The sequence below is a fragment of the Hyperolius riggenbachi genome, chromosome 3 (genome assembly GCF_040937935.1).
Source record: "Hyperolius riggenbachi isolate aHypRig1 chromosome 3, aHypRig1.pri, whole genome shotgun sequence".
NCBI classification, from domain to species: Eukaryota; Metazoa; Chordata; class Amphibia; order Anura; family Hyperoliidae; genus Hyperolius; species Hyperolius riggenbachi.
Window position 1 is genome coordinate 510,109,026 of NC_090648.1, and position 144,179 is coordinate 510,253,204.

The window sequence follows — 144,179 nt, forward strand, 5'->3', positions numbered from 1 at the left end:
TCATTTTTAAAATGCATTCGTCTCTGGTTCCCTTTAAATGTACATTTTTAGTATAAACTTCACTGCGGTTGAAAGCCTTGGGCAAAAACCCTGACTTCTCTCCCCTGGAACTAGCTGCAAACTACAGCAAGCTATTCCCTCCTATACATACCACTGTTCTATACATACCACTGTTCTAGTCCTCTCTCTAATCTTCCATATTATCTCCGGCCCTAAGGCATTAACTGCACTAGTTTCTCTCAGTCGCTCTGCGATCATTGCCTACCTATACATCAAACACATGCCATAAACTGCCTGCTGCCCGGCTACTAACGCCTCCCTGGCCATAGCGTTGCCTACCACCTAATTACCAGCCAGTTCTACCACTGTGGCCTGGGTGGTGGCAATGACAAGAAACGGTCCCTTCTCCAAAGCAGGAATACCTGAAAGCAGGTGTGAGGCGAATAGCAGCTTTTTATAACGCACTCCTGACTGGGCCGGTTACTGTACGAGGGTTAAATAACTCCCAGCTACAGCACATACTTATTATACAGCCAAGAATTCCTGTTTTTATCATATGTAGATTTTCGCTGATTGCATGCAGACCTGCAGGTGTGTCTGCTTGGGGTGCGGCCATGACAGGAGAGCATTGCTACATTTCTTCGTGTGCCTCTATCACAGCGTACAGGTAAAGAGCCCACAACAGCTGGCTGGGACAGCAGGTACGGCTCTGCAGCACGACTGGAGGGGTGAGGAGAAGCGGACAAGGCAGAGTGAACAAGGCTCAGCGGATATTGCAAAGCTTCTCAGGTAATACACACAGATGATTGTGAGAGGTGTTAGATAGAGTGGAATCCCTGTGATTTGTTGTTTAAGGACAACCACTCCAGCAAATAAAGGAAGCAGTTAAAATCTGACAGAACCAACAGGTTTTGAACTCGTCCATCTCCTCATGGGGGATTCGCAGGATCTTTGTTTTCAAAAGCTTTTCCTAAACAGCAGTTTAACTGTCAAGTTAGTAAGATACCAGCCAGCCTCCCTACTCACTTGCACACTACTTTGTCAGTTCGATTTACCAACTGCTGCTCTGGAAATGCTTTTCAAAACAAAGAAAACACTGAGAATTACTTATGAGGAGATGGACTGGCCCAAAACCTGTCAGTTCAGTCAGATTTTAACTGCCTACGGTACTTTTTTTTGCTGCAGTGGTCCTTTAAATATCATTTTAAATATTACAGCCAGATTGATAGCAGGAGGTTCTAGATAAGAGATTTCATTGCAGAGTTTCTTGTCTGTTGTCGCGAGGTCTATCAAACACTGAACTGCGCATGTTAAAGGGGAACTCTATGAAACAGAGCTCTCCGGACTACGCAAAAAAACTGGTATTGTTTAATTATTTTACACTTACAGTTATTTTTGCAGTGTGGAAATCTGTTATTTCAAAGTTGGGTAACTACTGGCACCTTGACAGTTACTAGTCACTTATTGTCACCAGAGCGTTATTATTATTTATGGCGTCTTCTACAGCACATTACAGAGTACATAGTCATGTCACTGACTGTCCTCAGAGGAGCTCACACTCTTATCCTACCATAGTCATACTCTAATGTCCTACCATATTATTATTATGTATTTATATAGCACTGACATCTTCTGCAGCACATTACAGAGTGCATAGTCATGTCACTGACTGTCCTCAGAGGAGCTCACAATCTAATCCTACCATAGTCATAGTCTAATGTCCTACCATATTATTATTATGTATTTATATAGCACTGACATCCTCTGCAGCACATTACAGAGTGCATAGTTATGTCACTGACTGCCCTCAGAGGAGCTCACACTCTAATCCCACCATAGTCATAGTCTAATGTCCTACCATATTATTATTATGTGTTTATATAGCCCTGACATCTTCTGCAGCACATTACAGAGTGCATAGTCATGTCACTGACTGCCCTCAGAGGAGCTCACAGTTTTATCCTGACATAGTCCTAGTCTAATGTCCTACCATATTATAAGTATGTATTTATATAGCACTGACATCTTCTGCAGCACTTTACAGAGTACATAGTCATGTCATTGACTGTCCTCGGAGTAGCTCACAATCTAATCCTACCATAGTCATAGTCTAATGTCCTACCATATTATTATTATGTGTTTATACAGCACTGACATCTCCTGCAGAACATTACAGAGTACATAGTCATGTCACTGACTGTCCTCGGAGTAGCTCACAATCTAATCCTACCACAGTCATAGTCTAATGTCCTACCATATTATTATTATGTATTTATACAGCACTGACATCTTCTGCAGCACATTACAGAGTACATAGTCATGTCACTGACTGTCCTCAGAGGAGCTCACACTCTAATCCCTACTATCGTCATACTCTAATGTCCTACCATATTATGATGTATTTTTTATAGCACTGGCATCTCCTGCAGCACATTACACAGTACATAGTCATGTCACTGATAGTGACATACTCATAGGGCTTGATTCAGTAAACAGTGCTAACCCAGTTAGCACGCCTAAAGACTTTGGGCACGATAACTAGGGTGCTAACTGGGTTAGCACCGTTTACTAAATTCACATCGCGCAAAGTCCCACACTGAAAACTTTGTGTGTGCACAGCGCGGTGTGCGCAAAACGTCGCATCGCGGTGCGACGAAAATGGTGCACCCGATGCGCCTATAAGGTCGCATTGGGTGCGACTTTAACGTCACATGGTGCGACGTTGAGGTCGTACCCAATGCGACCTTATAGGCGCATCGGTTGCGCTGTATTAGTTTTGCGCGCGGGACTTTGGGCGCGATGTGAATTAAATAAATGGTGCTAACCCAGTTAGCACCCTATTTATCACGCCCAAAGTCTTTAGATGTGAATTTATCATGCCTAAACTAACTTTAGGCGTGATATAGGGCTTTTCACAGGCGTGCACGGTGCTAACACTTAGCATGGTTTACTGAATTGAGCTCATAGTCATAGTCAACATACTGTATATACTTTATGCAGGTAAGCTTCTGGTCAGGAATCACAGGAAGGGAGTTGTGGGCCCAGCCTTTAAATGCCTGCTGCTTAGCAACCCACAAGAGTGTCTCTACTGTAGCAATGCCACCAGGAGCCCAACTGTCAAGCAAGAGTCCTCCAGATCACAGGAATTGGGGTAAGAGTAACACACTTCCCCATAATTAAGAGAACTCTATCCTGTCTTCTTCAAAGCACAACTTAAGTTACATATATTAACCTATAAGCAGCTTCTAAATAAGCTTTGATCTCAGCCGGGAGAACTCGTCGTGCTGTAAATTCTTGGAATGCTTTCATATCTCTCTGTTAGCAGAAAATATAGAAACTGAAAGCAGAAGTCCTGCGTTATTGTCTCACACTGCCCCCTAGTGACAAGTGATCATAAATACACATTACAGCAGTAGTAATTAGAAGCAAGGAAATGTAACAAAGAAGAAATAAAAAAGTGTGCTCAAATAAATTGGCCTGGAGCACTTGCAAGTTTCTAAATAAATTGGCTGCTAATGGGGTTAGAGAATTATGGAGGCTGCCATATTTATTTCCTTTTAAACAATGCACATTGCCTGGCAGTCCTGCTGATCCTCTGTCTCCAATACTTTTAGCCATAGCCCCTGAACAAGCATGCAGCAGATCAGGTGTTTCTGATATTTAGTCAAATCAATTTTCAAACATGCGGTAATAGTTTGATCATTTTCCTAAAACCTGCATGACAATTTACCACATGCGATATTTCATTTGGTATTGTAATTATTTGATAGATGATTGCAGGGCAGGGGAAATAGATGTAAAATTTGGCACAGACAGCATTTTTTTTATTATACTGACAAGTAAAGTGCAAGTCCAACCTGCATAAAATTATCATACAATTTCTATCAGCTCAAAGCCATTAGCATCTAATTAACCATTTTTTATTACTACCAAATATTATTGTGTTATTAGGCAGCGGGACAGGCCTTCTTTGCTCCTCTGTGTAGCCTGTTAACATGCAGTTCCCGCCACTCCATGTCATGTGACCGGCATCAGAAGGTGCATAGGCTGTAGGGCGTGGCTACACAGAAGAGCAAGGAGGACCTGTCCTGCTGCCGGGATGAGGTAAATTATGAAGCTCCACTGTGGCTGCTCTGCAAAATCTGGGGGGTGCCAGGGGAAGGCCTGAGCTGCTCTACACCCTCAGGACCGGGTCCCCCACAACAGCAGGGGCCAGGGGGGGTGGGGGCTATTGTCACTCCCCTGGTCAGAGAGAGATCTTTTGGGCACATTGGTCGGCCATCTGCCAGTGTATGGCCACCATTAGTTAGGTTGCCCCCCGGTGGCCGTCAGTCGGCAGTGCGTTAGGCCTCAGCCATCACCTCAGACATCTGGAGAATTCTGACAAGGCTTTGATCAGCTGAGCTGTGCGTTCTCACACACTTCCCCATTGTTCTGCGCACACAATGTAAAGCTAAATGTCGCGCTGTGGGCCGGAGAGAGACATGAAGTCATGGTTTCATGCGAGCCATTATTCCCTGATTATTCCCTGATCTCATATAATTAGAGGCGGCTAAAGTCCTGGAGAAGAGTCTTCTTCACAAGTCCCCAGCCCACAAACACCGGTATACTCTGCTAGCTGTGAATACAGACTCAGGCCCCTGCTCTGTCCTAAGGCCCTGCTGTGTCCTTACCCAATGCCGCGATATCAGAGGCCAATATACATCAGTGTTTAGTTATGAGCAACAAGACAGAGATGAGGTCAAGTGAAGGTAAGTTTAGGTCAGGTTTGTTTTAAAGTGTACCTGTCAGAAAAAAAAATGCAAAAGATCGATAGTCAGTGGAGAGAAGACTCTGAGAAGTCCTCCTCAGGTTCCCTCTATTCCTTCAACCCACCAATCCAGCTCTGGGACCCTCTAAAGATATTCAACAAGAACTTGTGGAACATGTTCCTCTGACAGGGCTCCCGTCCACGTACAACCACGGCCGCACCGTGCAGCTGCGTGGACAGCCCGCGCTGGCGCCATAGCATGGAGCTGTTCATGCTCCGCCTTTTTCTCCCTGCACGAGCGAGCGGTTACTTAGTACTGCGCAGGGGCGTGTCAGGTTTGCTTTTAAAGCAGGGTGTGTAGCAATAGGGGCAGCAAGCCATGCAGCCGAGGGGGGGGGGGGGGGGGGGGACTGCAGGTCCCGGCCATTTTGCAGGCCAGGAGGGGTCGCAGCAAGAGGGGAGAGCACTGGACATTGGCGAGGAGGGAGACAGTCCCCTCCTCCCGCACCTCGGGGTCTCCTCTCAGCACTACCCCTTTAGCGCTTCATGTCAGCTAATGCCTAGGCTGATTAGCTATGCAGAAGTCTTCCCTGGGAGCATGCTGGGAGACCAGGTTTATTTTGTACTGGCTTTGGAACTCTTAGTAACCAAACATTCCACTTGCCAGGACTAAAGATGTCGTCGCCTGTGATAAACTGCAGAATGTACCATCGGCAAACACCGACTAAATCATTTATCCAGGAATCACCACTACAGTTTTTCTATAAACTCAAACAGAAAACGTTCTGTAGAGTCCTGATATATATTCGTAGCAATTTTCAGTGAAAATGGTGTTTCCCTTTAAAGTGGACCTGAACTCTTGCACAGGACAGAAGGAAAACGCAGATAAATGCACCCTGTATGTATTTAGAGAGTTTAGTCTGTCTACTCCCCCATCAACTGTGACTAATCACAAGTTATAATTTCATCTCTCCGCTGTGTCAGTTGGCTGCCTCGGCAGAGCAGCTAATTTGTAAATACAGGATTTTAACCTTATGTCTGCTTCCATGAAAGCAGGAAGTAGACACACTGCAGATTTATTGCAGGATTTGTATCGGCTGTAACAAAGAAAATATTTTTCTTTAAAGATTATTATGCTGTTGCTTATCTTTTAGAGCAGAGAGGAAGTTCTGAGTTCAGGTCCGCTTTATAGTTAGTAGTTTTACTTGGAATACGGGATTAGTTTACAGCATTAGCCTCTAACGGCGATCGGTTTCCTTGGACTAAAAGATTGTCTTACAAGACGCATTCGCCGCCCTGAGCTAATATGAAACCTAAGAGACCTGTAACATGTCGGCCCTTGTAACCCCGCTGTGCCGAACCGCATATCAGCGGAAATATTAACAACACTGAAATACTATCATTTATTCAGGAAGGCGCTTTATTTCAGCTGCATTATGTTTCGTTATTCTACAAATGAAATATTTCACAGCAGTAATATTATAACACGGAATACTGAAGGGCTATAAAAACATGACCTGCAGGAGAGACAAACGTACACACTAACAACCTACTTTCCCCAAAAGGTGGGACACCTGACACTAATCTGTCTACTATGAATGCCTAACACTATCTACTCATGGGTAGTGCTACACTGGAACATGCTGGAACTCCCCCCCCCCCTCCCCCTGGGAGTCACTGCGCCCCTCTGAGTGCCCCCTCCCCCCCTGTTCAATAACATACAGCTAAAGGGATACTGAAGGGGGGTCGGGGGAAAAGGAGTTGAACTTACCCGGGGCTTCTAATGGTCCCCCGCAGACATCCTGTGCCCGCGCAGCCACTCACCGATGCTCCGGCCCCGCCTCCGGTTCACTTCTGGAATTTTAGACATTAAAGTCTGAAAACCACTGCGCCTGCATTGCCGTGTCCTCGCTCCCGCTGATGTCACCAGGAGTGTACTGCGCAGTCACAGACCATACTGGGCCTGTGCAGTATGCTCCTGGTGACATCAGCGGGATCTAGGACACGGCAACGCAGGCGCAGTGGTTTTCAGACTTTAAAGTCTGAAATTCCAGAAGTGAACCAGAGGCGGGGCCGGAGCATCGGTGAGTGGCTGCGCGGGCACAGGATGTCTGCGGGGGACCATTAGAAGCCCTGGGTAAGTTCAACTCATTTTCCCCCGACCCCCCTACAGTATCCCTTTAACTGCTTCAAGGCTACAACAGCATACACTGAACAGGATAGGGTCTGTAATAAGCTCTCCATGTCAGCCTTAGTCTACAGTATGTAGGCGTTAAAGAGAAACTCCGACCAAGAATTGAACTTTATCCCAATCAGTAGCCGATACCCCCTTTTACATGAGAAATCTATTCCTTTTCACAAACAGACCATCAGGTGTATGACTGATACTGTGTTGAAACCTCTCCCACAAAGAAATTCTGAGTACGTACTCTTGGCAGTTTCCTGTCTGTGAACCCTGTTGCATTGTGGGAAATAGCTGTTTACAGCTGTTTCCAACTGCCAAAGCAGCAAGCAGCAGCTACATCACTTGCCAGCAGTAAAAATGTCACCATGTGATAAATGTCAGAATGTAAATCAGGGATTTAAAATATTTTACAATGAGCAAACACTGACTAAATCATTTATACATAATTATTGTAAAAATGAAGCACTTTTTTATTGCATTATTTTCACTGGAGTTCCTCTTTAAGTAAACCAAGGGTCTTATCTTTTTGCCATAAATACTTCACAATCCTTGTGAGATCCCTTGTAATTAATGTAGCTGGATGACACTTATATTTACAAAACAAATCTCTCTACTTCCTTCTGATTGTATGTTCTCTAACATTGTCAGTCACCAGGAATAGAGTCTGAAGAAGGCTTAAAAGCTGAAAGCTTACCTTTAAAAAACAATAAAAAATTAGCCAATAAACTAGAGCTCGTATTCTACAGACAGGAAGTTTAAAATCACGATAATAATTCAGATTCAAAACTTCCTGTCTGTAAAACCCATCTCTAATCTCCAGCAATGCTTAGTTATTAAGATAAGGAATTACACACACAGTTTCTCTGCCTCCTGCCCCTCCCCCCTCCCCTTGCTTGTAGATTCATCAGACACAGGCTGGGGCTGGAATGACTTGTCTGTGATTTGCCCACACAGGAGCAGCTTGCTAGCAAGGAAGGATAAAGCATGCCAGCCAAGTAGCCAAGTACATCTGTGGGTAACTTGTCTTCAATAATAGCATTGGGGCGTAGCGGACAGCACCCTTGCCTTGCAGTCCTGGGTCACCGGTTCAAATTCCAACCAGGTCGCTATCTGCATGGAGTTTGCATGTTCTCCCCATGCCCACGTTGGTTTTCTCCAGGTGCTCCGGGTTCCTCCCACATCCCAAAAGCATACAGAAACGTTAAATGGCTTCCTGCCAAAATTGGCCCTAGACTATGATACATACATGACTATGGTAGGGATTAGATTGTGAGGAGCAGTTAAGGTGGCCACTAACGGTCCAATTGTTTGCAAAAAATCGTTTGAGCGATCAGATAATTCTGATTGGATGTGATCGGATTGGTTGTAAACAATCTTCATCATCCGATTGGATTTTCGTCGAACCAAAATTTGGATTTTCTTGTCGTTTGTGAGAGATAGGAAGCAAAGATTGGTTCGTTGTTGGTGTAGTGAATGATGTATTACGATATTTAATTTCCGATCAGAATTATATGATTGCACTAGCGATTTTATCGCTAGAAATTGGATCGGTAGTGGCCAATTTAGTGACAAGACAATGGGCCTGATTCACAAAGCGGTGCTAACCCAGTTAGAGACTTTAGGCGTGATAACCATTGCACCACGCTGGTGAAAAGCCAGTTTAGGCGTGATAAGTTTAGGTGTGATAAGTTTAGGCATGATAAGTTTAGATAAGTTTAATCACGTGCAAAGTCCCGCACGCAAAGCAGCGCCATTAAACTCTATGCGAAGAGCACCAGACTTTGCTAGCGCAAAACTTTTGATCAGCTGTGCACTGCGGTGCTAACCCAGTTGGCGCTTAAACTTATCATGCCTAAACTTATCATGCCTAAACTTATCACACCTAAATTTATCACACCTAAACTTATCATGCCTAAACTTATCACACCTAAATTTATCACACCTAAACTTATCACACCTAAACGTATCACACCTAAACTTATCACACCTAAACTTATCACACCTAAACTTATCACGCCTAAACTTATCACACCTAAACTTATCATGCCTAAACTTATCACACCTAAACTTATCACACCTAAACTTATCATGCCTAAACTTATCACACCTAAACTTATCACACCTAAACGTATCACACCTAAACTTATCACACCTAAACTTATCACACCTAAACTTATCACGCCTAAACTTATCACACCTAGGGCCTGATTCACAAAGCGGTGCTAACAGTTAGCACCGTGGTGAAAAGCCCTTTATCACGCCTAAACTCTGTTTAGGCATGATAAGTTTAGGTGTGATAACTTTAGGTGTGATAAGTTTTTAGGTGTGATAAGTTTAAGTACCAACTGGGCTAGCACCGCAGTGCACAGCTGATCAAAAGTTTTGCGCTAGCAAAGTCTGGTGCACTTTGCATAGAGTTTAATGGCGCTGCTTTGCGTGCGGGACTTTGCGTGCGATCTAAACTTATCTAAACTTAGCATGCCTAAACTTATCATGCCTAAACTTATCATGCCTAAACTGAGTTTAGGCATGATAAAAATGGTTATCATGCCTAAAGTCTTTAACTGGGTTATCACCGCTTTGTGAATCGAGCCCCTAAACTTATCATGCCTAAACTTATCACACCTAAACTTATCATGCCTAAACTTATCATGCCTAAACTTATCACACCTAAACTTATCATGCCTAAACTTATCACACCTAAACTTATCATGCCTAAACTTATCACACCTAAACTTATCATGCCTAAACTTATCACACCTAAACTTATCACGCCTAAACTTATCACGCCTAAACTTATCACGCCTAAACTTATCACACCTAAACTTATCATGCCTAAACTTATCACACCTAAACTTATCATGCCTAAACTTATCATGCCTAAACTTATCATGCCTAAACTTATCATGCCTAAACTTATCATGCCTAAACTTATCACACCTAAATTTATCACACCTAAACTTATCACACCTAAACGTATCACACCTAAACTTATCACACCTAAACTTATCACACCTAAACTTATCACGCCTAAACTTATCACACCTAAACTTATCATGCCTAAACTTATCATGCCTAAACTTATCACACCTAAACTTATCATGCCTAAACTTATCACACCTAAACTTATCATGCCTAAACTTATCACACCTAAACTTATCACGCCTAAACTTATCACGCCTAAACTTATCACGCCTAAACTTATCACACCTAAACTTATCATGCCTAAACTTATCACACCTAAACTTATCATGCCTAAACTTATCATGCCTAAACTTATCATGCCTAAACTTATCATGCCTAAACTTATCATGCCTAAACTTATCACACCTAAACTTATCATGCCTAAACTGAGTTTAGGCGTGATAAAGGGCTTTTCACCAGCGAGCTAACTGTTAGCACCGCTTTGTGAATCAGGCCCAATATGTAGAGCATAGTATTGATACAGCACCGACATCTTCTGCAGCGCTGTACAGAGCGTACAGTGCTGCAGAAGATGTCGGTGCTGTATAAATACTCCATAATAATTATAATAATAATAAATAAATAACACTAACCTCCCCCCTCTCCACACCGAATACCATCCTTCCATTTCTACAAACCGAACACTAACTTCCCTCCCGCCATAGCTCACAACTGTCCCTCTTTCGGAGGGACAGTCCCTCTTTGGGAGCCCTGTCCCTCTGTCCCTCTTTCCTCCTCATTTGTCCCTCTTTCAGGACTTTGTCCCTCTTTCTATGTAAATATATATATTTCTCTACTAAAAATGCGTTTGATTGACTCTAAACTTTATTCCCATCCTCTAAATTGATATATTAGTAATTGTAAAATGTTACTATGAAGGAAAATGAACCAGGATAGAAAGGACCAATGTGGTATGAATTATAAAACAGCATATTTTTCTTATGAAATCTTTATGGTATGCGTGACTAGGTGTGTGGTGGGGGCGTGACCAGGGGTGTGGCATGGGTGTGGCTTAACTGTCCCTTTTTCTCATCTCAAAAAGTTGTGAGGTATGCCTCCCGCTACCTTATAACCTAATACTAACCCTCGATGCTGGACTGTATATAGCTAAACGCTATTACCTTCACACTAACGAACACCAATCCTGCTACTATATGAGGTTGGCTTCAGAGACTGGGAGCAGCATGGAAAGGTAACAGACAACACACAGAGGTATGTGGAACAGCATAAACATACCTCCATCATTACCATAGGTAGCTTTGGTCTATTGCGATCTCACTTACTGAATAGTTACCGTAATTAGACCAAAACCACACAACTAACCCCCCAAAAATGTGTTACAGTTAGGTAGGAATATATATGTGTGAACCCAACACAGAGAATCTGTAAATACAATCCCCCAGAGATATAAGTCAGTGGGTGGCTTAAAAGAAATTTTAATCCAGGACTGAACTTCACCCCAATCAGTAGCTGATACGCCCTTTCCCAGGAGAAATCTATTCCGTTTCTCAAATAGATCATAATGGGGTCTGTATGGCTGATATTGTGGTGAAACCCCTCCTACTGTGTGATGTCAGGACCATGGCCCTGACAGTTTCCTGTCTGTGAACCTCGTTGCAATGTGGGAAATAACGTCGTTTACCAACTTCCAAGCAAGCAGTATCTCCCTCTGTGCATAGAACTCTCAGTAACAAACATTCCGTAGAGATCACCTGCCAGAACGAAAGATGTCCCCATGTGATAAATGTCAGCATGTAAATCAGGGAGAGGAAAGATTTTACACTAAGCAAGCACTGACTAAATAATCTAGAAATGAATATTGTAAACAATAAGCAATTTTGTTTGTTATGTTACCATGGGCGTAGCTATCACCCCTGTGACCCCCGCCATCGCAGGGGGGACAAGAAGCTTTAAGGCCCCTCCTCCTACATCTCCCCAGCTGCAAGTGCATCCAATTAGCAAAAAACCTCCCCATTCACTTACAAAAACGGTGTGCAGGAGATGTGTGTCGTTTTTCCTGCTTCCAGAGGCTGCTTCACAGCAGGACACTCTCTGCTGCCATTCGCCAGCTCCCGATCACATGACCTGCCCCGTGATATTATTTTTGTAGGGGGGCCCTATTAAAAAGGAACTCCAGTGAAAATAATGTAATACAAAAAGTGCTTCATTTTTACAATAATTCTGTATAAATGATTTAGTCAGTGTTTGCTCATTGTAAAAGCTTTCCTCTCTCCGATTTACATTCTGACATTCACCACATGGGGACATTTTTACTGCTGCCAGGTGATGTCGCTGGAAGGAGATGCTACTTGCTTTTTTGGCACTTGGAAACAGTTTGGTTATTTCCCACAATGCAATGAGGTTCACAGACAGGAAACTGCCAGGACCACGATCCTCACATTTTCCTGTGGGAGGGGTTTCATCACAATATCAGCCATACAGCGCCCCCCTGATGATCCGTTTGTGAAAAGGAATAGATTTCTCATGGGAAAGGGGTATCAGCTACTGATTGGGAGGAAGTTCAATTCTTGGTCGGAGTTTCTCTTTAAAGAAAACCTGTAACGAAAAAACCTCCCCTGGGGGGTACTCACCTCGGGAGGGGGAAGCCTCCGGATCCTATTGAGGCTTCCCCCGTCCTCCTCGGTCCCACGGCGGCAGCGGAGATAAAGCTCCCCGAACAGCGGGGATGTAAATATTTACCTTCCCGGCTCCAGCGCAGGCGCAGTATCAGCTCTCCGCTTGGAGATAGGCGGAAAAAGCCGATCGCTTTCGGGCCGCTCTACTGCGCAGGCGCAAGTCTCCTGCAAGTCTCCTGTGCCTGTGCAGTAGAGCAGACCCGACAGAGATCGGCTATTTTCACCTATCTCCGTGCTGAGAGCCGCAACAGCGCCCCCCGCTGGAGCCAGGAAAGGTAAATATATCAAGGGACGCTTTGGGGGAGCCAGCGCTGGACTGCCTTCAGCTACATGGATGGGGGAAGCCTCATCGGGACCCTGAGGCTTCCCCCTCCCGAGGTGAATACCCCCCAGGGGAAGTTTTTTTGTTACAGGTTCTCTTTAAGTCTAGTTATCCCCTGTATGTCATTTTCACTATAGTTCCTCTGAGCACACAACCGACTGTTGTGTGCTCAGAGTCAGAAACCTTTAGAAACCTGAGTGTCTCTCTACAGTATGAGGGTAATACAGTTATTGAAGATAAATGCGCTCTTGCAAGCTATGACAGGGCCACCCCGAGTGTAATGGCTCAGGGCTGAGGCTGGGAGTTGGCAGGGCGCCCCCTGTCACACCTGCGCTGCAGAACACACCACAAAAGGCACAATCCGAAGAGAAAGCCCGAACAGGAGGACATCCAAGAGCAGAAATTCCTTCAGCGCTCTTATCTCCAGGTCTCTGCAGCACGCTGGTGGCACAGAGCTACGGTTATTATTATTATTAGGTTGCTACGGCAATTGTTTCTATAGTGACACAATAGGAAAATCGAACAAAAGAAATGAGGAAATTATGAGGAGAAAACTGTGCTGGATCATTTGATGTATTATCTGGAGAACGTTTGAAAGGCTTTGGCCACACCCACAATGCCCATTGCGTTCTCTGTAACAGTGACAGCAGGAAGGCAACGGATTGTGACAGCGGCCAGCTACGCACGCTATGCTTGCTTTGCGTCTAAAGTGGAGCATCCAGTCGATGAAAACACAAATGGGGTAAAGAGGCGCCAGGGTATCAAAACTAGGTTAAAAAAAACGCATAAAAAAAGCGGTAGCTTACCTCAATGAAGACAAATTCATGTAGATAATGAATTTTAATATGTGCTGGCAACGCATTTCGTGGGTGTATGCCCTCTTCCTCAGGCCAAATAAAGTGCCAAAGGGTGCTCTGGGCTGAGTCTCTTTTTTTTCACTCAGGGTGTTTTTAGATCACCCTTTTTACCTGCAGTGAATAAAAAGTATGCCAGCTGTGCTTTGCTGCGTCGAGTGGGCGGAGGCTTGTGCCTTGCACTCAGCTGCCTGCGCGCACAGCTGCATCCACCAAGTGCATTACAACCGCCTATAAGGTATATACAGTGGGTGTTAAGTATAAGCAATTTTATATAATAAGCTATTTTTTCAAAGGTTTTTAGAGAGAAACTATATTATTTTGTTCACATAAGTAAATGGCACAAAGTAATGCGGAAATCAATGTAGAGTGCTTGGCCTCCTGAAGAAGAGGCCAAGTGTTTCTAGATGCTATGTACAGAGATAACATGGCTTCTCACAGGTCTGGAAATTGAATAGATATTAGTTTCCCATGTCAGCAGAGACAGGTATTTTTGGAAGACTTGTTGGGAGTTGAGCTAGTATCTCTATCTTTTTTTGTTTTGTTTTTCACATGCTCAGGTACGTGACAAATCTGGCGCCAGCATCCATACCTTACAGTCCTAATAATACAGATAATCCTAGTACTAACATCATTATCAAACAAAAAACAGCACCACATATAGCATCATGCCAGAACCTTCCTGTGCCAAAACAAACCCCGATCATAATATAGCAATGCTGAAAATGTGGCACTCAAATACCACGAGCCAAAAGTGCGAGAAAAGACATTGAATGCTAGTGATTCGTCACTTAAAGAGGAACTCCAGTGAAATTAATGTAGTAAAAAAAGTGCTTAATTTTTACAATAATTATGTATAAATGATTTAGTCAGTGTTTGCCCATTGTAAAATCTTTCCTCTCCCTGATTTAGTACAGACTAACCAGCAAGCTCATGGTGAACCAGAACTCATTGGGGTGTGTGAGGGACTACAATGGTCCTAAAAGCCCTCTTACTAAAATACTAAGGATAACAAAAGCTTGCTTTCTTAAAACAGAAAGAATTTGCACACGGTGACATTTTTGCTGCTGGCAGGTAATGTCACTGGAAGGAGATGCTGCTTGCTTTTTTTTTTTTGGCATTTGGAAACAGATGTAAATAGCTGTTATTTCCCACAATGCAACAAGGCTCCCACAGTGTGAGGTCAGAACCATGGTCCTGACATCACACTGTGGGAGGGGTTTTACCACAATATCAGCCATACAGAGCCCCCTGATGATCTGTTTGAGAAAAGGAATAGATTTCTCATGGGAAAGGGGGTATCAGCTACTGATTGGGATGAAGTTCAATCCTTGGTTGCGGTTTCTCTTTAAGGGCTGGGTATTTAGTGGTCCGTCGTACAACTCACGGGTTATAATGAGTGTGAACTGCAATGGAGGCTGGACATACAGTGGTGTGAAAAACTATTTGCCCCCTTCCTGATTTCTTATTCTTTTGCATGTTTGTCACACTTAATTGTTTCTGCTCATCAAAAACCGTTAACTATTAGTCAAAGATAACATCATTGAACACAAAATGCAGTTTTAAATGATGGTTTTTATTATTTAGTGAGAAAAAAAAACTCAAAACCTACATGGCCCTGTGTGAAAAAGAAATTGCCCCCTGAACCTAATAACTGGTTGGGCCACCCTTAGCAGCAATAACTGCAATCAAGCGTTTGCGATAACTTGCAATGAGTCTTTTACAGCGCTCTGGAGGAATTATGGCCCACTCATCTTTGCAGAATTGTTGTAATTCAGCTTTATTTGAGGGTTTTCTAGCATGAACCGCCTTTTTAAGGTCATGCCACAACATCTCAATAGGATTCAGGTCAGGACTTTGACTAGGCCACTCCAAAGTCTTCATTTTGTTTTTCTTCAGCCATTCAGAGGTGGATTTGCTGGTGTGTTTTGGGTCATTGTCCTGCTGCAGCACCCAAGATCGCTTCAGCTTGAGTTGACAAACAGATGGCCGGACATTCTCCTTCAGGATTTTTTGGTAGACAGTAGAATTCATGGTTCCATCTATCACAGCAAGCCTTCCAGGTCCTGAAGCAGCAAAACAACCCCAGACCATCTTACTACCACCACCATATTTTACTGTTGGTATGATGTTCTTTTGCTGAAATGCTGTGTTACTTCTATGCCAGATGTAACGGGACAGGCACCTTCCAAAAAGTTCAACTTTTGTCTCGTCGGTCCACAAGGTATTTTCCCAAAAGTCTTGGCAATCATTGAAATGTTTTTTAGCAAAATTGAGACGAGCCTTTGTTCTTTTTGCTTAAAAGTGGTTTGCGCCTTGGATATCTGCCATGCAGGCCATTTTTGCCCAGTCTCTTTCTTATGGTGGAGTCATGAACACTGACCTTAATTGACGCAAGTGAGGCCTACAGTTCTTTAGATGTTGTCCTGGGGTCTTTTGTGGCCTCTCGGATGAATTTTCTCTACACTAGAGTTGGGCCGAACCTCCGATTTTTTTTCCGCGAAAGGTTCGGTTCGCGAAAAAGTTCGCGAACCGCCATAGACTTCAATGGGGAGGCGAACTTTCAAAGTTTTAAAAAATTCTATCAACTGGAAAAATGATAGAAAACATGTTTCAAAAGCTCTAATACCTGGAGCCACACCTAATTGAGTGAAATACACATCACTGCTGGAGGACCCGCCCACCCTCCCTCCTCCAAGCAAGGTCCTTTATACAATTTGCCTACCTACACTAATTAGTTATGGGACAGCTGCTACACACTCTGCTAGGGAGATTTTAATTTCCCTCCCTCCTCCCTCCTCCCTCCACCCTCCTCCCTCCTCCCTCCTCCCTCCACCCTCCTCCCTCCACCCTCCACCCTCCTCCCTCCACCCTCCTCCCTCCTCCCTCCACCCTCCACCCTCCTCCCTCCTCCCTCCACCCTCCTCCCTCCTCCCTCCTCCCTCCACCCTCCTCCCTCCACCCTCCACCCTCCTCCCTCCACCCTCCTCCCTCCACCCTCCTCCCTCCACCCTCCACCCTCCTCCCTCCCTCCCTCCACCCTCCACCCTCCTCCCTCCACCCTCCACCCTCCTCTCTCCTCCCTCCACCTCCACCCTCCTCCCTCCTCCCTCCACCCTCCACCCTCCTCCCTCCTCCCTCCACCCTCCACCCTCCTCCCTCCACCCTCCACCCTCCTCCCTCCACCCTCCACCCTCCTCCCTCCTCCCTCCTCCCTCCACCCTCCACCCTCCACCCTCCTCCCTCCACCCTCCTCCTCCACCCTCCACCCTCCACCCTCCTCCCTCCACCCTCCACCCTCCACCCTCCAACCCTCCTACCCTTCTACCCTTCTACCTATTCCCTCCTACCGGAGGGAGGAGGGTCTCTTCTGCCAGGGAATTATACTATTTTAAAAACCAGTATACATCATACCATAGCTGGTACATCATACCATAGCTGGGAATACATACATGAGTATACATCATACCATAGCTGGGAATCGAACCCAGATCTCACTGTGTGGTGGGCACGTCACCCTAAGCACTGTACCACTACAGAAGTAAGTGAAGCTAGCCTAAAATTTAACATTTATGCTCAATGCAATAGAACCATTAGGTTGCTTAAAGGAGAACTGTAGTGAGAGGTATATGGAGGCTGCCATATTGATTTCCTTTTAAGCTATACCAGTTGCCTGGCAGCCCTGCTGATCTATTTGGCTGCAGTAGTGTGAATCACACCAGAAACAAGCATGCAGCAAATTTTTCCTTTTAAAATAATACCAGTTGCCTGAATTGCCTGCTGATCCTGTGTCTCTAATACTTTTAGCCACAGCCCCTGAACAAGCATGCAGATCAGGTGCTCTGACTGAAGTCAGACTGGATTAGCTGCATGCTTGTTTCAGGGTGTGATTCAGCCACTATTGCAGTCACAAAGATCAGCTGGACTGCCAGGCAACTGGTATTGTTTACAGGAAACAGCCATATCACTCTCAGTTAAGGTTCCCTTTAAAGGAGAACTGTAGTGAAAGGTATATGGAGGCTACCATATTGATTTCCTTTTAAGCAATACCAGTTACCTGGCTATCCTGCAGATCCTCTGCCTCCAATACTTTTAGCCCTAGACCCTGAACAAGCATGCAGCAGATCTGGTGTTTGACATTTTTGTAAGATCTGACAAGATTAGCTGCATGCTTGTTTCTGGTGTGATTCACACTACTGCAGCCAAATAGATCAGCAGGGCTGCCAGGCAACTGGTATAGCTTAAAAGGAAATCAATATGGCAGCCTCCATATACCTCTCACTACAGTTCTCCTTTAAGCAACCTAATGGTTCTATTGCATTGAGCATAAATGTTAAATTTTAGCCTAGCTTCACTTACTTCTGTAGTGGTACAGTGCTTAGGGTGACGTGTCCACACACAGTGAGATCTGGGTTCGATTCCCAGCTATGGTATGATGTATACTCATGTATGTATTCCCAGCTATGGTATGATGTACCAGCTATGGTATGATGTACCAGCTATGGTATGATGTATACTGGTTTTTAAAATAGTATAATTCCCTGGCAGAAGAGACCCTCCTCCCTCCGGTAGGAGGGAATAGGTAGAAGGGGAGGTGGGAGGTGGGAGGTGGGAGGAGGGAGGTGGGAGGTGGGAGGAGGGAGGTGGGAGGAGGGAGGTGGGAGGAGGGAGGAGGGAGGAGGGAGGTGGGAGGAGGGAGGAGGGAGGAAGGAGGAATTAAAATCTCCCTAGCAGAGTGTGTACCAGCTGTCCCATAATTAATTAGTGTAGGCAGACAACTGAGTCAAATGGTATAAAGGACCATGTGTGTGTTTGACAATAACATGTCTGCTGACAGTGAAATGGAGGCTAAAATTTTTGCTCAATACAGCATTATGGGGCGAATCGAACTTCCGCAAAAGTTCGCCTGATGCAGGCGAACGCGAACCCCCAAAGTTCGCCTGGAACCGTTCGCAGGCGAACCGTTCGGCCCAACTCTACTCTACACTCTTGGGGTAATTTTGGTCGGCCGGCCACTCCTGGAAAGGTTTATCACTGTTCCATGTTTTTGCCATTTGTGGATAATGGCTCTCACTGTGGTTCGCTGGAGTCCCAAAGCTTTAGAAATGGCTTTATAACCTTTACCAGACTGATAGATCTCAATTACAGTACTTTTGTTCTCATTTGTTCCTGAATTTCTTTGGATCTTGGCATGATGTCTAGCTTTTGAGGTGCTTTTGGTCTACTTCTCTGTGTCAGATAGCTCCCATTTAAGTGATTTCTTGATTGAAACAGGTGTGGCAGTAATCAGGCCTGGGGGTGACTACAGAAATTGAACTCAGGTGTGATAAACCACAGTTAAGTTATTTTTAAACAAGGGGGGCAATCACTTTTTCACACAGGGCCATGTAGATTTGGAGTTTTTTTTCTCACTAAATAATAAAAAACATCATTTTAAACTGCATTTTGTGTTCAATTATGTTATCTTTGACTAATAGTTAACGGTTTTTGATGAGCAGAAACATTTAAGTGTGACAAACATGCAAAAGAATAAGAAATCAGGAAGGGGGCAAATAGTTTTTCACACCACTGTAGACTTTAATATAATGCAGTGAGTTAGAATAACATGTTCAGGTACAATGCAGTACTGTGAACAGACACATAGAATTGTATGTCAGCTGACATGCAGAGTTATTCTGCAACACAACTAAGCACTGTGAACAGGGCCTCATTCTCTACGAGATAAGTAATGGTGGATTTTACAGTCGTTAGTCTGCCTAAAGGAAACATATTACATTATTTAAAAAGCAAAAAGTAATAATATATGTGAAGTTATTTAACGATTGCAGCCTGAGGCTGCCACAAGTCGTCCTTCACTTTTATGACCGGAGGGAAGTGCTAAAAAATGAATTATAGTTTATTTTCCTGACTTACAACACATCATTGCTTTCTGTCATGTACCTTTAAATTTCCAAGTTATTCTTTCTATCTTAGGCTCCCTGCACACTGTATGTGATTCCGATTTTTAATTGTTATTGCATGCTGCGTTTTTTCCTCCGTTTTTCTGTTGATTGCATTCAGGGAAAATCGGAATTGCAAATCGGAATGGCAAAACGGATTTGCAGTGAGCCTTACAGTATCTATATGTGTGGTGACTACATAGAAATTAAAGTATACATTTCCCACTGCTCTAATAGATAAGTAGCAATATTATAATTCTTAAAGTGGACCCAAATTAAAAATACAAGATTTCAGAAATAACATGTATTTTCTAAATTATAATAATAAATAGCAACCTTTTTTCAGCTGCATGATGACAAATATAAAATATTTTACATTTATTGGAGGAACCCCTCCCTTCCTTTCATATTGCCGGGACAGAATCTGGCAGACTAGTGGAGTAGATGGTGTCCAGCAAAGGAGGAATTGCTAATGGCTGCCCCCTGTATAACCCTAGTTATGGAAAGAGAAGGGTAAAAAGCATGCACTGAAATGCTCATAGGTTTGAAGGAGTGTTTATTTATCTTTGTATGTGTCAGAGTGGTGCAACAAAATATTTTGAATTAAAAATGTTTGGTTTGTGTCCGCTTTAAAGAGTACCAGAGATGAAGCACCTTCATGTATTTTACCATATACATCAATGGGAACATGACAGTAAACACCTACCCTGCTCTCTGTTTCATCCTTCACTGCTCAGCCTGCTTGTTATCAGCCCTGATAAAATCCCAGACTGGGCATTCAGTCTAGCTTTGCCCCGGAATCATTATAGCTGAGTCAGTCTTCTGTGATGTCTTTTCAAGCCCAAGCCTGCCCCCTTTTGGCTCTGCTTTCTGCTACGAGGATAAATAGCAGGAAAGCAGAGCCAGGTGGGGGCAGACTTGGGCTTGAAAATACCCGGGGCTTCCTCCAACCCCATAAGCACGGATGCGTCCCTCGCTGTCCTCCTGCTGTCTCCCGTTCAGCTGCGGTGAGCCCCGGTAACGGGCTCAGTCGAAGCCAGTCTGGGTCTTCTGCACATGTGCAGACCTATTGCGCATGTGCAGTAGATCTGGATTTACGTCACTGAGCCTATTACCAGGGCTCACCGCAGCTGGAGACCACAGGAGAATGGCGAGGGACGCATCCATGCTCATGGGGCTGGAGGAAACCCTGGGTAAGTAAAACAAAACTGCCTTATGACTCATCATCTCTGAGTCTCTTTAAAGATTTCAAAGTTTAGAGATCGACGGATTTGTTTTGGAAGGAGATTCCAGAGAAGGGGTGAAGCACCTGAGAAATTTTGTATACATGAATGTGAGGAGTTGATTCTAGAGGAGGACAGAAGAAGGTCATGTGCAGGGCTGAGATAATTGGGGTGATATCTAGAAACTAGTGAGGAGATGTACCGGGGAAGGGGGGGGGGGGGGGGAGAGAGATTGTGAGGAGCTTCGTAGGTTAGGGTCCAGAGTCTGAAATGGATCCTCTGGTTAAACCGGAAATACATTGGCTGCCATTCCAATTAAGTTCAATAAATTACACGTATGAATTTTTCCAACACATGTTTCTATTATCTTTCAGGGACCACTGGCTAGGACCCCGCCATCATGGAGAAGCTGGTTGTGCTCCTTCTACTGATCTACCTGTCTTCTCAGGGAATTGACGGCCTGTATGTCGCCCCTCAGTTAGACTCCAACCACATGGCAGATGTTAGGAGACTGCTTCCTGTGGGCCACCGAGTAGACGGATTTCTGTCTGTGGACAGACCGATGCGGTAAGCATGGCACACATTTACTCATATTTGTATATTTATACAAGAATCGAAAAGAAGGAGAGCATGTCTGGTATTCTCAGAGTCACCACTCAACCCAGACGCACACCATGTCTAATGGCATGACTCTATAATGACTATACAATGAGTGATGCAATACAAACAAGTCACGCATTTCACATGGCGATGTTTGTAAACCGTGTTCAATTGGAGAGGCAGTGGCACTTAGGATTTTTCACGGGGATTGTGTACATTAAAGCAGGAGGGTCAGCCATACTATGCCAGGGAAAAAACCCACATATATAAGTAGATAACTACTTGTCCTACTTACATAACAGATGTATTGCACTGCAGACATTTTGATTACAGAGCATTTTATAGAGTATAGAGTATTGTTTCCTTCTGACTAAAGTCAGTCTTGTTGTCATTTCCTCCCTTACAGTTTTTCCCCTAGAAACTGCACTGTCATAGCTAGCTTGCTTTGTAATCATGATGTGAGCACAGCATAGATCAGATTTCAGCAGCTAACTGAACAGCCAATCAGTGAGGAGCAGAAATGTGGTAGGGGAGATGACAAGCTTCCCACTCCTCTGCAATGTACCAAAAAGAGAAAGGCTGACTGAGATAAGATTCATTACAGCAGAAACACTTATGATTATATTGGAATGCTTGTAATGCAGGGTCAGGTTGCTGGCTGCATACTGAACACAGAGCAGTGGGGATAGATAGAATTTGATTTTTTGGCTGACAATCCCACTTTAATTGGATTTTTCATGAGGAACATGTACATTAATAGAAACATCATCGGGGTAAGGTAGGTATGAGTTAGGTCATTTATTTATGTTTTAAAAAAAATGAGCACTAATTTTGCATAATCGTAATTTTGCGTGGTAATTCACAATAGTAACAGTAATTAGTGACAGTAATTTAGCAATTTCGCTTAATTTTTTTGCATAATTTCGTGCAGGCTTTATCGGTTAATAGCAAAGACCTTGTAGTTTTTTGAGAAAATAGATTAAAAAAAATGCAAAGGAAAAATGTTTTTTAAACTCAGGAAAATGACAGGTAAACCCTAACCCCCTTAAGGACCAGAGATCGCTGCTACAGAAACGGCGGAATCCCGACGGAATACAGACGAATCGCTGCACATACCCGCCGTCACCGCCGCGCGTCAGGATCCTGGGCCACCCACTCAGCCGTCTCTATGACGGCAGAGTTCCTGTTAGCCGGCCAGGAGCCACTTTCATTGGCTCCTGAACGTCTTTCAATGTAAGCCAATGGGAGCAGCTTACGTTGAAAGACAGGGCCAGGAGCAAATGAAATCAGCTCCTGACCGACTCACAGAGCTCTGCCGTCATAGAGAGAGGCAGAGCAAGTGAGCAGCGGCGAGAGACGTTGGGAATCAAGATCTGCGGGAGTGACGGAAACAGCGGATGCGCGCAGCGGCAGGTCATTGAAATCTACGCCCTGCCAGCCAGGTGACCACCAAAACAGGACGTAGATTTCAATTAGCTTGGTCCTTAAAGGGAACCAGAGAGGAAGCACCCTTGTGTATTTTACCATATATATCAGTAAGAACATTACAGAAAACACTTACCATGCTCTCTGTTTCATCCTCACTGCTAAAAGTGTCTGTTATCAGCTGTGATAAGAATCCCGGACTGAGCATTCAGTCTGGCTTTGCAGGGAATACTTATAGCTGAGTCATTATAGCAGAGCCACAAGGGGGCAGGCTTGGGCTTGAAAAGACACCAGAGAAGACAGACTCAGCTATAATCTTTCCGTAGCAAAGCTAGACTGAGTGCTTAGTCAGGGATTCTTATCAGAGGTGATAACAGTCAGATTAAACAGAGAACAATGAAACAAAGAGCAGGTTAGGTGTTTACTGTCATGTTCCCTCTGATTTATAAGGTAAAATACAAGAGGGTGCTTCATCTCTGGTTCTCTTTAAGTAGTTAAAAAACAATTATTGCATTTCTGCTAGGAAGTAAAGCTGGTAGATGAGCAACTGTCCACTAGCAATTGCTTTCATTTTAGCTTTAGTAACCCCACTTGACCACTACAAGTGTTGTTAACCTTATGGACCAGAGCAATTTTCACATTTCAGTACTCCTCTAATTTATTTGCCAATAACTTTATCCTACTTATCGCACCAAAATGATCTATATCTTGTTGTTTTTTTCACCACCAATAAGTCTTTCTTTGGGAGCAGTGAGGGAGGGGGCACAGTGACAGAGGGGGAGCAGCGACACAATGGGACTGGGACTTGACTCCTCCCTTCCTCTCCTCGGGTTCCCCACTGTACTCCCCCCTCCATTGAGAAAATGTCCAGCAGCGGTGGCAGGGGGTTAGCAATAACTCACCTTCTGGGCTCCAGGCTATGTTCATGTGCTGCCTGCCTACTCTGTGTACAGAGTCGCTCACAGGAAGTAGTGGTACCGGCGCGCTTGGTGACATTGAACACCAGAGGCCAGGTGTTGCACCAGCAGAGGTGAGACTTTAAATCACTTGGGGGGCGGCCCACCACATGGTGGCAGGACAATTTATTTTCAAGCTTAAATCTATTGGAAATTGCTGTGTAGTGTGTGGGCGGGCAATGGATCCACCTCTGATCAGAATCGATTAAAGGGGCATCTATCTGATGGTCGATATGGCCATACATTGAGTGTAACATTACCTCCCAACTTTTTTCAGTTCAGAAAGAGGGACACTTAAGCCACCCCCCTGCCACACCTCTAGCCACACCCCAGACACACCCCTAATTACGCATACTATAAATATTTCATAAGAAGATGTTGTTTTATAATTCAGACCACACTGGTGCTTTTTATCCTGGTTCATTTTCCTTCCTATTAATATTTGAAAATAATAAATATATCAATGTAAAGGATGGCAATAACATTTAGGGCTCGATTCACAAAGCGGTGCTAACCCAGTTAGAGACTTTAGGCGTGATAACCATTGCACCACGCTGGTGAAAAGCCAGTTTAGGCGTGATAAGTTTAGGCGTGATAAGTTTAGGCATGATAAGTTTAGGCGTGATAAGTTTAGATAAGTTTAGATCGCGCGCAAAGTCCCGCACGCAAAGCAGTGCCATTAAACTCTATGCAAAGTGCACCAGACTTTGCTAGCGCAAAACTTTTGATCAGCTGTGCACTGCGGTGCTAACCCAGTTGGTACTATAGTTATCACGCCTAAACTTATCATGCCTAAACTTATCATGCCTAAACTTATCACACCTAAACTTATCACACCTAAACTTATCACGCCTAAACTTATCACACCTAAACTTATCATGCCTAAACTTATCACACCTAAACTTATCATGCCTAAACTTATCACACCTAAACTTATCATGCCTAAACTTATCACGCCTAAACTGAGTTTAGGCGTAATAATTTAAAGGGCTTTTCACCAGGGTGCTAAGGGCCCTTTCACACCAGAGGGATTTTTCTGCGTTTTAACGCCACGGCCGAAGTTGGCGTTTTGCTAGGTAAAAGAAAGTCCATAGACTTTCATTTTACCTTTCACATCTAACTCGGCGTTTTGGAGCGTTGCGTTTCAACGCTCCCAGAAGCTTTTTCAGGGCTGTTTACAGCCGAAGTTGGCTGTTGGCGTTTCAATGATAGTCAATGGAAAATGCCAACTTCAGCCTTTTCAAAGCCTTTTCAAAGCGTTTTACAGCTATCTTGTTCACTTATTTTTATAGAAGGAAAAAAAAAGGACGTTTTCATATGGGCTGTAAAACTCTTTCAAAACGCTTTGAAAATGCTTTGAAAACGCTATGCATTGGCACCGCTTTGTGAATCAGGCCCTTAGAGTCAATTACACACATTTTTTTTCAGTATATAAAAGACACACATTTACATAGCTCTGTACATCAGTCCTGAAAGAGGGACACATGAGGAGGAAAGAGGGATGGAGGGACATAGCTTACTGTCCCTATTTTTGAGGGACAGTCCCTCTTTGTAAGCCATGTCCCTCTGTCTATAGCTCACAACTGTCCCTCTTTTTGAGGGACTGTCCCTCAAAAATAGGGACAGTTGTGAGCAATAAGGCCACCTTTACAGAAAGATCTTGTCCTTACATCACCTTGCACGGCTAGGGGAAGATCTAATGACTAAGAGGTCTCCTCTCCGTCTGTCCTCGCTAGGCTGGCGCAGACTATAGACAGATCTCTGCATTGCTCAATACGTCTTGGCAGGAGCTCCGGAATTCACAATTCATGGCTGCCGTCATTTGATCTATTTCAGCAAAAGTTCAAAAGGAAGATTAATGATAAGTCATAATAAACACACACAGGAATAGTTAAAGGAACACTTTCATCGATATATAAAAGGGTATTTATCAAAGGACTGTTACTTTTTATATCTGCCTGTTCAAGCAAAGCTAATCGCACACACACAACAAGAGTCAATACTGGAGCAAAGCTATGCGGGTTACTATCTGGCATGCTTCTAGAGCCTTTCCTGCTTCAGGCGAAAACACACACACACAAACGCTATCAGACGGAGACGCAACTATAACCCAATGAAACAGTCTCACCTACTACATTAACAGGGGGTGAAACTCCATATTAGCTGAAAAAAAATGAAAAAAAAAATCATCAGATGAGAAATTATTTATTTAGCTGACCTATTCTGTTGTTTTTAGTGTTCACTTTCAGATTTAAGTGAAATGTGCTATGAAAAAAGAAAATATTTCTGCTGGTTTTTATCTTTTCTGTTTCTCTGTGATGCCCAAAGTGATGTCACTTCTGCCCCTCCTTTTTTAAGTTCAGTGTTTAGTGTTAATTTCCTGCATTTTTTTTTACAGATTACTGTCCCTCTCACAGCAAACATTGCCTAGATAACAGGCTTACATTACTGTGTGAAAGTGGAATTGTCACCATAAAAACCAAATTTTAACAGCAACTGGTCTGAGTGTATTAAGTGATAAAGATGCTAATCCTGCATTCAAAACTTTCAAAACTTTTTCTGCCGTCATGGTTTGGAGTTATCACATTCCTTAGGAGCACTGGCCCTTTAGTAGCCATTGCATTGCCATTCAGTTGCATGCTGGGGGTTCTTTTTATCTATAAAATATTTCTCCTCTTCCCTTAATTTCCCTGGCTAGCTGTCGAGCTAAAACTTGATCCTCTGCTCACTTGTGTTTACAAGCAATGCTGAGGTGACTCAGCGATAGGAGGAGAAAAGCAAAAACAAAAGAAGAATGACATGAGGATTTAGCCTAAACTGTGGGCAAAAGACATGGTTCCCACTTCCCACCAGGAACAGAATTCTCGTCATTTACTATAGAACATTCACTGAAATCATAACGTGGTCAGTATAATACATGTGTTATGTAAGTAGATCAAGTATTTATCTACTTATATATGTGTTTTTTTTCCCTAGCACAGTATGGCTAATCCTCCTGCCTTCACTCTTCAAAAGGAAGGGGGGGGGGGGGGGGGTATTCAACTACATTCTGACCATAGTGTCCTTATCTTATCTGAAATGGGAATTTTCTGTTATTTGCATTTTGAACTAAGCTTATTACTGTAGCAAAAAAAAGAAAAAGAAAAGACTTTCCACAATCTGGTTGGCACTGCACAGTTCGGGGGTGTATTTTGGCACATGCTTTTGGGGTGTCCTGGCATGAATTGTATTTTGGATGGGCTTTGGGACTCTCCTGGTGTGCTCTGTATTTTGGCATGGGCTTTGGCACCACTTAAGGACCAGGCTATTTTGCACTGATCAGGGGCGTATCTGGGAAATATAGCACCTATGGCAAACAATGAACTTGCGCCCCACACCTCTCCAGAGCCAACTTCCCCTCTAAAAATCGCATGCTTTCTTACATACCTGTGGTAAAGTTGCCTGTGTTTTTTGGCTCGGGATATTGCTGAAGTTACTTTCTTGGAAATATCTCTTCTTATTCCCTCTAAGGCAAGTGTGCCCTACATGCATGAATTAAGGATCCACATTCCCCAGATAACAGAATTAATCTGATCTGAGTGACAGACAGACAGGGAGGGGGGGGAGGGGCAGTCATGGCAGGGTAGCACAAGGGCAGGAATGGGGGCCCAGCACAGAAGCAAGCATGGGGCGCACCACAGGGGTAGGCATGGCAGCGCAGCACATGAGCAGGCATGGTGCCCCTGATGCTGTGGCGCCTATGGCACAAGCCATGCCTGCACCCCTCTAGATACGCCTCTGGCACTGATCTGTGGTGCGTGGGCTCTCCAGCCCACAGCACAGATCAGGTTGCAGCCAGGGCAACCAGACTTCCCCTCCCTTTTTTCCCCACGAGGCGGATGTCCTGCTGGGGGGGGGGGTCTGATCGCCGCTGGCTTGCTGCGTGCTACACGCAGGGGGGGCTCCTCAAAGCCCCCCTCTGCAGCGATTCCCAGCCTCCCTGTCCTTCCCTCCCTCCCCTCCTTCCTATGGGCGACACAGGACGGCGATCCATCCTGCGCCGCCTCAGATAGGCTTCAGTCTATCAGATGCCGGTGATCCCCAGCCAATCAGAGGCCGGGCTTCGCCGATCTCCTTTACGGCGCTGCTGCGAAGCAGCACCGTATCATGTAAACACTGGGGATTTCTTCCCCACGTGTGTATATTTAGCCTGCGAGCCGCAATCGGAGGCTTGCAGGCTGTTCACGGAGACACCCTCCGTGAACTGACATGGAAAGGTCGTTTCCATGCAAAACCACTTACGACCTCCCGACGCCTATCGGCGTTAGGCGGTCGTTAAGTGGTTAACTTATCCTCTACCCTTGTATTCAGCACATTTTTTATAGGCCAGTAACGGTGCCCATACATTACTCGGTTTTGCGGGCTGATCGACCTTTCCAATTTGATAATTTTAACAAATTGAAGGAGAATCGGTGACACAACAAGGCCACTCGATCAATTCGTGCAAAAGGATCGATCGGGAATGCTGGCCAAATCTTGGTCCCAAGGGCTCTATTGGGGGTGCAACGGTAATAGTGTCAGATATTGCGATGACTGACAGACCCCCAGCCGGTGCCCCTCCGTGTATATCAAGGACATCGAGGGAGCTGGCAGACTACAGGGGGCTGGCAGACTACAGGGGGCTGGCGGACTACAGGGGGGCTGGCAGACTACAGGGGGCTGGCAGACTACAGGGGGCTGGCAGACTACAGGGAGTTGGCGGACTACAGGGGGCTGGCGGACTACAGGGGGCTGGCAGACTACAGGGGTCTGGCAGACTACAGGGGGCTGGCGGACTACAGGGGGCTGGCGGACTACAGGGGGCTGGCAGACTACAGGGGGCTGGCAGACTACAGGGAGCTGGCAGACTACAGGGAGCTGGCGGACTACAGGGGGCTGGCGGACTACAGGGGGCTGGTGGACTACAGGGGGCTGGCAGACTACAGGGGGCTGGCGGACTACAGGGGGCTGGCAGACTACAGGGGTCTGGCAGACTACAGGGGGCTGGCGGACTACAGGGGGCTGGCGGACTACAGGGGGCTGGCAGACTACAGGGGACTGGCAGACTACAGGGGTCTGGCAGACTACAGGGGGCTGGCGGACTACAGGGGGCTGGCGGACTACAGGGGGCTGGCGGACTACAGGGGGCTGGCAGACTACAGGGGGCTGGCGGACTACAGGGGGCTGGCAGACTACAGGGGACTGGCAGACTACAGGGGGCTGGCAGACTACAGGGGGCTGGCAAACTACAGGGGGCTGGCAGACTACAGGGGGCTGGCGGACTACAGGGGGCTGGCAGACTACAGGGGTCTGGCAGACTACAGGGGGCTGGCAGACTACAGGGGGCTGGCGGACTACAGGGGGCTGGCGGACTACAGGGGTCTGGCGGACTACAGGGGGCTGGCGGACTACAGGGGGCTGGCGGACTACAGGGGGCTGGCGGACTACAGGGGACTGGCGGACTACAGGGGGCTGGCGGACTACAGGGGGCTGGCGGACTACAGAGGGCTGGCGTACTACAGGGAGCTGGCGGACTACAGGGGGCTGGCGGACTACAGGGAGGTGGCGGACTACAGGGGGCTGGCGGACTACAGGGAGGTGGCGGACTACAGGGGGCTGGCTGACTACAGGGGGCTGGCAGACTACAGGGGGCTGGCAGACTACAGAGGGCTGGCAGACTACAGAGGTCTGGCAGACTACAGGGGGCTGGCGGACTACAGGGGGCTGGCGGACTACAGGGGGCTGGCAGACTACAGGGGTCTGGCGGACTACAGGGGTCTGGCGGACTACAGGGGGCTGGCGGACTACAGGGGGCTGGCGGACTACAGGGGGCTGGCAGACTACAGGGGACTGGCAGACTACAGGGGGCTGGCGGACTACACTGGGCTGGCGGACTACAGGGGGCTGGCGTACTACAGGGAGCTGGCGGACTACAGGGGGCTGGCGGACTACAGGGGGCTGGCAGACTACAGGGGGCTGGCGGACTACAGGGGGCTGGCGGACTACAGGGGGCTGGCAGACTACAGGGGTCTGGCAGACTACAGGGGTCTGGCGGACTACAGGGGGCTGGTGGACTACAGGGGGCTGGCGGACTACAGGGGGCTGGCAGACTACAGGGGACTGGCAGACTACAGGGGACTGGCGGACTACAGGGGGCTGGCGGACTACAGGGGGCTGGCGGACTACAGGGGGCTGGCGTACTACAGGGAGCTGGCGGACTACAGGGGGCTGGCGGACTACAGGGAGGTGGCGGACTACAGGGGGCTGGCTGACTACAGGGGGCTGGCAGACTACAGGGGGCTGGCAGACTACAGAGGGCTGGCAGACTACAGAGGGCTGGCAGACTACAGGGGGCTGGCGGACTACAGGGGGCTGGCGGACTACAGGGGGCTGGCGGACTACAGGGGGCTGCGGACTACAGGGGGCTGGCAGACTACAGGGGGCTGGCGGACTACAGGGGGCTGGCGGACTACAGGGAGCTGGCAGACTACAGGGGGCTGGCAGACTACAGGGGGCTGGCGGACTACAGGGGGCTGGCGGACTACAGGGGGCTGGCGGACTACAGGGAGCTGGCAGACTACAGGGGGCTGGCAGACTACAGGGGGCTGGCAGACTACAGGGGGCTGGCAGACCGGACTACAGGGGGCTGGCGGACTACAGGGAGCTGGCAGACTACAGGGAGCTGGCAGACTACAGGGGGCTGGCGGACTACAGGGGGCTGGCAGACTACAGGGGGCTGGCAGACTACAGGGGGCTGGAAGACTACAGGGGGCTGGCAGACTACAGGGGGCTGGCGGGCTACAGGGGGCTGGCGGACTACAGGGGGCTGGCAGACTACAGGGGGCTGGCAGACTACAGGGGGCTGGCGGACTACAGGGAGCTGGCAGACTACAGGGGGCTGGCAGACTACAGGGGGCTGGCGGACTACAGGGGGCTGGCGGACTACAGGGGGCTGGCGGACTACAGGGAGCTGGCAGACTACAAGGGGCTGGCAGACTACAGGGGGCTGGCAGACTACAGGGGGCTGGCGGACTACAGGGGTCTGGCGGACTTCAGTGGGCTGGTGGACTACAGGGGGCTGGCGGACTACAGGGGGCTGGCGGACTACAGGGGGCTGGCGGACTACAGGGGGCTAGCGGACTACAGGGGGCTGGCGGACTACACGGGGCTGGCGGACTACAGGGGGCTGGCAGACTACAGGGGGCTGGCGTACTACAGGCAGCTGGCAGACTACAGGGGGCTGGCAGACTACAGGGGGCTGGCGGACTACAGGGGGCTGGCAGACTACAGGGGGCTGGCGGACTACAGGGGTCTGGCGGACTTCAGTGGGCTGGCGGACTACAGGGGGCTGGCGGACTACAGGGGGCTGGCGGACTACAGGGGGCTGGCGGACTACAGGGGGCTAGCGGACTACAGGGGGCTGGCGGACTACAGGGGGCTAGCGGACTACAGGGGGCTGGCGGACTACAGGGGGCTGGCGGACTACACGGGGCTGGCGGACTACAGGGGGCTGGCAGACTACAGGGGGCTGGCGGACTACAGGGGGCTGGCAGACTACAGGGGGCTGGCGGACTACAGGGGTCTGGCGGACTTCAGTGGGCTGGTGGACTACAGGGGGCTGGCGGACTACAGGGGGCTGGCGGACTACAGGGGGCTGGCGGACTACAGGGGGCTAGCGGACTACAGGGGGCTAGCGGACTACAGGGGGCTGGCGGACTACACGGGGCTGGCGGACTACAGGGGGCTGGCAGACTACAGGGGGCTGGCGTACTACAGGCAGCTGGCAGACTACAGGGGGCTGGCAGACTACAGGGGGCTGGCGGACTACAGGGGGCTGGCGGACTACAGGGAGCTGGCAGACTACAGGGGGCTGGCAGACGACAGGGGGCTGGCGGAAACCCCAGGTAAGTGAAAATACTCTTGTTCCCTTTGTCACAGGATTACGGTACTTACTTCCTTTCCTGTCATAGGCAGCTACAGGTGCCCCTTAGTATAAGGTATCCAGAGTTACCCTCAGTATTAAGTAGCTAGAGGTGCCCCCAAGTATTAGGTATTTAGAGGGACCTCATTATTAGGTAGCCAAAAGTGCCATTAGTATTAAGTAGCTAGAGCTGCCCCTTAGTATTAGGTAGCTAGATGAGCATCCAAGTATTAGGTGGCTAGAGGTGCCTCTGACTGAAGGGAGATCTCGTCAGTGGAATGCAGAGAGCTGGGTGAGTAACCTCATTTATGCTCTGCTCAGGACTCAGCATAGGAAAGGAGGGAGGAAGGCACTCGGGGAGAGGATTTAGCCGCCTCTCCATCATCAGGCGCCTTTAGGCGTGTGCCTACAGTGCCTTACGGTAAATCCGGTACAGGTGTGGACCTTGAAACTGTAAACAAGAGACTAAGGGCTGGTTCAGATGGGCGTCTGCGGAGTGTTTACCGCCAGCATTTGGAGTTAAAGGCTCCCATTCAAGTGAATGGGAGTGTTTGTACCAGGCTTTTAGCAGCGTTTACACAAACGCGGCGTTCGGGTCCTGATTTTTCCTTCAAGGCGACCCTGGACGTTACATGCAGCGTCCTGGGGCAGTTAACCGCCACGGGTGATGTTCCCCTAGGGGAAGAAAAAAGTTGACTGCATCCGAAAGCTACGTGAATGCTGCTGAAAGCACGAATGCGTCGCCGCCGCAACGCCACCAAACACGACGCCACAGAAAGCCGGGCAGGCGCCCGTGTGAACCAGCACCAAGGGTTAAGTTTCAAAAAGAAACGTTAGTGGTCGGTGCTGAAAACAAGGCGTTGTAAGATAGGTTAGGGTTATGCACTGATAAGAATAATAGGGAGAGTGCTAAGAAGGAAGCCTGTGCCAAAAATATACATATTCCTTTACAACGCCTACGACTTAAAATAAGCTGCAGTGTTTAAGTGATGATTGAATGATTAAGATGAATGATTAAGTGAACGTTGATTCTCACTTTTTATCACTGGCGAAGTAGTTAAACAGTTATTATGAAGATAAAGTATGAAACACATATGGGGCCATATGTAATTCACTTTTTCTCTTGAGTTTTCTCCTAGGAAAACATTTTTAATCTTTGTTTTATAATAATGTTTTAGTACTTTGCAATGGAAAAAGTAACAAAAAGTAGGCAAAAAGTGCTATCAAAACTATTTTGAGTATTTGTTTGCATGCTGCCTGGTTGTTTAAAATGCATTTTATTGTCAAGCCTGAAAATTTCACCTGAAAACTCAGGGGAAAAAGTGAATTACATATGGGCTCTTAAACTATTTTTTATTTCATGAGTTACCGTATCTAATTTTTGTTTTATCTTTTTTTCTCGCCCTATGTGTAAATAAATCAATTTCAGCACAAAGCCAGCCAATGGATACAAAGAACTGGTTGAGGAAATCAATAGCAAAGTAAATGTAATCAAAGACAACCTATTATCTTTCTGGGTGCTGAAAAAGGACCATATAGAGAAGAAGATAAAAAGGTTCATGAGAAAAAGTATTACGCACTGCAGACAAAGGGCTTGACTCTGTAAAAACAGACATTTTCACTTCACCTTTTTGAAACCAAATTCATACTCGCGTTGAAGAGTTTAACAAAACAGAATTTTCAGAAATTTTCAGATTTTTTTTTTCTTTAGGCCCCCTTTTTGACTTGCATTGAAAACCTGCATTGCGTTATCCTATTTTACCGCAGGGTAACACAACAGCAATGCCAGGCAATGGTGCCTAGCACACTAACCATGTCACATCAAGTTGCGGCAGAAGTGACCGATACGCCGTTGAGCCAACGCAAAGTCAACAGCGCAATACCGGCTAACTTTTGTGGCAATGCAGCGGCGGTAAAAGTAATGTAGGTCAATGGGCGATGCAGGAATTTTAAAAATGTTGGCAGGGTGCATGAGTGTAACTAAAGGAATACGATGTACTGTATGTACTTCCTGTCCAGCAGGAAGTATGTCTAGCTGGCGAGGGGAGGCGAGGGGCGTGGGTGTGTGTGTGAGTGTGGGGGGTGGCGGCACTATGCATATGACCTTGTTAAGTGTAAAACCTGCCTTAAGCTATGTACACACATACGACAACGATCGTTCGTTGTGAACGACGAACAAACTTTTAATTGACGAAAGGACAACCTAAGTAAAGTTAGCTTTTAAAGGTGTGTAATGATCTGATTGTTAGAACGAACGTTACATCACGTAAAGCAACTATTAGGCTTGCGCATAAAAATGAAAAGTTCAATGGAGAAATAGCGAAATGCGCATGTCAAGCCTAGTACGAACGACCGTTTCCAACGATGTACTACTTTTGCAAACGATCGTCGTTGGAAAAAATCCGCCAAGCTAGATCGTTCGTTTTTAACGATCTAGCTCGTCCGTCGTTAGACTTAATGGTCATTGGCTGCTTTTTTTTAAATGATCGTCGTTTGAAATGATCGGGGAACGATCGTTTCAAACGACTATAGTCACATGTGTTTACGCACCTACAGTGTATTGGGCCTGCTTCAGCTAAAAAGTCAAGAGTTGCTAATCCAATAATGTTTTACAACTTTGTACAATTTTTGGGCCAATGGGTACTATACTATTAATTCTTGTTTGCATCCATATTTATTGCAAATTATATACTGCTTGGTAAGGGGCCAATTACATGCAAGTTCTGCTGATTTTGACTGGCCCAGTTTAGAAACTGCATACAATTAGCATGCAAGATACAATATCGTCAGCCTCTCATCGACCCTATCTCTAGTTATTTTAACATTCATTAATTGTTCATAAGATGTACTTGTAGTGCAATGCAGTAAACCGCTTTACTGAATAACACTGAATTACTGACTTACGGATTGTTGTCACAGAAAACAGGAAGAGACTAAATCCACCACAAACAGCAGTAAAATCATAATTAGCCATAACTCATTGTATCACTTTGTTGTGCGCGAATTTCGCATAATTGTAATTTCAATCAGAATTCACAATTACGATGCAAAGTCATAATGCAAAATTTACTGTAAATTCACAATCAATTGTGTGCATAACCGTTATTATGTTCCGTAATGCAATTACGTGTAATCAGGCAAAAATTCGAAAATTTGATTCTTTGGAAACAAGTCAACATTTGACAGAGATTTAAAAATCCATTTTTTTTCTTTGGATTTTTTTTAAATTGATTGTATCCAAAAACTATAAGGTCTTTTCGAAAATATTTTTGACTTATCCCCACTATTCCACTTACTCCCCTTAAAGAGACTCTGTAACAAAATGTACAGCCTTATTTCTTCTATCCTATAAGTTCCCATGCCTGTTCTAATGTGGTCTGTCTTACTGCAGCCTTTCCTAGTTGCACAGTGGCTGTATTATCTCTGTTATATAATCTAATCTTCTTTCCTCTGACGGCTTTGTCGGACTCACTCACTCAGGCTGGAATGTGCATCTCTGCTTGTGATAGGATAGAAGCTATACACACCCTCTCCAGGCCCCCTGCAGGCTCTGTATGAGTCACAGACTGATCTACTCTCAGCCTATCACAAGCTGGTTAGCAGCCATGCCTTTTGTTTGTAAACACTGCCTAAAACTGGCAATTACAAGCCAGGATCGCAGAAAGGAGTGGCAGAAACAGCACAAAGGGGCCTAGGAGAACATAATGAATAGAATGGTATGCTTTTTATTGTAAGAATTTTAGAGTACAGATTCTCTTTAACTGGTTTGAATTCCGGCTGTTGTATTGGGAAACCTGTATTCGCCCGTCTTGACACTTCAGCACCCAAACATGTGGGCGGGGTCAGAGGGAGTTCACATATTTGTGCGCCATGTCGCTTTTCATGTGACTCCCCTGACCCCGTCCACGTGTTTGGGTGCTGAAGTGTCGAGACGGGCGAATTCGAGTCTCCAAATTTCAACAACCCAAATCTGAGCACTAACACTAGTTAGGGGAACAGGTGGAATAACTGGTTTTCAAATGTCAACAACCCCAATTTGAACCCATACACTACCCCAACCATTCTGGTTTGCATGGACGTTTTTTGCAATTGACACATGAAAATCGTTTACGACCGCCGCATTCAAATTCTTGGTAACATGCAAAATGTATTAACAGATTACCCAAAATCTATTGAATTTCAAAACCCTAATTATGTGTAATTAGTTTAGAAATTTTATGCAAAACTCTAAAAGTGAAATAAGTACATTCCGATCATTGCTACTATCTATATTACCATTGTAGAAATTCATACACGTCTTGTTATGCTACTGGAAAGCAGGGCCGGATTTAGGCCAAGGCCACCTAGGCCATGGCCTAGAGCACCACAGGAGCAAGAGCACCAAAGCAGCAGGCTAAACTGGTGCAGCATTTGCAAGCATGCAAATGCAGCAATGCAGGGAGACCAGGTGAATGCCTGACCGCGGTACTCTGCTGCTAGCCGCCTGTGCAGCAGCCACCTTGCTCTCTGTGCACGTTTGCATTGTGGCCGGCGGCTATGGACTAGGGGCAGCATTGGAGACGTAAGGAAGAGGAAGCTTCTGCACTGGAGACAAGCTGAAAAATGAGTGACACTGATGGCTGCTGCGGTATGAAGGAAAGCTGGCTAACTTTACTGAAAAGGGGGGGGGGGGGGGGGTGAGGGATTAAGGGAGTCATTTGGCTACCTATACTAGAGGGAAAGGGGGGAGAGGTCATCTGGCTACCTATACTGGTGGGAGGGTCCCTAGGCTACCTATACCAGAAGGAAGGGGGGAGAGGTCATCTGGCTACCTATACTGGGGGGGGGGGAATCATCAGGCTACCTATACTAGAGAGGAGAGGGGTCATCTGGCTACCTATACTGAAGGGGAGTGGCTGGTGACAGTGGCCTTGGTCGGTACAGAGTACAAAGCCCTGCTGAAAAGAAAAAAATAAATAGCATCAGAAAGTTATCGGATGTTAATCTGAGGAAAATAAGCAATGCTTTCAATCTTTTGAACTTTTTCCAAAAAGTAATTTTAGCCGGCGTTCCCCTTTAAGTCACAGCTTCCTGAATTGTGGCCTGTGTGACACTGAGGAATGAGGTTTCAGCGATAACAAGTTCACTGCCAGGGCTGTGTCAGGACAAAGTTTACTGTCTTGTTCCTTGTAACTCATAACAAAACAAACAGCAGAGAAGCCAAGTCACTCTCTTAACTCTTCTCTGCCCGAAATCGCAACACAGACGGAAGTACAGCTAAAAGCTGCGCGGAGGAGCTGGGGAATCTAACCCTGTAAAGGACATCCCAGGTGAAAATAAACAGATGAGATAAACAATTGTAGCTATCCTCTTTCTCCTAAACATGATTTTTTTTCAAGATATCCCACAGTTTTATTTTATATTTAAATCTAGTTTGTAAGTTTTTACTGTTTCATTGTCTCTACTCAATGCCACCTTCATTGAAGTATGCTAGAGCTCCAATCTATGAATTATTGACCCTTTTTATCTCTTTCCGGTTCTCAGAAGCCATTTATTGACAGGAAAGTGTTTTATGGCTGTAATTACTTATCAGTGAGGGTTATGCTATAGTCTAACCCAGTCCTGACCCGGACAAAAACTGTCACTTACATACCTGATGTTTAACTCTTTCAGGCAGAGAAAGAAAAAAAGGAACACAGCCTAGTTATTTGTGTGCTAGGCACTGTACATACCCATGTCTATCTCATCATGTCGCATGTCACTTCGGGTATCCTTTAATGACCAGCCCCGATACACTGGGCTTGATTCACAAAAGAGTGCTAACTGTTAGCACGACCGTTTTCACGCGAATTTTCACATTGCGCGTGTTCGCGAATTTTCGCGTGAAACGATAACGGTTTCGCGCGCAAAAGCGAATTTTCGCGCGGGAAAATTCACGTTTGTGCGCGAAAACGTTATCGTTTCGCGCGAAAATTCGCGAACGCGCGCAATGCGAAGATTCGCGCGAAAACGCCCGTGCTAACAGTTAGCACTCTTTTGTGAATCAAGCCCACTGTGTGTTTCTGCCTCAAGGTATAGACAATGGCCATTGTGGTGTATTTAAAGCACACCTGAACTGAGAGGGATAAGGGGGCTGCCATATTTATCTCATTTTAAACAATGCAGATTGCCTGGCAGTCCTGCTCATCCTCTGCCTCCAATACTTTTAGCCATAGCCCCTGAACAAGCATGCAAATCAGGTGCTCTGACTGAAGCGTGAAAGGATTAGCTGCATGCTTGTTTCAGGTGTGTGATTCAGGCACTACTGCAGCCAAAGAGATCAGCAGGACTGCCAAGAAACTGGTATTGTTCAAAAGGAAATAAATATGGCAATGCCGGTTTTACACTGAATTTTGGCGTTGCAGTGCTCCTGTCACATCAGACTGCCGAAAATTACAAACATATGACCCTGCTGCGAGTGTGCTGATGGGGTCACATGCATACCCCGCTCCCCGCTCATTGATGTACTTCCTGCTGGACAGGAAGTACGTCACTAGGATTGACCCTCAGCATGCTGTATGCGTGACGTGGCTGCATGTGACCACTTCGCGTGATCACGTGGACATATATATGTTTTTGGTATTGCCTGGTTCTCACCAGCTTAAACATCCATGCACTTTAATAATTAATTTGATGTTAATGAGCATATTTTTTTCCCTTTTTTTTCCCTGTATATTATGCACTGATTTTTATGATATGCACTTTCTGGGTCTTGGCAATAGTGATCTTTCCTAGCACACTCTCTCTTATCACAATTTGAGTATACCTGGACCCGGGTCCCAATTTGTCTATTCTGGGCTCTATTAGAACCCAGATGACTGACATCTGCAGTACTTAGTGTTACCCATATTATGGAGGCAGTGGCGTAGCTAAGGAGCTGTGGGCCCCGATGCAAGTTATACAATGGGGTCCCCCAAGCACTCTATACATAGCAATTGATACGGCGCATCAAAACCTGCCAATGGCAACTATAGTGTCAGAGGTGCAAAAAGGGGGTCGGGAACAGTTTGCTAATGATTACCACTATTCAAAGTATCTTAAGAAGTGATTATTATGAGCACAGGACCAATAGAGAGCTAATACTGTAGTTGAGGGAAAGCCTTTTGGGGCCCCTCTGGCCCGAGGGCCCCGATGCGGTCGCAACCTCTGCAACCCCTATTGCTACGCCCCTGTATGGAGGTGAAATATTGGGTTTAGGATAGGCACACCTTGCCGTGGGTTATTGGGTGCTCAGCCTTGATGTAGAAGCGACATCAATCCAATACAAACGATTCAAGGTCGGCTGGCACACCAAAGTCAGTTTCCAAGCAAATTTATTGAATGCACAGCATGACAATTGTTTCGGGGCCAAGCATGGTCCCCTTCATCAGATAAGTGCAGACATACAAGTGATGCAAAAAACCAGCACATATATATACCCAACAATGATCAATCACCAGGCATCAGAGGAAGGGACCTCCCCCCTAATTACCATGCATGATTAAGCTCAATGCAAATCCATTGCATATATGTTACACTAAAATACGTATTTCATAACCTCATACCTGACTCTCATGGTAAGTCTCTCCAAATGTGATAATACGTTTCTTTCAAAGTGTCCAAAATCCGCAGCAGCTCCTGTTGTTGATGTTGCAGACTGCAAATGACAGTCTACAACTATGAAACTCGTGCTACTCGCCGCCTGAGGAGTCGGTCAGCCGTTAGGCTGATCAGGCTGTTGCCGATGGAGTCGCCATGGTAACCTGACAAGCAGGCTGCCATAGCCAGTGAGCTCACGGCGGGGCGTGGTCAAGACGTCACCTCGTTCCCTGCTCAAACCGCGCTGTCAGCGAGCGGGGAACGGGCGAATAGTGGGCGTGGCCGTGGCATACGGCGCTGCCCTCAATGGCTCTGTGGCTCTCGATTGGCTAGGGGGCGCGGACATGCGCGCAACCATCCTGCCTCCTCGTCTCAACATGGGTAACCTAGGTTACCCTAAACAACCAGGCTGCGTAGGACTTGGGCATACTCTGAATGCCAGTAACAGCTCTAGGATACATATGGTAACCCAAAGGGGAGGGCAAAGAGATAGGGAAACCGGGAAAGAGATGATGAAAGGGAAGTTTGGCAGAGGGAAGCCAGATACAGAAAGACTGAGATAGACAGGTGGGAAAAGAAAAAGGGGGGGGGGGGGGGGAAAGGGAACAAAAGAACAGAAAGATGCCATAATAATGAGGTTATGAAATACGTATTTTAGTGTAACATATATGCAATGGATTTGCATTGAGCTTAATCATGCATGGTAATTAGGGGGGAGGTCCCTTCCTCTGATGCCTGGTGATTGATCATTGTTGGGTATATATATGTGCTGGTTTTTTGCATCACTTGTATGTCTGCACTTATCTGATGAAGGGGACCATGCTTGGCCCCGAAACAATTGTCATGCTGTGCATTCAATAAATTTGCTTGGAAACTGACTTTGGTGTGCCAGCCGACCTTGAATCGCCTGTATGGAGGTGAGGCACAAGTGATATTTGAAAACTTTTCCACATATATTGTGTTGAGGAATGTCTTGGTTTTCATTGATTTTAGATGGTTGTTAAAGAATATCTGAAATGAAAAAACCTCCCCTGGGGGTACTCACCTCAGGTGGGGGAAGCCTCCGAATCCTATTGAAGCTTCCTCCGTCATCCTCGGTCCCACGGCGGCGGAGAAAATCCTCCCGGAGCGGCGGCGATGTAAATATTTACCTTTTGGCTCCAGCGCAGGCGCAGTATCCGCTCTTCCCACGGAGATAGGCGAAAATAGACGATCTCCACCGGGCCACTCTACTGCGCAGGCGCAAGTCTCCTGCAAGTCTCCTGCATCTGTCCTGCTCCTGCGCAGTCGAGCGGACCCGACGGAGATTGGATATTCTCGCCTATCTCCATGGGAAGAGCTGCAACAGCGCCCCCGCTGGAGCCTGGAAAGGTAAATATTGCACAGGCTGTCGGATTTGTCGCCTGTGCGTTCCGGGGGCTGCAGCGAGACCGCCGTGGGACACTGGAGGACGGGGAAAGCCTTAATAGGGTCCGGAGGCTTCCCCCTACTGAGGTGAGGACCCCCAGGGGAACTTTTTTCAGTAGAGGTTTTCTTTAAAGGACTTCCGAGGCCAAAACTAAGAAAATTACACTGTGCCTTTTTTCTAGCCGAATCCACGGAGGACGCCCTGCGCGTCCTCCGCTCCGTTCTGCCGTCAGTGTCGGCCTATTCGTTCCCCCAGGGCAAGCCCCGACCCCACCGAACGGGTCGCATCGATGCCACCCCTAAGATGGCCGCCGCCTTGATCCGCGGCTGCGCAGTACGCTTTGCCGCGATTGCGACTGCGCAGCCTTTAGCCCGCCTCCCGCCGCACGCTTCAGGAGGATGCCGGGACCCATAAGCGGCGAGAGGCGGGCTAAAGGCTGCGCAGTCGCAATCGCGGCAAAGCGTACTGCGCAGCCGCGGATCAAGGCGGCGGCCATCTTAGGGGTGGCATTGATGCGACCCGTTCGGTGGGGTCGGGGCTTGCCCTGGGGGAACGAATAGGCCGACACTGACGGCAGAACGGAGCGGAGGACGCGCAGGGCGTCCTCCGTGGATTCGGCTAGAAAAAAGGTACAGTGTAATTTTCTTAGTTTTGGCCTCGGAAGTCCTTTAAGCATTGAATAAAATGAATCTTTTTGTATGATGAAATGGTGGTGCAGCGTGATTATACCAGGAACTCTGATCTTATTTTGTGATTTCATAGTGGTTTATCTATCCTGGTGCTTGCGCACCACACACAATCAAGGAGTGCGAATCTTAATAACTGAATTACAACTAGGATTGACCCTCTCGTACGCATGCACGCCGCACTCCCGTCTATGAAATTCCTGCGTCGTCGCTGCATCACGAAAGTCATACGGTAAAGCGCTGCAGACGTTGCATCAGCTCGGTAGCGATTTCGAAGCTTCCAGCGCAACACAACGCAGTAAGTGTTAAGCTAGGTACACACCATACAATTTTCTGGCAGATTTACCTGCCAGATCGATTCTTTCCAACATGTCCGATCTGAATTTAAATCGATTTTTCATTTTTTCCAATCATTTTTTTAAATCGTTTTTTTTTCGATCATTTTTTTTTATCGATTTTCATGGAACGAAAATCAAAAAATCGATTGAAATTCAATTCGGAAATGTTGGAAATAATACATCTGGCAGGTAAATCTGGTAGAAAATTGTATGATGTGTTCCTAGACTTAAAGTTTGTGCCTCAACTACAAGGGAAGATACTTCATGAGATAAACAGATATAGCAAATGAGATAAAAAAGATAAAGGGAGTTCACTTGTAAGCTAAAGAGATAAGAAAAGACAATCATGAGATAAACAAAGAGCAGGAATAAATGAGATAACTAGATAAGGAGAGATAATTTGTGGGACAAAAAGGGCAATGCAATGCAATAGCTGTTGGTAAAGTTGCCATGCACAAACAGGGCACACCAATTTTATCGGTAATAACACCAGCGGAGTTGAGTTCGTTGCGCAATTAGAGAAGCTTGTGTTACCTGGGCAACATGCCAGTTGCTATGATATCTTGTGCAGGGCAGTAATCAGGAGGGGAGAACTGACACTGCAGTGAGGAGCCCAGGGCTTCTGCCCCCCCCCCAAAGTGCTGGCAGGGCCGCACGTGCTGGCTGAGGGCCTGTGGCTCACTAACCAGCACACCGCGTTCCAGCACTGAGAGAAGAATGACATCAGTACTTGAACGTGGGGAGCAGTTGAGCGGACTTTCTATACTGGGGCACCACCTATATCTAGCTACAGGCTACCTATACTGGGCAACCACCTATGCCTGGATACCTATACTAGGTCTGGAACCACCTATACCTAGCTACATATACTACAGCACCACCTATAGCTGGCTACTTATACTTGGGGCACCTATACCTGGCTACCTATACTGGGGGCACCTATACCTGGCTACCTATACTGGGGGCACCTATACCTGGCTAGGGCAGGGGGACGAGTTGAGACAGAAGAGGACAAGAGGTAACACAGGCGGACAAAAGAGGCGCAGGGAGAAAAGACGAGTTGAGACAGGAACATGTAGTCACACAGAGGGACACAAAAGAGGCACAGGAAGAAAAGAGGGGGACAAAAGAGAACCGATAAAAGATAAGAATGGAAAGAAGTCCCTATCTCATTTGTTAACCAGGGACTACCTGTATTTTGCTAGTATTTGGCCCCACCCAGTGGCGTAGCAATAAGTATAGCAACCATAGCGTTGCTACGGGGCCCTACGCCACAGGGGGCCCGCCTGCCCGTACATCAGTTTTGTTTTTTTTTCGTTTAGTTTTTTTTTTTTTTAATGTCGGTCCTGTCCGGGGCCCCCACCCCCCATACTTTTAGAGCTGCAGGCCCCCCCCTCCCTGGCCCTCCTCCTCTGATAAGGTGGCTGTGAGGAGGGGGACTACTTGGGCGCAATGATACTCCTGGCGGCCGGCCAGACAGTTACTCTATAGTTCCGGCTTCCGGGCCGGCCAGCCAGGGAGAAGGAGGAATGACGTCCTATGCGCGTGCGAGGGAGGGAGCGGACTGCTCAGGGTGCTGTGCCTGTTGGACTGGAGGAGGCCAGAGCGGAGGAGAGCGGAGCGACCCGACCCGGCCCCACCCCACCGTGACCGTCCCATGCAAGCTGCCCGCAAGTAAATTAATACATGTGCCTGGCTGGCTGGTGCTGCTGGCTGCTGTGGAGCACGGTCGGAGGTGGGTGGGTGCTGGGGAACGGCCTGGCCGGGGGACTTGCTGTCTGCTGTGTGCGGGGGGATGGGGGAAACAGAGAAATGCTGGCTGCTGGGGGGGGGGGGGGGGAGAGTGTGGGGGGGGGGGGGAGAGAGATGTGCGTGTGGGGGGGGGGGGGAATGGGGGAGAGAAGTGCTGGCTGCTGTGGGGTGGATGGGGGAGAGAGAGGTGCTGTGCGTGTGTGTGTGTGTGGGGGGGGGGGGGGATGGGGGAGAAACGTGCTGGCTGCCGTGGGGGGATGGGGGAGAGAGAGGTGCTGTGTGTGTGTGTGGGGATGGGGGAGAGAAGTGCTGGCTGCTGTGGGGTGGATGGGGGAGAGAGAGGGGTGCTGGCTGCTGTGTGTGTGGGGGGGGGGGATGGGGGAGAGAAGTGCTGGCTGCTGTGGGGGGGATGGGGGAGAGAGAGGTGCTGTGTGTGTGTGTGGGGGGGGGGATGGGGGAGAGAAGTGCTGGCTGCTGTGGGGGGATGGGGGAGGGAGAGGTGCTGGCTGCTGTGTGTGGTGGGGGGGATGGGGGAGACAGAGAGGTGTTGGCTGCTGTGGGAGACAGAGAGGTGCTGGCTGCTATGGGGGGGGGGGGGGGATGGGGGAGACAGAGAGGTGCTGGCTGCTGCCCCCACATAGTGATTGTCTGGTGAATGCTCCCCCCACATAGCGATTATTGTCTGCCGAATGGTCCCCCCCATAGCGATTATTGTCTGGTGAATTGCCCTCCATAGCGATTATTGTCTGGTGAATGCTCCCCTCACATAGCGATTATTGTCTGGTGAATGCTCCCCCCAAATAGCGATTATTGTCTGGCGAATGGTCCCCCCCCCATAGCGATTATTGTCTGGTGAATGGCCCCCCCATAGCGATTATTGTCTGGTGAATGCCCCCCCCCCCCCATAGCGAGAGATTGTCTGGTGAATGCTCCCCCCACATAGCGATTATTGTCTGGTGAATGCCCCCCCATAGTAAGCGATTATTGTCTGGTGAATGCTCCCCCCACATAGCGATTATTGTCTGGTGGATGCTCCCCACATAGCAAATATTGTCTGGTGGATGCTCCCCACATAGCAAATATTTTCTGGTGAATGCTCCCTGCATAACGATTATTTTCTGGTGAAATGCTGCCCACTTTACGATTTCTGGTGAAATGATGCCCGCATAATGCTTATTTTCTGGTGAAATGCTGCTCTCTTTACGATTATTTTATGGTGAAATACTGCCCACTTTACGATTAATTTCTGGTGAAATGCTGCTCTCTTCACAAATATTTTATGGTGAAATGCTGCTATCTTTATGATTAATTTATGGTGAAATGCTGCTCTCTTTACGATTAATTTATGGTGAAATGCTGCTCTCTTTATGATTAATTCAGTACTGTAGAGTCGCAGTCAAGGAGTCGGAGTCGGGGGAATTTTGGGCACCCGGAGTCGGAGTCGTTGATTTCATAAACTTCGGAGTCGGATGATTTCTGTACAAAATCCACAGCCCTGTTAAGTATTAGACTAAGGAGTCTGAGCCATTTTGGGTACTCGGAGTTGGAGTCGTGGTTTCATAAACTGAGGAGTCGGAGTTGGAGTCGGAAGATTTTTGTACCGACTCCACAGCCCTGGATTAATTTATGGTGTAATGCTGCTCTCTTTACAATTAATTTATGGTGAAAGGCTGCCCTCTCTACGATTATTTTATGGTGAAATGCTGCCCACTTTACGATTATTTTCTGGTGAAATGGCGGTGGGGATGGCGGCGCGGGGGGGGGGGGGGGCCCATACAAAAAATTTGCTATGGGGCCCAGTCATTTCTAGCTACGCCCCTGGCCCCACCCACAACATGTCATGGCCACGCCCACTTTTTGCTGCATCTCGCTGTGCATTCCGCTTTCTTCAGTGTTGGAGCCATGCACATTTTTTGCCGCAGCGTACGTTGCGCTCGGACACGGGGTTGGGGTGGCTAGTGGGCGAGCACAGCAACCAGTGGGTGGGCCCAGGGAGGGGGGCCCTGGGCTGATGATGTATGAGGGGCCCCGAAATTTCTGATGGCAGCCCTGTGTGGTACTATAGCTATGCGTGTGTTACCCAGGATAATATGGGTTGGGCTAATTGCGCAGCGTCTGCTACTCCCCTGGCGTTAGTACCAACAGCTAGTGCATCAGGCCCAAGGAGAGAAAATTCTGCGGTTTTGTGATTCAACTCCTATCAGTCTTAACTCACAATTTATCTCTCCCTATTTATCTCATTAATTCTCTCTTCTCTCTATAGGGGCCCATACACCTAACGATTTTCCCGCCGATATACAGCAGATTTGATCACTGTGATCGAATCTGCTGTGAAATCGTTATGCAAAGGCTGACAGAACGATTGATTTCCATCTGAAATCGACCGTTCCCCTCGATTACCGTCGATCCGTCCGTGTGGAAGATTTTGCTCGATGGCCGGCGGGTCGGGAATGCATCGACAGCGGCTTTCGGATGCCTGACGACCGACGCTAGCGGCAATACATTACCTGCTCTGGCCGGCGTGTGTCCCCGCTCTCTCCACTGTCTTCTTCTCCGTGCTGGGCTCCGAGTCCGGCTGGCTTCACTGAACTTCCTGTCCCGGCAGGAAGTTTAAACAGTAGAGCGCCCTCTACTGTTCCCCGGACAGGAAGTTCAGTGAAGCCAGGCGGACTCGGAGAAGAAGACAAGCGGAGACCGGGGGACACGTGCCGGCCGGATCAGGTAATGTATAGATGGCGGGGACAGGTGACAGCGGCAGCTCCACAGATTATGATCGGTTTCAGGCTGAAATCGGTTCACATTCTGTTTGCAGTAAAGGCAGCCATACGATCCCTCTCTGGTCAGATTCGATCAGAGCGGGATCTATCTGTTGGTTGATCTGAATGATGGCAAATCGACCAGTGTATGGCTACCTTATGGGTTCCGATCTAATCCACTTTTTCTCTTCAGGAGATAATTTTTCATCTTCTGTTTAAAACGGACCTGAACTCAGAACTTCATCTCTGCTCTAAAACATAAGCAACAGCATAATAACCTCTAGGGCCCGTTTCCACTAGAGCGAATCTGCATGTGTTTCCTGCATGCAGATTGGCATAGACAATACAAGTGGATGGGACTGTTTCCACTTGTCAGAAATTCTGTGCGTTTTTCTCTGCAGCAAAAATCTGCACAGCAGAGCCATCAGAATTCGCATACCGCATACACGAATCGCATACAATGTATTTAATAGGAAATTTGCATGCGGTTTTGGCGAATTTGCATACGATTTCGCATAGAAACAATGGAAAAGCACACAGGCACTGCCATGGTTACATTCGCATACATAGTTATCCATGCGAAATTATGCAAATTCACATGAAAATTTGCATACAACCGCATGCGAAATTCGCATCCGTATGCAAATTTTTTTCCACTGCGATTCCCACCGCACAAGTAGAAACGGGCCCTTAAAGAAAAACATTCCTGTGTTACAGCTGATGCAAATCCTACAATAAATCTGCAGTGTGTCTAATTCCTGCTTTCATGGAAGCAGACATAGGGCTAACATCCTGTGTTTACAAATTAGCTGCTCTGCCGAGGCAGCAGAGATCCCTGAGCTGACACAGCTGAGAGGTCAAATTACAGTTGTGATTTGTCACAGTTAATGGGGGTTTAGACAGGCTAAACTCTCTAAATACATACAGGGTACATTTCTCTGTTTTCCTTCTGTCCTGTGCAAGAGTTCAGGTCCATCTTAAAGGGAACCTAAACTGAGAAGGATGCGGATTTTTCCATTTAAAATAATACCAGTTGCCTGACTGTCCTGCTGATCCTGTGTCTCTCAGGGCTCGTTTCCACTATCGCGAATCCGCATGCGTCCAACGCATGCGGATTCGCACATGTAATGCAAGTGGATCGGCCTGTTTCCACTGTAGCGTTGTTGAGGTGCGTTTTTTTCAGCGGTGAAAAAACGCACAAAAGAGCCGCAGAATTTGCCTGTGAGTGGAATGCATGCGTATCGCATGCAATGTATTTAATAGGGAAATCGCATGCGGTTTCCCCATGCGTTTTTTGCCACGAATTCGCATGCGAATTCGCATAGGTACCAATGTAAATTCACACAGGCAGTGACATGGTTAAAATCGCATATACCCTCACCTATGCGAATTCGCAGCAAAAAACGCATGGGAAATCGCATCCGCATGCGATTTCATCAGCGGTGGAATCCAGGCGATTCCGCAATGCAATAGTGGAAACGAGCCCTAATACTTTTAGCCACAGCCCCTCAACAAGCATGCAGATCAGGTGCTCTGACTGAAGACAGACTGGATTAGCTGCATGGTTGTTTCAGGTGTGTGATTCAGCCACTACTGCAGCCAAAGAGATCGGCAAGCCTGCCAAGCAACTGGTATTGTTTAAAAGGAAACATCCATATCCCTCTCAGTTTAGGTTCCCTTTAAGCAACTGAAAAAGTACCAAAACATAGGTGAAAATTGCTGTCTGTGGGACCGGGTTAGCGGGCGTTGCTCACCCCGTGTTAGCTCTGGTAAAGCTGCCTGCACATGGCAATCTTACGGCTGTTTGGTGAATCAGGTCCAGGGTGAGATCATTCCGGAGATTCTGTGGATGAACCCCATGTATTTGTATAAGGTTCAGTGTCTGTCATGTTCTGATCAGGATATGCCTTTGTCTCTCACACAGATATTACTTCACAACAAGCAGAGATCAGAACACGGCCACCATAAAGGTGACACCCTGCGAATCGCCAATCCTCTGGACGCTCTCCTTCCTGCCCACTTATGGTAAGATAACCAACATAATTAAATTGGCCTCAATTCACTAAACTTATCTCCTGTCTTTAATAACTCTTCTAGAGTTGTTACCATGGTGATAAGGCATGTAGTATTCAGGAAACATTTTACCTCAGGCAAGCCTAAAGTTAACTCTTCTGTCTTTAAATTAACTCTCCAATCCTTAAAGGGAAGGTCCAAGCAAAAAAAAAATATGAGTTTCACTTACCTGGGGCTTCTACCAGCCCCATGTAGCCATCCTGTGCCCTCGTAGTCACTCACTGCTGCTCCAGTCCCTCGCTGGCAGCTTTCTGACCTCAGAGGTCAGGGCCACATTGCATACATTTTTACGCATTCCAGCTAGTGCAGGAACAAAAATGTACGCGTTGCACCACTAACGCACCACTAACGCGTAAAAATGTATATGTTAATGTTCCTGCACTAGCGGGAATGCGTAAAAATGTACGCAATGCGGCCCTGACCTCCGAGGTCAGAAAGCTGCCAGCGGGGGACTGGAGCAGCAGTGAGTGACTACGAGGGCACAGGATGGCTGCATGGGGCTGGTAGAAGCCCCAGGTAAGTGAAACTCATTTTTTTTTTTTGCTTGGACCTTCCCTTTAAAATAACTCCAGAGTTAAAGACAGGCTGTTAATTAGCTGCATGTGAAAATAACTACAGAGGAGGTAAATTAACTACACAGGAGGTAAATTAACTACAGAGGAGGTAAATTAACTACAGGAGAGGTAACTTAAAGGGAAGGTTCGAGCAAAATAAAAAAATTAGTTTCACTTACCTGGGGCTTCTACCAGCCCCATGCAGCCATCCTGTGCCCTCGTAGTCACTCACTGCTGCTCCAGTCCCCCGCTGGCAGCTTGCCGACCTCGGAGGTCGGCGGGACGCATTGCGTACATTTTTACGCATTCCCACTAGTGCAGGAACATCAACACATACATTTTTACGTGTTACTGGTTTAATGCGTAAATTTTTACGCAATGAACCAGTAACGCGTAAAAATGTATGTGTTAATGTTCCTGCACTAGCGGGAATGCGTAAAAATGTACGCAATGCGTCCCGCCGACCTCCGAGGTCGGCAAGCTGCCAGCGGGGGACTGGAGCAGCAGTGAGTGACTACGAGGGCACAGGATGGCTGCATGGGGCTGGTAGAAGCCCCAGGTAAGTGAAACTCATTTTTTTATTTTGCTTGGACATTCCCTTTAAGGAATGAAGAGGTAAGATAACTCTCTCATGTGTGGAGGTAAGTTTTCTTTTGCCTTATTATCTCTAGCATGATCTTAGTGAATTGAGGCAAGTCTGGTCACACAAAGATACAGCAATGGAAACCTTTATGGCAAGGATAGGACCAGTGGAGTTTCACCACTTCACCCCAAAGCGGTGTTTACCCTAACGGACAGGAGCGATTTTCACCTTTCAGTGCTCTTCCCTTTCATTTGCCAATAGCTTAATCACTACTAATCACAATGAAATGATCTATAGCTTGTTTTTTTCACCACCAATTAGGCTTTTTGGGGTTGATATTTGTTTTCAGTAATTATTTTATTTTCTATACATTTTAAAGGGAAAAACAAGGAAAAAATGAAAAAATACACCATTTCTCCAATTTCATCCCCTATAGTTATAATATAAGCAATGCTACTGTGCATAAAACCCACATGGCCTCAATTCATGGAGCTTTATCAAACACTTTTTCAAACGTTTGATAATTTACCTCATGGGTAAAATCTAATTTTGAACTCACTAAGGCATTGAACGTTTTATCGATAAAACATTTGATAAATATATAACACCTTAGTGAATTAAAAATCAGATTTTACCCATGAGGTAAATTATCAAACGTTTGATAAAGTGTTTGATAAAGCTTAGTGAATTGAGGCCATTTTATCTGCCTATTTGTCCTGGTTATCACACGATTTTAATGATGTCCCTAGTACAAAGTATGGTGACAATATAGTATTTGGAAATAAAGGTGTATTTTTTTGCGGGAATGCATGTGCACATGCCGGAGCGCGCACATGTAGGAGCGCGCATGTGCACACGCCCAGTGGCAGCAGCACTGTTTGACTTATAAAAACGTTTTGGAGCCGTTAAGAGGCTCTAGCAGGACGTTTTTATAAGTCTGGTTGTCATTAAGTGGTTAATGAGGAAAGGATCATTTATCGAATATAAGGAAGGTCACATGTCATTGCTCATAAAAACAATATTTTATTGTAACAAATCTAAAATTAACACATAAACAAACATTATGTATAAAAAAGGGAATAACGCCTACATTGCACACAGCTGAATTAACTTCATAACCATGTGATATTATTCCAATACAAAGAGTCACCAACCCATCATGTTGGATGTATTAAGTATCTGAATGACCAAAAACATATACAATCATCAGTTACTATATAGCTATCCTACCTGCCTTTGGACCAAAATTTTGTCATCTATGTGAAAATCTGTCCCTTATACAGTATAGCTTGGTGTAATTGCCTTCTTAAAACAGAAGGAAATTTGCAATAATTCAGTTATAAATAAACATTTGTGGTTACCCGCAATGCACTACTACTAAATATGCAAATTATCCCTTTTCGCCCTTTGTTAAGCCAAGCAAAATATTGCAAATTTCCTTCTGTTTTAAGAAGGCAATTACACCGAGCTTTGCTTTTTTAGTAGGAGGGCTTTTTGGTTCCCTTTATCCCCCTATACATTCTTAGTGGTTTGGGTCACCCTGAGCTGCTTGGTCACTCTGTTGTACTGGTCCAAGCCCTATCTCATACAGCCTTATCAATCCCTGCCATGTACTGATGAGGACCAAAACTCCGAAAAAGGCTGTCTACATGTGGGTTTGATAAGGCTGTGTAAAACTTAAAGCTATAGGCTTGCTATACACCAGCGGTTCTGAATGCTTTCTTGGCTTAACAAGGGCGAAAAGGGATAATTTGCATATTTAGTAGTAGTGCATTGCGGGTAACCACAAATGTTCATTTATAACTGAATTATTGCAAATTTCCTTCTGTTTTAAGAAGGCAATTACACCAAGCTTTGCTTTTTTAGTAGGAGGGCTTTTTGGTTTCTTTTAGCCCCCTATACATTCCTAGTAGTTTGGGTCACCCTGAGCTGCTTGGTTACTCCCTTATACAGTATGTAAGCATGTGTATGTATTTTAAAATTATACAGTTTTTCACCTTAGAAAGCTTTTAGGCTGCTTTCACAGTGGGACGTTACAGGCGCACGTTACAACGCAGCCCACCGCACAGTAATGAAAAATCAATGGGCTGTTCATAGTGCCCACGTTGCGTTACAGTATAATGCTGCACGTTCAAAGAAAGTGCAGCATGCTGTGCGTTATAGGTGGTTTTAGCCGTGTTAGACTGTTTGCACATGCTCAGTAAGGGGAGAGTCTGCTATTGTTCCTAGCCACATGGCTAATTAATATTCACTGTACTGTAGTGTTGTCCAGATCATGAACGCTTCGGATCTTTGATGGATCTTTTTTGTGAGTCGAATCATCCGGATCATCACAATGAAGGATTCGGTTCACAGTGGATGTCTGGAAGAGATAGGAACTGCAGCTTCTGTGCACAAGCACAATCTTCCTGCTGCATCTCTCCCTTCCCCATTAGCACCCTCAATGTGCCCTCATTCTCCTGCACCTCTCACTCTGCTGCACCCCTGCTTCCTGCTTCCCTAGGAAAATGATTCAAGGATTCGGTTCAAAGATCCGGATCTTTTCAATGATGCGATTCGAATCATCCGAATCATTAAAAAGATCCGGACTTCCCAGCATAGAAGTATAGCGCACCAAGAGCCGCATAACGCGGCTCAATCTGACGTCCAACTTCAACACCACCATGCGTTGCGTTAGGGGCACGTTTTGCGACCTTAACGTCCCCTAAAACGCAACGTCTTGGTGTGAAAGAGGCCTTAACCTCTTGCCTGTCATTTTAATTTAATTTTTTTACATGTGCTTAGGCTGCATGTACTTTTGTGCCTCCCCCAGCCTAATGCAGAGCGGGACAAGGAATGCTTAAACGATACCCGAGGTGACATGTGACATGATGAGATAGACATGTGTATGTACAGTGCCAAGCACACAAATAACTAGGCTATGTTCCTTTTTTTCTTTCTCTGCCTAAAAGAGTTAAATATCAGGTATGTAAGTGGCTGACTCAGTCCTGACTCAGACAGGAAGTGACCACAGTGTGATCATCACTGATAAGAAATTCCAACTATAAAACACTTTCCTAGCCGAAAATGGCTTCTGAGAGCAGGAAAGAGATAAAAAGGGGAATTTATTATCAGTGAGGGTCACACTGTAGTCACTTCCTGTCTGAGTCAGGACTGAGTCAGCCACTTACATACCTGATATTTAACTCTTTCAGGCAGAGAAAAAAAAAGGAACACAGCCTAGTTATTTGTGTGCTTGGCACTGTACATACCCGTGTCTATCTCATGTCACATGTCACCTCGGGTATCCTTTAATATTTGCTAGATCTGGAGGCAGAAGCAGGTCTCTTCTTCCACCACCGAGTGGCGCTGTACCGCTGGCATCCTTCTTTGTGTCCCACACATGTCATATCATGTGATTGGGACCAGGAGGAGGATGTCAACATTACAGCGCCTCTCAGTGGTGGAAGCAGCAGAGAGACGATCCTGCCTCCAGATCAGGTAAATATCAAGCATTCCTTGTACCACCCTGCATTAGGCCGGATGCATCAGCCGTCCCCCAAATTTCCATACAAAAGATAATTCAGGCGGGGCTGCTAAAAGGTTAAAGCAGACCACAGATTGTTGTACAGACTAACCAGCAAGCTCATGGTGAACCAGAACTCATTGGAGTGTGTAAGAAGATTGTTGTGACAGCCACTCTTACTGCTTCTGGACCTGTAAAATCTTCCCCTATCAATGTCCTACAGATATTGAAATACATTCATGAAATAAAAATGAAACATTTCACTCTGCAGCGGTTGTGTCCATTCCATTTCATTTAGAGAACAATCTTTTTCTTTTGATTGGCAATTGATGTCAATGATCATGGCTGAAAAGCTCTCGACGTGTCTGCTGCCAACTGATGTTCCTCAAACAACGGTTTGAGGGCTACTGATCTAAGTAAGATCCAGACAGTAGATGATACCAAGAAGGTCTTGTAACCAGTAAAATTTCCACCTTCCCTCTTATTGTTAAAAAAAATAAAAATAAAAATCTACCTTCCCAGCAGTGTGAATGGTTTGCATGTCAACCACACTTTCATATTTTAACCACTTTTAGGGCTCGTTCCCACTGTTGCGACGCGATTTCGGCCGCATTCCGATGCTTGTAAAAACGCATGCGGATGCGTTTCCGCATGCGTTTTTACCCGCGATTTCGCATGCGATTTCGCATGGCAGGGTGCCATGCGAAATTAACCATGACACTGCCAGGGCTAAATAAAATTGAAAAAGGTGCGAAATCGCACGCGAAATTGCGGGTAAAAACGCATGTAACAAACGCATGCGTTTTTACTATTAAATACATTAGCGGCGATTCGCACGGATTCCCGACGCAGGCGAAATCGTTGGCTCTTTTGTGCGTTTTTTTACCGCTGAAAAAAACGCACCTCAACAACGCTACAGTGGAAACAGGCCCATCCACTTGCATTACATGTGCGGATCTGCATGCGTTGGACGCATGCAGATTCGCGATAGTGGGAACGAGCCCTAATAAATTTAACTAAATAACCAATAACTTTATCACTACTTATCACAATCAAATGATCTATATCTTGTTTTTTTCCGCCACCATTTAGGCTTTCTTTAGTGGTACATTTTGCTAAGAATTTATCATAAATCAATTTTAACAGGAAGATTAAGAAAAAAATTGAAAAAAAATCATTATTTCTCAGTTTTCGGCCATTATAGTTTTAAAATAATACATGCTACCATAATTAATACCCATGTATTTTATTTTCCCATTTGTCCTGGTTATTACACCGTTTAAATTATGTCCCTATCACAATGTATGGCGCCAATATTTTATTTGGAAATAATGGTGCATTTGCGTCCATTTTATTACAAGCCCATAATTTAAAAAATAACAATAATATACTTTACTACATACATATTAAAAAAGTTCAGTCCCTAAGCTAACTGTTTATGTAATTTTTTTATTGTATTTTTATTTATTTATTTATTTATTTTTTACAAAAGAAATTATGTATACCTATCGGGGAGTGTGGGAGGTAAGGGGATGATTTTAAATTTAAAAAAATGTCATTATCTGGAAATTTTTATTTTCATATGAAATTTTACTATTTGGCCACAAGATGCCCTCGGAGCTCACTTCTGCATGCGGAAAGTTCCTCTGCAAAGTGGAAGTAATTAGTGGATGGGGAAGAATGGGATTTGGGAAAGACGGAGCCTTCTCGTTGACGATGTCGGTCTTTCATACAGGGACTTAGATCAATGAATGGCAACTTTAAGCTTTCGGGCAAGTCAGCTCACAGTTTATTCCATCAAAAGGGAGCCTGAGCTTTCAAAAATATGCAATTTATTATCAAAAATGTACTTAGACACAAATTACTATAAAGCCACTTACACTTAAAAACTCGCTTATTCATAGATAAAGACCACAGCGCAGCAATTGGGCATTAAATCATAGGTGCACCTATAAATCATTCATCCGGATTAATATCTTCGGGCCCCTTTGCATTTAGCAGCTTTTGCTGCTTGGCTAAAGGTGGTTTTGCATTGATATACATGCATGTAATGAGGGTGTGTACACAATTGGACTGTGTAGAGGCGTGCTAAATGGCACACGGGTTGGATTTAAGATTATGCTATCCATAGAGTGACGTCAATTCATAGAGCTACTGCTAAATGCAAAGAGGCCCGAAGATATTAATACGAATGAATGATTTATAGGTGCACCTATGATTTAATGCCCAATTGCTGCGTTGTGGTCTTTATCTATGAATAAGCGAGTTTTAAATGTTTTTAAGTGTATGTGGCTTTATAGTAATTTGTGTCTAAGTACCGTATTTGCTGCCGTATAAGACGCACTTTTTCTCCCCAAAAAATGGGGAGAAAAAGTCCCTGCGTCCTTTACGGCAAAGGCAGGGAATCCCCAACTTGCGAACGCCCGCCGATACGAACCGCCGACCCGCCGCCATTGGGGATTCCCTGCCTGTGTCCCTGCTGGTCCTGGCCTGCCCCCCGAGTGTCACAGCTCTCCCAATGTAATAATTTCTTGCCCACCCGCCATGCGTGCGTCTCCCCGGGTCATTCTCTTCCCCCCCCGCGTGTCTCTCCCCGTTGTACATATGTCCCCCAGTGTCGTCAGCAGCAGCAGCGGCGGAGGCTTACCAGATCCATGCCGCTGCGATGACTGCAGACACCCGGCTACTTCATGTGTTTCCTCTACTGCGCGGCTTGTACTGATTGCGTCATCAGTAGCCGCGCAGTAGAGGAAACACATGGAGTAGCCTGGTGTCTGCAGTCATCGCGGCGGCATGGATCTGGTAAGCCTCCGCCGCTGCTGCTGCTGACACTGGGGGACATACAGTATGTACAACGGGGATAGCGAGACACGCGCGTGGGGGGAGGGGGGTGACCCGGGGAGACACACGCATGGCGGGCAGCATGATTTCAATGGGGAGAGCTGTGGCACATGAAGGGGGGCATAAAACAACATAAGAGGACACGGACACTGAAGAGACGGGACACATGGGGAAAAGGAATCATGGGGGAGAAGGAATCATGGGGGAGAAGGAATCATGGGGGAGAAGGAATCATGGGGGAGAAGGAATCATGGGGGAGAAGGACACATGGGGAGAAGGACACATGGGGAGAAGGACACATGGGGGAGATGGGAGATAGGACACATGGGGCAGACAGGACACAGGATATATGAGGAGAAGGAGAGGTCAGGACACATGGGGGAAAAGGGGCACACAGGACCCATAGGGAGACGGACACAGGACACCTGGGGAGAAGGGGCACACAGGACACATTGGCAGACACCATTTGGGGGATAACCTGTACAAGACGCCTCTGGAATATGGACGCACCAGGTTATATATAATTATTTTTTTTCCCTGGTTTTTGCCCTCTAAACCTGGGTGCGTCTTATATTCCAAGCGTCTTATATGGCGCGAAATACGGTACATTTTTGATAATAAATTGCATATTTTGGAAAGCTCAGGCTCCCTTTTGATGTATGGTTGGAATTTCATTACTTAGTCTAGGTGAGAGAGAGCATTAGATATAGATAGGTTGATATCCCACATATATGCATTTATGGTAGCTCACGGTTTATGTACTTCAATATACAGGATTTCCACATTAATAAACAGTTACCAATATTTTATATATTTCAAACAGCAGAGGAAATGAGCCAAGAGGTGAACCAGGCATCATTCTTATAAACCAGGATAAGCCAGGGCTCAAAAGGCTGCCCACACAATACAAAACTATGGGGTCAATTCATAAAGGGCTGTGCGGTAAAATAATCTTGTTGGGAAAATACTGCATTCGGTATTTTAGACTTTTGTGCGCTAATTCATAAACATTTTCAACAGCTGTGATAGAAGTGCGGGGTAGGTAACATGAGTAGAGTAGCTGCCTGAGTTGTCACATACTTGTTCTCCGTGCAGAGACAGCGTTACAATAAAAGAGGCATCCCAACTTCCCTTTAGACGTGCATGTTTTGTTATACTGCCTCTGCTTGCCCTGTATCTGCTCTGAATCTGTCTATTAGTCTTTCTTAACATTCCATTAAATTGCCACAGCTTAGAAGAACTTCAAGAAACTTTACACATGCCAGGCTTTGTGATGTTCACCTCCAGCAAATACACATCTGAAAATCAGGAACCCAAGAGGTTAAACACAGCCTAGGGTATTCAGGGAAAGCCTAGTTTGTTTTGATTGCTCTGCTGCTGCTGCCTGGGGGGAGGTCTCACTGCTTCTGCTTGTGAGTCACACAGTCCCGCACAGACTTTGCTTTCTTATCACCACTTCAAAGCAAGCGGTATTCTTCCGTGCCATTACGGAGTGTTCTAATCTTCGTGAACTGACATTTACTGACATGTGTTGAGGTAATTACCGCACAAGTCGGTAATTTACCTCACTACTCGGTAACTTCAGCTTTTCATGCGGTAACAGCCTTTATGAATTGACATTTTCCTAAGTGCTCGGTAAAGTCAGCTGTTTTCTGCATTACCGAATGTCTAATGCTTTATGAATCAAGGCCACTCAGACCAGTGTAGTCAACTGAAAACAGAACACAATTACTCTAAAACATTGTGTTTTTATGATTCTTTTTACTTTCTTTCAGATTCTCTTCACCCAAGAGGTTCTCATAAGAAACATCGGCATAGAGGTCCTCAGATCTTACATTCATTCAAAGGAAACGAAGAGGAGGCATTCACTTCAGCAGTCAGTTCAGATGCTTTCTACTTTCTTGATATTATTTCACTTGAATCTGACACCAGCTTCCAAGTCTTCATTTGGAACAACCAAGATGAAGGTGCTCCATGGCCACAACTTCCTGCTGACTCTCGGGTGGATGTTTTATCTGTGCATGAGGACAAAGTCAAACTTTCATGGAAGCCCAGCTCAGCAGACAATGAGCTTGAGTATTGTGTCTACGTAAATAAGAAGCATAACTTCAAGACTCTGTGCGCTACTCAGATTGGTAGAAAGCAAGATTCTGAAGGCCACCAAGACATGGAAGATGATAAGTCCCTGAATATAATTAAGGAGAAATCCAAACACAAGGTTAACACTTATCCGAAAACCCATAAAGGCTTGAATATTCCAGGAGTAGTTGAACATGACGCTAATGAACTTTGGCCTCCCAAAAACATGGTTGGGAGTCAAAGTGTGTGTATCGGCCCGTGGACCAATGCTACCATTCATGGTTTAAGGCCCAGAAATCTTTACTACTTTGATGTGTTTGCCGTAAACCTTAAGGACAGTACTAGCGTGGCTTACACTGGCACATTTGCTGAAACCAAACCAAAGCTGAAATCGCAACTAGTTAAACTACCTGATCATGAAATGGTGGACATATTTCTGAAAAGCAAAGGAATAAAAATAATCAGTGTTGAACCACCAATGTATGGATTCAAGTGGCTTTTTGTCCATTCCTGTCTTCATAAAGTCCACATTCAGATCATGCTGAACGGGCAAGTTCAGGTGTCTCAGAGTCTTCAAGGAGCTAAAAATTTTAAACTTACTGGAAACTCCAGGGACAAATTTGTCATTAGCCTAAAATCAAGTAAAGGAGGCTTAGGCTTGGTAAAATTCTTCACTACGGCCTTAAACAGCAATCTACCATTCCCCAATCTATCCTCTGACATTGGTTTGTCCGTTTCTAAAAAATCCTGTACTTCTGCAGTGGTCTCCTGGATAGGCAGTGGATACGAGAACAAGTATTGTATCTATGCCAGACCCCTTGAGCAGAATCTTGACTTGAGGCTCATTCACAAACACCAGAACAGCTGCCTAAGCACCAGCTACCGATCTCGAGCCGAGAAGGTGGTTTGCCGACAGGAAGGAAGTCAAATTCTTGTGGAAGAAAACATCACTGATCTAAAACCTGGAAAGGCCTATCTTATTGACTTGTACTTCATTAGTCTCCACAACAACACAATAAAGTTCCCAAGTCATGTTTTAAAGACTCAGGAGTGGTGTACCTGAACATCGGTCATCAGTCTATGGACATCTGAAGATGTGGTACCTTCTAAGCTTATCTAGGAGGGCAAAACTTCCACTCCTTATCTATAAGTAAAACTACTTACATGCAGACCTATTCCATTAAACGGTCTTATAGGGAGTTGAGAAGTTTATCTCTAAGTTGCTCATATACAGCACAAATATACCAGCTATAAAAATAATGGCTTTGTGGTGGGTTCTGCCTCGATGAATCAACAAGCTGCTGTGATTTTGTTCTTTAAGTTATATATAGTCAAGCTCTGTGTCTGGCACTTTAAAATGTTGTACCGTGATAGGACATGGGATGTTAGTTCTGAGCCTAGTGCTTCTGGTGCCATATTACTGTATCTACGTCTTCAGATGGGGATGCAGAAATGCAATATGGGTATAGATATGAAAGCTTAGTATAAAAAACGGTCCATTTAAATTCAAATTTAGAAAAATGGACCTGTAAAATTAGTTTTAAACTAATTTATACATTTTACTACTATTTTTGGAGCTCATGTGTTTATGTGAATGCAATACTAAGTGTGCATAACATAAAACGACGTAACTTTTCAGGTGATTTTTGTTAAGTGGGCAATTCCTTTAAAGGGGAACTGAAGAGAGAGGTATATGGAGGCTGCCATGCTTATTTCCTTTTAAGCAATACCAGTTGCCTGGCAGCCCTGCTGATCCTCTGCCTCTAATACTATTAGCTACAGCCCCTGAACAAGCATGCAGCAGATCAGGTGTTTCAGACTTTAAAGTCAGATCTGACAAGACTAGCTGCATGCTTGTTTCTGGTGTTATTCAGATACTACTGCAGAGAAATGGACCAGCAGGGCTGCCAGGCAACTGGTATTGATTAAAAGGAAATAAATATGGCAGCCTCCGTATACCTCTTACTTCAGTTCCCCTTTAAGTATAAAGGAAACATGCCAAGAAAATGGTTTAGAGGCCAAACAATAACCAGTGTATCTCATCTTGTAAAAGAAAAAAGTTTGTAAATAAAAATGTAAAAAATAATTGCTTAATGTACTTATAAATTAATATTTTTTTTTAAAAAAGTGTGACGAGCCAGTGGTGAACTAACAATGGGACACTCGGCACCCCTAGTCATCATGGTATTTGGTGCAGTTTACCTGGAACTAGAAGCCAGTTGTATTCTTGAGAAATTACTTTCCTCTGACTTATAATTACAAGGTTCAATTTGAGGTCAACAAGTAACCACACCCTATTCTATATGTGCTTACAATGTATTCATTCCATAAGAAAAAGTCCCACATACAGCTGGCAGTAATTTCAGAGCCATGAAGGGGCCTTTTTCACAAAGCAAGCACACAACCAGTGAGGAGATGGTGTGACATATGGAACTTTGAACTCACCGAGTTTTAATGACATTACCAATGTTCAATGGATTTTGCCAAAAATGTGTTGAAAATTAATTTTAATTTGCAATGTAGGAATTGATCCCTATCCCATCAAATCAGTCTGCTTTGGCATATTGGGCTGTAGTCGACCAGTCTATGCCTAGCCTAAGTAGTGACAGGCCAACAGTTTCTTAGACTTCCTGTATCTTGTCACTACAAAAAGTTTGGTTGTGTCAGAAAGTTTCTTACATGCTTGAAGGTCACCAGAAAGTGGGAGGAGTTTGCAGTCAAAGTAAGAGGCCAGGCTACCATGCCATGTGGGTGGGCGTGGTCCTTTATATCGCTTTGGCAGCTCACAAGAGATAATTCATACTATTTTACTATATAGTGTGGCGGTTGTGAAAAGAATAGTTGAGGACCCGGCATTGCCAGCTCTACAACACCTTGTAGTTCCTAGTACTTCCGAGTCAAGAGGCATAATGTAGCTAAACCGAAAAAGTAACTGTAAAAACTGTAAAATAGTTTCAAGCAAATGGTGCTAATGAGCAGGCGTTAGCTTTACATAATTTTGTACTAGGCAAGAAATCTCCAGCTGCACGTTCCAGGAACTAACACCAGCTAAACAGTCGGGGATATACAAGTGATATCAACCCTGTGTTTCCTGACTGGACTGTGACTGGAGGAGGAGTTCAGAAGTGGAAAACCCATCCAATAATCTTTTTACTGCAAAGCAAAGTGTTTCTTCTTAAAGGGAACCTAAAGCAAACCCCCCTCTCCCCAAAAAACTGTTTAACTTACCTTGGGCTTCTACCAGTCCCCTGCAGCCGCCCTGTGCCCTCACCGTCACTCCATGATCCTTAGTGCATGAAACCCCATATTAACTAAAGAAAATAAGAAATCGTCCAATAAGAAATCATTTATTCAGCTTACCTATCCGGTTGTTTTTAGTGTCAGATTTCATATTTAGTGTCACTCAGATTTATATCATGTGATATAAAAAAAAGAAAGTAATATTTCTGCTGGTTTCCATCTTTACTGTTTCTCTGTGATGCCAAAAGTGACATCACTTCTGCCCTTTTATTTTATTTTTTGTTTTGTTTAACCCACCTCAGTGTTTATTTACTGCTTATTTTACAGTTTACTGTCCCTGCCAAATAAATCATCACATAGACAACAGGCTTACATCACTGTATAAACTCTTCAAAGGGAGGGAGGAGTCAATTACCTTCTGGTCATAGTGTCCTTATGTTATTTGAAATGGGAAGTTTTTGTTATTTTGACATAAGCTTGTTACTGTAGCTTAAAAAAAGACTTCCCACAATCCTGTTGGCACTGCACAGTTTGGCATAGCAAAGGCACACATACCAGGTGAAAAATAATTTAAAAATTAGGGGACATTTAGGGACCCATTTTAGAAAAAAAAGGGTTTACATTTATATTTGGGACACTAACTATTTTAAGGCATTTTTTATTTTATTTTTGGATGCTACGACCCTCTTGAATTGAAAATTCTTCTTTGTACCAGTCTTAAAAAAACAGTATGATTTTAAAAGGTAAGATGTTAATATATTTTAATTACATGCATACTTCTATAAGCTTAGCTGAGTCTTCTGTTTTAGGATCACAGCATGATATTTTGCAATGTTTTTAAAATAGGGGAGGTTTTTTTTTTCCTTTTTTGTTACAATTTAACTTTGTACGCAGTTCTTTATACTGTATTCTATTTATGTAAATGATACTTATGTTTACGTTTGCAATAAAACTATACTGCAGACACTATAATTAATGTACAGCTAATACATACATGGCTCTGACATGATGAAATCTATAAGCGACTCGTATATCATAATCTTTGTGCTGCGCGTTGTCCCTGACTTGTTAATTATTTTATTTTACAGAACACACCCAGAATTTTAGTATCAGGAGTGAGAGCCAAGTCCCTGAATATTTCCTAAATACAGGCTCACCCTAATTATTGAAATTCAAATGAGCAGTGTGGGAACAAAAAAGGCAGAAGAGGCTCACCAATTGCTAAAAGTCAACCGCAGTAGAGTCGTCTATGCAGTCATATGTTGTGGGGATGAGTCTCCCTCTGGTGGTCAAACCCCAAAATGCACACTGCACAACAAACATGGCCTGCTGCTATACTCCTACTCCTAACCTTTGTGACGCTAGCTGTGGAGTCAACATGTTTAACTAAATCTGAAATAAAGAAAAAGTGAAAAATAATATACTTTCGCAACACTGGTTGGTAGCCAACATTTAAGAATAGCTCCCAGAACACTTAGCTGCAGGCCGTTGAACGGTTTCCAAAAATGTTATGTTATCATATCTCTTGATCTAGTTTGTGAAATACCCTCTTTGCACCCAAAGCATTTTAGCCTCTTCCAGATCATATTAAATGAAATAGCTCATAATGTACAGAAAGATGATGGGAACAGAATCAAACATTCTATGGCTGATGAATGCTAATCCAGACAAAATGATCAAATTGCCACAGGGGTCAGGAAATAGTGATATACTGGCCAAAGCATGCTGAAACAGGCTTCACATTTATACAACACCTACAGGAATATGTAAAGTGGAGCTGAACTCTTGCACAGGATGGAAGAAAAACATAGGGAAATGCAGCCTGTATGTATTTAGAGAGTTTAGCCTAATTTCCCCCTCATCTGTGACTAATCACCACTGTAACTTTCTCCCTCAGCTGGGTCACCTCAGGAATCTCATCTGCCAAGGCAGAGCAGCTAATTGGTAAATACAGGATGTTAACAATATGTCTACTTCCATGAAAGCAGGAAGTAGACTCACTGCAGATTTATTGCAGGATTTGTGTCAGCTGTAACAAAGAAATGTTTTTCCGTAAAGGTTATTAGGTTGTTGCCTTTTAGTTCAGGTCTGCTTTAAAGGGAACTTAAACCAAATGAATTCACTTACCTGGGGCCTCTACCAGTCACCTACAGCCGTCCCGTGCCCGCGCCGCTGCTCAACGATCCTCCGTTCCCCACCGCAGCAGCTAAGTTCAATTTCGCTCGACTGGGAGCCGGCAGGCCACTGCGTCTGCGCAGGACGCTATTGCGGACGCCAATGCACACAAGTGTAAGGATGGAAAGGGCTGCGCAGACGCAGTGGCCTGCCGGCGAAAGAGAAAACTCAGCCGCGGCGTGGGAACGGAGGATTGTTAAGGAGCGTGGGCACAGGACGGCTGCAGGGGGCTTGTAGCGTTTTTTACATTTGGTTTAGATACCCTTTAAAATATAACTTAAAGAGACTCCGTAACAAAAATTACATCCTGTTTTTTATCATCCTACAAGTTCCAAAAGCTATTCTAATGTGTTCTGGCTTACTGCAGCACTTTCTACTATCACTGTCTCTGTAATAAATCAACTTATCTCTCTCTTGTCAGACTTGTCAGCCTGTGTCTGGAAGGCTGCCAAGTTCTTCAGTGTTGTGGTTCTGTGATGCATCTCCCCCCTCCTGGCCCCTCTATGCACACTGCCTGTGTATAATGATCTCTTGAGATACAAAAGGAAGGATGTATACAGCCTGCTTGTGTATGAATGTATTTTCTATGTGTGGACATACTGTACATCAACCTACTTCCTGTTTTGGTGGCCATTTTGTTTGTTTATAAACAAACTTTTTAACCACTTCAGCTCCACAGGGTTTTTTGCTTAAAATCCAGAGCAATTTTCACATTTCAGCGCTCCTCCCATTCATTCACCAATAACTTTATTGCTACTCATCAGATGTAAATGATCTATATCTTGTTTTTTTTGCCACAAATTATGCTTTGTGAGGGTGATATTTGCTTTTAGTAATTATGCTATTATCTGTGCATTTTAAAGGGAAAAATGAGAAAAAAAAAGAAAAAATACACTATTTCTCCATTTCCATGCACTATAGTTTTCAAATAAACAATGTTACCATAGGTAAAACCCACACATTGTATTTGCTAATTTGTCCTGGTTATCTCAACATTTAAATAATGTTCCTAGTACAATGTATGGCGATAATATATTAGTTTCTGGTTTGTGTTTTTTGTTTTCTCATTGTACTCAGTAATTAAAAAGCCCTTATCTTCATGAGTAACAGTAATACACTCTCATGGCATACATATTTTAAAAGCTAAGTCCCTAGGGTAACTATGTATTCTCTTTTCAATGCTGTCACTTTTGTTTTTTTTTACTAGTATTTATTTAGGGGTATAGAGTACATGTAAATAACAGTTTTATTGCTTTTCATTCAGTTTCCCGGTAAAAAAAAATCACATGACTTATCCCTCAGTTGTCAAACACCACAAAATCTATTCTCTCACTTGTCACGGTTAAAATGATACCCTATATACATAATCAGATAGCTTATTGGGCATACAGCACACTGTTTACCACAAGTACGCCTATCTACTCCCCTGAGATTCAAGTAAAGTTTTGTGGGGAGTAGATAAGCGTAGCAAGGGAGGTAAAGTGGTTAAAACTGTTTTTAACCACTTTTAATGCGGCGAGGAGCGGTGAAATTGTGACAGAGGGTAATAGGAGATGTCCCCTAACGCACTGGTATGTTTACTTTTCTGCGATTTTAACAATACAGATTCTCTTTAAAGGACAACTATTGCAAAAAATGGTAAGATTAAAAAACAAAACATACATATAAAAAGTACATTTCTCACAAAGAAATATGCACTAAAAATGACTTCTTCTCTTTTCTCATGAGAGCAAACATCTAATTTGGAAACCAAGGACCCAGAGTCTGGAGGAAGAATGGGGAGGCACACAACCCAGGATGCATGAAGTCCAGTGTGAAGTTTCCACAGTCTATGTTGATTTGGGGAAACATGTCTTCTGCTGGTGTTGGTCCACTGTTCTTCAGTAAAGAAAACCTGTAATGGAGAAAAACCCCTCTGGGGGATACTTACCTTGGGAGGGGGAAGTCTCTGGATCATAACGGGGCTTCCCCTGTCCTCCGGTGTCCCGGCAATCCAGCGCGGCGACCCCCCTATTTACCTACTGTGATCCTCTTCATTCGGGTTAAGGCGGAAATAGGCGAACCCGATTGTATCCATTCTACTGCGCAGGCGCGAGTCCTTTGCGCCTGCGCTGTAGAGCGGATCCGATCGAGGTTGGCTATTTCTGCCTTACACGAATGAAGAGGCAATAGTGCGCCTGTGCAGGATCTCAGTTGGTTGGTAAATATAACTCACACAGGTGCACCCTTGTCAGCCTTTGTCGAGGGACTTCATCATAGGCAAACGCAGGGGGGGATTACAGCTGCCCAGAATCCCCCCTCAGGCCGGTGCAGTGTCTGGGGACAGGCACAAGTTGAGACACCAGAACATCTGCAGGTATCCTGCAGCTCATAGCACTGCCCCCTTTCTTTCCTGCTACAGTTGACTTTGGATGGAGCAGCAGTGTGTTTACAGAGCATGGAGCAGCAGTGTGTGTACAGAGCATGGAGCAGCATTGTGTGTACAGAGCATGGAGCAGCAGCATGTGTACAGAGAATGGAGCAGCAGTGTGTGTACAGAGCATGGAGCAGCAGTGTGTGTACAGAGCATGGAGCAGCAGTGTGTGTACAGAGCATGGAGCAGCATTGTGTACAGAGCATGGAGCAGCAGTGTGTGTACAGAGCATGGAGCAGCAGTGTGTGTACAGAGCATGGAGCAGCAGCGTGTGTACAGAGCATGGAGCAGCAGCGTGTGTACAGAGCATGGAGCAGCAGCGTGTGTACAGAGAATGGAGCAGCAGTGTGTGTACAGAGCATGGAGCAGCAGTGTGTGTACAGAGCATGGAGCAGCAGTGTGTGTACAGAGCATGGAGCAGCATTGTGTACAGAGCATGGAGCAGCAGTGTGTGTACAGAGCATGGAGCAGCAGTGTGTGTACAGAGCATGGAGCAGCAGTGTGTGTACAGAGCATGGAGCAGCATTGTGTACAGAGCATGGAGCAGCAGCATGTGTACAGAGCATGGAGCAGCAGCGTGTGTACAGAGCATGGAGCAACAGCGTGTGTAGAGCATGGAGCAGCAGCAGCGTGTGTACAGAGCATGGAGCAGCAGCGTGTGTACACAGCAGGGAGCAGCAGAATGTGTACAGAGCATGGAGCAGCAACGTATGTACAGAGCATGGAGAAGCTCTGGGGAACTTAACAGAGTCAGATATGAGCACAGCCCTGTGCCCTGCTGCGTGAATGCTTCACTTTCCTCTTCATTACCAATGTCAGCTGTCCTCATTATTATCTGTATCCAAACTGCTCCTCATCGATCCCGTTGTCGATCGGACATTTAGGAAGTAATTGTCAGAGCCTGTCAGTTGAATGGGAATTTGCATTATGTGTACCCAGCATGATGTCCTACCATATTATTATACTTTTTTGTGCGTGGCTGATGGAGACCTTTCAGGAATCCCCCCCTTGAAAATCCTGGGTTTACCCCTGGACTTTCGGGGAAGCCAGCGCTGGATTCCACCAAGCTATGGAGGAGGGTGAAGCCTATTTGGGACCCTGAGGCTTTCCCCTCCTGAGGTAAGTATCCGCTAGTAGGGTGTTTTTTTTTCAGTACAGAGTCTCTTTAAGTCCACAGTCAACACAGCGGTCTACCGGGAGATTTTTGGAAAACTTTATGCTTCTTTTCGCAGATGAGCTTCATAAAAATGCATCTTCAATTTCCAGCAGGATTTGGCACCTGCCCACACTGCCAAAAGTACAAAAAAATATCAAAATGACAACAAATAAAGGCTTGAAATATTTTGCTTTGCATGTAATGGGTATATTTCATACATTATTATACATAAATTAACTTTTACACAATAGATCAAATTTTTCGAACGTCACCTGTAAATTGCATTAGATTGTTAACAGGTACACAAGAGGTTTATAGAGGTAAAATAAAGTGTAACTTAACCGCAGTGATAAGTTAATTGTTAACATGCATCACAGCTAAATCACACTTTGTTTTTACAGTGACATTAGTTGTTTTTTTGTTTTTAATTTTTAAACTTTTTTTCTCCCCAACTTTTAATAAAACATTGCGGCTATTTGTTATTGCAGCAATCATTCACTTTTGAATAGGTGCATGAAATGCAGCTTCAGTGTAGGGCGTAGTATGGGCATAACAATAGCTCCTGCAACCCCTGCGATTGCAGGGGGGCCCAGGGATTTTGTGGGCCTTGCTTCTCCCATCTGCATGAAAAGTAGTGCAAGGAGGATTATATTTATGCCAAACTATGTACTAGAAAGATCTAAGGGAGCCAGAACCTATTCCTAATAATAATCAATTTATTGCATATGACCAGTATCAAAAAACACACAACAGTGGACAAGACACACATAAAAACCCCCCATAAAAACAAATACGTTCCATCAGCTATGAATGGCCAGGCTGTGCAAAAAATAGTAGTGAGTCTCTGGAGTGCACTCCATACAAAAAGATTCACAAATATCGTAGATTGCAACCTTAATAATCTTCAGGCCCAGGCTTCAAAAGCATTGATGGTTTGCGACATCCAGAACGGTGGCCACCGTAGGTCAACCCCGTGTGCTTTGTTGCACGCCTCTATGTATTAGTTCTGGATGTCGCAAACCATCAATGCTTTTGAAGCCTGGGCCTGAAGATTATTAAGGTTGCAATCTACGATATTTGTGAATCTTTTTGTATGGAGTGCACTCCAGAGACTCACTACTATTTTTTGCACAGCCTGGCCATTCATAGCTGATGGAACGTATTTGTTTTTATGGGGGGTTTTTATGTGTGTCTTGTCCACTGTTGTGTGTTTTTTGATACTGGTCATATGCAATAAATTGATTATTATTAGGAATAGGTTCTGGCTCCCTTAGATCTTTCTAGTACATAGTTTGGCATAATTTCAAGGTGAGACGGAGAGATGATTATGTAAGTTGATATCCCGTACCAATTTATTCTATTTGTACAGGATTATATTTACCTTCTTCCAGCATCACAAATCTCCATGCATTGCAGAAACGCTTTCTACTGCCCCTTCGCCGCGCTCCCTATCACATGACTTGCATCGGTCATGTGATAGGGAGCCAGTGAATGGCAGCGGTGAGAGTGTGCTGTGATGCACGGAGGAGACCAGCTGCCCTGGAAGCAGCTAATAGTACACATGCTACTCTGTATGGTGGGAACAGGTGGCAGGGAGGTTTGTTTATCGGCTGCCTGCCTGGTCCCTTGCAGAGGCGTAGCTATGGGGGAGCTAGAGGGGGCATATGTCCCCAGGCACAGCACTGTGAGGGCCCTCAGCATGGCTGCTGCACCCCCACATGCATCAGAAGCAGCTCGCTGGCTGCCCAAAGTACCCCTGCTACTCTCCCTCCCTCTGTAGAGCAGGGCAGAAGTATTAACAACAGCAGAAAAAGCAGGTCACATCTGGCTATCTAAATGGGGGAAGGGGGCACATATGGCTATCTATACAACATTTGACTCCACCCATGACCACAACAACACCCATTTTGTCCAGAGGTGGCGCAAAAACGTATACATATGAATTGGCTGCCGGGAGACTTGGGCGCAGGATACAGGCGGTATATGGCTTATCCTGCTGCTGCACAAGTTCCCTGCAGTGTTAAATACTAATCCCACTTCCGGTCCACGTGGATGGTGGAGAATGATGTAATTCGGCTTCCAGCTATTGCTGGTGGCCGAATTACAGTGTTTTAAAGAAAGCCAGAGATGGGATAGTGAAAAAGATTTTATACATACCTGGGGCTTCCTCCAGCCCCATGCGCGTTGGGGCTATGGACCTAGAGGGCCCCATGCTATATTTTTTTTTTTTGCAGGGGGGCCCCATACATGTTAGTTACGCCCCCTGTGGCGTAGATTATAGAATCTATGTCCTTAAGCCTGAAGAAGATTATTTATAATAAAATGATCAGTTATCCTAATGTCATTCTTTGTTCAGCTAAAAAATACACAGCTCTCAGAAAAATAAAACAGCCTAGATCTGAATGAATGAAACATTCTTATTAAATAAATTCGTTCTTTACATAGTTGAATGTGCTGACAACAAAATCACACAAAAATTATCAATGGAAATCAAATGTATTATGAAACCATGGAGGTCTGGATTTGGAGTCACACTCAAGATTAAAGTGGAAAAAAAACCACTACAGGCTGATCCAATTTGCCCAAAAAACAAGACAAAGTGAAGCTCAGTAGTGTGTGTCCTCCACATGCCTGTATGACCTCCCAACAACTCCTGGGCATGCTCCTGATGAGCTGGTGGATTGTCTCCTGAGGGATCTCCTCCTCAGAAGACAATAGACACACGAACTTTAAAATCGATTTTCTCAAAAACTATAAGGTCTTTTTTTAATTTTTTTTCCCTATTGTACCCACTGTCCATCTTCACATACCCTGCAAATTTGGTGTTTCTAGAATGTAAGGGGACTTTGCTTGTTTATAGGTGTTAGGTTATAAATATGGATAATTATATCTTATGATTAATTTAGGCTTATAGTATTCTGTTGTATTTCATTTCTGTTCCACTGAAAATATTTGGACTTTTTCATATAAGCTTAAGCGAATCTGGACTCTGGACTTACTTTTATGGGATCAGTGAATAATGGCGCCCAGCGCCTATGCATAAAAATGGCGCCGCATTAAAAAGATACGCTTATCGCTATTTATCGTTAGTACTGCATAATAATGGCGCACAGGGAAAAAAGAAGAAAAATGGCACACAGTAACGTTATTTATCAATAGTGGCACACACTAACGTTATTTATCAATAGTGGCACACACTAACGTTATTTATCAATAGCGCCCTACATAAGCCAAACTGCAGACGTTATTTAACTGCAAAGCGGTGAATGGATTTAATGTAACACTGTCAAGGTTAGGGTTAGGCACCACTGGGGGGGTCTTAGGGTTAGGCACCACCAGGGGGGTCTTAGGGTTAGGCACCACCAAGGGGGTGGTTAGGGTTAGGCACCACCAAGGGGGTGGTTAGGGTTAGGCACCACCAAGGGGCTGGTTAGGGTTAGGTACAGGGAGGGTTCTGTGTGAGAGTAGGGTTAGGTACAGTTACAGTACAATATACACCACCAGGGGGTGGTTAGGGTTAGGCACCACCAGGGGGGTGGTTAGGGTTAGGCACCACCGGGGGGGTGGTTAGGGTTAGGGATAGGTACAGAGAGGGTTCTGTGTGTTAACGCTAAATAACGATAAGGCTTTAACGCTAAATAACAATAAGGCTTTAACGTTAAATAGCGATAAGCGGCAAACGGATTAGCGGCAACACTGTGCGCCATTATTCACAGGCGCCATTTTCAGATGGATGCTACTTTTATATTCAACGTGGAAATCACTTGCTTTATATCTGCCATTGGGGTTGTACTTTCTTATAGCATTTATCTGACACCTGTTATATTGTAAGTGTTATCCAATTTTACCTTCTTTTTGCTTGTTGTAAAGTAACTACACTTTTAAATTTTGCAATAAAGCTTTAGTGAAAGTAAGGGGACTTTGCTGTTAACTGCTATGTCAAAAACCTGAACGGTTCTTGCCATTTTCATGATTGCTAACTTAGTAAAGGTCCAGCCCTTAAAGCGTTGCTATCATATAAATCCGTCATAGTGGGGTCTGAACCCTCTATAACAGTAACTATAAATTGATGGTATACCTTGAAATGAATCAGAGCACTCAGTACATGATTTTATATAAAAAAAAATTGTATTTGCTTATCATACAGCATAAATAAAAATATGAACAGTTCCAAGTAGTGTTTCCTTCTAACAGTATTCCATCTCATCAGGGCTTTATAGCCAAACGATCATCAATCTTCTAAGTACATTCAAAAAAGAATATAATGGTTGAGTTATGTAGCATAGGATAAAAAGTAGTCTCATCTGTATCAATACCTGTGTATATAATAGCTGTGTATCTAGTAGCTGTGTAAAATTTGTTGTAATATTCTTAAAGAAATGGCTTAAAAATAGCTTCTAAAAAAACTTCTTTCTAACATCTTAACAAAACGTAATGCTGAAAAATTTATAAAGTAAATCACCAGAATATTAAAGGGGAACTGAAGTAAGAAGTATACGGAGGCTGCCATATTTATTTCCTTTTAATCAATACCAGTTGCCTGGCAGCGCTGCTGGTCTATTTGGCTGCAGTAGTATCTGAATAACACCAGAAACAAGCATGCAGCTAGTCTTGTCAGATCTGACATTATTGTCAGAAACACCTGATCTGTTGCATGCTTGTTCAGGGGCTATGGCTAATAGTTTTAGAGGCAGAGGATCAGCAGGGGGGCCTGGCAACTGGCATTGCTTAGATGGAAATAAATATGGCAGCCTCCATATCACTCTCACTTCAGTAGTCCTTTAATCATATTACCCCTTTTCTGTCATCTCTTCAGCATGTAGAACCACTTGTGGGAAGGTAGCTTCTGCCTTGTATGTCTTCTCAGCAGATTGGAAGGCTAGTGCACACTATGAGCTTTCAGCTCCTACTTTTATAGTGATTGGATGCAATATGGCTGCCTAATCTGGAATTTTCCTAAATCCCAGGTTCTGATCGGCTGAAACTTCTGTGCGTCAATGCTTTATCATGTTTTGAATACCTAAGTCATAATATTATTGTTTATAAATTCCTTATTACCTTATCTTGTGAGAATTAACATCATTTGGAGTGTTTACACATTCTGATTAGGTCATTTCTGACGCAGTTAATTCAAAATGGACGTCACCAGCCATCTTGTCTGCTGGTTGACTTATTTGCCCCAGACATATGGACTTTCAAACATTAAACAATGTCATTTGTGATGCATTTCTGATAATGTGTCCTTCTGCTATTTAGTTTGGAATGTGTATGTCCTTTCCCAAACAAGAAATAGGGCATGTTGACCAAGTAAAAAGTCTACAGCAATTTAGATGCTTATTGAGGTACACAGGGCTTCTAATATACTCATTTAAATATAAAGCTTATTATATAATTCTTCTTAAAACAATGAATCATATAAGATATAATTGCATATTAACCCCTTAAGCCTAACTGGACGAGATTTCTCGTCCAGTTAGGCTGCGCGTGCTCCCGCGGGCCCCCCCCGTGCGCGCTCCCGCTACCTGCCGTTAGCTGAGCGAACAGTGAAAGGGATTATAGATCCCTATCACCGATCGCATCCCCCCGGAGAGAAGCCAACAGCGTCTCTCTAGACGCTGCAGCTTTTCTGCGTACCAAAAAGTTCTGTGTCTTCTTTCTTCTTCCTGGGAGCGAGCTCGATCACTCCCAGGACTATTTGACTGTGGCCATCTTATCGCCAAATAGTAAAGCTACACCCACATGCATTTTCCTTTAGACATATACACTTTTTTACATAAAAAATAAACTGTTTACCTCCCACACCAAAAATTACCCACATACAATTTTTAATAAAAAAATAATAAAAATTTACAAGAATAAAAAAAAAACACATACATAGTTACCTAAGGGTCTGAACTTTATAAATATGCATGTCAAAGGAGTATATTATATTTTTTAAAAAAAATTATGGGCTTGTAAATAGTGATGGTTGCAAATTGAAAAATTGCACCTTTACTTCCAAATAAAATATCGGCGCCATACATTGTGATAGGGACATCATTTAAATGGTGTAATAAGCAGGACAAATTGGCAAATAAAGTACATGGGTATTAATTATGGTAGCATGTATGAATTTTAAACTATAATGGCCAAAAGCTGAGAAATAATGATTTTTTTCCATTTCTTTCTTAATATTCCTGGTAAAATGGATTTAGAATAAATTCATTTTCAGCAAAATGTATCACCCACAGAAAGCCTAATTGGTGGCGGAAAAAAAAAGATATAGATCCATTCATTGTGATGAGTAGTGATAAAGTTATTGGCAAATGAATGGGAGGTGAAAGTTGCTCAGATGCAAAAAATAAACAACCCTTCGGGCTTAAGTGGCTAAAACATATAATATTCTATTATGAACAAATATATTTAATAATTTCATATTTTTTTCGGCAGAGGTCACTATTTCATCATTTTTAAATAATTGGGAAAACCCCTTATATTTGTTTTAAATCTTTCATATTTTGACTTTCTCTGGCCGGGAAATGTTATCTTTTCTTGCTTGCTGTAACGGCCTTCAAGCAAAAGAACATATAAACAATCCTCTAGCTTACAAGTCAAAATAACCTTATAAAAGTTTCACTGTCTCTATCACTGGCAGAATCCAGTTTACATGTAATTCAAAGTAATACATTCTTTTATATGTAATTATAGGTTTAACAATAATGATTTATTTCTTTAGAAGGACTGTATTGATTATTAATATTTAGATTCATAATATTTATATGTAATAATTGAGAAAATATATATATATGACTGCTGCAGTAATGTGACTTTAAACTTGTTTCCAGTCTTCACACAGTACGCTTATCTATAACCTTGACATTTAAAAGATGCTTGTAACAAAAATGTTTTAGCTTCTGTAACTAAAATAATATTATGAGATTCACTGTCTGGAATATGCTGAGATGTCTCAGAGCAATATTTAAAAAAAACGTTGTATTACGAGGAGGATAGGAGGCGCCCTTGTAATATGTTCAGTGTTTACTTTCTATAAAGAGACTCCACTTGGTAAAGAGTTCGAAAGTTTTATTAGCACTATAGACAACGCGTTTCGCGGCTTAAACCGCTTCCTCAGGTCAAGTACAGGTGCTTAAATGAAGACAGGAATGCCTGGGCGCCAAGGTTTAAGCCGCGAAACGCGTTGTCTATAGTGCTAATAAAACTTTCGAACTCTTTACCAAGTTGAGTCTCTTTATAAAAAGTGAACACTGAACATATTACAAGGGCGCCTCCTATCCTCCTCGTAATACGACGTTTTACCACCCCACTTGTGGGGTCCTTCACGACTAACCAGAAGTGAAGCCTTTTTTCCGAAGGAGCAGCGACCAACCATTATAAAGACCGAGTGGTGACGGGACTTCCCTACATGCCTGTACAAGTGGTTGTCTTTACAGCAACCCACACTTGTGAGTACAATTTACTCTTACCTCTATTTCATTCACCTGAATATAATACACCATAAGGGCTCCTGGTACCCCTGCGTTTTTTTTCTTTTTCTTTACTGTACTAGTTACAGCCCACAAATATTTTAAAAAAGTACTCTAACTTTACAGTTTACAATGACATTTTGCATAGAACATTAAAACATATACATATGACAGCTTTTCCTTCATAAATAAACCGCTAGAATTCTGACAGCTAAAGTCGGTGGCCAGTGACTTCAATGTAAAAAATGCAAACAGCACCTCCTCCTGGGAGGGGAGATTAGGGGAATAGGGGAGTTTCCTGCATGCTGGTGCCCCCTGATGGTCATATAGCCTTTGTCTATATGCGACTGAACCATCTCGAAAGATTGGCTGAATTGCTCAGCCTCTGCTCAATTAAAAACTGCAGACTAGATGTAATGTATTTGCACTTCTTTTTAGCTGACCGTCAGTCTGAAGACTATATAAGTGGCAAAGTGATGTCTGGGGGTGAACAATCCTTTTGTGTACCAAATAAGAGACAGGTAAACTGGGGAATGATCATTTATCCACAAGAAAAGTAAAAGTGATTTTAACTTTTGGCTTGCCTGATTTAGCATCCTTATTACTTGTTTACCAGATAAAAATAAAGAATTGATTTCTGATTTTATGCCCAACAGTTACACTTTAAAGTAGTGTTGACGGTACTGAAGCCCAAAAGTATCAGCTAGCAGCTTAGCTTGAGACTCTGGGTAGTTACAGCAAAGGATCTCAGACTTAATCAAATTCACAGGCCCGAAACTGCCCCAAACTTATCCATAAGTAAGAACAACAAGGGAAGGGTAGAGTGAGGCTCGGTAATAGAAAGGACCAAATCATTGTCGAAAAGTGACAGTGTAACCTTAACTTCAGAGTTTTCCCAACGCAGGACTGCCAGCAGCTCAATAGCTAGAGCGAAGATCGCCAGAGACAATGGGCGACCCTGCCTCGTGCCCCTAGTGATAGTGAAAGGTGTCGGGTGTGGGGATGGCAACTTTAGAGTAGCCGAAGGAGTGGAATAGAGCACTTGTACGGCCAAAAGAAAATGACCAAAGATTCCAAACCTCTTCAAGGTAGCTAACATATAAGGCAACTGAAGGCTGTCAAAAGCCTCATCAAGATCCAAGGCTAGTAAGGCTAATTTATTGAAGTGAGAACGGGCATGAGCGATAAGATCTATCAATTTGCGAAAATTATCTGGAACCTGGGGCGAGAGGATAAACCCGACTTATGGATCAAGTCAGCCAGAAAGACATAGGCCTTGAGTCACGAAAGGGTGCTAAGTGTTAGGACATCAGTGAAGAGGCACTCAAGACGTGAAAACGGCCGCTTCGCGCACTAATACATGTGCAAAAGTTTGCACGCGCAAAGTTTAGCGCAGGACGCTGTGCGCAAAACATTGCACCGGTGCTCGTGAAGCGTCGCACCATTCGCTTGCTAAGTACGCTTAGTGCGTGAACGGTGCGATGTTTCGTGCACACCGGTGAAACGTTTCGCGTGCACCGCGCTGCGCTAAACTTTGAGCGTGCAAACTCAGAGATCAATCAGATATCAATTTTCTCAAATAGGGAGAAGGAGAGGACTGAAACTCCCTGTTTAGCTGAAACAGTTTGCGTTCCAAATTACACTTGATTTTTGTGCATTTCTGTCATTGCCCAGAAGCTAGTTTAAAAAATTCTCCCCGAACCAAAGCCTTCTGAGCACACCACAGCACATCCGGCCTACTCTCCGGAGACTCATTTAATCTGAAAAATGTGTTAAGGTGAGGAGTACCAGAAGCCAAATTAGAAGCATCATATAGTAGTTCTTCATTGAGTCTCCAGGTTCTATGGAAACAAATAAAAGCGGAGCTCTCAGAGGATGCTTACACAAAATCATGGTCTGACCAGGAAACTGGGACATGACGAGCAAACACCAGATTAGGTATGGATAGCATCAATATGAGAATGAACTCTGTGCTGAGGAGAATAGTATGTATAGCCTCTAACTGGTCCATTAAATTCCCTTCAGGTGTCCAGGTGATAATGCTAACAGTTGAATTTAATAGTTAAGTTTAGCTCTCATACCCTTTGAAAGTTTGTCAGAAGCCACACTGGAAGAGTCTAGAGAGGTATTAAATAGTAAATTAAAATCCCTGCACCAGAATAAAGCTCTATACTAGTTCCTGCGCACAAGCTATGAGTGGATTTAAAGGATCAGTAAGGTGAGCTGTGAGCATATACATTTATAACACATACAGGCTCAGAATGCAAGAAACCTTCCCAAGCGATCTGGAATCACCTCATCAATTTTCATAGGACAGGAATTGGGTAAAAGAATAGCCACTCCTAGAACTTTTTAGAGGGAGAGGAAGCTAAGAAGACCTCGCTATATCGGGCATGGAAAAATGTAGGCTATGACTGTGTCCTAAAGTGGGTCTCCTGTAATGCTATACTATCAGGTTTATGGCGGATGTAGCTCAGGAAGGCTTTCCTCCTCTTAGAGTGGACATTAAACCACCTCACATTATGTGAAATCACCTTAACCATTGACAGTCTGGACAAGTAAGGCAGCTAAAAATAACAAAAAGATCACGAGACCAAAGGGCCATTCGGCATAATATGCATAGGTTGACAAGGACTTAAAGTGGATCCGAGATAAACTTTTACTCATTGCATAATTGTGTTCCCATCATATAGTTTATAGGGCATTCCTCGAGCCAAATACTTTGTTTTGTTTTGTTTTAATGCTCTAATTCCCTATAAACTAAACAAGCCTTGCCCACAGCTCATAGTGCCTTGGCACTGTAGCAAGGGCTTATGGGAGCCCAGTCTGGGCAGAAGGAGGGGGGGGGGGGTGTTACTAGACATTGATTTCAGAGGCAGAGGGGAGGAGGGAGGAGGAGAGGGGAGTGAATTTACACACAGGCAAGCTGATAGCATCTCCAGCCCTCAGCCTGCGACAATGTGACAAGCAGAACATGGCTGCCCTCATTGTATCACAGGAATAGATAATCATAAACTTTTCAAGCTGTTTGCAGCTAGATATGCTGTGTAAACTATCTAAACTTTAGATAAGGCATATAGACAAGTTACTTGTTATAGTTAGTTTTTCATCCCTGATCCGCTTTAAACCAATAAGTGGATGCCCAAAACACACATACTCCCACCACCTGAGATATAAATAAGCCAATTGGAGAAATAGAGGCGATCTCCATCTCCTATAGCAGTCAAGGAGGATAGGTCCCAAGAATAGGACACCATCCTATCTGACTAGTTCTTGGGGGCAACAAAGTTATCTCAGCATACATGGCAGGTTCGCATAATATAACAGTAATAGCACACTGGCTGCTAGATAGAACTAAAATGATAAACCAAAACAAAAGTCAGGCATGATGATAGAGAACACAGAACAAGCAGGTAACATGGGAACCACAGGAGCTCCCTCCAGCAGAGGCTTCATCCCTACGTAGGAGAAGAGGAATACAGGTCAGCTTGCTGGCTTTGGTGCTTCCTAGGTCGAACCTCAGTCCAGGGTTTAGGTTCTCTCTGTGGAAAAGGGGAGTTCGGAAGTGCTGGCAAGTCAAATCTGCAGGTGGTCAAAACTTTCCAAACTTCCTCAGGGCTCCTACAAACATGAGACCTGTTATTATATTGGAACATCAAAGCAAATGGGAAGCCCCTTTTATAGTCCATACACAATCAATCGATTTCGGACTCAACCCTTGCACGAATAATCTTCAGAATTTATTGTAATAATGTATGCGGTTATACAGCAGACAAAAAAAGCACAACGTTTCGGGCTACATGCCCTTTCTCAAGCACTTGAGAAGCAAGCACTTGAGAAAGGGCATGTAGCCCGAAACGTTGTGCTTTTTTTGTCTGCTGTATAACCGCATACATTATTACAATAAATTCTGAAGATTATTCGTGCAAGGGTTGAGTCCGGAATCGATTGACTGTGTATGGCCTGCTTACGTGAACTACAGCAATGGATGAATGACAACTGGCTGAAACTAAATGCAGACAAAACTGAAGTCCTTCTGATAGGAGGGCAGAGCATGATAACAAAACAACTTAACTTGCAGTCTTCACCACTGGGAATAGGAGGCACGGATCTGCGCAGCTCTGATCATGTGCGTAGCCTGGGAGTTCTAATTGATTGGGATTTAAAGTTCAGAACTCAAATCTCTGCTGTGGTGAAATCATCCTGGTTTCACCTGAAGAACATTGCAAAAATCAAGCACCTCATACCCCCAGAAGATCTGCCAACCTTAGTCCACGCCTTCATCACATCCCGACTGGACTACTGCAATGCTCTCTACACTGGCCTTCCAAAAAAGGTCTTGTACCGACTACAGCTGATACAGAATACTGCTGCCAGACTGCTAACCAACCAACCCCGTCACTGCCACATAACGCCAGTCCTGCACTCCCTTCACTGGCTACCTATAGAATGGAGGGTCCTATTCAAGATCGGCCTACTGACATTTAAATCCCTGAATAATTTAGGCCCTGGATACATGAAAGATATGTTGCAGCTGCGTAGCAATCCCCGCATTCTCAGATCAACAGGTTCTAATAATCTAGTCATACCCAGAGTCCACTTGGAAACTTTTGGTCCCAGAGCCTTCTGTCATGCTGCCCCTACGTTTTGGAACTCCTTACCTCAACAGATCAGGACAGCTCCATCCCTGGACGTGTTTAAATCCAGACTGAAAACCCACCTGTTCAGTTTGGCATTTGCAGAAATATAACTTTTGTTGTGTGCATACTTCATCCTACTAATTACTGAATCTGAGAGAGCCTAAGCGCTTTGAGTCCTATGGGAGAAAAGCGCTATAGAAATGTTATTGTATTGTATTGTATTATGATTGGAGGCGTGATGGACCTCCTACGATGATCTGTGACTCCCCGAGATTAACAGAGTGATTCCTGAAGTCTGTGGACATCCCTCATTAAGCCCCTTTTATAGCACACATTGGCCAAATTCAAAGCCTCAGTATGGGGGGGGGGGGCATGTCCCTGCGCCCGGTCAGAGTTATTGGTGACAAGATGATGGTACTCCAGGCAAAGGAGACAGATCCCGAGCAGTGGTAAGGATAGCATCCCTGGATTCCTCATGTAGAAATGTCCTGGGGCAAATCTGTATTTCAGGGCCTAACCAAGGCCCGGTGTATGCGTACAATATGAAATTCCTCCTGAGGCCTTTATGGTAAAAGTGCAGAGAACAGGTTTAAGGCCATCTCCTTTAGAGTGCTCTGTACCCCTATACTCATTTATCCTGGGGGAAGGGTAGGCATCTGGGGGTCCCCTTCTTAAAGGGGACTCCCAGATGCCACCATGAACCCCCACAGGGAACTATCACCCCCACCTCTTCCTGGGGCACCGAAGGTGGGGAAGAGCCCCTTGTCCATGGATTGGAGATGGGGAGTCTTGGCCGCCTCTCTTCTCAGAGCCTCCATACCATGGACCATGTGGGCTGGTATAGCTCAGGGTGCGAAGCCCCACATGACCGGGGCTCCGCATTCTGGCTATCCCAGCCTACATGGGAGAAGGGGCTAAAGAGGATCAGGAGGGGGGACCCCACGTCATTTTTTTAAAAATATTTCCCACACTCTGAACATATATAAAAATAAATACATTTATATACATGTTAATACATTATCTGTCACCATACGCTTGCTGGGATATGCTGTTAGTGGTGGGCGGGCTAGCACTGCTTACGTGTGACGCAGCCTCACTCGCACCACGTGCATCGGGATCCCGGGCTGGTATTCCCCGCGTACAAGCGGGCATACCTCAAGCTGAAGCGGCTCTGTTGATGGCCGGAGCCCCGCACAAGTATTGAGACCATACAGACTGCTAAATACCCGAGGAACCTTTCCAATAGACACTTGGCGATATATGCAGGAACAACATAGCAAGGCTTTCCAAATCCATTTTACTGGAACTGCTTTTGTTGATTTATTTCTATTTATAAAGTGGGGGCCCCCGTACCTACAATATACCCTATGGCACAAGTGTATGAGTGATGAATGCGTGGACTAATGTGGAGTATTACTGCTGGAGGGAGCTCCCGTGGTTCCCATGTTACCTGCTTGTTCTGTGAAGCAGTACACTAATTACTGTACCTGATTGATGTAAACACATGCAAGATAGTTTAAAGCACTTTATGCCTCCAATTTAGCAATGCAACATGATTTCTGCCCTTAAAACCCTGCTGTGCGTCAAATCCGGATTTTTCCCCGGAACTTTTGGCATGTATCCCACTCCGCCATGCCTCCCTCCAGGTGTTAGACCCCTTGAAACATCTGTTCCATCACTTTTCTGGTCAGAATTAGTGTTTGTAGTTTTGAAAGTTCACCTGCCCATTGAAGTCTATTGCGTTTCGCAAAGTTTGCAAGTTCGCAGAGTTTTGCAGAAGTTTACGTTCGAGCTATGTATTCCGCCATTGTCATGTGGTTTTAAAGTGATAGGGAGATATTTAGCACGTTATCTTTTGTATTTTGGGGGGATGGTGTTTTAGACATAATTCATATCTTTAACCTCTTGACGACCAGCTAACGCCGATTGGCGTAAACTGGTCGTCTGCGGGTTACCATGGAAACTTTCCATGTCAGTTCACGGAGGGTGTCCGTGAACAGCCGGAGAGCCGCCGATCGCGGCTCGCCGGCAAAATGTAAACACGCGGGGAAGAAATCCCCGCTGTTTACAACATACGGCGCTGCTGCGCAGCAGCGCCGTAGGGCAGATCGGCGATCCCCGGCCTCTGATTGGCCGGGGATCGCCGGCATCTGATAGGTGGAAGCCTATCCTTCAATGCGCAGGACGGAACTCCGTCCTGCGCATTACGGAGAGAGGGAGGGAGGGAGGTAAGGAGGCAGAGGGCGGAAATGGCTGCGGAGGGGGGCTTTGAGGAGCCCCCCCCCGCAAAACGCAGATGGCCGGCGGTGATCAGACCCTTCCCCGGCAGGACATCCCCCTAGTGGGGAAAAAAGGAGGGAAGTCTGATCGCCCTGGCATAATACTGATCTGTGCTGCGGGCTGGAGAGCCCACGCAGCACAGATCAGGCAAATCACCCCTGGTCGGCAAGTGGTTAATAAAGTACAATATTGTGATACTTATGGTAGCCGTGTGACCTAAATTTCCTGTTTATTAATCATGGGTAATCTGTTACTCATTTTACTGCAGTAACTTTGCCACTGTTTTCTTCTAACTTTAACATCGATTTTCTCAAAAAGTATAAGGTCTTTTTGAAAAAAAAAAAAAAAAAGAAAGATTCCCTCTTGTCCCCAAATTCCTCCTTTACATACCCTGCAAATTTGGTGTTTCTAGCAAGTCTGACGGCTTTGCTAATAACTGCTAGATTTTGTGGCTGTTTAAATATTTCCCACTCTCAGAACAAGAACTTTAAAATAGATTTTCTCAAAAACTATAATGTTTTTTAAAAAAAAAAAATTGTTTCTTCTTGTTCCCATGCTCCTGTTTAACATACCCTGCAAACGTGGTGTTTCTAACACGTGCAGGGGCATTGCTATATTAACCGTTTGCCTGCCAATTAAGTCTATGGAGCCCACCCCCAATGGTCGCTTCGCAAACATTTGCAATAAATTTGCAAAAATGTGATGTTCGCTACATCCCTATGTGTGAACAGTGTTGCGTGCAAATTTCGTATTGAAAATGCTATTTTCAATTTCGAGAAATTTTCATGAAAAATAGGCTTGTGTTTTCGCGTTTTCACATTTTTCACTAAAATGCAAAAAAAAATCGATATTTTTACTGCAAATTTTACAGTGAAAACCCAAATAATCCATATTTCACTGTAAAAATTCTCAAAAAATAAAAAAAAATAACAAAACAAACTTTTCAATGGAATATTTCGCTCAAAAATAAAATGTAACATTATTTTATCGAAAATAAATGCAAAAAGAATATTGGCATTTTCGCTGGTCATCATTGCGTGTGAACACTGAACACACCCATGGAAGCTCATACAAAACGTACTGTGTACAAAACTGACAGGACCGGAAATGTACAGATGAATGTGACCACACCCATAGAAACACATCCAAAACTGACGCCAACTGTCAAAAACTGACAGGACAGAACTAGACACTTATTACATTACGTGTGAACCCAGCCTAACTGAGAGGCTTTTTATTAAAATATCCAGAAGTACAAATACCCTTAGGTCAGGGTCACACTTATTTGAATTGACGTGCATTTTAGAAAACGCATGCAAAAACGCACATAATGATAGTCTATGGGCTGCACAAAAAGGCATTGGTAGGCGTTTTTAGATGTGTTTTTAAAATGCTTAACAAGTCCATTCTTTCGGCATACCGTATTATTTCTGCACTGTATGGCGAAAGCATGCGTTCTGCATGCAAGGCTTTCCTATAATGAAAAAAAAGTGCGCGTTTCACACGCGTTTCAAATGAATTTTTGCTCAAATAAGGTAATTTGAAAATTATTCATTTTTACTTAATAAATATAAATATTGATTAAAAACCGCAGATGTGTGAAAAATGTGTGAAAAATGCAGAAAAATGCACATGTAACACGCAAATCCAGGAAAAAAAACGCAAAAAACTGGTAGTTTTCTGCATGGACAAGTGTGACTCTAGCCTTACATAATTATTTGGGTTGAAAAAACATACATTCATTGAGTTCAACCAGAGAACAAAGTACAACACCAGCCTGCACCCTCACATATCCCTGCTGATCCAGAGGAAGGCACAACACCAGCCTGCACCCTCATATCCCTGCTGATCCAGAGGAAGGCACAACACCAGCCTGCACCCTCATATCCCTGCTGATCCAGAGGAAGGCACAACACCAGCCTGCTCCCTCACATATCCCTGCTGATCCAGAGGAAGGCATAACACCAGCCTGCATCCTCACATATCCCTGCTGATCCAGAGGAAGGCACGACACCAGCCTGCACCCTCATATCCCTGCTGATCCAGAGGAAGGCACAACACCAGCCTGCTCCCTCACATATCCCTGCTGATCCAGAGGAAGGCACAACACCAGCCTGCTCCCTCACATATCCCTGCTGATCCAGAGGAAGGCACGACACCAGCCTGCACCCTCATATCCCTGCTGATCCAGAGGAAGGCACAACACCAGCCTGCTCCCTCACATATCCCTGCTGATCCAGAGAAAGGCACAACACCAGCCTGTTCCCTCACATATCCCTGCTGATCCAGAGGAAGGCACAACACCAGCCTGCTCCCTCACATATCCCTGCTGATCCAGAGAAAGGCACAACACCAGCCTGCACCCTAACATATCCCTGCTGATCCAGAGGAGGGCACAACACGAGCCTGCTCCCTCACATATCCCTGCTGATCCAGAGGAAGGCACGACACCAGCCTGCACCCTCATATCCCTGCTGATCCAGAGGAAGGCACAACACCAGCCTGCTCCCTCACATATCCCTGCTGATCCAGAGGAAGGCACAACACCAGCCTGCTCCCTCACATATCCCTGCTGATCCAGAGGAAGGCACGACACCAGCCTGCACCCTCATATCCCTGCTGATCCAGAGGAAGGCACAACACTAGCCTGCACCCTCACATATCCATACTGATCCAGAGGAAAGTACAACACCAGCCTGCACCCTCACATATCCCAGCTGATCCAGAGGAAGGCACAACACCAGCCTGCACCCTCACATATCCCTGCTGATCCAGAGGAAGACACAACACCAGCCTGCTCCCTCACATATCCCTGCTGATCCAGAGGAAGGCACAACACCAGCCTGCTCCCTCACATATCCCTGCTGATCCAGAGGAAGGCACAACACCAGCCTGCACCCTCACATATCCCTGCTGATCCAGAGGAAGGCACGACACCAGCCTGCACCCTCATATCCCTGCTGATCCAGAGGAAGGCACAACACCAGCCTGCTCCCTCACATATCCCTGCTGATCCAAAGAAAGGCACAACACCAGCCTGTTCCCTCACATATCCCTGCTGATCCAGAGGAAGGCACAACACCAGCCTGCTCCCTCACATATCCCTGCTGATCCAGAGAAAGTCACAACACCAGCCTGCACCCTCACATATCCCTGCTGATCCAGAGGAGGGCACAACACGAGCCTGCTCCCTCACATATCCCTGCTGATCCAGAGGAAGGCACAACACCAGCCTGCTCCCTCACATATCCCTGCTGATCCAGAGGAAGGTACAACACCAGCCTGCTCCCTCACATATCCCTGCTGACCCAGAGGAAGGCACAACACCAGCCTGCTCCCTCACATATCCCTGCTGATCCAGAGGAAGGTACAACACCAGCCTGCTCCCTCACATATCCCTGCTGATCCAGAGGAAGGCACAACACCAGCCTGCTCCCTCACATATCCCTGCTGATCCAGAGGAAGGCACAACACCAGCCTGCTCCCTCACATATCCCTGCTGATCCAGAGGAAGGTACAACACCAGCCTGCTCCCTCACATATCCCTGCTGACCCAGAGGAAGGCACAACACCAGCCTGCTCCCTCACATATCCCTGCTGATCCAGAGGAAGGTACAACACCAGCCTGCTCCCTCACATATCCCTGCTGATCCAGAGGAAGGCACAACACCAGCCTGCTCCCTCACATATCCCTGCTGATCCAGAGGAAGGTACAACACCAGCCTGCTCCCTCACATATCCCTGCTGATCCAGAGAAAGGCACAACACCAGCCTGCACCCTCACATATCCCTGCTGATCCAGAGGAGGGCACAACACGAGCCTGCTCCCTCACATATCCCTGCTGATCCAGAGGAAGGCACAACACCAGCCTGCTCCCTCACATATCCCTGCTGATCCAGAGGAAGGTACAACACCAGCCTGCTCCCTCACATATCCCTGCTGACCCAGAGGAAGGCACAACACCAGCCTGCTCCCTCACATATCCCTGCTGATCCAGAGGAAGGTACAACACCAGCCTGCTCCCTCACATATCCCTGCTGATCCAGAGGAAGGTACAACACCAGCCTGCACCCTCACATATCCCTGCTGATCCAGAGGAAGGTACACCAGCCTGCTCCCTCACATATCCCTGCTGATCCAGAGGAAGGTACAACACCAGCCTGCTCCCTCACATATCCCTGCTGATCCAGAGGAAGGTACAGCACAAGCCTGCTCCCTCACATATCCCTGCTGATCCAGAGGAAGGCACAACACCAGCCTGCACCCTCACATATCCCTGCTGATCCAGAGGAAGGTACACCAGCCTGCTCCCTCACATATCCCTGCTGATCCAGAGGAAGGTACAACACCAGCCTGCTCCCTCACATATCCCTGCTGATCCAGAGGAAGGTACAGCACAAGCTTGCTCCCTCACATATCCCTGCTGATCCAGAGGAAGCCACAACACCAGCCTGCTCCCTCACATATCCCTGCTGATCCAGAGGAAGGTGAAAAAACCCTTACCCTTAGCTGCCATTAACTATTTCTGTGCTCCCAACTGTGGCCACAACTGCCGCTGCCGAACGACTGTTTACACTGGAAAACATCTACACACCTGAACAGTCACATATGTTACAAAACAAAAACATGTCTTACTCAAAATTGCTCCAACAATATCCAGTATGAAATGAATGGACTTTTTTCAGGGTAAGTGTTATTATTTAATAAAAATATCACTCTACAGATACTAATACAGTATATTAATTAGATTTGTATAGGGCAGGTGAGCCTGGATAGAGATGTTTCCTTGACAGCAGATCCTGCAGGTAAGAATTACTAGACATAAGGGATGCCAGGTATCTAAATGAGCATCAATTTGTTATGTTGGCTTGAAAGGCCAACCAGGTCTCAACTAGTGATGGGCGAACACCTGGATGTTCGGGTTCGGGAAAGTTCGCCGAACATGGCCGAGATGTTCGGCATGTTAGGGCCGAACCCCGAACTTCCCGAACATCCTGCTTTTGGGGGCCCTATGAGGTCGCAGGCATAAGGGGGGAGCATGCCCCGATCGCGGGGGGGGGTCGGAAATTCCCCCCACCCCCTCCGCTAGCGCTCCCCCCTCTGCCCGCTTCCCCATACAAAAGTTTAAGCAAAGTACCTGTAATAGTGGATGGCCTGGCAGTGGCACTGTGGAGTGAGGAGGAGGAGTCCGGAGAGTGACGCGTTGAGGGAGGCCGGGCAGCGGGCGGTTCAGCGGTAGTACCCTTGTGGTACTTCCGCCCTTTCTCTGACCTCACGCCCGCTGCCCGGCCTCCCTCAACGCGTCACTCTCCGGACTCCTCCTCCTCACTCCACAGTGCCACTGCCAGGCCATCCACTATTACAGGTACTTTGCTTAAACTTTTTGTATGGGGAAGCGGGCAGAGGGGGGAGCGCTAGCGGAGGGGGTGGGGGGAATTTCCGACCCCCCCCCCGCGATCGGGGCATGCTCCCCCCTTATGCCTGCGACCCCATAGGGGGGCAGTATTCGGCCGAACAGGGCCCTGTTCGGCCGAACAGGGGCCCTGTTCGGCCGAACAGGGGCCCTGTTCGGCCCTGTTCGGCGGCCATTTAGTAGTTCGGGGCAAACCCGAACTTAAAAGGCCGAACACCATCAGGTGTTCGGCCGAACTCGAACATCACCCGAACAGGGTGATGTTCTGCAGAACCCGAACAGTGGCGAACACTGTTCGCCCAACACTAGTCTCAACCAACCAACACAAATAAGCAGAGCCGCAATTGTACTCTTTACCGCCCTAGGCCACTGTCACCAGCCGCCTCCCTTCAGTATAGGTAGCGAGATGATTACTCCCCCTTCCCTCTGGTATATGTAGCCTGATGACCCCCCCCAGTATAGGTAGCCTGATGACTCCTCCCCCCTTCCTCTAGTATATGTAGCCAGATGACTCCTACCCCCTTTCTCTCCAGTACAGGTAGCCAGATGTCTCCCTTAATCCCTCCTTTTCCCACCCCCCTTTCAGTATAGGTAGCTAGCTCACCTTCACACTGCAGCAGCCATCAGTGTCACTCATTTCTCCGCTTGTCTTCAGTGCAGAAGCTTCCTCTTACTTTCCGTCTCCAATGCTGCCAAGTCCATAGCCGCCGATCACAATGCAAACGTGCACAGAGAGCAAGGTGGCTGCTGCACAGGTGGCTAGCAGCAGAGTACTGCAGTCAGACACTCGCCTGATCTCCCTGCATTGCAGCATTTGCAAGCTTGCAAATGCTGCACCAGTTTAGCCTGCTGCTTTGGTGCCCCTGCTCCTGTGGTGCCCTAGGCCCTGCAAAAAGTATAACTAGGTTATATTGTCTAGAAATGCCAACATATTGTTCTTCGATTTCAACCCTATACGCTACTCCTCCTACAGTTTTAGGGGTGGAAGCGCCAAACTTTCTGCACTTTTTTGCCTTATAGTGAAGTATGTTGCCTGTGCTTTAGTAGGCGATCCCACCCTCCGCCCCCCTGCAGCGGACCACCAAAAATCCCTTTTTCGCATTCACTTTGATAGGAAAAATTTTCAAATCGCTGCCACACGTACAGTTTTGAAGCTGCACTCCCCAAACTCCGACCACATATTGTTGGTGTCACCACAAATTAAAAAAATGTATTTTGGGGGGGACCCCAAAGTGGGCGGAGCTACCAACTGCCAATGAAAAATTAGCCATTTTCTATACACTTCTCCTCCCACAGTTTTACTAGTACAATCGTGAAACTTTGCACACTTGTTCGGCCCATAGCCATGCAGGTTGCTTGTGCTTTGTTAAGCGATCCCACTTTCTGGGCCCCTGGGGCGGCTTCCCCCCTGGAAAACACAATTTTCTCCCAAAGACTTTTATTGGAAAATGTGACAGTTTTGCCACTCGTCTATCTCCGAAGTTAAACTCACCAAACTTAGGTCACTTAGTCATGGGGTCAACCTGAAAATTCTGTCACATTTTGGGGACTTTAAAAAGTGGGCGGAGCCAAATACAAGTAATCACATTTTCCCTATTGACTTCAATGAGAAAATTTAAAAAGCTCTCATTCTCACAGTATTAAATCCAAAGACCCCAAACTAAACTTGGTCACTGGGGTTACTGGGGGTCAACATTTAGGGAAAGTGGGTGGAGCCTACAACAGCCAATCACATTTCAGTGATTTGCTATACATGGGAAGATTTAAATTGCAGTGGTTCTTAGACTGTTAATGGCAGGGTCCTCAAACCGAACACGGTAAATCCAGCGCTGGAGACTTAGGCGCAGCAGCGCAGGAGACTTGGGCGCAGCCGGCGCCACCATAGGCCGTAATAGGAACTACGGCTATCGCAGGCACATGGAGTAACTTCAGCGCCGTCAGAAGACGGATCTGAAGTTGCTTTTAAAACAATAATTCGGCTTCCAGCTATTGCTGGAAGCCGAATTATTTCATTCCCCCACTATCCATGTCGGCCTGGAGGGGGAATAGTAATTAACACGGCCGGACTTGTGCGGCAGCAGAATTAGCCATATACTGGCTGTGTCCTGCGCCCAAGTCTCCGGCGCCGTTCTCTCTCGTACGCCCTCAAACTTGGCCCAGTCAGTCATTGGGTGACTTGGGTTCAAATTTTAAAAAGTGGGCAAAGCCACAGCCAATCAGATTTCATTGATTCATTTACATGGCAAAATTTAAAATGCTTTAATTCTCATATTAATGATGTCAAGGAATCAAGAGGTCACAAACGTGGTCATTGGATTAGATTAGAAAAAGGGGACGGGGCCATCAGCGACCAATTAGATTTCACTAATTAATTTTCAATATAGAGAAATAAGAAATTGTAACAAAGTAAGTTACACATCCACACATTACTTTCTGTTTGCGTACTAATAGTACACTCAGAAAAATAACGCGCACTGACATCTTGTGGCCCGATAGTAAAATTACACCTACATACATTTAAAAAAAATAAAATAAAATACACATACATACCATTTAAATACCATTTAAAATAAAATACACATACATACCATTAAAATTCATATGTTTTCTCATAGTTACCCAAAGAAAACATATGAATTAAAAAATAAAATTAAAAAAAATTACATAAATAGTTACCTTCAGGGCTCGTTTCCACTATAGCGAATCCGCATGCGTCCAACGCATACGAATTCGCACATGGTATGCAAGTGAATGGGCCTGTTTCCACTGTTGCGTTGGTGATGTGCGTTTTTTTGAGCGGTGAAAAAACGCACAAAAGAGCCAACGAATTCGCCTAGGGAGTGGAATGCATGCGAATCGCATGCAATGTATTTAATAGGGAAATCGCATGCGTTTTCCCCATGCGTTTTTTGCCGCGAATTCGCATAGGTACCGATGTAAATTCACACAGGCAGTGACATGGTTAAAATCGCATATACCCTCACCTATGCGAATTTGTATGCGAATTCGCGGCAAAAAACGCATGGGGAATTGCATCCACATGCGATTTCATCAGCGGTGGAATCCAGGCGATTCCGCACCGCAACAGTGGAAACGAGCCCTAAGGCTGAACTTTTTTTTATTATGTATGTCAAGTGGGCATATTACTGTTATTTTCTAAAATATGGGCTTTATTTCCAAATAAAATATTGCCGCCAGACATTGTACTAGGGACATACTTTAAACGTTGCAGTAACCGGGACAGTCGGTTACCGATAAAGGCATTTTATTTTATTTTAAATAGGTAAGGAGTCAAAACTGACTCCCTTTACCTTTTTAAATCCCAGGCATCTTGGGTCTCCCTAGTAAAGGAGGCTCCCAGATGCCAAAAGCAGCCCTCGGGATATAGGCGATGGGACTTTTCATTTGCTTAGAGCAGGTGAAAATGTTACATCTATGTTTGACAGTGATCATCACTTCCCAGGGCAAATTGCAATTAAATAGGGGGGAGGAAGTTGCTGAGAGATTATATTGCCTTAGCGAGTTCCTTACCCCCTGGTGCAGGGCCGGATTTACCATAAGGCACTGTAGACACGTGCCTACAGGCGCCTGATTATGGAAAGGCGGTTCACTCCCCTCCCCCAGTTCCTTCCTCCCTCCTTCCCTATGCAGAGTCTTAAGCAGAGTGTAAATGAGGGGTTACTCACAAGGCTCTCTACATTCCCCTCATGGGACCTCCTTTTTAGCCAGGGGCATCTCTAGCTACCTAATACTTGGGGTCCCCTCAAGCTATTTAATATTGAGGGTAATTCTTGTTAACTAATACTAAGGGGCGTCTGTGGCTACCTATGCCGGGCAGGGGAAAGAGGAGGTGAAAGCTAGGCCAGCCAGTACACTTGCAATGTGGTTCGATTGTGTTTGTGGGTTCATGGAGGGCGGAGTCTAGGGTGCCAGAATATCTGTGCCTGTAGTTTCCTGTGAGGTAAATCCGGGCCTGACCTGGTGGGTGTTAAATTTAATTGCATTAGGTGACACTCCTGTCGCTTATTTTAAGAACTCGCTAGCGGTTATCGCTGGCAAGTGTTAGGCTTGGTGGTGTATTCTCCACAGTCAGCATGCAACGCATGAGCTGGCGTGGAGGAGGTACACACACTAGCACAAGGAAACAGGCTATCCCTAGTATAGTGGAGGGGAGGACTGACTCCAATAGGAGATTGTGGCGCACAGAGCCGGTGCAGATCTGACAGCCACAAACAATGCTTTCGTTATAACGTCTCAGCGCAAAGTAGCGCTGAGCGCATAAACCAGAACTGAGGAGATCAGGACTGGTAGACAGAATGAACGCTTGCTAGCTAGCGGCTACTCAGCGACAGCAAGCGTCCAAAACCAGACAGACTGGAATGAGGCAGCCAATGCGATGCGGCGATGGCGTGCCTCACAAAGACAGGACAGGATAGTCAGAAAATAGCAGGATTAAGATAGATGAACGTAACACAGACAAATATACAATAAGTATGTTTTCCTAGCGTATTACAATTACAGCTATCAATGAAACTATTTGTAAGGTCTGACTAACATATGTATATATCGGCAATGAACCGATATATGACATAAGCAGAAACGCTGACTAGGACTGGAGTAATACAGGGAACAGGACTCAGAAGGATTCGCTATCTCTTCGCAGAGATGAACGCAATCCACAAACAGTAACAGAACAGGATTCAGAAGGATTCGTTATCTCTTCGCAGAGATGAACGCAATCCACAAACAGGAACAGAACAGGATTCAGAAGGATTCGTTATCTCTTCGCAGAGATGAACGCAATCCACAAACAGGACCAGGAACAGGATAACTAGCTCAGCACGGGTGTTCACGGTACGCGCAAACTACCAAAACGTGCTGGAAAACTGACTAACTGAACACAGGAAATAAACAGTTCGTGTACGTATATATCAGCAACACTGATATATCAACGTAACACAAATACAAGGAAAATAATAAACGTGCTGGTATGCATATATATTGGCAATGAACCAATATATGATGCAAAGACCAGCAAAGTATCTTTAACAAGAAACACGATCGGGGGCTAAAGCGACAGCAAGACAGGCTTAAGCTGAAGCTATGAAAACCCAAGGAAACCCTGCAGGAAGCAGATCTTTATACTGAGGTCATCCAATGGGAGCAGACATGCAGATTCCCACACAGGTGAATGATAATCAGTCACAAGCTGACAGCAGGGAAAGACAGACAAAGCTATGCAACTTGCATGGAAATAGATCAGAACTGCCTGAGCTGCAGCACTACTACTTCCAGTAATAGCTGCTGCAGCAGCGATCATTACAGTATCCCCGCCTTTAAAAGCGGATTCCAGACGCTTTTCAAAACCGAAATTCCCAACAAAACAGTCTGACTGATAATTCATGATGACCGGGACAGCCCGGCAAGACCGAATTCCAGAATCAGTCCCCACAAGACTGGACCCATCAGAACCAGAACCTACAGAACCACGCCCATCAGTACCACAAGCCCCAGTGTGACACCCATCAGAACCATGATTTCCAGAAGAAAGCCCTCCGAAATTCCCTGAGCGATACCCACCGCCTTCCAGGAACCGTTCAGAAACGCCAAAGCATTTGCAATGCCCACCGGTACTGTCTTTACCAACACAAAACCCACTGTTGAACCAGTCCAAGGTACCAGGACAGGTTTTCTCAGAGACCTCCCAGAACACCTTGAAGCTCCAAAGAGATCCCCATATGTCAGAACGCCCCTTAGGCTCACATGGAGAACTATCAAGAACCCCTATGGAACCTAGGGCAATTCCCGAGTCAGGGCCACAAGGACAAACATCAATATCAGGGCTTTCAGGGACCAGAACCATCTCTGGGCATGCAGGCAGACTGGCAACATCAGAACGTGTTCCCACTAAGGAAGCATCAGAGCACGCTAACACCTTAGACACACTTGGGCATTCTGGCACACAAAGAACATCTGGGCACACCGGCACAAGAGAAACCTCTGGGCATGTCAAGGAACTGTGAGCCTCAGGGTCAGCCAAGACAGGACCAAAACCAGGACTGGCCAAAAAAAAATCATCATGACTAAACTTCGCAACCACTGGACTTTTACACGAGAATGCTGGATCAGACTTAGATGTCGCTGATTCCAGCAAAGTCAGTAACAAATCAGATTCAGGGGCACCAACAAAACAGGACAAATCTTCTGATGTATGCACTGAACCAGATAGGGACTCCACAACTACCTCTGGACTGGACAGAGACTCATTTAATACACTGGATTGGAGCTCATGAGGCGCTGCAGAACAAGTCAGTATTGCAGCAGCCCCCACTGGACTAGGCAAAACTGAGGAATTCCCTGGACAGGAAGGGGACTCTGGAACCTCTGCCACAGCAGCCAGAGAACTAGAATCTTCCAGGATACAGGGCTGGGTTTCAGGAACACTCATCGGACCGGACTGAAATTCTGAGATTTCTATTATTTTGACCAGAGAATCAGAATTATCCATGTTACAGGGCAAGACTTCTGAAACATTCAGAGGACAGGGCTGGAGTTCCTCGGCTGTTACAACACTGGAGAGGGACTCAACAACATTGGTTAAATCAGACTGTGTACAGGGCAAGGTATCTGACACACTTGCTGACGAGGACAATATTTCAATGACTTCTGCTTTGCTGGGCAGAAATTCATCAAGTTTTATTAGAGCAGACTGTAATTCCAAAACAGCTGCTAGACAAGTGAATATTACTGCAACACCAACTGAGGTAAGCAGTGCTTCAGCCTCCTCTGCTAGAGGGTTTAAAGTATCCAAAATACTGGGTGAAGCATAAGACTCTGCGACCACAGCTTCACTGGACAGGATCACTGAACAGTCCATATTGCAGGGCAAAACCATGGAAGCACCTGCTGGACAGCATAATGATTCTGTGACCTGAGTTTCATTGGAGAGATCTACTGCACAATTCATGGTACAGGGCAAATTTATTGGAAAATTTTCTGAACAAGGTAATAATTGTGCGATTTCAGGTTCACATAGCAGATGCTCTGAGCTATTCACGAAACTAGAGCGAGGTGTAGAAACAGGAAGATCAAGACACAATGTTTGCGCATCTGCTGGATCAGACAGGAGTTGAACTTTATTAACACAGGTAATTTCTGCAGAAGTGTTTGCAGAGACAGGCAAGATTTTTCTGGTGTCTGTTTCACTAAACAAAGAGTCATGAGTACTGGCTAGGCTGGACTCGGAAGTCAGCAGGACCTCTGGATTCTCTGCTGAGAAATTTGCGCAGGGCAAGGTTAAGAATGTATCAGTGGCTTCTGTTTTACTGGGAAGTAACACTGAGTTATCCATGGTACAGGGTGGAATTGCAGGAACTTCAATTTCACACAAAAAGAGCTCCGAATCACCTGCTGAATCAGCCAAAGGTGCTGAAGCAGGCGGGTCAGAACGCCAAATTTGCGAATTCGGAGTCACAAAAAAATCATCCAAAATCAGTTCCCACACATCAATCAATGGAGCCACAAAGTCATACTCACACACACCAGTTTTTATTAGGTTATAGGCAGACTTAATGCATGCATTCAATACCAATTCACTTTTTGCACTGTAAAATTGACAAAATGAACTTGAATCATTCTTCCATTCATTGACCAGAGCTTCCATCTCTCCTTTCTCAAATGGAGGATTCCAAGCATACTTAACAGGCAGATCATGGTTTGCAGATATGATTGTAGCAGGGACATATATTGGGTTAATTAGCAGGTGATTGGCAGATTCCTTATTCCTAAGAATCTCCAACACCTGTAGCAAGTGCTGAACTGTAGTGTATGCAAACTTTCCTTGGTTCACAAATAAGTTGATTTGTTCAATACTCTGTAATATCTCCTCATAATCATACTCAGATAATTCTTTTAAACAAAAATCTTTATTTTCCCTAGCCAGGGAGGAAAGTTCATTAGTAGTTTCATAAGTCCATTTAACTCCCCTGAAAGACAATTGCATTTCATTATCTGTTAATGGCAGAATCTCATTATAGGTCTCAGTCGCTAAAGATAACGATTCTGCAGATTGGACACGTTTCTTAGAACGTTTGCGTTTTGCCTTTGACCTTGCGGTTTTTGGTGATTTATTCAAAGCTGCAGGAAAATTATCAGTAACACTTTCTGCTTGCTGCTCATTCTTGCAAGCAATTGAAGGAGCAGCTGATTGGCCTGCTGCTAGGAGTTCATTAAGAGGAAAAGGCAATGGATCTATGCGCAACCAGTTATGGATCACAAACGCTAGAAATTCCAGCGGTCTATCTTTCAAATCGGAATGATTGAGAACATCAAATGCCCACTGGAATAATTCCCCTTTAAACAAAATATAACTTAGTTGGAGTGCCCAGGTTGAAACAGGAGTCGCTTGGAGATCAGGATTGGCCAGGAACCTGGCACATTCAGAGAAAAACTCATTTTCTGTTTCAGAGCTAAGTTCTTCAAATTTCTTAAAGGAACAGGAACCATAATTAACAGTGTCATACTTTCTGGGAATCCCCCCCACAATGGGGATTGGTAATGGGGTTTTCATAATGTTAGGCTTGGTGGTGTATTCTCCACAGTCAGCATGCAACGCATGAGCTGGCGTGGAGGAGGTACACACACTAGCACAAGGAAACAGGCTATCCCTAGTATAGTGGAGGGGAGGACTGACTCCAATAGGAGATTGTGGCGCACAGAGCCGGTGCAGATCTGACAGCCACAAACAATGCTTTCGTTATAACGTCTCAGCGCAAAGTAGCGCTGAGCGCATAAACCAGAACTGAGGAGATCAGGACTGGTAGACAGAATGAACGCTTGCTAGCTAGCGGCTACTCAGCGACAGCAAGCGTCCAAAACCAGACAGACTGGAATGAGGCAGCCAATGCGATGCGGCGATGGCGTGCCTCACAAAGACAGGACAGGATAGTCAGAAAATAGCAGGATTAAGATAGATGAACGTAACACAGACAAATATACAATAAGTATGTTTTCCTAGCGTATTACAATTACAGCTATCAATGAAACTATTTGTAAGGTCTGACTAACATATGTATATATCGGCAATGAACCGATATATGACATAAGCAGGAACGCTGACTAGGACTGGAGTAATACAGGGAACAGGACTCAGAAGGATTCGCTATCTCTTCGCAGAGATGAACGCAATCCACAAACAGTAACAGAACAGGATTCAGAAGGATTCGTTATCTCTTCGCAGAGATGAACGCAATCCACAAACAGGAACAGAACAGGATTCAGAAGGATTCGTTATCTCTTCGCAGAGATGAACGCAATCCACAAACAGGACCAGGAACAGGATAACTAGCTCAGCACGGGTGTTCACGGTACGCGCAAACTACCAAAACGTGCTGGAAAACTGACTAACTGAACACAGGAAATAAACAGTTCGTGTACGTATATATCAGCAACACTGATATATCAACGTAACACAAATACAAGGAAAATAATAAACGTGCTGGTATGCATATATATTGGCAATGAACCAATATATGATGCAAAGACCAGCAAAGTATCTTTAACAAGAAACACGATCGGGGGCTAAAGCGACAGCAAGGCAGGCTTAAGCTGAAGCTATGAAAACCCAAGGAAACCCTGCAGGAAGCAGATCTTTATACTGAGGTCATCCAATGGGAGCAGACATGCAGATTCCCACACAGGTGAATGATAATCAGTCACAAGCTGACAGCAGGGAAAGACAGACAAAGCTATGCAACTTGCATGGAAATAGATCAGAACTGCCTGAGCTGCAGCACTACTACTTCCAGTAATAGCTGCTGCAGCAGCGATCATTACAGCAAGTTTGGTAATTGCATAGGACCCATAGGCCCATATGCAATTCACTTTTTCTCCATAGTTTTCTCCCAGGTGATATTTTTAGACTTGTCAATAAAATGCCTTTTAAGCCACCAGAAAGCAAGAAAAGGCTCAAAATGATTTTGATAGTACCTATTCACCTACTTTTTGGTACTTTCTTTGTTGAAAAGTGCTGGAAAGTTATTTAAAATTGAAGATGAGAAATTATCTCCTAGGAGAAAACTCAAGTGAAAAAGAGAATTGCATATGGCCCATAGTGTCTGAATTACAAATCTAAAACAAGATTTTTGTCACAAAACTCTGATCTGCATGGTTGTTCAGGGTCTACGGCTAAAAGCCTTGGAGGCAGAGGGTCAGCAGGGCAGCCAGGCAATGTGCATTGTTTATAAGGAAATAAATATGGCAGCCTCCATATGCCTCTCACTTCAGCTTCCCTTTAACCACTTGCCGACCGCGCACTCATAACGCGCGTCGGCAAAGTGGCAGCTGCAGGACCAGCGATGCACATCTGCGTTGCCGGCTGCAGGCTAATTAATCAGGAAACAGCCGCTCGCGTGAGCGGCTGTTTCCTGTCAATTCACGGCGGGGGGCTCCGTGAATAGCCTGCGGGCCGCCGATCGCGGCTCGCAGGCTAAATGTAAACACAAGCGGAAATAATCCGCTTTGTTTACATTTGTACAACGCTGCTAACAGTAGCAGCGTTGTACTGGATCAGCGATCCCCGGCCAATCAGCGGCCGGGGTCCGGGGATCGCTGTCACATGACAGGCAGGAGCCTGTTAGAGGCTGCACAGGACAGATCCGTTCCTGTGCAGCCTCCGATCTCCGGGGAAGGGAGGGAGGAGAGGGAGAGGGGGAATCCTGCGGTGGAGGGGGCTTTGAGGTGCCCCCCCGCCAGCCACACACAGGCAGAAGCGATCAGACCCCCCCAGCACATCATCCCCCTAGTGGGGAAAAAAGGGGGGGCGATCTGGTCGCTCTGCCTGGTGTTTGATCTGTGCTGGGGGCTGCCTGCAGAGCCCACCCAGCACAGATCACAGAATACAGCGCTGGTCCTTAAGGGGGGGTAAAGGCTGGGTCATCAAGTGGTTATCTTCGGTCAGTTGTATGATGATTTCTCCTCCACTATGCCCTGTGGATGGATCTCTCGCTATGATAAATGAAATTTAGACGAAATTACTAGAGCGGACTTCTCTTTCTCTCTACAGAAGCAGGCGGGATCTGCTCCACCAGCACCGCGGCCAGCGAGCCTGTCGCCCCATGACCCTGGAGAGCTTCACCCTCCATGAATTCATCGGAGAGGGGAGTTATGGGCAGGTAAGTGATCAGACTATTCCCTAGGGGTATCTGTGTGTGTCAGACAGGGGAGGAGTGAAGGCTCACCTTCACCAGTGGCTGAATGGAGTAATGGTTAAGGGCTCTGCCTTTGACACAGGAGACCAGGGTTCAAATCTCGGCTCTGCCTGTTCAGTAAGCCAGCACCTATTCAGTAGGAGACCTTTGGCAAGTCTCCCTAACACTGCTACTGCCTATAGAGTGCGTCCTAGTGACTGCAGCTCTGGCGCTTTGAGTCCGCCAGGAGAAAAGCGCGATATAAGTGTTCTGTGTTTGTTGTTTGTTTGTTTGTTCATGGAGAAGAGCTGAATGCAGCAAGAGGAGGGAGACTGCAGGGATGGGGGGGGGGGGTGTTTCATCACTGGGAAAGCACATCTTACTAGAAGAAGCTGCGATTTCATCCACAGGTCCCCATCCTGAGATACATGTGCCAAAGCTCAGGCCCTGCTGGGCCGATTTACATAATTTTTTTTTTTTGCTGGATGCAGCTAGCACTTTGCTAGCTGCGCCAGCACACTGATCACCGCCGTCCCGCGATCGATCACCGCTATCCGTTGCGGCGCGCGCCCCCCCCCCCAGACCCCGTGCGCTGCCTGGCCAATCAGTGCCAGGCAGCGCCAAGGGGTGGATCGGGACTCCCAATGGCGTCACGACGTCGCTGACGTCGGTGACGTCATCCCGCCCCGTCACCATGGCGACGGGGGAAGCCCTCCATAAAATCCCGTTCTTTGAACGGGATTTCCTGATCGGAGATCGCCGAAGGCGATCGAAGTGGGCTGGGGGATGCCGCTGAGCAGCGGCTATCATGTAGCGAGCCCTGGGCTCGCTACATGATTTAAAATAAAACAAAACAAAAAAAAACTGCTGTGCTGCCTCCTGGCCTAAGTTTTCATACCGCCAGGAGGGTTAACCGCATGGCAGTATAACTATTTGGAGAATAATAGGTAAATAATTAGACACAAATCAGCTTCTCCGGTAAATAAACCTATAGCCATGGCTGGTTCTAGAATCAGTGATGGCTAACCTTGGCACTCCAGCTACGGTGGAACTACAAGTCCCATGAGGCATTGCAACACTCTGACAGCTCTAAGCACAACTCGGGGAGGCAGAGGCATGATGGGATTTGTAGTTTTGTCACAGCCAGAGTGCCAAGGTTAGCCATCACTGTTCTAGATCAACTGGGGACCCAGGAGCAAACATTAACATGAGGCTCCCCTAATTGCCCACTCAGTATAGCTGTATTGGGTGTCCCCTCTTAGCAGCACTAGGTGGCCCTTGCCCCCCCCCCCCAAAGATAGCAGCATTAGGTAACCTATGCCCCCCTCCTCCCTGACAGCAGCATTTAGAGACCTTCATGCTCCCATATGCCAGTATTACTGGAGCACCCCCCATATAGCAGTATTAGGGCTCCCTTTATCGCTCCCCATTGAGTGCACAGCAATGAATGATCTCACCTCTCCAGCCACCGCACTTCCTCCTTCCTTCAGTGTGCTTCAGCCTCCCTCCCCGCTGACAACTCTTCTCCATTTCCAATCAGCTAATTTACGATCACCCAAAATTTTGCGTACATTTTCACATTTACACTTGTACGTAATTATAGTTTGTAAACTCAATTGATTTAGTATAGTGATTCGTAATTTCGGCTAAAATTGTGTGCAATTTTGCGCCGAATTTAGCGGTTAATAGCAATGCTATTGCTACCAAAATTGCTAAGGAGAATATTGGGTACAAGTCAAAAAAAGAATTTTCCAAAAAGACCTTGTAGTTTTTGAGAGATTCGATTTTAAAAATGCAAAGAAAACGTGTTTTTTAAACTAAAAAATGACAGTTTTTTCTTTGCATACTTAAAAATTATTTTCTCAAAAACTACATTCTCGGAGTTATAAAATATTACTATTACATACGAAATTCATTACGATTTTCCCTGAAATTTCGCATTACGATTACGATGGGTCACTGGGGCAGAGATGCCACGGGAAGCCGTGGAGACAGAAGGACGCCCTGAAGGAGAGGGAAGTGGTAGTGCAGCAGCCAGACAGGTCAGATTACGCTCCGCTGCCATGCCCTCTCAATAATTGGGGATAAGGTTCACCATAACCTTCTGCCATATCCCCCATAGTGACTCTTTATAAGAGGAGAGATATGAAGGCCCATACAGCTTCCGGGGCCCGGGGCAAGTGCCCAGTTTGCCCTATGGAAGCGCTGGCCTTGCCTATTCCAGAGGGTACAAAAGGGTTAAATACCGACATAGATGGGTTAATGTATAAATAGACAAATACTGACTTAAGCCATTGCTGTCCATCTGTAAAGAATTCATCAGCATAAATCTAATATAATGTATTATTTACAGATGTTGCTGGTGTCCCACCCGCCCAGTGGGGAGCCGCTGGCGATGAAGATGGTGAAGAAGAGGGACATACTAGAGTCTCCAGTGAACAATCCACTCGTGGAGCGCCAAGTCCTGGAGATGGTGGGGTCTAGCCCATTCTTCACCCACAACTATGGTACATTCCAGACAGAGGTAAGTGTCTCTCCCCCTCCTGGGGACACCGATGAACAGACAGGTGTACAAACCCCAAACTATCATTCTGTAGCTCTGAAAATCTCAGCAGACTGTATCATGACTTGTATGTTTGTGTCTTCTGAACAGGATGACGTCTTCTATGTCATGGAGTACCTGAACGGTGGGAACCTGAGACAACGGATATACAAACACTCTCCATTTCCTGTCTATATCACCAGGTAAGATCGGCAATGCCGTGATTCTGCGGCGGGGGAGGGGTGTGGTGGTGGGGGGTATTATGATAGATACAACATACCTACGCTTACTGTCAATAACACATTACAATAACTGTAAATTACTGTACAATAACATATTACTGTACAATTACTGTACAATTACTGTACAATTACTGTACAATAACATATTACGCGCTGCGTAATATGTCGGCGCTATATAAATACTAAATATTAATTATTATTAACTCACTGCACACTCACTGAAAATATATCAAATATTTCTTGAAATGATTTATTCCTCAGTATATTCGCCGGTGTACATGTCCACATATATCTACATGTCTACTATATATAGTTACACACTTGCATAGAGCATTACCATTAACAAATATACCTCTATTTTCCCCTCAGATTCGTCCTTGCAGAGCTCCTGTGTGGCCTGGAGGTTATGCACAGCAAGGGGATCGTCCACAGGGACCTCAAGCCTGAGAACGTCCTTCTGGATCAGAACGGCCATGTGAAAATCGCCGATTTCGGCCTGGCGAAAACTGGGATGTTTGGAAACAAAACAGCCAGAAAAGTTGTTGGCACCCCTGCTTATAGGGCTCCTGAGGTAAGGAACAAAACTATCTGATAACTTTTCCTGCATTTCCTGCAGTGTGTACGCAGAAATGCATTTCACAAATATATACGAGGCAGAAAAGAATGTTTCTGAAGGAAAACAGAGAAGAGGCCATTGTCCCAGTATAACGGCACTGCTAACTGCCCCTGTGCCAGTTACTGTGCATCCTGAGCACAACCACTTGTTACAGAGGGTCTCCAGTCTCCACCCATAACTGGTAGGACAGGTGTGACTATGGCTTGGTGGGTTGAATCATCCACTATCTTCTTATAACATCAGGAGACATCAGCAATAGTTTACAGCCTCAATTCCCAGCTCCTCCCACCTTCTGACAGGAAGACCTAATCAACGGAGCCCTGATATGTAAAAAGTCTGATTTACCACTGTATAATCCAGTCATATTGGAAATATCCATGTTATATAGACTAACAACCAAGTATTGTATGTTTGTTCTGATTGCTGCCTTATCATTATCTCTGTATCCAGTCTGAAATGAGCTAACCCTTCCTCTCTCCTTCTTGTTTCCACAGATTTTCTGCGGTCAACGATACAACCGCATGGTTGACTACTTTGCCCTGGGAATTATGGCCTATGAAGTGGCGACGGGCTATTTCCCATTCAGATTGACTGACAACCTAGAAAACATGGGAGACTCTATTTGTAACAAGAAAGCGATCCTACCATGGGGCACCAATGCTAATCTCACCGACGTAATAAATCGTCTCCTGTGCAAAGACAAACGAGAACGTCAGGAACTTGTCTCCAATCTGCGGGATCATCCCTTCTTCAGGGGAATAGACTGGGAAGAAATGTCCGCTGGCAGGGCCACCCCACCGCCTGCCATGCGGATAGCCCCACCGGAGCTGCCAACAAAGAGGTTGGACATGGATCAAGTTATCCCCCCCTTTCTCCGCAGGCGGAGACCACATTGGAGACAGAGGATGTTCCGTAACTTCAGCTATATAAGTGACAGATGGAGAGCCTTGCTGAACCGGAAGTAATGCCAACAGCCCCATCATATATGAGATCGCTGACAAGTGTAAATTGTGTAAATAAATAAATACATGTACAAAGTTTAATCTTGTTTTATTGAGTTCATTCCTGTTCTTCATCCTCCTGCTTCCTCTTCATCGTCAGAGAAGAGCCTCCAGCAGCACATAATAAAGGAGATCTTCACTAGAGAAGGTCAATAAGATGCAAGTACTCCCAGCTGGACCAGTGATGGTCACTGAGATATTCATTCCACATTGTGTGCAGCTTGGGAAACAGCCAATCAAAATCCACAGGAAGTGCATTTGATTGGCTCAATTCCATGGTGCATACAGGTTGCATGAAACTGGCATACAGATCTGAAAATTAGCATGCAAAATGAGATTAGATTGTAAAATGACCAATATTTTACTACTGAAATTACATAGGGCCTAATAGTAGAATATCTGTAATTTTACTGATGATATTCTTCAACTAGTGGCTAGTGCTGCATGCAAATTTTTGCCAAATAGTGATATTTTACTGTTAAAATGCAAAAACGCAGAAAAACAATATTTTTACTGTGCAAAAAAAGTCAAAATTTTACCGTGAAAATTCACAAAAACAGTTGGCATCTTTGTTAGAAAATCGAATTTAACGTTATTTTTGCAAAAATTATTGAAAAGAAAATATTGGCATTTTTGCTCATGACTGCTAGCGGCTATCTCCGACCCCCACATCACTGTGCTGCCGTTTAAACATGTACGCCCCAATCCCATGTCTGATAATAAATAATAATGGAATTTGTGAACAAGCCCATAGGGAAGCATGGATCTATTCTACATGTCCAGCAGGGGAACTGGTGGGAAAGACATGCAGTTTGCAGTGTAGCGCAGAAAAGCAGCAAGCATATCCCTGCTTAACCACTTGAGGACCCACCCTTTACCCCCCCTTAAGGACCAGCGCTGTTGTAGCTGATCTGTGCTGGGTGGGCTCTGCAGCCCCCAGCACAGATCAGCGTGCAGGCAGAGCGACCAGATCACCCCCCTTTTTTCCCCACTAGGGGGATGATGTGCTGGGGGGGTCTGATCGCTCCTGCCTGCCGGGTGTTGCGGGGGGGGGGCACCTCAAAGCCCCCCTCCGCGGCGAAATCCTCCCCCTCCCTCTCCTACCTGGCTCCCCCTTGGAGATCCGGGCTGCACAGGACGCTATCCGTCCTGTGCAGCCAGTGACGGGACGTCCCCTGTCACATGGCAGCGATCCCCGGCCGCTGATTGGCCGGGGATCGCCGATCTGCCTTACGGCGCTGCCGTGAATTGACAGGAAGCAGCCGCTCGCACGTGCAGGCTGCTTCCTGATTAATCAGCCTGCAGCTGGCGACGCAATACTGCGTCGCTGGTCCTGCAGCTGCCACTTTGCCGACGCGCGGTATGAGTGCGCGGTCGGCAAGTGGTTAAAGAGTACCTAAACTATAAGTTACAGTTTGCTTGAAACCTAATAAGTAGCTAAGATATATAAAATCACACATAATAAAGTGTGATTTTCTCACCCCCAGGGTCTGTATTCCACGTATGGGCCAATATGCAATTCACTTTTTCGCCTGAGTTTTAGATATTTTTACAACTCGTCATAAAATGCCTTTTAAGTCAATAGCAAGCAAGAAAATTGTCAAACTAAATTTGATGGTACTTTTTCACCAACGTTTGGTTACTTTTTCAATTGTAAAATGCTGAAAATGTATTTTACAAAGAAGATAAAAATTATCTCCTAGGAGATAACTTAAGTGAAAAAATTAACTGCATATGGGTCATGGTCTTGAAATCCCGACCCCAGTGTGAATTTGGGCCCTGGGCATTTTTTCTTTCTAAACTGTAGGTGCAAAGGATGCTGGGGGATTGATGTCATAACTCCACCCCACATGTTTATGTGATCTACTATAGACAGGCAGACATCGGAAATAAGAATTATAGCAAACAGACAGGATAAGACAGGCTGCAACAGTTCTCATGTGTCTCTTCACTCCTACACACTGTGAAAAGAGATGTAATTTGATCCAGGCAGGCAGAGAGCCGGGGAGGGAAGGGCAAAGGATGGAAACAGGCTGGAAGGGAAGACACCATACTGAGGGTGTACTTTAGAAATAAGGAAGTGCTACTACACATATAGATGTGAGTGTTCTATTCATTACGATGTACCAGATGTTAACTTTATATGTTCATCTAACTGTACACAGTGCATAGACTACATGTATGTATTGCCATTCAAACCTTTTCTTGTTTGGAGGTGTTCTTTAAAGGGAACCTAAACTAAGAGGGATGTGAATGTTTCCTTTTAAACAATACCGGTTGCCTGGCAGTCCTGCTGATTTTTTTATGCATTAGTATTGTCTGAATCAATATAATAGTAATAATAATAATAATAGTAATAATAGTAGTACTTTTTTTAATAAATGGGAGGAGGGTCTGGGCAAATTTTCTATTATTATCATCGACATGCTCATCGAGCATGATCAAAAATTGTTAATTGATGTTAAAACCGGCATCTCTGATCTGGAGACACAATTGGCTAGATTGGATAAAGATACCGTAGTGAAACTTTTATCACTGCTTTTAAAAAAGATATGGAACAAATGGAGCAGTCCATTATTGAAGGGAAGAGAAAGAAATTAGAAAGAGATCGACATGACTATGATACTGGTACTGCATATAGGTGGACACACTGGGGTAACGGATTAGACGGATTAGATGCAGACCTAGGCCCAGACCCTGCCGCACCACAGGGTAGTGGCAAGGGTCCACACCGTAAACCCACCGGTGGACAACGTGGTCCATCATTCACCGACCAATCAGATGTACAAAGTGATTTTTTATCAAGCAACACAGAAGGAGAACTAGATGGGGGGGGGGGGAATATAAGAAATCCAAAATCCCCACTGGGGACGCCTCGGTACCCCATACGCAGGAGACTAAAAGACCATGCCAATCTGGCAGATTAAGCATTATTAATTTATCTGAGTATGTATTATCAGTACATGAAGTTGCTGTCCTGCATAATATTGGGCGCTGATAGATTATGCCTAGATATATCCATTTATGGTTGCTGGTGGTATGATCATTTTAATTGATTTTATTATCCTTGTATAGTGTTTATTGATGATTGGTAATAAATTGTGAATATATTTTTGAATACTGCAAATGTGTGGTGCTGTGTGAAAGGATTCATCATGTCCTTCTTTGTATAACATACAGGCTCAGAGTGCAAGAAACCTTCCTAAGCGATCTAGAATTACCTCATCAATTTTCATAGGACAGGAATTGGGTAAAAGAATAGCCACTCCTAGAACTTTTTAGAGGGGGAGGAAGCTAAGAAGACCTCGCTATTTCGGGCATGGAAAAATGTAGGGAATGACTGTGTCCTAAAGTGGGTCTCCTGTAATGCTATACTATCAGGTTTATGGTGGATGTAGCTCAGAAAGGCTTTTCTCCTCTTAGAGTGGACATTAAACCACCTCACATTATGTGAAATCACCTTAACCATTGACAGTCTAGACAAGTAAGGCAGCTAAGAATAACAAAAAGATCACGAGACCAAAGGGCCATTCGGCATAATATGTATAGGTTGACAAGGACTTAAAGAGACTCTGTAACAACAAAAAGATCCCCTGGGGGGTACTCACCTCGGGTGGGGGAAGCCTCCGGATCCTAATGAGGCTTCCAACGCCGTCCTCTGTCCCACGGGGGTCTCGCCACAGCCCTCCGAACAGCCGGCGACTGTGCCGACTGTCAGTTCAATATTTACCTTTGCTGGCTCCAGCGGGGGCGCTGTGGCGACTCTCGGCACGGAAATAGACGGAAATACCCGATCTCCGTCGGGTCCGCTCTACTGCGCAGGCGCCGGAAACTTGCGCCTGCGCAGTAGAGCAGACCCGACGGCGATCGGGTATTTCCGCCTACTTCGGCGCCGACAGCCATCAGAGCGCCTGCGCAGGAGCCAGGAAGGTAAATATTGCGTCACGGCTGTACGGAGGGCTACAGCGAGACCCCCGAGGGACACAGGACGGCGTGGGAAGCCTCATTAGGATCCTGAGGCTTCCCCCACCCGAGGTGAGTACCCCCAGGGGCCGTTTTGTCGTTACAGTTCCTCTTTAAAGTGGATCCGAGATAAACTTTTACTCATTGCATAATTGTGTTCCCATCATATCGTTTATAGGACATTCCTCGAGCCAAATACTTTTTTTTTTTTTTCTGGCTCAGCTCATACTTACTACCCAACTTACATCAAACTGGCTTCATAGATGCCCTCTTATGTTGGGAAATATTTGCATCATAGTCAGAAAAAGATAAAGTTTATATAAAAAAAAAAGCTCTTTAATACATAATATAATTAGCCTTTACATTATTGGCCTTCTGCAAAACGCCTCCCGCTCTGGTGTGCACCACCCCATTGAGATACATTGACCAAGCGTATCCGCAGCCGCAAGCGGATCTGAAAACGTCCAAAAAGCCGCTCAGTGTGCACCAGCCCTAAGTGTGAACAGTGTTACGTGCAAATTTTCACCAAAGTCAGTTTCATATTGAAAATGCTATAGAGAAATTTTCATGAAAAATAGGCTTGTATTTTCGCGTTTTCACATTTTTCACTAAAATGCAAAAGAAAAAAAAATGATATTTTTACTGCAAATTTTTTACTGTGAAAACCCTTATAATCGATATTTCACTGTTAAAATTCTCAGAAAAAAAAATAAATAAATAACAAAACAAACTTTGCAATGGAATTGCTCAAAAATAAAATTTAACATTATTGTAGCGAAAATAAATGCGAAAAGAATATTGGCATTTTCGCTGGTCATCACTGTGTGTGAACACTGAACACATCCATGGAAGCTCATACAAAACGTACTGTGTACAAAACTGACAGGACCGGAAATGTACAGATGAATGTGACCACACCCACAGAAACCCATCCAAAACTGACGCCAACTGTCAAAAACTGACAGGACAGAACTAGACACTTATTACATTACGTGTGAACCCAGCCTAACTGAGAGGCTTTTTATTGAAATCTCCAGAAGTACAAATACCCTTAGGTCAGGGTCACACTTATTTGAATTGATGTGCAGTTTAGAAAACACATGCAAAAACGCACATAATGATAGTCTAGGGGTTGCACAAAAAGGCATTGGTAGGCGTTTTTACATGTGTTTTTAAAATGCTTATCAAGTTCATTCTTTCTGCATACCGTATTATTTCTGCACTGTATGCCTAACGCATGTGTTCTGCATGCAATGCTTTCCTATAATGAAAAAAAGTGCGCGTTCCACATGCGTTTTTGCCCAAATAAGGTAATTTGAAAATTATATATTTTTACTTAATAAATATAAAAATTGATTAAAAACCGCACATGGAAACGCGTGAAAAATGCATAAAGATGCACATGTAAGCAAATGCACGCAAATGCACGCAAATGCATGAAAAATCGCAAAAACAATGATTTTTTTTCTGCATGGACAAGTGCGACCATCGCTTTAGCTGTCATGTGCTATCTCTGCACTTCCAACTGTGACCACAACTGCCGCTGCTGGGTGACTGTTTACACTGGAAAACATCTACACACCTGAACAGTCACATATGTTACAAACAAAAACATTTGCTACTCATAATTGCTCCAACAATATCCAGTATGAAATGACTTTTTTCAGGGGAAGTATTATTTAATGAATATATCACTCTACAGATACTAATACAGAATATTTATTATATTTGAAAAGGGCAGGTGAGCCTGGACAGCCGGTGATGTCACACACACAGGAAGGCGATGATGTCACAATGCTGCTGTATGCATAGATATGATTGGTCCACACAGAAAGAATGTGATGTCATAATACTGCTGTATGTATAAAATCTCCACTCCAGCCCCCCAGTGTCAGTGTTGTTTTTTCACTGAGTGTGAAAGCGTCTTTTGAGTGTGTGTCTGAAGTTCACTTCAATACATATCTATCAGTTCCTCTCACTAACATCAAGTAGGAACTACCCCCCTGCCAGTCATGGTGGGGGTCCCCATGCCCCCCATGTGGGAGCGTGGATTCATCGAGAGATCAGTGGTTCCTCTGCCTGCCATCCAGGAGTTACGCGAACTACTGATCGCCGTGCCGGAGGTTATTGCTCTACCTTACAAGCCTGCGGCATGGAACTGGACTTTTGAAAAGAAGTCCTTTGAGCACCTGCCAGTCATCGCAGAGGAAGATGAGCTTCGATCAGCCACCCCGGAGCAGGCTGACCCCAGCGCACCGCCCCAAGCCAGTGGACAGCTGTCCAGCCTTCCTGCTGGTCAGCCAGTGGGAAGACTTCAGCGCTTTATGGGCCGTGTCAGGGCAGCTTTTGGCAGACTCTGTTGTTGCCTCACCCGCCGCAACAGAGATGTTTCCTCCACAGCAGATCCTGCAGGTAAGAATTACTAGAAATAAGGGATACCAGATATCTAAATGAGCTTCAGTTCATTAGGTTGGCTTGAAAGGCCAACCAGGTCTCAACCAACCAACACAAATAAGTATAACTAAGTTATGTAGGCTTGAAAAGCCAACATATTGTTCTTCAGTAAATTCAGCTTATTGTTCTGCTACGCCCCCATTTTCTATACACTACTCCTCCCACAGTTTTGGGAGTGCAAATAGTGAACATTCCACACTTCTTCCCCTTACAGCAGACTACATTCCATGAGCTTTAACAAGCGATCCCACCCTCTGTGCCCCTGCGGTGGACCTTCGAAGACCCCTTTTAAGGTGTTGGCTTTGACAGTGAAAATTTTCAAATCGCTGCCACTCGTACAGTTTCGAAGCTACACTCCCCAAACTCGGACCACATATTGTTGGTGTCACCCTGAACAAAAAATATATATATATATTTTGGGAGGGAACCCCATAGTGGGCGGAGCTACCAACCGCCTATGAAAAATTTGCCATATTCTATACGCTACTCCTTCCCCAGTTTTACTTATACAATTGTGAAACTTTACACACTTGTTCGGCCCATAGTCGTGCAGGTTGCTTGTGCTTTGTTAAGCGATCCCACTTTCTGCACCCCTGGGGCGACATCCCCCCACCCCTTTCCCGAAAAACACAATTTTTTCCCATAGACTTTTATTGGAAAATGTTAACGTTTCACCACTCGTACATCTGTGAACTTAAACTCACTACTATTGGGTCACTTAGTCATGGGGTCAACCTGAAATATTCTGTCACACTTTGGGGAATTTAAAAAGTGGGTAGAGCCACAATCAACCAATCAGATGTAACCAATCAGATGTTCAATGAGAACATGTAAAAAGATCTCATAGTATTAAAGCCAAAGACCCCAAACTTGCCACAGTCGGTCACTGGGTGACTGGGGTTGAATTTAGGGAAAGTGTGTGGGGCCTACAACAGTCATTTATATTTCATCTATTTGCTTTATATGGGAACATTTAAATTTCCACGGCTCTTAGACTGTTGATGGCAGGGTCCTCAAACTTGGCCCAGTCAGTCATTGGGTGACTTGGGTTCAAATATCAAAAAGTGGGCAGAGCCACAGCCAATCAGATTTCATTGATTGATTTACATGGTAAAATTTAAAATGCTTCTATTCTTATATTATTGATGTCAAGGACCAACAGTTTACAGATGTGGTCATTCGCTGTTTGCACTTTAAGGTTAGAAAAAGGGGACAGGGCCATCAGCAACCAATCAGATTTCACTAAATGATTTTCAGCAGAGAAATTAGAACTCCTGCCTCTTATACACTTGGAATGCCAGGATTCCCATACTGTAACTACTTATGCAGTTGGCAGCAGTATATCTACACCCCGCAGGACTTCAGTTCCTGCACAGGGGCGTAGATATGCGTCTATTGCCATGAACGGCTGCTGCTCACTACTGCGCTCGCTCCCGCGTGGGTACTTGTCACCGCCTGTTAACACGGAGATCAGTGAGGGGTAACACAGTTCCCATTCATTGATCTACTTGCCAGTATCAATGATCGCCGGCATCAATTAGATGCTTCTGGTCATTGTAACAAAGTAAGTTACACGTCCATCCCTTACTTCCTGTTCGCGTACTAATAGTACGCTCAGGAAAATAATGTGCGATGGCATCTTATGGCCCGATAGTAAAATTACACCGACTTACTTTTTTTTTTTTTTAAATAAAATACACATACATACATACCATTAAAATTAACCCTTTGCCTCCCATGCTCTCCCATAGTTACCCAAATAAAAAAAACCAAAAAAAAAAAAACATAACATAAATAGTTACGTTAGGGCTGAACTTTTTTATTATTATGGATGCCAAGTGGGTACACAAAGCATCTCTGAGGCTCCCGTCGGGGTTCCCCATTGGTCTAAACCACTTCAGCCCTCAGTCGTTTTCACTTTATGCATCCGAGCAATGTTCACCTCCCATTCATTAGCCTATAACTTTATCACTACTTATCACAATGAACTGATCTATATCTTGTTTTTTCCGCCAACAATTAGGCTTTCTTTGGGTGGTACATTTTGCTAAGAGCTACCTTACTGTAAAAGCATTTTAACAGTACGAATAAGAAAAAAACTGGAAAAATTCATTATTTCCAAGTTATCGGCCGTTATAGTTTTAAAATAATACATGCCTCCATAATTAAAACCCACGTATTGTATTTGCCCATTTTTCCCGGTTATTACACCATTTAAATTATGTCCCTATCACAATGTATTTTGGCAATATTTTATTTGGAAATACAAGAGCATTTTCCGTTTTGCATCCATCACTATTTACAAGCTTATAATAAAAAAAAAAAAAATAGAAATATTTCATCTCTACAGAGATATTTATAAAGTTTAGACCCTTAGGTAAATATTTATGTTTTTATTGTAATTTTTTTTTTTATTATTATTAAACATTTTATTTGGGTGTTTTTGGGAGAATGGGATGTAAATAGTAATTTTTTTAATGTAAATATATGTTTTTTTTTTTGTGTGTAGATGTAGTTTTCTTTTTGGCCACAAGATGGCAACCTTAAGTTTGTTTACATGACGTCACTCTAAGCGTAACATCTATGCTTAGAGGGACGTAGGGGGATGTAGGAGGCAGAAAAAGCAAGGCTTCTGAGAGAAGCTGTCGCTTTTTCTGCAGGGGAGGAATCATTGATCGGGCACCATGGCCCGATTCATTGATTCCTGGGCTAACGATCTGCAGCCGGGAGCGCACGTGCACGCACGCGATCGGCCGCGGGAGCGCACATGGCCTCCTGGACGTAGCTCTACATCCAGGAGGTCAAAGTGGTTAAGGAGGTTTTTTATTGGTTTAACCTAAAGACCAATAGGGAGCCCCGATGGGAGGCTCGAAGATGCTTTGCCGGGCTCTGTGGACACTATAGCCAGAGAGCTGGAAGAAGAAGGAGCGGAGGAGCGGCGTGGGATGTGCGGTGAGACGGGACCGATGGAGGTATGTTCTTTTATTTAAATAGGTAAGGAGTCAGACCTTACTCCCTCTATTATATCCCAGGCATCTTGAGTCTCCTTAGTAAAGGAGGCTCCCAGATGCCAAAAGCAGCCCTCGGGATATAGGTGATGGGACTTTTCATTTGCTCAGCAGGTGAAAATTTTACACCTATGTTTGACAGTGATCACCGCTTCCCAGGGGAATCGAAAATTGCAATTGAATGGGGGGAAGGAACTCGCTGGGTGATTATATTGCCTAAGTGAGTTCTTTACCGGTGGGTGTTAAATTCAATTGCATTCGGCAATGCACTCATCGCTTATTTTAAGAACTCCCTCGCGCTTATCACTGGTGAGTTTGGTAATTGCATAGGGCCCATAGTGTCTGAATTACACATCTGAGACAAGATTTTTGGCAAAAAACTCTGATCTGCATGGTTGTTCGGGGTCTATAGCTAAAAGCCTTGGAGGCAGAGGGTCAGCAGGGCAGCCAGGCAATGTGCATTGTTTATAAGGAAATAAATATGGCAGCCTCCATATACCTCTCACTTCAGCTTTTCTTTAAGTTATCTTCGGTCAGTTGTATGATGATTTCTCCTCCACTATGCCCTGTGGATGGATCTCTCGCTATGATAAATGAAATATAGACGGAATTACTAGAGCTGACTTCTCTTTCTCTCTACAGAAGCAGGCGGGATCTGCTCCACCAGCACCACGGCCAGTGAGCCCGTCGCCCCCATGACCCTGGAAAGCTTCACCCTCCATGAATTCATCGGAGAGGGGAGTTATGGGCAGGTAAGTGATCAGACTATTCCCTAGGGGTATCTGTGTGTGTCAGACAGGGGAGGAGTGAAGGCTCTCCTTCATGGAGAATAGCTGAATGCAGCAAGAGGAGGGAGACTGCAGGGATGGGGGGGTTCACCACTGGAAAAGCACATGTTAGTAGAAGAAGCTGCAATTTCATCCACAGGTCCCCATATTCCTGAGATACAGGTGACAAAGCGGGGTACTTCTGACAAGTTTAGGGGGTACTAGGCCAGGCTAATGGTAATTAACCACATAGCAGGATAAATATTTGGAGAATAATATTCTCATTGTATATTACAGGTGAGCAAATCTTACATAAATGATTAGACATGAATCAGCCATGGCTGGTTCTAGATTAACTGTTGCCCAGGTGCAAAAACATGAGGCTTCCCTGACTCCCCCCAGTATAGCTGTATTGGGTGCCCCCTCTTAGATAGCAGCACTAGGTGTCCCTTGTCTCCTCCCCCAAGATAGCAGCATTAAAGGACACCCGAGGTGAAAAGAAAAGAATAAAATAAAGATGCATCTATCCTCCTTCTCCTAAAAATGACTTTTTAAGATATTCCACACTTTTATTTTATATTTAAATCTACTTTTTACTGTTTTATTGTTTTTGCTTAATGACACATTCATTGAAGAATGCCAGAGCTAAACTCTATGAACTATTGACCCTTTATCTCTTCCCTGCTCTCAGAAGCCATTTTCTGCTAGGAAAGTGTTTTATAGTTGGAATTTCTTATCAGAGAGGGTCACACTGTAGTCACTTCCTGTCTGAGTCAGGACTGAGTCAGCCACTTACATACCTGATATTTAACTATTTCAGGCAGAGGAAGAAAAAAAGGAACACAGCCTAGTTATCTGTGTGCTAGGCACTGTACATATACATGTCTATCTCATCATGTCACATGTCACCTCGGGTACTCTTTAAAAGACCTTCATCCCCCCCCCCCCATATGCCAGTATTACTGGAGCACCCCCCATATAGCAGTATTAGGGCTCCCTTTATCGCTCCCCATTGAGTGCACAGCAATGAATGATCTCACCTCTCCAGCCACCGCGCTTCCTCCTTCCTTCAGTGTGCTTCAGCCTCCCTCCCCGCTGACAACTCTTCTCCATTCCCCATAGGCATGCACATACTTACATAACATGCTGATGGGTCACAGGGACAGAGACGCCATGAGGAGCCATGGAGACAGAAGGACACCCTGAACGAGGGGGAAGGAATAGCGCAGAAGCCAGACAGGTCAGATTATGCTCTGCTGCCATGCCCTCTCAATAATTGGGGAGAACGGTCACCATAACCTTCTGCCATATCCCCCATAGTGACTCTCCACAAGGGGAGAGATATGAGGGGCCCTACAGCTTTTGGGGCCCTGGACAATTGCCCAGTTTGCCCAATGTAAGCGCTGGCCCAGCCAATTCCAGAGGGTACAAAAGGGTTAAAAAGCAACATAGATGGGTTTATGTTTCGAGATAAATAGACAAATACTGACTCAAGCCATTGCTGTTCATCTGTAAAGAATTCATCAGTATAGACAGATTACCATTGATTCTGAGCAATAATCTAATATCATGTAATTCTTGCAGGTTTTGCTGGTGTCCCACCCGCCCAGTGAGGAGCCGCTGGCGATGAAGATGGTAAAGAAGAGGGACATACTAGAGTCTCCAGTGAACAATCCACTCGTGGAACGCCAAGTCCTGGAGATGGTGGGGTCTAGCCCATTCTTCACCCACAACTATGGTACATTCCAGACAGAGGTAAGTGTCTCTCCCCCTCCTGGGGACACCGAGGAACAGACAGGTGTACAAACCCCAAACTATCATTCTCTAGCTGTGAAAATCTCAGCAGACTGTATCATGACTTGTATGTTTGTGTCTTCTGAACAGGATGACGTCTTCTATGTCATGGAGTACCTGAACGGTGGGAACCTGAGACAACGGATATACAAACACTCTCCATTTCCTGTCTATATCACCAGGTAAGATCGGCAATGCCGTAATTCTGCAGCGGGGGAGGGGTGTGGCGGTGGGGGGTATTATGATAGATACAACATAACTCCGCTTACTGTCAATAACACATTACAATAACTCACTGCACACTCACTGAAAATATATCAAATATTTCTTGAAATTATTTATTCCTCAGTATATTCGCCAGTGTACATGTCCACATATATCTACATGTCTACTATATATAGTTACACACTTGCATAGAGCATTACCATTAACAAATATACCTCTATTTTCCCCTCAGATTCGTCCTTGCAGAGCTCCTGTGTGGCCTGGAGGTTATGCACAGCAAGGGGATCGTCCACAGGGACCTCAAGCCTGAGAACGTCCTTCTGGATCAGAACGGCCATGTGAAAATCGCCGATTTCGGCCTGGCGAAAACTGGGATGTTTGGAAACAAAACAGCCAGAAAAGTTGTTGGCACCCCTGCTTATAGGGCTCCTGAGGTAAGGAACAAAACTATCTGATAACTTTTCCTGAATTTCCTGCAGTGTGTACGCAGAAATGCATTTCACAAATATATACGAGGCAGAAAAGAATGTTTCTGAAGGAAAACAGAGAAGAGGCCATTGTCCCAGTATAACGGCACTGCTAACTGCCTCTGTGCCAGTTACTGCGCATGCTGAGCACAACCACTTGTTACAGAGGGTCTCCAGTCTCCACCCATAACTGGTAGGACAGGTGAGACTATGGCTTGGTGGGTTAAATCATCATCTACCTTCTTATAACATCAGGAGACATCAGCAATAGTTTACAGCCTCAATTCCCAGCTCCTCCCACCTTCTGACAGGAAGACCTAATCAATGGAGCCCTGATATGTAAAAAGTCTGATTTACCACCGTATAATCCAGTCATATTGGAAATATCCATGTTATATAGACTAACAACCAAGTATTGTATGTTTGTTCTGATTGCTGCCTTATCATTATCTCTGTATCCAGTCTGAAATGAGCTAACCCTTCCTCTCTCCTTCTTGTTTCCACAGATTTTCTGCAGTCAACGATACAACCGCATGGCTGACTACTTTGCCCTGGGAATTATGGCCTATGAAATGGCGACGGGCTATTTCCCATTCAGATTGACTGACAACCTAGAAAACATGGGAGACTCTATTTGTAACAAGAAAGCGATCCTACCATGGGGCACCAATGCTGATCTCACCGACGTAATAAATCGTCTCCTGTGCAAAGACAAACGAGAACGTCAGGAACTTGTCTCCAATCTGCGGGATCATCCCTTCTTCAGGGGAATAGACTGGGAAGAAATGTCCGCTGGCAGGGCCACCCCACCGCCTGCCATGCGGATAGCCCCACCGGAGCTGCCAGCAAAGAGGTTGGACATGGATCAAGTTATCCCCCCCTTTCTCCGCAGGCGGAGACCACATTGGAGACAGAGGATGTTCCGCAACTTCAGCTATATAAGTGACAGATGGAGAGCCTTGCTGAACAAGAAGTAACGCCAACAGCCCCATCATATATGAGATCGCTGACAAGTGTAAATTGTGTAAATAAATAAATACATGTCCAAAGTTTAATCTTGTTTTATTGAGTTAATTCCCGTTCTTCATCCTCCTGCTTCCTCTTCATCGTCAGAGAAGAGCTTCCAGCAGCACATAATAAAGGAGATCTTCACTAGAGAAGGTCAATAAGATGCAAGTACTCCCAGCTGGACCAGTGATGGTCACTGAGCTATTCATTCCACATTGTGTGCAGCTTGGGAAACCGCCAATCAAAATCCACAGGAAGTGCATTTGATTGGCTCAATTCCATGGTGCATACAGGTTGCATGAAACTGGCATACAGATCTGAAAATTAGCATGTAAAATGAGATTACATTGTAAAATGACCAATATTTTACTACTGAAATTACATAGGGCCTAATAGTAGAATATCTGTAATTTTACTGATGATATTCTTCAACTAGTGGCTAGTGCTGCATGCAAATGTTTGCCAAATAGTGATATTTATTTTACTGTTAAAACGCAAAAACGCGGAAAACCAATTTTGTACTGGTTGAACTCGATGGACGTATGTCTTTTTTCAACCAAAATAACTATGTAACTATGTACTGTGCAAAAATTGTACCCCTAAAAATGTGAAAAGTCAAAATTCACGAAAAGAGTGAAAAATTACTAAACTTTTTTTCGATGGTATTTTTGCTTGAAAATTGAATTTAAAATGATTTTTGAGAAAATTATTGAAAAGAAAATATTGGCATTTCCGCTCATCACTGCTAGCGGCTATCTCCGACTCCCACATTACTGTGCTGCCGTTTAACATGTACGCCACAATCCCATGTCTGATAATAAATAATAATGGAATTTGTGAACAAGCCCATAGGGAAGCATGAATCCATTCTACATGTCCAGCAGGGGAACTGGCGTGAGTGACACGCAGTTTGCAGAGTAGCGCAGAAAAGCAGCCAGCATAGCCTTGCTTAAAGAGTACCTAAATTATAAATTACAGTTTGCTTTAAACCTAATAAGTAGCTAAGATATATAAAATCACACATAATAAAGTGTGATTTTTCTCATGCCCAGGGTCTGTATTCTTCATATGGGCCAATATGCAATTCAGAGTTTTCTCCAAGGTGATATTTTTACAACCCGTCATAAAATGCCATTTAAGTCACCAACAAGCAAGAAAATAGTCAAACTAAATTTGATAGTACTTCTTCACCAACTTTTGGGTACTTTTTCAATTGTAAAATGCTAAAAAAAAAATTTACAGAGAAGATGAAAATTATCTCCTGTATTTGGAAAAAAATTCTCTCTACCTCCTCCTGATTGTTTTAACATTGTCAGTCAGTCAACAGGAACAGAGTCTGAAGAAGGCTTACTGGCTGAAAGGTTACATTTGTCCAGGTTTACTTTAAAAAGGGAGTAAATTCCAAATCTTTGAAATTCGGCAAGCAGGTTTGGGAGGGGGACGACAGGGTTGGTGATATAGAATAGTAAGTCATCAGCATATGCAGCTATTTTTACGGTATGCTCTGTTAGCTTCAACCCGGAGATGTTAACGTTTTTGCGTACACGACAGAGGGAAGGTTCCAGAGCTAAGGCAAATACTAGTGATGAGAACGGGCAACCCTGCCGTGTCCCATTTTTTATGGGAAGGGGGGAAGAGCACTGGCGTAACAATAGGGCCTGCAGCCCCTGCAACCCCGGGGGGGCCCGGCCCCCCTCCTGGGGCCCGCTCGGGGCCGTTTTGTGGGGGTTGGAGGGGACGCAGCATGAGGGGAAAGCCATGCAGCAATTCGGCGGGGAGGGGGGAAGGTCCCCCCCCTCCCTCACCTCGGGGCTCTCCCCTCTGCGCTCCCCTCCGCCTTAAAACTAAGTCCGGGCAGTGTCTGGGCAGCGGCGGGCAATCTTCGGGTGATCCGGATAGTAGTTATCCGGATGACACCCAGTACTGCTGTGCTGTGCGGGCTGGGCGGAGGATCAAGCTTACCCTTCTGACGTCTTCTCCGGCCGTCCCTCGGCGCCTCCCACGATGCGTTCCACTCGGCGCTCACGTGACCTCAAACACTTCCTCCTTCAACCCGGAAGGAGGAAGTGTTTGAAGTCACGTGAGCGCCGAGTGGAACGCATCGTGGGAGGCACCGAGGGACGGCCGGAGAAGACGTCAGAAGGGTAAGCTTGATCCTCCGCCCAGCCCGGAGCACTCTGATGCGTGCTGTTGGCTGTTCAGGGGCGATAGCTAAAAGTATTAGAGACAGAGGATCAGCAGGACTGCCAGGCAATGTGCATTATTTAAAGAGACACTGAAGCGAAAAAAAAATGATGATATTATGATTTGTATGTATAGTACAGCTAAGAAATAAAACATTAAGATCAGATACATCAGTCTAATTGTTTACAGTACAGGAAGAGTTGAGAAACTCCAGTTGTTATCTCTATGCAAAAAAGCTATTAAGCTCTCCGACTAACTTAAGGCCCATACACACGTCGGATTTCTCTGAACGACGGGTCGTTTGAATGTCCCGTCGTTCAGTCGTCCGCACGCGGAATCAGACGTGTGTACGGACTATCGTTCGCGTGATAAGACTGGTTTCCAGCGAAACCAGTCTTATCACCCGAACGATAGTCTGTACACACGTCGGATTTGACGTGCGAACGACTGAATGACGGAACGTTCAAACGACGGGTCGTTCGCAAAAATCCGACGTGTGTATGGGCCTTATGTCGTGGAGAGGGCTGTTATCTGACTTTTATTATCTCAACTGTAATTGAACTGTTTACTTTTCCTCTGCTAGAGGAGAGTTCATTACTTCACAGACTGCTCTGAAAGAATCATTTTGAATGCTGAGTGTTGTGTAATCTGCACATATTATAGAGTGATGCAATGTTAGAAAAAACACTATATACCTGAAAATAAAAATATGAGAATATTTTCTTTGCTGCTAATCTTCTAGTAATTATTCATAGTACACAACCAATTCATTATATCATATATTTTTTTTCGCTTCAGTGTCTCTTTAAGAGGTAATAAATATGGCAGCCTGCATATCTCTCTCACTTCAGATATGCTTGTCAATGTCAATGACAATGTACGACGTATGTATATGTACGTCCCCGGGGAGCTGGGCACAGGGTGAGCCAAATGACAGCTCGCCCTGCTGCTGCTCGATTCCCCGGCGGTGTAAAATAAACTCGGAGGGAGGCGTTATTCGGGGCCAGCGATCACCAGAGCCCTGAATTACCCTTACGTGCCCCGCGCAGTATTACACAGCTGCTATGGGGTGCTTAGTTTCTGTACTCGGTGATGAGCACCAAACAAACCTGCTTCGCATCTACAAGTTTCAAGAACATTAAAATGTGAAAAAAAAAGTGTATAATTTGAGGCTGGGTGCACCCTTAGCAGAAACGCTAGCGTTGCGACATTAATGGAAGTCTATGGGCCACAGGAAAAAAAAATGATGTAAAAAAACACAGATGCGTTTTTGATGTGTGAGTTTTCAAGAACGCTGGTTTTATTGCATAATCTTCAAAAAGGCAGCAAAAACACACATAATGAAAGTCAATGCTAACCCAATGGAATGCATTTTCCATGCGTTTTCAATGCATTTTTCTATGCGTTTTTGGGTCTTCCTGGTGATTTACATAAAATCAAAAAGAGAAAAACGCATGAAAAACGCATACAAATCCCATATGCGTTTTGTATCTATGAACCTGCAAACACATTAAAACGCACGCAAAACGCTTGTAAAAATGCATCTGCTGTAAAAAACTGCTAACGCAAAAGCACCAAAAACAGCAAAAACGCACAAAAACCGCACACAATATTAACATAAAACATGACATAAAACGCAGCCTTTCACGCTATGTTATGTGTGCGCCCAGCATGGATGGTTTTCAGAAAACTTGATTCACATCAGGGTGCTAACTTAGTTAGCACGCCTAAAAACCCCTTAGCACGCCTAAAGCCCCTTAGGGTGCGGTAAGTTTCGCAAGCTAACTTTGTGCGCGCAAAGTTTAGCGGTGCGCGAAGCGGTGCACAAGGTGTGACTAAAACATTGCGCCGGGTGCGCATAAAAAGGTCGCACCGGATGCGACTTTTTAGAGGCACGTGGTGCGACGGTTAGGTCGCAGCCGGTGCGACGTTTCGCGTGCTAAACTTTGCGCGCGATCAATAAAAGCTTTTAGGCGTGCTAACTGAATTAGCACCCTTTTGTGAAACGAGCCCCATGTGTCATATGCAATTCTCTTTTTCACCTGAGTTTTCTCCTAGGAGATCATTTTTAATCTTCGATTTCAAATAACTTTCCAACACTTTTCAACTAAAAAAAGTAGTAGTAAAAGGACTATCAAAAGTATTTTGAGTATTTTCTTGCTTGCTGGTGGTTTTAACCACTTCGCATCCAGACCTTGTTTTCCCCTAATGGACCAGAGCAGTTTTGATGCTTTAGCGGTGTCCCTTTTTAATCAGCAATAACTTCATCTGTACTCGTGCCACTTAAACGATCTGTATATCGTTTTTTTCATGACAAACTAAGCTTTCATTGGGGGGTATTTGGTACCAAGTAAAATGTTCCTTTCTGAGCATTTTAATGGGAAAAAGTGGGGAAAAAAATTAAAAAATGCATTATTTCTCAATTTTGACCAGTTTTTGTTTAGAAATAAAAAGTGCTATTGACATAAAAACTGTGCCGCCAGTTAAAGTTGCCCCAGTATAGATATCCAGATGTGTCCCCAGTATCACCCCCCAGTATAGCCAGATGTGTCCCCAATATCAGCTCCCCCCCCCCCAGCATAGCCAGATGTGTCCCCTGTGTTTGCCAGCCCCAGAATAGATTGACAGACGCACCCCCAGGAATAGTGCCCCTTTTTATAGCCATATGGGTCCTCGGGATCAGGATTACCCCATTATAGCCAGATGTACCCCCAGGATTAGCACTGCCCCTCCATTATAGCTTATTGTGCCCCCAGTATATTATTATGCCCCCCCCCCAGGTGCCCAGATGTGCCAAATTATTAAATCCCCCCTCACCTTAGTTAATTAGATGCCCCCCAGTAAATATGTACACCCCCTTTTCCATATGCTACCCCCGCCTCCCATTATTGATAGCCAGACGCCCCCCCCATCAGGCAGCCCCCTCCGTGCAGAAATGATAAAAAAAAACCTCCAGCAAGCAGTCTCACTCACCTTACCTCGTTCCTGCGACTATCCTGAAGTCTGAGCCTCCGTTCCCCGCTCTGAAGTCAGCCGTGTAATGCCGACTACCTGGGTCCCGGCTTGATGACGTCAGAGCGTGGAACAGCGGCTTGGACTTCAGGATAGTTGCAGGAACGACGTAAGGTGAGTGAGGCTGTTTGCTGGAGTTTTTTTTTTTTTTTATTATTTCTGCACGGAGGGGGACAGATGAAGGATCGCTGCAGTTCACTACTGCAGCGATCTTTCATGGGAGGGGGGTGGACTAATTGGCCAAAAGGGAACGTTCCCTTCCACCAACTAGTAATGCAGCTGAAAGTGCCGGGGGGTGCGCTCTGAATCGTGCACAGCAGTGCTGCAAACAGGTCAGTATATCTACGTGGCTGTGGCTTGGAGGGTGCCACAGCTGACGTAGATATACTGTAGCAGTGGGGAAAGTGGTTAAAGTTCTTTTATTGACAAGTTTAAAAATATCACCTGAGAGAAAACTCAAGAGAAAAAAGTGAATTGCCTATATGGGCCCACGTGTGCAGGAATTACAGTCTGGCCCAGTTTCTCTGCGTACTCCACTTACCGGACACCACGTGTATGAGGTTAAAGACGTCGGCCAGAGGCTCAGTCCAATCGGTTACAAAGCTGAAGAAAAGTCGGTCAATGTGGAAAGGAGCCCAACAGATGGCGAAAGCTATCACCAAGACAACTGCAAGAGGGAAGTGTGAGGTTAGCATATGAGACAGTTATTGTATAGACTGGCTTCTAGTGGATATACAGTATACGCTGTCAGATGTATGCTTGGAATTGTGCACGAAGTTGGGCTTTAAAGTGGGACTAGAACTTCCTCTCTGCTCTAAAAGATTAGTCACAGCAGGATAACCTTTATGGGAAACAGAATTCTTAATTACAATTTACATTTGTAATGGTTTCAGATTTGCAGTGAGTACTGACCCAGAAGTTATAACATAGCCAAGATGGCAGCTGCGATTTTTAAATTGAAATCGAACGAAAACTATTTGGTGTAGAACGGCGATTTTGGCATCAACTGAAAGAGGAGAGCACAAGCTATAGAAAGGTATGCATCTTTATGTACTTTGCAGTACTGGTCGGAGTCTTAAAGGCATGTCCATGAGAGGTGCTCAGAGTCCCTTTAAGCCTCAGTGTTTTCTGTTTGCAGACTTGCCCTCCATAACAGATTCTTGTTGAAGGAACTGAACAGACCGCAGAAAAAGTAATTTAAACAAATAGATGTAAGCTTTAACAATGGTAGAGAAAGAACCATCGAAAGTTGATAAGGCAGTCAGACATTACCTGACATCACTGAGGAAGAGCAAATCTTACTACACATACAGCTGTTTGCGGTGCGTTACACAGAGAGTTTGGTGTGTCAGTGTGAAGCAGTACACTAATTACACTACCTGACTGATGTATACACACGCAAGATGTTTTAAAGCACTTTATGCCTCCAATTTAGCAATGCAATGTGATTTCTGCCCTTAAAACCCTGCTGTGCGTCAAATCCAGATTTTTTCCCGGGACTTTGGGCGTGTATCCCACTCCGCCATGCCCCCCTCCAGGTGTTAGACCCCTTGAAACATCTTTTCCATCACTTTTGAGGTCAGAATTAGTGTTTGTAGTTTTGAAAGTTTGCCTGCCCATTAAAGTCTATTGCGGTTCGCAAAGTTCGCAGGTTCGTGGACTTTTGCAGAAGTTTGCATTCGAGGTTCGCGAACCAAAAATCGGAGGTTCGAGCCATCTCTAATTATTACTCTCTGGCCAGAGTTAAATTGTATCATCATGTGTGCACTAATATTGTTTGCAGACAGCATTATAGCTATGTATTCCGCCATTGTCATGTGGTTTTAAAGTGATAGGAAGATATTTGGCACAAGTTATCTTTTGTATTTTGGGGGGATGGTGTTTTAGACATAATTCATATCTTTAATAAAGTACAATATTGTGATACTTATGGTAGCCGTGTGACCTAAATTTCTTGTTTATTAATCATGGGTACTCTGTTACTCTAACTTTAACATCAATTTTCTCAAAAAGTATAAGGTCTTTTTGGAAAAAAAAAAAAAAAAAGATTCCCTCTTGTTCCTAATTGTTCCTTGACGTACCCTGCAAATTTGGTGGTTCTAGCAAGTCTGGTGGCTTTGCTATTAACTGCTAGATTCCGTGGCTGTTTAAATATTTCCCACTCTCAGAACAAGAACTTTAAAATAGATTTTCTCAAAAACTATAAGGTCTTATTTCTTCTTGTTCCCACGCTCTTTTTTAACCTTCCTGGCGGTAAGCCCGAGCTGAGCTCGGGCTATGCCGCGCAGGAGTATTTCTCAGGTCCTGCTTGGCCGATTTCCGTAATGTTTTTTTTTGTTGCACGCAGCTAGCACTTTGCTAGCTGCGTGAACGCACCGATCGCCGCCGCTCCCCGCCGATTCGCCACCGCTCGCTGCGTTAGAGGGTGTCCCCCCCCAGGCCCCTGCACAGCCTGGCCAATCAGTGGCAGGCAGCGCTGAGGGGTGGATCGGGACTCCCTCTGATGTCACGACATCTACGTCATCGGTGATGTAATCGAACCCATCGCCATGGCGATGGGGGAAGCCCTAATGGAAATCCCGTTCAGAACGGTATTTCCTGACGGGCCTGATCGCTGGAGGCGATCGGAGGGGTGGGGGGATGCCGCTGCTCAGCGGCTGTCATATAGCTAGCGCTAGGTTAGCTACATGATTTAAAATAAAAAAAAAAAAACTGCTGCGCTACCCCCTGGCGGTTTTAATTGACCGCGAGGAGGGTTAACATACCCTGCAAACGTGGTGTTTCTAACACGTGCGGGGGCATTGCTATATTAACCGCTTGCCTGCCAATTAAATCTATGGAGCCCACCCCCAATGGCCGCTTTGCAAACATTTGCAATAAATTCGCAAAAATTTGATGTTCGCTACATCATTATGTGTGAACAGTGTTACGTGCAAATTTTCGCCAAAGTCATTTTCGTATTGAAAATGCTATTTTAAATTTTGAGAAATTTTCATGAAAAATAGGCTCGTATTTTCGCGTTTTCACATTTTTTTTACTAAAATGCAAAATAAAAAAAAAAATTGATATTTTTGATGCAAATTTTTTACAGTGAAAACCCAAATAATCGATATTTCACTGTTAAAATTCTCAAAAAAAAAAATAACAAAACAAATTTTTCGATTACATTTTTTTGCTCAAAAATAAAATTTAACATTATTTTAGCGAAAATAAATGCGAAAAGAATATTGGCATTCGCTGGTCATCATTGTGTGTGAACACTGAACACACCCATGGAAACTCATACAAAACGTACTGTGTACAAAACTGACAGGACCGGAAATGTACAGATTAATGTAAACACATCCATAGAAACACATTCATAACTGACGCCAACTGTCAAAAACTGACAGGACAGGACTAGACACTTATTACGTTATGTGTGAACCCAGCCTAGAGGCGTTTTATTGAAATATCCAGAAGTACAAATACCCTCTTAGGTCAGGGCCACACTTATTTGAATTGACGTGCGTTTTAGAAAACGCATACAAAAACGCACATAATGATAGTCTATGGCAGGCATGGGCAAACTCGGCCCTCCAGCTGTTATGGAACTACAAGTCCCACAATGCATTTGCCTTTATGAGTCATGGCTATGGCTGTCAGACTCCTGCAATGCATTGTGGGACTTGTAGTTCCTTAACAGCTGGAGGGCCACGTTTGCCCATGCCTGGTCTATGGGCTGCACAAAAAGGCATTGGTGGGCGGTTTTAGATGTGTTTTAAAATGCTTAACAAGTTCATTCTTTCTGCATATTGTATTCTTTCTGCACTGTATGCCTAACGCATGTGTTCTGCATGCAAGGCTTTCCTATAATGTAAAAATGTGCGCGTTTCACATGCGTTTTTACCCAATTAAGGTAATTTGAAAATTAGTTATTTTTACTTAATAAATATAAATATTGATTAAAAACCGCAGATGGAAACGCGTGAAAAATGCATACAAATACACCCGTAAAACGCAAATGCATGAAAAATCGCAAAAAATATAATATTTTTTTCTGCATGGACAAGTGCGACCATAGCTTTAGCTGTCATGAGCTCTCTCTGCACTTCCAACTGTGGCCACAACTGCCGCTGATGGACGACTGTTTACACTGGAAAACATCTACACACCTGAACAGTCACATTCAGTATGTTACAAAACAAAAACACTTGCTACTCATAATTGCTCCAACAATATCCAGTATAAAATGACTTTTTCAGGGGAAGTATTATTATTTAATGAAAATATCACTCTACAGATACTAATACAGAATATTTATTATATTTGAAAAGGGCAGGTGAGCCTGGACAGCCGGTGATGTCACACACACAGGAAGGCGATGATGTCACAATGCTGCTGTATGCATGGATATGATTGGTCCACACAGAAAGAATGTGATGTCATAATACTGCTGTATGTATAAAATCTCCACTCCAGCCCCCCAGTGTCAGTGTTGTTTTTTCACTGAGTGTGAAAGCGTCTTTTGAGTGTGTGTCTGAAGTTCACTTCAATACATATCTATCAGTTCCTCTCACTAACATCAAGTAGGAACTACCCCCCTGCCAGTCATGGTGGGGGTCCCCATGCCCCCCATGTGGGAGCGTGGATTCATCGAGAGATCAGTGGTTCCTCTGCCTGCCATCCAGGAGTTACGCGAACTACTGATCGCCGTGCCGGAGGTTATTGCTCTACCTTACAAGCCTGCGGCATGGAACTGGACTTTTGAAAAGAAGTCCTTTGAGCACCTGCCAGTCATCGCAGAGGAAGATGAGCTCCGATCAGCCACCCCGGAGCAGGCTGACCCCAGCGCACCGCCCCAAGCCAGTGGACAGCCGTCCAGCCTTCCTGCTGGTCAGCCAGTGGGAAGACTTCAGCGCTTTATGGGCCGTGTCAGGGCAGCTTTTGGCAGACTCTGTTGTTGCCTCACCCGCCGCAACAGAGATGTTTCCTCCACAGCAGATCCTGCAGGTAAGAATTACTAGAAATAAGGGATACCAGTTATCTAAATGAGTTTCAGTTCATTAGGTTGGCTTGAAAGGCCAACCAGGTCTCTCAACCAACCAACACAAATAAGCATAACTAAGTTATGTAGGCTTGAAAAGCCAACATATTGTTCTTCAGTAAATTCAGCTTATTGTTCTGCTACGCCCCCATTTTCTATACACCACTCCTGCCACAGTTTTGGGAGTGCAAATAGTGAACATTCCACACTTCTTCCCCTTACAGCAGACTACATTCCATGAGCTTTAACAAGCGATCCCACCCTCTGTGCCCCTGCGGTGGACCTTCGAAGACCCCTTTTAAGGTGTTGGCTTTGACAGTGAAAATTTTCAAATCGCTGCCACTCGTACAGTTTTGAAGCTACACTCCCCAAACTCGGACCACATATTGTTGGTGTCACCCTGAACAAAAAATATATATATATATTTTGGGAGGGAACCCCATAGTGGGCGGAGCTACCAACCGCCTATGAAAAATTTGCCATATTCTATACGCTACTCCTTCCCCAGTTTTACTTATACAATTGTGAAACTTTGCACACTTGTTCGGCCCATAGTCGTGCAGGTTGCTTGTGCTTTGTTAAGCGATCCCACTTTCTGCACCCCTGGGGCGACATCCCCCCACCCCTTTCCCGAAAAACACAATTTTTTCCCATAGACTTTTATTGGAAAATGTTAACGTTTCACCACTCGTACATCTCTGAACTTAAACTCACCACTATTGGGTCACTTAGTCATGGGGTCAACCTGAAATATTCTGTCACACTTTGGGGAATTTAAAAAGTGGGTAGAGCCACAATCAACCAATCAGATGTAACCAATCAGATGTTCAATGAGAAAATGGAAAAAGCTCTCATAGTATTAAAGCCAAAGACCCCAAACTTGCCACAGTCGGTCACTGGGTGACTGGGGTTGAATTTAGGGAAAGTGGGTGGGGCCTACAACAGTCATTCATATTTCATCTATTTGCTTTATATGGGAACATGTAAATTTCCACGGCTCTTAGACTGTTGATGGCAGGGTCCTCAAACTTGGCCCAGTCAGTCATTGGGTGACTTGGGTTCAAATTTCAAAAAGTGGGCAGAGCCACAGCCAATCAGATTTCATTGATTGATTTACATGGTAAAATTTAAAATGCTTCTATTCTTATATTATTGATGTCAAGGATCAACAGTTTACAGATGTGGTCATTCGCTGTTTGCACTTCAAGGTTAGAAAAAGGGGACAGGGCCATCAGCAACCAATCAGATTTCACTAAATGATTTTCAGCAGAGAAATTAGAACTCCTGCCTCTTATACACTTGGAATGCCAGGATTCCCATACTGTAACTACTTATGCAGTTGGCAGCAGTATATCTACACTCCGCAGGACTTCAGTTCCTGCACAGGGGCGTAGATATGCGTCTATTGCCATGAACGGCTGCTGCTCACTACTGCGCTCGCTCCCGCATGGTTACTTGTCACCGCCTGTTAACACGGAGATCAGTGAGGGGTAACACAGTTCCCATTCATTGATCTACTTGCCAGTATCAATGATCGCCGGCATCAATGAGATGCTTCTGGTCATTGCAACAAAGTAAGTTACACGTCCATCCCTTACTTCCTGTTCGCGCACTAATAGTACGCTCAGGAAAATAATGTGCGATGGCATCTTATGGCCCGATAGTAAAATTACACCGACTTACTTTTTTTTTTTTTTTTTGTAAATAAAATACACATACATACATACCATTAAAATTAACCCTTTGCCTCCCATGCTCTCCCATAGCTACCCAAATAAAACATGAATTAAAAAAAAAACAAAAAAAAAAAAAAAAACATAACAAATAGTTACCTTAGGGCTGAACTTTTTTTATTATTATGGATGCCAAGTGGGTACACAAAGCATCTCTGAGGCTCCCGTCGGGGTTCCCCATTGGTCTCAACCACTTCAGCCCTCAGTCGTTTTCACTTTATGCATCCGAGCAATGTTCACCTCCCATTCATTAGCCTATAACTTTATCACTACTTATCACAATGAACTGATCTATATCTTGTTTTTTCCGCCAACAATTAGGCTTTCTTTGGGTGGTACATTTTGCTAAGAGCTACCTTACTGTAAAACCATTTTAACAGTACGAATAAGAAAAAAACTGGAAAAATTCATTATTTCCAAGTTATCGGCCGTTATAGTTTTAAAATAATACATGCCTCCATAATTAAAACCCACGTATTGTATTTGCCCATTTTTCCCGGTTATTACACCATTTAAATTATGTCCCTATCACAACGTATGGTGACAATATTTTATTTGGAAATACAAGAGCATTTTCCGTTTTGCATCCATCACTATTTACAAGCTTATAATAAAAAAAAAAATAGAAATATTTCATCTTTACAGAGATATTTATAAAGTTTAGACTCTTAGGTAAATATTTATGTTTTTATTGTAATTTTTTTTTTATTATTATTAAACATTTTATTTGGGTGTTTTTGGGAGAATGGGATGTAAATAGTAATTTTTTTAATGTAAATATATGTTTTTTTTTTGTGTGTGTAGATGTAGTTTTACTTTTTGGCCACAAGATGGCAACCTTAGGTTTGTTTACATGATGTCACTCTAAGCATAACATCTATGCTTAGAGGGACGTAGGGGGATGTAGAAGGCAGAAAAAGCAAGTCTTCCGAGAGAAGCTGTCGCTTTTTCTGCAGGGGAGGAATCATTGATCAGGCACCATGGCCCGATTCATTGATTCCTGGGCTAACGATCTGCAGCCGGGAGCGCGCGTGCATGCACGTGATCGGCCGCGGGAGCGCACATGGCCTCCTGGACGTAGCTCTACGTCCAGGAGGTCAAAGTGGTTAAGGAGGTTTTTTATTGGTTTAACCTAAAGACCAATAGGGAGCCCCGATGGGAAGCTCGAAGATGCTTTGCCGGGCTCTGTGGACACTATAGCCAGAGAGCTGGAAGAAGAAGGAGTGGAGGAGCGGCGTGGGATGTGCGGTGAGACGGGACCGATAGAGGTATGTTCTTTTATTTAAATAGGTAAGGAGTCAGACCTTACTTCCTCTATTATATCCCAGGCATCTTGGGTCTCCTTAGTAAAGGAGGCTCCCAGATGCAAAAAGCAGCCCTCGGGATATAGGTGATGGGACTTTTCATTTGCTCAGAGCAGGTGAAAATTTTACACCTATGTTTGACAGTGATCACCGCTTCCCAGGGGAATCGAAAATTGCAATTGAATGGGGGGAAGGAACTCGCTGGGTGATTATATTGCCTAAGTGAGTTCTTTACCGGTGGGTGTTAAATTCAATTGCATTCGGCAATGCACTCATCGCTTATTTTAAGAACTCGCTAGCAGTTATCGCTGGTGAGTTTGGTAATTGTATAGGGCCCATAGTGTCTGAATTACACATCTGAGACAAGATTTTTGGCACAAAACTCTGATCTGTGTATGCTTGTTCAGGGTCTGAGGCTAAAAGCGTGGCAGCCAGGCAATGTGCATTGTTTAGAAGGAAATAAATATGGCAGCCTCCATATACCTCTCACTTCAGCTTCCCTTTAAGTTATCTTCGGTCAGTTGTATGATGATTTCTCCTCCACTATGCCCTGTGGATGGATCTCTCGCTATGATAAATGAAATATAGACAGAATTACTAGAGCTGACTTCTCTTTCTCTCTACAGAAGCAGGCGGGATCTGCTCCACCAGCACCGCGGCCAGTGAGCCCGTCGCCCCCATGACCCTGGAAAGCTTCACCCTCCATGATTTCATCGGAGAGGGGAGTTATGGGCAGGTAAGTGATCAGACTATTCCCTAGGGGTATCTGTGTGTGTCAGACAGGGGAGGAGTGAAGGCTCTCCTTCATGGAGAATAGCTGAATGCAGCAAGAGGAGGGAGACTGCAGGGATGGGGGGGTTCACCACTGGAAAAGCACATGTTAGTAGAAGAAGCTGCAATTTCATCCACAGGTCCCCATATTCCTGAGATACAGGTGACAAAAAGTGGGGTACTTCTGACAAGTTTAGGGGGTACTAGGCCAGGCTAATGGTAATTAACCACATAGCAGGATAAATATTTGGAGAATAATATTCTCATTGTATTTCACAGGTAAGCAAATCTTACATAAATGATTAGACATGAATAAGCCATGGCTGGTTCTAGATTAACTGTTGCCCAGGTGCAAAAACATGAGGCTTCCCTGACTCCCCCCCCAGTATAGCTGTATTGGGTGCCCCCTCTTAGATAGCAGCACTAGGTGGCCCTTGTCTCCTCCCCCAAGATAGCAGCATTAAAGGACACCCGAGGTGAAAAGAAAATAATAAAATAAAGATGCATCTATCCTCCTTCTCCTAAAAATGACTTTTTAAGATATTCCACACTTTTATTTTATATTTAAATCTACTTTTTACTGTTTTTACTGTTTTATTGTTTTTGCTCAATGACACATTCATTGAAGTATGCCAGAGCTAAACTCTATGAACTATTGATCCTATTTTATCTCTTCCCTGCTCTCAGAAGCCATTTTCTGCTAGGAAAGTGACTTATAGTTGGAATTTCTTATCAGAGAGGGTCACACTGTAGTCACTTCCTGTCAGGACTGAGTCTGCCACTTACATACCTGATATTTAGCTCTTTCAGGTAGAGAAAGAAAAAAAGGAACACAGCCCAGTTATTTGTGTGCTAGGCACTGTACTTGCACATGTCTATCTCATCATCTCACATGTCACCTCGGGTACTCTTTAAAAGACCTTCATCCCCCCCATATGCCAGTGTTACTGGAGCACCCCCCATATAGCAGTATTAGGGCTCCCTTTATCGCTCCCCATTGAGTGCACAGCAATGAATGATCTCACCTCTCCAGCCACCGCGCTTCCTCCTTCCTTCAGTGTGCTTCAGCCTCCCTCCCCGCTGACAACTCTTCTCCATTCCCCATAGGCATGCACATACTTACATAACATGCTGATGGGTCACAGGGACAGAGACGCCATGAGGAGCCATGGAGACAGAAGGACACCCTGAAGGAGGGGGAAGGAATAGCGCAGAAGCCAGACAGGTCAGATTATGCTCTGCTGCCATGCCCTCTCAATAATTGGGGAGAACGGTCACTATAACCTTCTGCCATATCCCCCGTAGTGACTCTCCACAAGGGGAGAGATATGAGGGGCCCTACAGCTTTTGGGGCCCTGGACAATTGCCCAGTTTGCCCTATGTAAGCGCTGGCCCAGCCAATTCCAGAGGGTACAAAAGGGTTAAAAAGCAACATAGATGGGTTTATGTATCGAGATAAATAGACAAATACTGACTTAAGCCATTGCTGTTCATCTGTAAAGAATTCATCAGTATAGACAGATTACCATTGATTCTGAGCAATAATCTAATATCATGTAATTCTTGCAGATTTTGCTGGTGTCCCACCCGCCCAGTGAAGAGCCGCTGGCGATGAAGATGGTGAAGAAGAGGGACATACTAGAGTCTCCAGTGAACAATCCACTTGTGGAGCGCCAAGTCCTGGAGATGGTGGGGTCTAGCCCATTCTTCACCCACAACTATGGTACATTCCAGACAGAGGTAAGTGTCTCTCCCCCTCCTGGGGACACCGAGGAACAGACAGGTGTACAAACCCCAAACTATCATTCTGTAGCTCTGAAAATCTCAGCAGACTGTATCATGACTTGTATGTTTGTGTCTTCTGAACAGGATGACGTCTTCTATGTCATGGAGTACCTGAACGGTGGGAACCTGAGACAACGGATATACAAACACTCTCCATTTCCTGTCTATATCACCAGGTAAGATCGGCAATGCCGTAATTCTGCAGCGGGGGAGGGGTGTGGTGGTGGGGGGTATTATGAGAGATACAACATAACTACGCTTACTGTCAATAACACATTACAATAACTCACTGCACACTCACTGAAAATATATCAAATATTTCTTGAAATTATTTATTCCTCAGTATATTCGCCAGTGTCCACATGTCTACTATATATAGTTACACACTTGCATAGAGCATTACCATTAACAAATATTCATCTATTTCCCCCTCAGATTCGTCCTTGCAGAGCTCCTGTGTGGCCTGGAGGTTATGCACAGCAAGGGGATCGTCCACAGGGACCTAAAGCCTGAGAACGTCCTTCTGGATCAGAACGGCCATGTGAAAATCGCCGATTTTGGCCTGGCGAAAACTGGGATGTTTGGAAACAAAACAGCCAGAAAAGTTGTTGGCACCCCTGCTTATAGGGCTCCCGAGGTAAGGAACAAAACTATCTGATAACTTTTCCTGCATTTCCTGCAGTGTGTACGCAGAAATGCATTTCACAAATATATACAAGGAAGAAAAGAATGTTTCTGAAGGAAAACAGAGAAGAGGCCATTGTCCCAGTATAACGGCACTGCTAACTGCCTCTGTGCCAGTTACTGCGCATGCTGAGCACAACCACTTGTTACAGAGGGTCTCCAGTCTCCACCCATAACTGGTAGGACAGGTGTGACTATGGCTTGGTGGGTTGAATCATCCACTACCTTCTTATAACATCAGGAGACATCAGCAATAGTTTACAGCCTCAATTCCCAGCTCCTCCCACCTTCTGACAGGAAGACCTAATCAACAGAGCCCTGATATGTAAAAAGTCTGATTTACCACTGTATAATCCAGTCATATTGGAAATATCCATGTTATATAGACTAACAACCAAGTATTGTATGTTTGTTCTGATTGCTGCCTTATCATTATCTCTGTATCCAGTCTGAAATGAGCTAACCCTTCCTCTCTCCTTCTTGTTTCCACAGATTTTCTGCAGTCAACGATACAACCGCATGGCTGACTACTTTGCCCTGGGAATTATGGCCTATGAAATGGCGACGGGCTATTTCCCATTCAGATTGACTGACAACCTAGAAAACATGGGAGACTCTATTTGTAACAAGAAAGCGATCCTACCATGGGGCACCAATGCTGATCTCACCGACGTAATAAATCGTCTCCTGTGCAAAGACAAACGAGAACGTCAGGAACTTGTCTCCAATCTGCGGGATCATCCCTTCTTCAGGGGAATAGACTGGGAAGAAATGTCCGCTGGCAGGGCCACCCCACCTCCTGCCATGCGGATAGCCCCACCGGAGCTGCCAACAAAGAGGTTGGACATGGATCAAGTTATCCCCCCCTTTCTCCGCAGGCGGAGACCACATTGGAGACAGAGGATGTTCCGTAACTTCAGCTATATAAGTGACAGATGGAGAGCCTTGCTGAACCAGAAGTAACGCCAACAGCCCCATCATATATGAGATCGCTGACAAGTGTAAATTGTGTAAATAAATAAATACATGTACAAAGTTCAATCTTGTTTTATTGAGTTCATTCCCGTTCTTCATCCTCCTGCTTCCTCTTCATCGTTAGAGAAGAGCTTCCAGCAGCACATAAAGGAGATCTTCACTAGAGAAGGTCAATAAGATGCAAGCAGAGCCGGGACAAGGTCCTCCAGCACCCAAGGCTGAGACACCAAAGTGCGCCCCCCATCCCTCCCACCCCAGCCGTCACACACTGATTGCTATTACACTAAGAGGCGCCACAGGGCCCACAACCTCCCCAACACCTTAATATCTAGTTATCTGGCTTGCAGTCACTGCTATGTATCCCCTTTTCTTATTTCTTTCTTCTTCAAACACAATTGGGAATGATAGCTGAATGAATTCTGCGCCCCTCCTACATGGCGCCCTGAGGCTGGAGCCTCTCCAGCCTATGCTTAGGCCCGGGCCTGGATGCAAGTACTCCCAGCTGGACCAGTGATGGTCACTGAGCTATTCATTCCACATTGTGTGCAGCTTGGGAAACCGCCAATCAAAATCCACAGGAAGTGCATTTGATTGGCTCAATTCCATGGTGCATACAGGTTGCATGAAACTGGCATACTGATCTGAAAATTAGCATGTAAAATGAGATTACATTGTAAAATGACCAATATTTTACTACTGAAATTACATAGGGCCTAATAGTAGAATATCTGTAATTTCACTGATGATATTCTTCAACTAGCGGCTAGGTTGCTTGCAAATTTTTGCCAAATAGTGATATTTATTTTACTGTTAAAACGCGTAAAACCAATATTTGTGCTGGTTGAACTCGATGGACGTATGTCTTTTTTCAACCAAAATAACTATGTAATTATATGTACTGTGCAAAAATTGTACCTCTAAGAATGTGAAAAGTCACAATTCACGAAAAGAGTGAAAAATTACTAAACTTTTTTTCGATGGTATTTTTGCTTGAAATTTGAATTTAAAATGATTTTTGAGCAAAATGATTGAAAAGAAAATATTGGCATTTTCGCTCATCACTGCTAGCGGCTATCTCCGACTCCCACATCACTGTGCTGCCGTTTAACATGTACACGACAATCCCATGTCTGATAATAATGGAATTTGTGAGCAAGCCCATAGGGAAGCATGGATCCATTCTACATGTCCAGCAGGGGAACTGGCGTGAGTGACACGCAGTTTGCAGAGTAGCGCAGAAAAGCAGCCAGCATATCCCTGCTTAAAGAGTACCTAAATTATAAATTACAGTTTGCTTGAAACCTAATAAGTAGCTAAGATATATAAAATCACACCTAATAAAGTGTGATTTTTCTCATGCCCAGGGTCTGTATTCCACATATGGGCCTATATGCAATTCGGAGTTTTCTCCAAGGTGATATTTTTACAACCCGTCATAAAATGCCCTTTAAGTCACCAGCAAGCAAGAAAATAGTCAAACTAAATTTGATGGTACTTCTTCACCAACTTTTGGGTACTTTTTCAATTGTAAAATGCTGAAAATGTATTTTACAGAGAAGATGAAAATGATCTCCTGTATTTGGAAAAAAAAATCTCTCTACCTCCTCCTGATTGTTTTAACATTGTCAGTCAGTCAACAGGAACAGAGTCTGAAGAAGGCTTACTGGCTGAAAGGTTACTGTTTTTTTTTTTTAAATTAGCCAATACATGGTATTATCCTGATTCAAAACTTCCTGTCAGTAGAATACAAGCTCTAGTCTCCAGCAATGTTTAGCTGCTAAGATAAGGAATTACACACACAGTGTCTCTCTCCTGCCTCTCCCCCCTCCCCTTGCTTGGAGAGTCGTCAGACACAGGCTGTGGGCTGGAATGATTTGTCTGTGATCTGTCCACACAGGAGCAGCTTGCTAGCAAGCAAGTAAGGATTAAAGCATGCCAGCAAACTAGCCAAGTACATATGTAGGTAACTTTTCTTCCATAATAGCACCATCATTTGGACAATCTGCTCTACTCAAAAACCCCTGAGTTCTGATTTTGATGTTTAAATTTGGTTCCTATCATTGCTGAACTAGTTAGCCGTCATGAAAAAAATAGGCAAACAATATCTAAAGCTCATCATACAAAACATGGATTCGGATCACCCAAATGATCCCTACCAGCCAGCCATCGTGCCCCCTTTGTGCCCTCCTAAAAAATTGAAGAGCTGCCTTACTGTCGGCTGCTCTGCTGCATCCTCATAGTGCTCCTGATGCGTCATGTGACCCGATGCAGGTCAGGTGACACATCGGGATTCAGGAACCATACGAGGATGCAGCAGAGCAGCAGTAGAAGTGAAGAGGGCTGGTTTTGGTAAGTGTTTCCCGTTGAACACTACTCTGTATTAATAAGAGACAGGGAGAGAGGCACGCCCCTCATGGCTTCCTCGCTAACAGTTAGTTGAGACTGCCGGTTGGTAGAGTCCCGGGTAACTGGGACTCTACCCTATATATAATTTCTTAAATAAAAATAAAATAGAAAAAAATACATCCCTGCAAACAGCATGTTCCCCGATTATAGCCATGTTCCCCAAATATAGCAATGAGGCAATCGAGAGGAGGGAGACTATAACTTCTGCTTCCCTTCTCCGCTCTGCATGGGAGGCTGGGAGGGGGCTGTATCTGAGGGAGAAGGGGTGGGACGCTAAGGCCCCACCCAGCCCTAGCCCCTTTGCAGCTGCAGGAGATACACTTCTGCTTCACTCTTTTAGGCAAAGCAAGGTCAAGCTTACAGACAAATATCTTCATGCCACATTAGTAATCCATTTATTGCCAGCTCATTCGGTTGGCATTTTCAGGTTCCGTCGATTAAAATGTCTGGTTCACCATCCCCAATCACAGCATCGTAGAGATGTGAGAACTGCAGATGGAAGCGCTGTGGGGAAACGAAGGACTGCTGCCCTTTTCTGCAGAATCCTTGCTGGTGCATTTCTCCAGGATGAAAGGGCCCTTCTGGGGTGCCAGGATCTGAGCTGGGAGTTTTGGGCTCCAGTATCTGAAAAGAGGTGGAAGGACATTTCTGAAGGCGGAGCGGAAGCGTCTGGAGTAAAGGTTGTAGATTACAGGATTGACCGCTGAGCTGAGGTAGAAGAACACTCCTAGAGAGACAAGAGCAGACAACACACTTAGCTTCAGAGTCCTTGTTCTAACACATTGAGACCCGGGCCCATATACAATTAACTTTTTCTCCTGAGTTTTCTCCTAGGTAGTGATGCTCAGACACCCCCGATCACGGATTAGACCGAATTTGGCTGTTGCTGAATCAGAATCCCGATATGTTGTGATTTTGATCCGGATTTGAATTGGACTTCCAGATTCGACTGGATTTTCCTTTAACTTTCCTAGCAAAGCCCCCATACATGCTACAACCACCAAAATTGCATGGATTATAAAGGCGATCAGGGGCTACAACTTAAAAAAAAATTCAAAAAGACTTTATAGTTTTTGAGAAAACCGAATTTAAAGTTTCCAATGAAAAAGTATTGGTGATTAAATCCCGGTAAAACCCGCCGACTTTAGCAGTTATTAATAGCAAAGCCCTCTTACATGATGTAAACACCAAATTGCAGCATATGATAAGTAGAACAGTGGGACCAAGGGAAATGTGTTTTTTCCAAAAAGACCTTATAGTTTTTGAGATAATCGATTTTAAAGGTTCAAAGGCAAATAGTATACATTTAAATGCGATAAATGACAGTTAATGTATTTACCGCATTTACATGTATACTTTTTTCCTTTGAAATTTCCTTTGAACCTTTAGAATCGATTTTCTCAAAAAGTAAAAGGTCTTTTTGGAAAAAAAAAATCCTCTTGTTCCCACTGTTCTACTTAACATATCCTGCACATTTGGTGTTTACATCATGTAAGGGGGCTTTTGCTATTGACCGCTAAACTCAGTTGGGTTTAATCACGGATATTTTGTACGCGATCACGACCGTGATCGCGTTCCGAATAATAGTAACCAGGGCCAAATTCGTGATTGAATTCCGTGATCGAGAATCAATCAGATCATGTTGGCGGATAGTGAAAAAATTCTTGTGAATCACGGCTATTCTGTGATCACGAGGTCGTGATGAGCAACACTGCTATTATGGTGATATTTTTAAACTTGCTAATAAAATGCCTTTTAACCACCCTGGTGTTACATTAAAATCACCAGGGTGGCGTGCGGACAGTTTTTCTCAAATTTTTTTTCTGAATCATTGTAGCTAACTGAAAGTTAGCTACATGATTCACCACTAGAGGGCGCATCTGCCCATCTAGTCCGATCGCCGCCGGCTTTTACAGCAAGCAGAAAATCCCGCTTGGCTTCCCTCGTCGCCATGGTGACGATCGGGATGACGTCATCCACGTCATGGCGGTGGGGGGTGTCCGATCCAGCCCCATAGCGCAGCCTGGCACTGATTGGCCAGGCTGTGCAAGGGGTCCGGGGGGGGGGGCTCCATTACGCAAAAGCAAAGTGCTAGCTGCGTGTATTAAAAAAAAAATTATCAAAATCGGCCCCCAGGGGCCGGAGATATCCACTGCGGCGGTAATGGACGAGCTGAGCTCGTCATTACCGCCAAGGTGGTTAAATAACCAGCGAGCAAGAAAATATTTCAAATAGTTTTGATAGTTCTTTTTCACCTAGTTTTTGGTACTTTTTCAATTGCTGAAAAGTTATTGTAAATAGGAGATGACAAATTATCTTCTAGGAGAAAACTCATGAGCAAAGTGAATTGCATATGGCCCCCTGTCTTCTATATTATTTTTAGTCAACTATAATAATTTAAATAAGCCTGGCAAAAGATATTTATACATGTCAAGAATTATTGTCAGTTATATGCTAGCTAGAGTTGTTCCTTAAAGAGGAACTCCAGCCTAAAGAAACATACTATCATTAAGTTACATTAGTTATGTTAATTAAAGTAGATAGGTAATATAATCTCTTACCCACACTGTTTTAAAAGAACAAGCAAATGTTTGTGATTTCATGATGGCAGCCATCTTTTTGGTTGAAAGGAGGTGACAGGGAGCATGAGACACAGTTCCAACTGTGGTGTGTCCTGAGCACCTCTCCCAGTTGCTAGGCAACGTGAATAACAACATAGGAAATCCCATCATGCTCTGCACAGCATCAGGGAAAAAAAGCCCTGGCTTTTTTTCTTTGATGGGTGGAGCTTAGTTAAAAATGCAGCTAAAAATGATGCTTTGGTAAGAAAAACAAAGTTCTGATGCTGTGAAACTGTTAAAGAAACACCAAGCCTTTTCAGTTCTGCTGAGTAGATTTTTAGTCCGGAGGTTCACTTTAAAAATTAAACAAGTGAAAATAACTTCATTTCAAATGTATTCTGAAAAGTTTGCTAAAAGGATTTTTTTTTTATAATTTCTTCTGGGGGCTTAGATAATAGTTTCAGACAAAGTAAGGTCACCATGTCTTTCTATATTTTGAGAACTAAATATGCTGAAATTAGTGATGGCAGCAAACCTCAAATGTTATGGTAAACTTAAAATGTTAGATTGATAAAGCATTTTTAATCAAATAATATACTATATATTACACTGTCACCTGGAGGTTTTATAATCTTTATAAAATTAATATATAATATTAATATTTTTAATACCACTTTATAAAAAAATAAAATGATGGTTTTCCTATTCTTTAAAAATTATTAAATATTGACACCTGCCAGTGGAAATTATTTAAGAATTTATTTGTTCATAAGAAAAACAATTGTATAGAAAATTATTAAGTTATAATATGCAATTATATCTTATAGGATTTAATTGTATTATGAAGAACTATATAATCAGCTTTATATTTAAATTAGTATATTGGCTGAAGCATTGTATACCTTAACTATTTAAGCCCACGGGTATTTTTCAACTTATGCATCAGAGCAATTTTCACCCATTCATTCGCCAATAACTTTATCACAATGAATTAATCTATATCATTGTTGTTTTGCATGTTTTCAGTTTTGCATCAATCACTATTTACAAGCCTATAATTTAAAAATGTTAATTTGAAAATGTTCGTAATATACCCTCTTCACATGCATATTAAAAAAGTTCAGACCCTTAGGTAACTATTTTCTATTTTTGGTTTTTTTTTTTTTGTTTTTTTTTTAATTGTACATTTTTTTATTTTCATTCAAAATTTTATTTGGGTAATTTTTGGTGTGGGAGGTTAACAGTCAATTTGTAATAATGTGGGTTTATTTTTGTAAAAAATGTAGCTGTAGTTTTAATATTGAGATTTTTTTTTCAAGCCCTGGAAGCGAAGTACTCACTTCCAGGAAGTATAAGGAGGACGGGAAACTTTTTTTTCATCAGAAAGACGGCGGTTTCTGATAAGATCAGTCTTTCTACCCGGGACTTAGATCAATGAATGGGAACCATGTTCGCATTCATTGATCTCCAGGCTAATGGGGGCAACATGTGCGTGCATGTGCACGTGCGCGATCGCGTGCAGGAGTGCGCAGCAGCGCTACTTCAGCCGCCTGGATGTGACAATCACGTCCAGGCGGCTTAAATGGTTAATAAGCATTAAATTGCTGTAGACTGCAAGTTACAGATTCACGTGCTTTGCTGGGGCAAAATGGCCGACTCCATTTCTAGAATAGGTCAGACACATTCCAAACTAACTAGCAGAGAGACATATTATCAGAACTGCATCATAAAAAAAATAGATAGAATTAGATTGTTTAATATTTAAAAGTCCTAATTTATTGGGCAATTAAGTCAATCAGCAGGTCAAGATGACTGGTGACACCCATTTTTAATTAATTGCATCAAACAGACCCAATTAGCAAATGTTAGTATGTGTAAATATTCCAAACTAAGTCAATTCTCACAGATAAGTTAACCACTTCACCTCAAAGTGTTTTTCCCCTCAAAAAAACAGAGCAATTTTCACCTGTGAGCACTCTTTCCAGTCATTAGGCTGTAACTTTACTACTACTTATCACAATGAAACAATTTGTATCTTGTTTTTTTCGCACCAATTAGGCTTTCTTTGGGGAGTACTTTTTGCTAAGAATTATTTTATTCTAAATGTGTTTTAACAGGAAAAATAAGAAAAAATTGAACAAAATTCATTATTTCTCAGTTTTCAGCTATTATAGTTTTAAAATAATACATGCTACCATAACTAAAACACACACATTTTATTTGCCCATTTGTCCCGGTTATTGCAATATTTACATTTTTTTCCTTAGTACAATGTATGGTGCCAATATTTTATTTGAAAATAAAGGTGCATTTTTTCAGTTTTGTGTCCATCACTAATTACAAGCCCATAATTTAAAAAAAGTAATAGTAATATATCCTCTTGACATACATATTAAAACAGTTAAGTCCTTAAGGTAACTATTTATGTATTTTTTTAAATTGTGTGTGTAAATATATATATATATATATATATATATATATATATATATATATATATATATATATATATATATATATATATATATATATATTTTATACAAACAAAAATTTGGGGGTAACTATTGGGGAGTGTGGGAGGTCATTTTAAATGTAAAAATATGTCTTTTAATAAACAAAAAATGTTTTTAGATGTAATTTTACTATTTGCCCACAAGATGTCCTCGCGCATAACTTCCCTATACGTAACACAGTATTACTACGGAAAAAGGAAGTTATGCATGGACATGTAAGTATTGGATGACGGCGCCGCCTCATGGATGGCCGCGGTCATTCACAAAGGGACTTAGATCAATGAATGGGAACTGTGTTGGAGGAAGGGAGGAAGGGGAAAAAATACAAATAAGTAAGGAAATTTAATAAAAAATAAATAACATAAATATTTGTAAACAAAAAGAAAAAACGAAAAACTGGGGGAGGGGGGGGGGGGTTTGGAGGGGGGGGGGGGTACCCCAACAGGAAGCTCTGTTGTGCTGTGTTGTGCGGCCATGCAGGTTGGTCTTAAAGCTGCAGTGGCCAATTTTTTTTTTTTAAAGGCCTGGTCTTTAGGGGGGTTTAGCACTGTGGTCCTCAAGTGGTTACTATTCTGGTGATTTACTTTATTAGTTTTTCAGCACTAAGTTCTGTTAAGATGCCAGCAAGAAATTATTTTAGAAGCTATTTTTTATGTTATTTTTTAAGACGATTACTGTACGTTTTTTCATAGCTGCCAATGCAGATGATGATATTTTTGATCCTATTTTACATAACCTATTTTCGGCGCTACCCGCTGGATACTTGGTGATAAAATCACTGTTTTAATCATTGTTTTTGTAAACAATAAAGATGGCTGCCAAACAGGAAAATACATTATCAGAGCATGTGCCCATTTGCAGAGGCTCCTCTCAAGCCTGACTTGACTGCAGGAATGCTACTCCCATTTGTTGCCTTAGCTGCTTGTCTGGGCTTTGAACTGATCTTTCTGTACTCACGGCTGTTCACAATGCCACAGCTCCATGAGCCTCGCCGACAGGCTGGCTGTGAGCAGAGACCTTGCCTGTGACTCATACACACAGCACACACAGACAGCCTGCAGGGGGCGTGGAGGAGGTGTGCATAACTTCTCCCTATCACAGCAGAGGCAACACATTCCTCCCTGGGTCGACAAAGCTTGACAAGGAAAAGAAAATTAGATATATTACAGAGACAGTGCAACTAGAAAAGGCTGCAGTAATCCAGACCACATTAGAACAGGTATAGGAACTTATAGGATAGAAGAAATAAGGCTGAAAATGTTGTTACAGAGTCTCTTTAAGGTTTTTGAGAAAATCAATTATAGATTTTTCACTCTGAGTGTGGGAAATGTTCTAAAGGCAGCTGACTTTAGCTGATAATAGCAAAGACCCCTTACATGCTAGAAACATTGCTTTTAACCCTAAAGTTGGCAGTTATACGCTTCCCATTTAAGTCTATGGAGCCTGCAGAGAATGGCCGGTTCGCAAACATTTGCAGTAAAATTTGATGTTCACTACATCACTAACCACCAGAGATAATTTTAGAATGTAAGTCAGGGAGAGGAATGATTTTACAATGGGCAAACACTGACTAAATAATTAATAAATGATTAGTGTAAAAAAAGAAACAATTTTATTTATTATGTTATTTATACGGTCTACAATTCTTTTTTACATTGCTCAATTTTCTGCATCGATTTCTGTACAAATTGATCACAATGATTGGCCAGGCATGCTGGAAAATAGACTTACATGGGGGTGGAAGGCGTAAGAGTGTTTTCCAATAGATTTAATGCTGTAAAATCTATTAGAAAACTGTCCGGGTAGATCGCTCGTGGGTTGGGGGTGCCATACAGATGCCCGATTATCAGCTGACGTGGTTTGAATGGAAACATTACATATTTTGCTTTTGAATTCTTTGTGATAAGCGTGATTAGGGGTGTTGCTAGAGGTGTGGTAGGGGCGTGTCTTGAAGAGCCCCCCTTTCTTAATTCAAAAAGTTGGGGGGTATGATCAGTGAGCCCATTTCCACTTATATGTGGGCAGCACGGTGGCATAGTGGTTAGTGCTCTCGCCTTGCAGCGCTGGGTCCCCGGTTCGAATCCCAGCCAGGTCAACATCTGCAAGGAGTTTGTATGTTCTCCCCGTGTCTGCGTGGGTTTTCTTCAGGCACTCCGGTTTCCTCCCACATCCCAAAAACATACAGTTAAGTTAATTGGCTTCCCCCTAAATTGGCCCTAGACTATGATACATACACTACACGATACATACTGTACATAGACATATGACTATGGTAGGGACTAGATTGTGAGCCCCTCTGAGGGACAGTTAGTGACAAGACAATAAACTGTACAGCGATGCGTAATATGTCAGCGCTATATAAGTATTTGAATAAATAAATATGTAAGACCATGCACCAGGTATAGGTAGAAAAAAATAAATAAAAATGCTAAAAATAGAACACACTCATTCTTGTCCCCAATAAGGAGTCTTGCTCCATTCTGCCCCCCCCCCCCCCCCACACACACACACTGCTTTGCTACTACTTGCACACTGAGTGATCCAAAAACAGACCGTCCTCTCTCAGCCACGTCATACTAATTGTCAGTGCAATGCGCTAAAGCGGATCCGAGATGAAAAACTAACTATAACGAGTAACTTGTCTATATGTCTTATCTAAAGTTTAGATCATTTACACAGCATAATTAGCTGCAAACAACTTCAAAAGTTGATGAATATTTATTCCTGTGATACAATGAGAGCGGCCATGTTCTGTTTTTCACATTGTCACAGCTTGAGGGCTGGAGATGCTATCAGCTTGCCTGTGTGTAAATTCTGTTCCCTCTTCTCCTCCCTCCTCCCCTCTGCCTCTGAAATCTCTGGCTAGTAACCTCCTCCTCCTCCTGCCCAGACTGAGCTCCCATAAGCCCTTTCTACAGTGCCAAGGCACAAAAGGAGCTGTGGGCGAGGCTTGTTTAGTTTATAGGGAATTAGAGTATTAAAACAAAACAAAAAAAGTATTTGGCTTGAGGAATGCCCTACAAAACTATAGGAAAGGAACACAATTATGCAATGAGTAAAAGTTTATCTCGGATCCACTTTAAACACTTAAACCCGAAGGGTTGTTTATTTTAATATAAGATTATATACTCAAGTGTCCCCAGATTGTTGAGACGAAGGTAGAATAGGGGATCCTAGATTTTCCCTTGGTGAGCTGTGGGATGGCGCGGG

General features: G+C 44.5%; 2 protein-coding genes and 1 long non-coding RNA gene across 3 annotated transcripts in view; 2 read left to right on the forward strand and 1 right to left on the reverse strand.

The window, feature by feature from the left end:
- Nucleotides 1-574: 574 nt before the first annotated feature.
- LOC137564475 (protein NDNF-like) lies at nt 575-62,078 on the forward strand. The gene is made up of 4 exons (XM_068278379.1): nt 575-789; nt 21,248-21,440; nt 48,254-48,354; nt 57,661-62,078. The coding sequence occupies exons 2-4, from the start codon at nt 21,274-21,276 to the stop codon at nt 59,025-59,027; spliced, it is 1,635 nt and encodes a 544-aa protein (XP_068134480.1). The 5' UTR covers nt 575-789; nt 21,248-21,273; the 3' UTR covers nt 59,028-62,078.
- Nucleotides 62,079-97,859: 35,781 nt separating this feature from the next.
- On the forward strand, nt 97,860-102,296 carry LOC137562436 (protein kinase C theta type-like). Its single transcript, XM_068273782.1, has 5 exons — nt 97,860-97,916; nt 100,285-100,455; nt 100,585-100,676; nt 101,085-101,286; nt 101,826-102,296. Exons 1-5 carry the CDS (start codon nt 97,860-97,862, stop codon nt 102,294-102,296), a joined length of 993 nt encoding a protein of 330 aa, XP_068129883.1.
- A 33,980-nt stretch (nt 102,297-136,276) lies between these two features.
- LOC137561782 (uncharacterized) overlaps nt 136,277-144,179 on the reverse strand; it is an 11,523-nt gene continuing 3,620 nt past the window's right edge. The window contains exon 2 of the long non-coding RNA XR_011030108.1: nt 136,277-136,625. This is a non-coding gene — a long non-coding RNA (uncharacterized lncRNA). The remainder of the gene's footprint in view (nt 136,626-144,179) is intronic.

Coding starts and splice junctions, on each gene's coding strand:
- LOC137564475 (XM_068278379.1), top strand. CDS start 21,274: ATGGAGAAGCTGGTTGTGCTCCTTCTACTGATCTACCTGTCTTCTCAG. Junction 21,441..48,253: donor TCTGTGGACAGACCGATGCG/GTAAGCATGGCA, acceptor TCTCTCACACAG/ATATTACTTCACAACAAGCA. Junction 48,355..57,660: donor CTCCTTCCTGCCCACTTATG/GTAAGATAACCA, acceptor ACTTTCTTTCAG/ATTCTCTTCACCCAAGAGGT.
- LOC137562436 (XM_068273782.1), top strand. CDS start 97,860: ATGACCCTGGAGAGCTTCACCCTCCATGAATTCATCGGAGAGGGGAGT. Junction 97,917..100,284: donor GAGAGGGGAGTTATGGGCAG/GTAAGTGATCAG, acceptor TATTATTTACAG/ATGTTGCTGGTGTCCCACCC. Junction 100,677..101,084: donor TTTCCTGTCTATATCACCAG/GTAAGATCGGCA, acceptor TTTTCCCCTCAG/ATTCGTCCTTGCAGAGCTCC.